Source organism: Fundulus heteroclitus, chromosome 15 (assembly GCF_011125445.2).
Source record: "Fundulus heteroclitus isolate FHET01 chromosome 15, MU-UCD_Fhet_4.1, whole genome shotgun sequence".
Lineage (NCBI taxonomy): Eukaryota > Metazoa > Chordata > Actinopteri > Cyprinodontiformes > Fundulidae > Fundulus > Fundulus heteroclitus.
In genome coordinates this window covers 3,508,677-3,652,855 of record NC_046375.1, presented here as the reverse complement: position 1 = coordinate 3,652,855, position 144,179 = coordinate 3,508,677, and the positions used below count along the sequence as shown (strand labels likewise).

The 144,179-nt window shown below is 39.0% G+C and overlaps 1 protein-coding gene across 1 annotated transcript; it reads left to right on the top strand.

Moving 5' to 3' along the window:
* Positions 1-34,530: 34,530 nt before the first annotated feature.
* On the top strand, positions 34,531-142,948 carry map3k5 (mitogen-activated protein kinase kinase kinase 5). The gene is made up of 30 exons (XM_012875805.3): positions 34,531-35,529; positions 62,948-63,087; positions 66,008-66,031; positions 72,378-72,571; positions 76,855-77,023; positions 79,439-79,545; positions 88,774-88,944; positions 90,255-90,367; positions 94,030-94,189; positions 97,181-97,334; positions 97,451-97,558; positions 99,532-99,584; positions 101,614-101,709; positions 107,524-107,605; positions 110,065-110,198; positions 114,082-114,209; positions 115,414-115,550; positions 118,459-118,564; positions 121,193-121,350; positions 127,306-127,483; positions 127,846-127,863; positions 128,185-128,362; positions 131,379-131,547; positions 131,654-131,839; positions 133,870-133,975; positions 136,642-136,885; positions 137,002-137,114; positions 138,809-138,930; positions 139,031-139,107; positions 141,785-142,948. Exons 1-30 carry the CDS (start codon positions 35,103-35,105, stop codon positions 141,843-141,845), a joined length of 4,113 nt encoding a protein of 1,370 aa, XP_012731259.2. The 5' UTR covers positions 34,531-35,102; the 3' UTR covers positions 141,846-142,948.
* Positions 142,949-144,179: the final 1,231 nt, after the last annotated feature.

Below are 144,179 nucleotides of genomic sequence, written 5' to 3'. Positions count from 1 at the left end.
AGGGATAAATATCCAGAGGGGATATTAGAATAAACAGCTGGAAGATAAGAGACAGTGAGGTTGTGTTATTCTGATGCTAACCTGGCATTATAAATTCATGTTGAAGCCTAGTGTGTTTTTATTGTTTTTAGTCTTAAAATAAGCAGATTAAAGACAAAACTAACTGCAGAGTTTTAAACGTGGTGCTCATGATGTTTTTCATTGGCTGCTTTCCTCTGGCCCACCTCAGTGTTAATGTGTTTTTAAAAAAAACAACAACACTGTTATCTTTAAATCTATGGCTATACACATTTCAACAAAAGCCGGAAATAAATAATCACAAGAGATGCGAATCCCCTTTCAGCCCTGTGATGTAACAACTGAAATTAACCACAATCCATTTGAGGCAAAAAGAAAATCCTGACCTTATGTAAAAATATTGCTCCAGATTCTTATCTGTATCAAAAGTTTTTAAAGCGATTATCCTCATCAAATCAGCAGAAGAGATGAGGATTATCGACGGTTTGAGAGAGAGAAAGGAAATCGGACGAGGGTTAGAGGTGAGGAGGTTCTGCTTTGTGCGCGCCCTGGGGACATTTAGCCAAATCACATTAACAATAGAGCATTTCTACCCTCTCACACTCGCACAGAGCCGCAGATAAAAGATATATGAAAGGGTGGGTGTGGGGCCTCGCAGAGTGCCCAGGGGCCTATTTGCTGTGGCCTGAGGGAGCCATATTTGTAGAGCAAGATGGAATATTGTGTTGATTAACACAGACAAACTCACTAAAGCCTAATAGGACATATGCATGCTACCAGTTTTAACCTAAAGATATCCAGGAGTAAAGCTGCTTTGACTACAGAGCTAAAGGGCAACGTGAAACTCTGCAGACGTGTCCGTAAAATAGTTAAAACATTTTATCTGAAAGGAGTTTAATTCAACTACCTAAGAGTTAACGAGACGCCTGCAGCGCCAGGTTTAAACCAGCTGTTGCACCTTGAAACATTCTGAATAGTTAATCATTATTTTGTTTGTACTTTCGGTTCCATGCAGCTTATTAATGTAGCACCAAATTCACAACGCATTTTACATCAAGGGAGTTTAGGGAAAAAAAACATATAGTCCAATTATACAGACTGATTTAAAAGTCAACTGCATTTGCAATTTGATCCAAGTTACTAAACAATGCAGTCGAATTCAATCTATTGATCACACTGATAAAATGTTTTCTATGGAAACCCAGCCAATTGAGTCCCTGGCTTTGCAGAAATCCCATCTCCTGCATGAATGTAGCCAATGTCAACCTTCATTTATAAAGCACTTTAAAAACAGCTTGTAACTGCACCAAAGGGCTGTACAGTTTTCATAAAACCATCGATGAATTAAGAACATTCAATAAAACACATAAGAATAACACACAATAGATAAGAACAAATAGGACAGGTCGTTTACAAAGTCAGACCGTATTTAAATGCCAAGAAATATAAATTAGTTTTCAGGAGTGATTTAAAATGTTCTAAACTTTGGGCAGATCTTATATTGAGGGGGTAAGCTGTTCCACACATTAGGTGCCGTGAGAGCAAATGTCTCCTCTGCTTTTGAATCTGGTTCTGGGAACTTGTATAGTTCATTGTTTGATCGTAATGTTCTGGAAATGCCATATAAAACTTTAAAAACCAATAAAAGGATTTTAAAATCAATCAGACAAGATAAAGGCAGCCAATACTGGGGTAATATGTTCACGCTTCTGGGTTCTAGTTAAGAGTTAAGCTGCAGCGTTTTGAATCATTTGGAGATGCTGTAGAAAGGATTGGTCCATGTTTTTATATAATGAGTTGCAGTAATCTAAGCGTGTGGTAATGAAAGCATCATTTTCTCAAAGTATTTAGTGCAGAAGCTAGATTTAATCTTTGCTAGAAGGTGCAGATGAAAGAAGCTTGATTTCACAGCAGCACTCACTTGCTTATCTAGCTTCAAACAACTATCAAAAATGAAAGATTCCTAACAGTAGGCTAAGAAAAAAAGGGGCTAGGGAACCAAGAAATTCATTAGTTTAGGTAATGAGGTTCTTTTGTCCAAATATTATAAATTGAGTTTTATTTTAATTGAAGTGAAGAAAATTTTGGTCCATCCATGATGTAACTAACAGTGGACAGTCAATTGCATGGCGCCGCTGACTCTGCAGCAATCCCTCATGGTGTGCGTGCATGTGGCGAAATTTGGTGCCCAAATATTTAGCATGAAAGAGAGAAAGATACAAATAACAGCAAGATATTAGAAAGCCAAATGGTCGCCATTGACACGATTACTAAATAAGTCCCGACCGAGCCGTCTGCGCTGTAATGCCTTGCGGAAAACCGACAGCTCGCTGTGGTCGAAGACCAACCCGACCGACTCCTATTTCAAATTGCAGTGAGTCCTCCCCTGAGCTTTCTTGGACTTGTTGACCAATTGTACGCATGCACAGTGACGTAACCTGGTCACATAATGCTGTAATGGTAAATATTCACAGAAAAGCTATATTTATTAACAAACTGAGCAAAAACAAAGCTTAAAAGACAGAAATAATAAATATTACACCTAGCAGGACATGGTAATCTTTCAGAAAAATGTATGCAACCAGAGTGAGTTACTGGTGTATACATTTAAAAAAAATGTCAAGTAACGTGAATATATACCTTTAAGCCTTTTATTCATGTTAAGAATAAAAATTTGAAACGTGGCCTGACAGCCATCACACCACCGTATGTGGGAGTCATTGATTTTGAAACCAGCCTCAGAGTTGTTCAAGGGGTTTCCTGTTTTTGGCACAGCCACATTGGTTTTAGTAGGGGGGAGGGGGAGATCCTGAATAACAACAGAGAACATCAAACATTTGGTCAAAATGTAAGAATAGAAATGCATCTTTAAAATATGTTTTTTTACTAGATATTTAATGTATGATCAGCAATCAAATCGTTTAACCTGCCTGATTAGGAAAAAAACATCCTTTCATAATAACAGCATGTCAGGAAAACTAAATTGCAAAAGCACAGAGTACGGATGCAGCAACCTAAGTGATGCTTCTTCAGAGGCTTCTGAAGCAGGGTTGGAAACGATCAACAACCCTAAGTTTCAAAGATTTTGCATTTCTACCCAGGGCTACAATTGAACTTGAGCCCCCCCTGCATCATCTCCCACCATCAGACGCTGTTGATGTTGAGTAGACATCAGGAGGTGATTAGGAACATGTCAGCAAAGAGACTCCGAACGAGAGTCGGTAAAAAGTCAGATGCAGCTCACCGTATTTAGGTGCGGAAGGGTATAGAGTAAAAGGCGGGAACGAGCACCTCCCGCTGCGTCGAGAGAAAGACAGCAGAAAAAGTCAGCAACATTCACACTCAAAGCAAACATCAAACATCATCAAACACACAGAATGAGACACTTTGATCTCCCTGACTCCACAGGAAGCCAGCATCTTTAGAAAATCCTCCAAATGTAAATTAATTTACAACAGAAAAAGATCCCGAGGCGCTGGTGCATCAGAGGGTTAAACCCAAACTCTGTAGCTCAGCCCACAGAGACTCCTCATGCCTGCTGAATGCCTTTTAACCATCAGCTATGCATCGGGTCCTCACCAGCAGCCAAACCAACACGCATGACTGATTTCACGTTACAACGCAGTCGATTGCCAAACACACGGGGAATCTGTTTGTGTTGGCATCACAGCTCATCGTTAGTGACATCAGTCAAAATCACGGCAGATCTCTTTCCAGCTGAGCCCTTTCAGACTACTAAACGTTGGGTAAGAATGCAGGACCTGGTAAACTAACAGCGGACTTTCCTGCAGGCACTTCACTCACACACAAAGATGAAGACTCTCCTCCTTCACACGATTCTGCATTTCATGCCAAATTGGAGTTCAGCTTAGAAAACATTTGACGGAGTGCAGTCAAAGACAAAGCACTGTGTTGAAGGCAGGATTAAAGGACTGTATTGCAGTTTTCTGTTTTACCACTTATAGTACATTTATACAATAAATTAGATGTATTCATTTATAGTTTATTTATACAAAAACATAAAATTTTCACTTAATAGTGTTGCATGAAAATATAAAAGTAAATTTATCCAAAAAAATGTAAAAGTTGTATCTAATGATTTAAATTATGTAGGACTATGAACATAATTTATCCCATATGATTCAGTATGTTATACACTGAAAAAATGCGTTGTAGTATTTACAGTAATGTTTATATTATTTGTAACCAGCCAGACTGAACTGTATTAAACTATCTTGTTTTAGATTTGCGATCAGATAGGATAATTTTTCATTTATTCTAATCTGTCTGTATGATTGCAATTTGATTTATTATGTATATATTTTTGGAAAACTGCAAAATAAACTGAGCTAGCCTTTTTTATTTGTAAAGAATTGGTGCCATTTAAATACACTTAATCTGAATTTAATTAATTTTGTCTCATAAAAGCAGTCAGAGAAGGAGGTTGGTGGGAGGGAAAAGATGGGCTCAGAAGAAAGACGGTGCTGGGTGTCAACTGCAGAGCGATGAAAACTGAAAGTGGATTTGCAGCAGATATTACAAAGAAGAGGGATGTATTTGATAAACAGGGTGGGAATGAAGTCGCAACTTCAATATGAATTTGAAATTATCTTGAAAATATATCAATGTGTGGCAAGAGAGATGCAATTTAAATAAACTAGATGTAGAGTTTGTCAGTGAAGCCAGTTAAAGATTATTTGTCCAGCAGGATGTGTGAAAGTTCACAGCAGAGCCATGACGGATGAGAATAGTTAATAGTCAGGAATCTCCTCCAGTGACGAGATTGTTGGACCTCTTCCTCAGGGCTCTTTCTGTATTTTGATGGGGACAGAACCCAGATCATAATTGCTAGTAGAAATAATTTTTAAAGTTTACAGTGGCGCAGTGGGTAGCACTGTTGCCATGCACCAAGAAGGTCCTGGGTTTGAGTCCTACCCTCACCCTGGGTCTTTCTGCATGGAGTTTGCATGTTCTCTCTGGGTACTCCGGTTTCCTCCCACAGTCAAAAAAACATGATTGTTAGGTTAATTGGCCTCTCTAAATTCTCCGTAGGTGTGAGTGTGTACATTAATGGTTATTTGTGCTGTCTATCTTTGTGTTGCCCTGTGGTAGACTGGAAATCTGTCCAGGGTGTACCCCACCTCTCGCCCATTGACAGCTGGGGATAGGCACCAGAACCCCTCACAACCCTACAAGGGATAAGCGTGTTAGAAAATGGATGGATGTTAGAAATTATTTTAAAATTAGTTATTCTGAACCTTAGATTGTTGGGATTTGTTTTCTCTAGATGCCAGAGACTCGAAGGTCAGACTGGACTTTGACTTGTGCCTTAAAGGCTTTTGACTTAACTTGGATTCCTGGTTGGAGACTCGAGTCTTTGCAACAGTTTTTATCTCATTGCTTCCTGTATTATGCCATTACTGTGTACGGCTCGTGCTGCGCATGTCCCCAAAGACGCACTCCCTGCTTGGAAGTAACAACTCTACTTTCATTTGCTAACAGGCTTGCAAAGTATAAATCTAAAAATACCAGGAAATTTCCTATTTTACTCCACAAAATGTGATGCTGTTAAAGAATTGACCTGCTGCGGTCACCCCAGGTTCTTTTTCTGAATAATGTGGTGTTTCTGTTGTAGACTCTTGAAACCGAAAATATATTTTAACATATTTAATCTAAAAGGCAAAAGGATGTTTACAGCTTCAGTACTGGGCTCTCATACACAACAACAGAACGGGCAGATTTCCGATCAGCAGAGAGAGCGCCGTTCATTCGTCACAAAAACGTTAAGTAGGACCCATTGTGTACACCCATTCAGGGGCTTGTAAAATATGATATTAGTGTTACATTTAGATTATTATGGTAACTGACTTTGCAGTCCAGTCTCTGTAATCTCATAATCCCTAACAATATGTATTTATTTGTAAACTTTTGGATATGCATTGAAAAAAAGTTTTCTATTGTAAGTTTGTTAAAACATTACTCTATTATAGTGAGCAGATCTTCTTATTATTTGACAAATATTTCTAAAAGTACTGAAGTATGATTTCTATATTTCAAAGATTCTGAAATATACCCATGCAGATGATTATTTTGGACTTTCCAGGTTCTAAATGAAACATCTTTTGTTATGAGAGAAGTAGACTAGTGGTTAGGGAGCTCCATTTGTGTCTTGGAGAGGCTGCAAAAGTCGCTGGTTCAAAACTGAGTCTGTCACTCTGAGTCCCTGAGCAAGACCCCTAGCCCCAGAATGCTCCCAGGGTGCCGCACAGTGGCAGCCCTTTGCTCCCCAAAAGAGGGTAAATGCATAGAACAAATTTCATTGGAATGTATGTTGCTATGACAAATAAATATTATTATTATAACCTGGTTGTGACAACGGGTTCCACTAAACTAGGTTGTTTAACCGTAATATGAGTGTACTAAATTGAATCAATCACCCAAATCTAGTAAAATAAAACTTAATGATGTTGAATAGATTGAACTTAACTGGCATAAGTAAATTCTAATAGCACCTGTTAAATTTAACTTCAGAGTATTACGTGTATCATCGAAGGAGCATTGAAGGATTAATTCATGCAGCAACACAGAAATTCATATTGCTCGGAAATGGAGTATCGGCCTTTTTGGGGTCAGATACGAATCTTATCAGAACTTAACAAGCAATAAGCGATATTTCACCACTAGGTGGAGCTTGAGCGCTGTCTGTAGACGAAAACCAGATGTGAGACAAGCCACGCCTCTCTTTACCTCTACTCCAGCTGTCACCCAGCTCCTCCTTTCCCTTCTCATGTGTCGCCCTCCATGCGCATATTTGCAAAGGATAAATTCCCAGCAAAACAGCATCCCCTTTTGGACACAGAGGAACATTTCAAGTGAAGAAGTAGGAAACTCATAATTTTATAATGCTGTTTGCAAGAGAGCATTGTGATCTGCTGGAGGTGCTCTCCACCATGTTGCTCCAACACTCTGACGGTGGTATTTTAGGGCAGGGAGGGGCTAAGCCCTGAGTGGCAGCTGTTCACATGCGTGTACACGCAGTGTGATGTCATATAGTCCATTTGAAATATTACCTTTAGTTCTTCACATACCTATTTTTTTTACTTCTTTCTATGAAATAATGAAATTTCTCTTATTGCTCCTTCAGACTATTTGCATGTTTTAAGCTTCTCATGACAGGAGATGTGTTGTTTAGTGCAATCAACTGATTTCTTTATTTCTTTTTAAAAAGGTGTGGAAAGTTATATGTTATCTGTGTGCATCGTGAGTCGTGTCTGTCTGAAAAGGATTTTATTATTGTTACACAAAGATTCGTAAGTTATACAAAGTTAAGTCTGCAATACTGGATGTAGTGTAATTGCTTTGTCTTTACTTTAATTATTGTGGTAAAAGTAAATCTGGGGTATCCTTTACATTTCGTCAACTAGGTTTAGTGGAAACAGTTGGCGTAACTTAGTTAATGAACTGAATGAAGAGCAAATAGAGGCTCATATGTGACATACATAGACTGGAGGAACGTTGTTCAATAACTATAATATAGTTTCAAAAGTATGGATGAAAAAAGCATTTTGTACAGTGCTATTTTGGACATGAAAGTCAATTTGCACACATGGAAGAATAGAAACTGGCAAGCAAACTTCACTTCATTTTAGAATCACAAGTTTAGCTTTGTTATACGAGTGGATAGACAACGATTCTCTCAATCTTCCACATTCAGCTGTTCTCACATTCTCACCTTTCAGAGACATTGCACAGGATGATTTATTATAACTTGTTTAGTCTAATGTGCATCAATGGCTGACCAGACCCCGTTTGCCTGCCCTGTAACGTTTTGCCCCGTGGATAAACTCTCCGGGAGGTGACATGATTCTGTTTCTCGGGCGGCCACACCAACAGGTTGTTTGCTTTTCTCAAGAGCCTCTACATCACAGCTCGTAAAAATCAGTGACATCACAGCTTAGAGCAGGTGAAAGGCGTCACAGACAACAACATCAGTCCACATCACGTCACCTCCAGCGGAGTTTCGTCACGGCAGGCTGTCTAAACATCCGTCCTCCGGGTTACGGTCAGACACGAGCTTATCCTCTGCTGACTGACATGCTTGTCTTTGCCGTGTCAGAGTAGAATAGCTGCTAAATGCGAGTGCAAGGGCTCTTTTTCTCTCTCCTTCACACCGAGAGACACACCGCTGCCCCTCTGCCCCTCCAACCTGCCTCGAGGTCCTATAATCTTTTTACAATGTGTTGAAACACAGCAATAAATCTGTTAGCTTACAATCTAATTTCCCTGGCCTTTTCCAGAAATCCTCATAAACTTTTGGCGCCCCCATTAACAGCCCTATTGAATCAGAGCGCTTAATCTGCTTCCAGGTGAGGGGTCAGAAAATGAATGCTTTGAGATCCATCACGCTGATGGGAGCAGAGAAAACTGGGCGAGGGAGAGCGCCGGAGAAAAGGGCAGCGTCTCCTCCTCATAGGTCAATAGCAGCCAAGAGAGTCAGTCATTCACTTTTTCTCTCAGCGTAGCTCTCATTTCCCATTTAATATAGACATCCAATTAATGTGAGCATGTCTGGGGCGGCCCAGATCCCCATGAATTATGGCCCATCATCCCCCAGTTATGGCTCAGCAAGAGAGTGGTGGGAAAGAAGAGAGGACACAAGGAGACAAAGACAGAAACAGAGGGAGGATTTAAGATGGAAAGAAAATGAACAACTCGGGGAAGAGGTAAGAAGCATCTATAAATAAAACGAGAGAAACAGAGAAAAGGGAAATAATTCTTGGAGAGGAGGAAATATAGGAGAAGACAGAGGACCAGAGGGACGAAAAAAATAAATTAAATGGGGGAAAAATGTGGGCGAAAAAATGACAGGATCAGGAAAAGGGACAGTAGATGCAAAAGGAAACAATCAGACAGGAGAAGAAACCCGTTCCAAGAATTAGAAAAAAAAACTGATTGGTTGTCGGAGCAGCTGTGGCTTCCACTGATTGGCTGCCAAGAGAAAGCGCAAGATTAGTTTCCAAAGTGGTGTTGCAGACACCTGAGCTGTGTTTACGAGCGCGCACACAAACAGCATTACATCCGCGCCGGTGATATTAAACCTGGACAGCAGCACCTTATTGTTGCAGCAACAGGGATTTGTCATTGTACCTGATTATCCAATTAACAACATGTGGTCCTGCAGCCCAGCGTCCACGCTCCTTCACGCATCGAAGACAAACTAACACACTTTGTGGTTTTATGTCCAGACTTCAGCAAAGTTCAAACAGGAAATGTTGTAAACTTTAAGGCAGTCGAGCTGCAAACACATTTAACTTCCTCTCAGAGCTATATTAGACTTTTAACATTGCTCTTTGGATAGAGGGGAAGGAAATACACATTGAAGTGTTCAGCATATACTTAATATACAGAATCTGTTCTTGGACAGTGGTTCACCTAAAGAAAAACGTTGAATGTGAAATACAACTACGTGCATCAGTTTACATGGCAAGTTTGAAGCTAAACGTACAAAAGCTCAACAATTCATACAAACTTTAAGATTGTATGAACATTGGAGCTGACATGGAAGAAACAGCTACACCCGCTAATGTTGATGGATGACAGGACGGATTATTTACAGATGCATGTAAACTAGCAGCATGTACACCAGGACTTACTAGTGGTGCTGGGAACTAGTTTCCTGCTGTTTAAAACCCCTTTAAGGAACAAACAAAAGTGCTGATTTCATTATAGGACTCCTTATACGTATGAAATAGTCTTTGGTCAGCACATTTGCCCCTTTTATCATCAAAATGTACCACTGTGCACGGCACTGTATCAATAATGCACAAAGTAATCCTTAAAGTTTTACATGATTCTTGACATGGGCTGTTTGAGTAGATGTATGTTTTTAAATGACCGGCATGTTTAGGGGTCCTTTAAATCTCATTAGTATATTTAAATAGCAGTAAAACCATAAATATTTCAGCCAAAAAATAATTTGGAACTATTATAGCCTTCTGTTGGGAGCCAGTTGGAAATGCCGTGTTTCACATTGTTTAAGAGGCGGAGTTTAAAAACGTAAATGCCGTGATGAGGCTTCTTTAGACGCTACCTGTCCTGGATGTGTGGCACAAGTTAGGGTTAAGACCAAAAGCTGATACTGAATTGGTCCGGTCCAGCATCTAGCTCTAGATGGAGGCTGGTGGGGAAACTTTATGGGGAGCTCCCCCTGCTGCTTGGGTCTCAACAGAACTGACATAGTTTACAAAGCTGGCGCTCCCCATTTGGTCTCCTAACATCTAAAAGGAAAATATCACAAAAACCTACAGGCAAAGAAAAAGCATGTTGTTTAGGTATATATTTTCAACATAGGCTATGTGAAAAGACAACAAATAAAATACCTGCTACTTATTATTTGTCAATATGTTTCTTTCATCGAAAATTCCTCTTTGTGCATCAACAATTCCAGGATCAGCCAAAGTCAGTCAAAATGTTATGCGGACTGTTCTCGCGTCTTCTTGGCACGCAGGGCTCAAAGTAGACAAATTGAAACCATAAGTGGGGTAAAGACAATGCTTGAAAACAGAACAAGCTAATAAAGAGTATAGTTTAATATCTTCCATTCCTCTGTTTTGCTAGATTTGGAAACACAGCAAACTCGGTGGAAAAAAATGTGCATCTGATTAAAGGTTAATATCTGAAAGGAGCTCCAGACTTCCTGCGCTATTGTGTCGCTGCTCACAAAGGGATCTTTTTCTGATTTTAGCGGAAAAAACAGGAGTTATTACTAGGATAGGGGAAGTATTCCGGCACAGATCCCACTAAATCCTGATGTCCAAAGTTTCATTATTAAAACTCGGCCCACTCTTTGCAGTTCTCAGAGCCTCAAAGCCTGAGAGGAAGAGATGGGACAGGCTGGAGTCGTTCTTAAACCCCATACAAGAGATTATAGTAACACCAATAAAAAAGAGCTGAACTATATACGGATTGAAAAGTTTATTCAGTGAAATAGGTTATGTTTTTAGCTTGTGTATGGAGCAAAGAGGTCAACTAGAACAAAAGGCAGCTCTGTGGCTCTTCAGACATTCCTACAAAACCAATGGGCTTCTCCCTTGGGACCCATCTGAGTTGACTGAACACAACTCATATTGGCAAAACCGGTCAGCCTCACAATGCCGGCCTACACGAGTTTCCTAATGGAGATGTAACAAACCCATTTCACATAAGCAACACAACTGGTGCCCTTATGGATCCCACTTTTTGCCCAAAGTGGTTCAGCATCAAATCTATTAAAGCAATTAACATGGGTCATTATACAACCCAAGAACAATGTTGTTTGAGGACCAGATTTCCCCCATTTCCTACTTACATAGGGCCGAATATAAACGTCTGTTCGTGAGAATAAAGAAGACAACTAAGGCAAGGGAGAGAAAGGGAAGAAAGAAAAAAGTGGCAGAGAACTGTAAGGATATAACAGTGTCATTACACCTTTATTTTACATCATCTGTCCAGCAGTGGTTTTTGATACAGGTAATATGGCTCCCCGGTTCACCTACATTAGCTTCGAGGACCTTTTAAGTTGAGTTTCACCACACGTTTTAAGATTACTAAAACTTTCCTGTCCATGTTCATTGAAACTTGTAGAAGTTTATGGTGTGGTAAAGTGCACTGAATGTTTCTTTGTTGTGGGTTAGTTATCATGACCCGCAGACACTGATGAACTATCCAGGAATGAGAAAGGAGCAAGGGAAGCCGAGCAATCTAACTTAACAGAAAATAGAAAACTGACAATCTTTATATTACAAGATATGAAGGAATTCCCAATGTAGAGGACTGATCTAATTTTCTTTGGAAGCGTGTTTGAATAAGAAATAAACATACAGAAAATGAAGAAATCAATGTGTTCACATAATATACATATTCAAGGAGAGATAAGGGGTATACGTTTATATTGTTTTACCCTTTTCTATACACATTATACAATGGTTTTCCAACCTGCTTCCTCTTTATTAACAATTTTGCACAATTCCAATAAATTTACACAATTCCATTATATGTCGTATTTCCACATTTTCATCATGTATACATGCCCATATATTCATTCATACTGAATAGAGATATATTAGTACTTATGTTGCATATTCATCTAAAACTATCCTCTTGTACCTTATTTTGAACTGTCTAATATTTGGATACAGCTGTAGCTCCACATTCAGAATGTTCCACAGTTTCTCACCACACACATATATACTTAAAATCTTCCTGGTGGGTATAATTTCACAGGTTTGAAACATACTATTTAATTCATAAGCCCCTTCCCATTTCTTGAACATCCTTTAAATCTGACGTGGCAGCTTGCTGTGATTTGGCTTTAAACAAAATAAGAGCTGTTTGTAGATTAACACTGTTAATAAATTAGATTTTTTGTATAAATATTGGGTTAGTCTGATCCCAATGTCTGACTTTAATTTATAAGTTAATTATTCTTAATGCTCTTTTTTTCTTATTATCGTGTTATTGTTTTGTAATTGTTACCCCCACACTTCAGCACAAGCAGGGTAAAACTAATGAACCGTACGGCTTGTTTAAAGCAAAAACAATCAGATGCATGTTGGCCTTGGAGAAGAGCAGGTTGGACTAAAGTTGATAAAATGTGTGTTTGTCAGTGTCTGTTTTACTTTCTACAGTAGCTGTGTTTTTTTGGAAGCCTAATGTTTCCTGACATCCAACAGTTAAAGTATCATAGAGGCAGAGTGATTGCCTCTGGCTAGCAGGAAAGAGACTGCCTGGGGCCTTTCGCTTTGGGCAATTCTGTATGTGTGTGTGTGTGTTGTGAGCCTGTGTGTGTGTGTGTGAGTGCAGTGAAACGGCCTTTCAACTCGCAATATTCTCTGTGTCATCAGCTTAAGCGGCTAAACAGAGTGTTCGGGAGAGGAAGGAGAAGCAGGAGAAGCGGGACAGGAAAAAGCGGAGGCTGGATGAAGAGGCAGAAAGGAGACAGATAGAGGAAGTAAAGCTCTAAAGCGGCATTACAGCCTGGCTCTGCGTCGAACTCCCTTTAATGAAGGAGGAAATGAAGATGGAGGACGAGGGATGAAGAAAAAGGGAGGAGGAAAATTCTTTTTTATCTCATCTTGCTTCCCTCTCTTTTGCCCTCTCGTATTCTGGGCATATGTGTGCCCACAAAGCACGCTACAATCTTCATTAGCAGCAACGCTGAGAGAAAGAGCCGCAATTTCAAAACTCGTTTGTTGCCACCGCTTTAAAAGAGTCGGGCAGATTTGTAATAGTCGCTTTTAAATTATTCAAGTGTTTGAGCCTCGGAATTTGGGGCAAACTGCAGCTATTTCTTTCTTTTTTTTCCTTCTTCTTCTTTTTCAAGAGCAGGATTAATGATGTGCACCTCCGGGCGTGAAACTTCTTCTCTCCAGGCCTGGACTTCAGGTTTTTATCTGTACTTGTTAGCACTGCTCATGTTTGTGCTTTTAAGGCTGAGATTTTAAGCCCCCTGTTCGAGAGATTCTCACAACGCAATTACTGATAAATAATTCACTTATGTAGGTAAAAGCTGCCAATGTGGCGGCCAGATACACAAAGCAATACCTTGGAGATATAACATTAGGACCAAACTACATTAGATTTTGACCTGTAGGTGCTGGCGCGTAGGAAAGAGTAAGGCAGGAAGGGAGGGTCACTGTACAGTAGCTTATAATGGCGTCTAGTGTGAGTTCACGCAACAGATGAAGTCATTTCACACTTGTCTGTGAATGAAATGAGAACCCGGTGATAGAATCTCCCTCCGCGCCGACTCTATGCCAGCCGGGCTTTTGATCTTCCCGAGCGGCGCTGAAATGATCTTCTGTCCGAGTTTTTTACAGCAAATCAGTGCCGGACAATTCTCTCCCTCTGCACCCATTTTCCTGTCTTGTACCGAAAAGCTGCCGAGCCGAGAGTTCAAAGCGGAGGGCCGTGATGAGATGAGAGCCACTTGGGAGGAATCCCATTAGCGCTCGGCTTTCCCATGTGCCGGCATGTAAAACATCAGAAAGAGGAGGAAATAATTTCATGACTTGACGACGGCCTTATATTGTTGAGGGGGACTAGCAACGCTGCTACCGCAGACTGGATATTCCTGTGGCACGGAGCTGCATCCAACTCTAACATGTGATTCTCTGCAGTGGAGTAGGAAAACAAATATTATAGGTACCAAGCATTTTTAGTAATTCTTGCATAGACAGTGACATATCAAAGCAGCTTGAGTGCCCTTACTGGTTAGGTTCATTGGGTGTAGAGCCCCATAAAATAACCCAAGACCATATTTTTCTAAGCCAATCATCTGGCTGCGGCTTTTTAATTACCTATGGACTAAAAAAAAGTATCAGACGTCTTATTTAATAAGAAAAAACCACGTGTCCCATTATGTCAATCTATTTTTATTATCTGCTTCGGTCTTTTCATCATCCACTTGTCCCATTGTCGTATCGTAATGTCTCCAGGTCATAATAATGAGGAAAAGGAGCCCAGCATATCCTATAAAACAACAAAAAGAAGTAGCTCGAGTGCGTGTCAACATGTTGAAGGGGGGGTGGGGAGGAAAAAAACTCATTCAAAGTCTTTTTTTGGTTTCTCTTTTTCACACTCAGACAAACATATCCAGCGTTCACGTGGAGCAAAAGCAACACGCAGGGAGGGAGAGGTGAGCCATGAATCATGACTATTATCATTAGGTTAAGCACCAACCAACCCCAAAGGCAGAAGAAGCCTCTGTGGAGAAACGACACTCTAAATGAGCCTGATTATTATTATTGTCCTCCAAATGAGAGTGATTAGTATTGATGTCTAAATGAGCACTGGGGTTATTATTGCCACGATTATTAGCATTATTATTATTGTGGCGGCGTTATAAGCGGCCTCGCTCATTTTTGCTTCATTCACTTTTAATTCCACAGGCTGCCTCTTTAGCTGACGACAGCACGGGATTGCAGCTGTGACATCCGCGCGCGCAATTATTCATTCGCGCTAATCTTGTCAAACGTTTACACAACAGTCGTGCGTGTAAATTCATCTAAAGAAACATGTGCAACGGGGTTGAAAGCCATCAGAAGACGTGTAACCATACTGACAGGCTCTAACATGCATGAATGCAAATGCCGCAAAAACGTACAGACTTGTGCGGGGGATCTATACCTGCAATCACCTGGAGGGGGGGGGGGGGGGGCTTCATGCATGGCGGCATTTTTGTCAGAAGGAGCAGATGGACGCAATTCCCTGGAACAAAATAAATAGATCTGGATAGATTGCGAATGCGAGGAGCCATCTTAAAGGAAGCATGCATATGTTAATGCAGCTTACAGATACGACACCCCTTTGTTTTTTAATGCTAATTTGTCGCAGCTGTACCGTGAACATATGTCCACTGCTGCAGCCTGACGTAAAGGTTTGGTACTCTTGAAATGCCGTATTTCCTCGCCGATATGCCGTTAAAGTGTGCATTAGAGCTCAGAGCTGGTTTAGGATTAAAATTCGATCTCCGCGTGTCCCCACAAATCTGAGAGTTTGCGTGGTCGTTGTGGGCCTGTGTGCATCAGGACAGCTGTCAGATCACTTCGCTGATTGGTCAATGTGACAGGCGTCAAAAAGTGCCGTGGGAGGTGAAAGGAGGAGGCGGGCTGCCTGCCTGTCAGTCACTGCCATAGTTCTAAGTATCACCTGAGCACACACACACACACACACACACACACACACACACAAACATTCTGATATAATCCATAAATCTCCATGCCTGCACCACACACTGATGCACATTTCCATTTGGCGTTTCTTTGCATGCGTATGCAGACTGACTCTGAAGCGTATCACTCATACACACAAACGCACGCTCAGTCGTCAGTCTTAAAACACACAGGCATTCACTTTGACAGAGTAATTATGACGTCCTGCACATAGGGGGCCCTGGGCTGAAAGGTGAGAGTTATCGATCGTACACAGGAGGAAATTTATCAATGTCCAGCCGCTCGGCTCTGACAGGAACCCAATCCAGTTAGAGCTCAATGTTCAAACTGTTCAGGTCCGCCCTGAAAACACATTTCAGTGGAGGAGCATCCAGCTGGGATGGAAACTTGCTGATAGGTCGTATAGGTCGAGCTGTAACAGAACAACAGATATTGTTTCTCTAAAACTGCTTCATCTTCCTTGAAGAAATCTTATGTTGTTACTTAACTGAGAATTAACTTTTGGCTGCCGCCTCAAACTAAAAACATGTGTTCTGGGTATAGTGCATTCCAACTATTATTGTCTTTGTTTGTTTTTTTTCTTGAAAAGGAAATTGTGTTGTTTAAACGTTTTTTTTTTGGTGTCTTATTACAGGAAAAAAAAATTGAAGGATGCAACTCAGTTGGTTGCCGTACAAATGGAAAACAGCACAAACTGAGATGACAGCAAACACACACACACACACACACACACACAGGTACATCAAACACTCTGCAGCTGTCAAAGAAACAGATGCAGAGTTGTACATTTAAATTTCTCAACAGTTAAACAAAAAGATTTAAAGTAACCACGCAATACTTAAACTAAAAACCTTATCCACCCAGTTCTTGACAATGTTGCTATATTATTGATTGTGGGAACAATGTCTGATGCGATAGCAGAAGTCGCAAGAAAGTTGTTTTAGTAGCTAATCATATGTAGCAAACCACATATTGAAGCCACTGCTTTGCAGTTTAGCTTAATTTCATTTTTTCTGTTTCAATGATACAAGCCTGTAGACAAACGTTGTACATGGCTGGACTTGACTACTGTGGCTGTTTTTCAGCTGCACCTTTAAAGCTTAACTTGCAGCTTGAACATGTGTGTTGAGCATGTACCGAGACTGAAGTGGGATTTTTCCTGTGATCTGTAATTAAATTTCCTTTTGTGATAAACAGATGAGAAATCTGGACAAATGTGGCAGAACAATATAAATTGGACCAACCACCAAACGTCCTGCATGTTTTCTCTTTTAGTCGTCAACAAAAGGCCTACAGATGAAAATGTATACCTGATGTTGTGGTTGAGCAACAACAGACCACTAGAGGGAAACTGTGTGTCTGTAAAAAAAGTGTTAACAGCACTCCTGAAACAGATGTGGATGTGACTTTAGGTTTCTAAAAATGTAACATTACATCCTATTATTAAGGTAATCACTAATCTATCACTGACCTCATTCTCAGCCTTTGACAGGAAATTGCCACCTCGACTGTGACTGAGAATGCAGATATTCTCATAGCCTCAGATAGATCTTGATCACAGAGATTTTTTGGAAAGACTTGCACATGCAGTAGGGATCAAGGAAACATCACTTGTGGAGTACCACATGGTTCATTGCTTGGGCTGATTCTGTTTACTGTATATGTGTGTGTGTATAGATAGATAGATAGATAGATAGATAGATAGATAGATAGATAGATAGATAGATAGATGGATGGATGGATGTTATATAATCATTGGTAATATTATCAGACAACATATGATAGATATTCATTGTTATGCCGATGATACTCAGTTATATTAGTCCATGACACCTGCTGAATACACTCAGTTCGGTAGACTGCAGGCATTTATTGAAGACGTAAATACCTGGATGACTTAAAAGTTTCTGCTTTGAAATTCAGACCTGACAGGGAGCAGGGTCTGTGAATAAGAAACTGTTTAGTGAATCTTTTAATCTGCATGGTAGTAATTTTTTACCAGGATATTTCAACATGGTTCTATGATTTACTTCTTTCACCCTTCAGAATACTGCCGAAATTAGCTGTTCAGGAATGACTCTGAATGCAGCTGCAAGGGTTCTTTAGTTTTAGCTTCCCTTCATTGGCCTCCTGTTAAATCAAGAATAGAATTTAAAATTCTTCTTCTAACGTATAAAGCCCTTAATAATCAAGCTCCATCATATATCAGAGCTCTGATTACCCCGTATGTTCCTAACAGAGCACTTCGCTCTCAGACTGCAGGTCTGCTGGTGGTTCCTAGAGTTTCTAAAAGTAGAATGGGAGGCAGATCCTTTAGCTATCAGGCTCCTCTCCTGTGGAACCAACTCCCAGTTTTGGTCCATGAGGCAGACACCCTGTCTACTTTTAAGACTAGGCTTAAAACTTTCCTTTTTGATAAAGTTATTAGTTAGAGTGGCTTAGGTTATCCTGAACTATCTGTGTAGTTATGGTGCCAGAGGCTTAGACCTCAGCTGGAGGTCATAATGACCATGAAGACATAATGGCTGAGCTTTTGATGTGATTAAAGGTCTACTGTCATTAACCTTTTACATTTCCTTCACATGGAAGGTATCAGTGCTTTTATGAGTCGGCTCTGTCTTCTCAAACTCCCACAGGTCTTGGCAGATGGCCATTCATACTGAGCCTGGTTCTGCAGGAGGTTTCTTCTTGTAAAATGGGAGTTTTTCTTACCACTTTTGCTACAGCGATGCATGCTCAGCATGAGGGATTGCTGCAAAGTCAACAACACAAGTGGTTTACCGTCCACTATGGCTACATGCCCATCCGGGAGAAGGCGATGATGCTAGTCAATGATTCAATGCAATCTGCTGCTAATTGGATAGAAACCTTTTTAACATATTTGAATAATAAACTTAATTTAACTGCATTGTTTGATAAATTGGATACAGTGGAGTGTATATACTAACAGAATTAACTTTTTTCATCTAAAGTGCCTTAAGATGTTATGTGTTGTGAATTGGCACTATATAAATTAACCTAATTGATTTGAACTGTAACATTACAAAAACTAGACATTTCTGCAAAACAGATGAAACGCATGGACAGTAGTATAGCACAACAGATTTCTGTATTCTTTCTGTATTCTTTCTGCATTAGGGTTGAAGATAGTAGAGATATTTGTACAAAATAAAAATAAAAAACCTCCAGTCCTGGTTGAAGCATTCTACGAGTGCCCTGAAAAAAAAAAATCCAAAGGTTTTCTCCTGCACACCTTAGAAAGATCATAAACAGCCCGTTTCTATGGCAGTCAGCTGTTCAAGCTCCAATGTTGGAACCGGGCAGGGATGTACTCAACTTGGATTCTGCCTGCATATGTGGTGAGTCTGTGTACCCCATGCGGCCAGCATGGGCGGCTTGTCTCCCCAATGTAGAACTCTATCCCTGAGGGTCCACAGGCAAAGAAGAAGGTGTAAGAAAGGCAGCTTAGCTTTGTTGCGGTGCTGGCACCCCCTGCTGTGATGGGCAGTCCCCTGGGGGTCTGTAAAAGTCTCACCTTTCAGCAGCTTTAAACTTAGTCTGATTTTTCCTCATGGCTTCATTGCACAACAACAATAGACTAAGAAATTGAACCCATAGGAATAAACCTAAATGGTATCATTATTCCAGCAATAATGAACACATAGAAAGAAACAGAGTACAAGACCTTTTAAACAATAAAAAAGATCTCAAAACTGATCTAAACACAAATAAAATCAAAGTGTAAAGCGCTTTGAGTGGTCGGTATGACTAGAAAAGCACTCAGTACATTTACTGGAAATGGGTAAATATTGAGAATTAGTCGTTATGAATTGTGAGCTGCAGCACTTTTAAGACTTGACCTCAAAATGAATTTCAACATAAATTAGCACCTTATTAACCTTTCCAAAAGCTAAAAAAAAAAAAACTTGTTCTTGTACATTCCTGGTTTCAGTAATAGCACGGAGAGAAACCTATCAACACTTCACATTCATCTATCCTCGCTACAGCGCTAGTCATAAAGTCAACATGGACATTTAAATATTTTATACAATGTCATGTACTCAGTAGGAATTTTATTTTCCAGGTTCATTTTTGTCTTGTCAGGCAATTTTAATATAACTTTTGAAACAGATCCAAACCAAAGCTAAAAATCATTGAAAGTTACAGTTTGACAACGCTGCCTTGCAGCAAGGTGGGCACCTCCCAAAAACATGTGCGTTAGCTTACCTGGATAATCTTAATTCACTCAGGTGTGTGAGCATGGTCATGTGACTCTGTGTGTCCCTATGACGGAAAGGCGGCCTGTCACGGATGGACCCCGCCTCCTGTTCACCAACTGTTTCGAATGGCAATACGCAACAAACGAAAAGTTATGTTGTATTCTTTTCAACCCACGCTTTGGTATCCCTCATGTTAGACACTGGACAGTTTTACCCTATTTTTTAGGGAAAAACTCTGTTTTTTGGGGGTTTTTTTTGTTAAATTAACCCAGTCCTGGATTGGTCCCAGCAGTTTATGGAAAGGACCGTTTATATCTTGATAGATGATCATTTCAAAAATGTATTTTAATTAATCAAACTAGAAGCTAGCAAAACCGGAAAAAAATAACAGGAATTTAGCACACAAGTCTTCTTCATTCCAGCACAGCAATAGAAAAGAGCCAAGATGAGCTGTGTAGTTCCTTGAAACCATTTTCTGGATCATTAAATCATTGCTCCCTTCATTTATTGTAGTTTAGTCAATATTTCTGTCAGAGTCTGATAGTCATGAGAATGGCCTGTTGACTGAATGTCAAAAATATTGGTGAAAAACACGTCCATTAGGGACATGCATGTGTGTGCCGGTCTAATGCACGCCGTGGGAAAACAAATGGTGCGCTTTGCGTTTGTCTGCGTGTGTTTGTGTGTGTGTTATTCGTCTTTCCTCTCATCGACTCCACCATCATGCCGGCCCGAGCACCTGTGGACATCCTCCTGCGGCCGGAGGTGATATCCAAGCCTTCATTTTTTACTCAGACAATGAGTGGAATCATTTCTCCATGTGCAGACCTCTCCATCATTATTGACACGGAGTTATTGATCAAAACCTCAGCCGGCAAATTACAACCTATTAGTCAAACTCTTTCCCTCGGATTTGGAAAGAGCAGCGGGATGATAGAGCGAGATTACGGATAAGTTTGACGGTCTGTGAAAGAGTTTACAGAGCGGACAGGTTTTTGTAAAGAATGTTGTGAAATTTTCCCTTTTTTTTTATGCCTGAGATTTATTATTGGGATGCAGATCAAGCAGCAGACAAAAACAAACCTGCCCGGTCCATTCCTCAAGGTGCCGCTGACACTGAATCAACATTAGTTCAAGGAAGCCGAGGTTCCAGGTGAAATCCACAACACTGAAGTTAGAGAGCACACCAGTCACACTTAATTTTTTTTCCCTCTCTCTCTCTCTCTCTCTCTCGTTTTTTTGATGTTTTGCCAGAGGCCTATTCTACTAAAGAGAAGTAATTTGGCTTATCTTATCCCAGAGACCTAGCAGCTGCTTTTTATTCTTTTTTTTTGTGAGGTCTTTTTTCTCATTTAGTCCAACAAAGATTGTCCTCATAGATTGACCTTCTCTGTGCCTGCAGGCCGTTGCCCTCATGCCAGTAACTAGATAACACACTCTATCAGAGATTTGAGAAAATCATTGGGAAAGCAGTGGGGCTGATAGTGGCATCAATCCTAACCTGACACCAGGCTGGGTCAACCATTTATCTCTCCACACCGCCTCTGGTCACAACAGCGGCCATCTTGCTCTGCTACATCCTTCTTTAATAACCTTGGCCATGTCTCTTTGCAGACTGAGAGGATAAGGCGGCACGGCGCACGGTCGCCGCCGTTTTGTTTGCATTTTGCCCGAGAAGAATCAAGTGTGAGCGCATTTACGGCGTGCGGCTCAAATTAAAACGAGCAAAAGCACTCGGAGGATCAAGCGCACAAACTCGTTAGCATGGGATTTAATGGTGACTTCACCGTCATTAATTCCCCACGGTGGTTGACTTAAATGCTTCTATATTGGTGAAGTGAGATCTTCCCAGAGGCCTCCTGGTGCTGAGATCATTGTTTTTCACTTACTAACAATGAACTTATGATCGGAGCACCGCGAGGCTCTTAAGAAAATGCCCCACAGGATCATTACAGACCCGGTGTGTTTCTGTGGGGCTGTGTGCGTTTGATGCCAATGAGGCCAGCAGAGCAGCAGTGTGTCCGAGGCTCATCTCGGTGCTCTGTGGCGCAGTCGGGATGAGTGGGGAGGTTAAATGGGGCGTCATCAATCTCAATGAAGTGCAATTATTTTCTCACTTATTAATCATTGCCGGCTAATAGCTGGTGGCAAAGCTGGGCCCCGCCATTTGTCAAACTTAGCAGATTTCTGTAATTTTGTTTCTCCATTTCCCCCTCTAATGTTTGTGTAGACTTTGGCAGATATCTATGGAGGGCTGCAATAAGTCTGTGCCTCCAAGTATCTATCGCCTACCTGCACTGCAGAACTAACTGAACTTCTCGCCATTTCCCTCTGTGAGTGATTCTCTCCATTTCAGACACGAGTGGCTATTTTATGGTCTGTGGCAGAGCAGAATGGGAAGCTTTATTTGGAGAGTGCACCATATAAAAGCCTTCAGATCCTTAACTTTGTTAGTCCATACATTACTTTTTACTCCAGGTTGTTGGTTTCTACTATTGTTGTAATATGTGCCATGTATTCAGTTCACTTTTACATACGCATAAAGAAGCTAACACTGGCATATTGCAAAATGCAGGAGGCATTAATACAAAGGTCATTCTGTGCATTTTTACAATAAGGTCATGACTAAAGAGTGAATAAACCTCAAGAAGTAAAGCTTTATTGTATTGCATTCAATTTGCATCACACTCACTGAGGACAAACTCTTCTAAGACACCTTGGAGTACATAGTGAGAAACCCAAAGCCCAAACTGACAAACGCTGGGAGTCTGCTGTTTGATTTATCCTGTGAAACATCAAATCAACTTTTTATAAAGTCAGATGCACAATATATCAACTCCCAGTCATGCAAAACCAGTCTGTGCAAGATCACCACTGTAAAGGAATGCTTGAACACAATTTCTAGCAGGATGCTATATTTCAGCTGTCATGCATTCTTGTTCTGCACATTAACAACATTTTGTCTATTTAGATGGATGCTGATCTCTCTAAAGCACACAATCTGCTATTTATTGGCTGCAACCCTGGTTGGTGGGGACATTGTGTGATTGTAAAGTAAGAAAACATTTCAGCAACAGAGTGACTATTAAATATTTCCTGGAAGTTGTGCACCCCTTGTATATCAACATTAGCCTCAGTAACTCGTCCAGATTAATGCCTCTGAGAAAAAAAAAAGTGATTTAATAACAGAATAGATGGCTTTGCCTTCTGTCTAGCCTCTGGTTGAAAAGTGAATACTTAAAAGTTCTGCATTAACATCTAACTGTGGTTGAAAAAATCTTAGAGCTAGTTAACTGGGCGTTTACATTTGAGAGCTTTTTGTCATATCTTTCCAGTCTTAATACAGACATTGACTGGGAATCCATGAAGGGATGTATTTGTGAGCTTATGGAAAATATTATGAACATTGGGTTTGTTACTGAAAAATGCTATATAAATAAACTTGCCTCGCCTTGCCAAGAGTTTTTGTTGAGTTACTTCGTAGGTACCATTATCTGAAATTGTCTTTTTTTGTGTAATAGAAGGATCTTGATTATAACAGACAAAGGCAAAAATGACAGAGATGCAGACTTATGTAAGGTGAATGTTTGCCCACACTATTTCTCAAATGTCTAATACTGCTTCTTCTGAGTGTTCCCTACATCTGTCTACCCACCCTCGGCCTAAATTGTTGCACTTCTTCCACCAGCAGGGCTACAATAAGAGACACTACCTTCCGTCCTCTTAGCAGTTCACCTGAATAAAACGATGATCTGCTGCTGGAAATTTAAAACTCTGATCCCATGGGGAGTAGATAAAAAAAAAAACATTCACCTCTTTAGCCGACCAGGAAAACAAGAGGCAGTGGGATAGGAAAAAATACTAAATGCTAAAAGATGCCACATGCTAGCTGTGCTAATGCTACAAGCTGAGGCTACAAGTGACACTGATGTTTAAAAGCAATTGAAAAAGGCCAGCAAAGCTCCTGTTCTGCAACAATGATGGAGTAAACCACCCAGACAGCATAGGCTAATGCTATCTATTTAAGTATTAGCGCACAGACAGCCCAATAAAGGTGCTGTGTCTGAGCTCCCCAGTCGAGAGGCGTTTACAATTGTAAAGTTAAGAATTACGCAATGCTCTATACAAACCAATAACCAGCCCTCCACTATTCTTCTGTTAATTAGTAAAACTACTTTGGAGGCTAACAATAAGAGATTATGGTGGAGCTAGACTGAAGTCGACAATTGTATGGGAACCCGTTGCAACCTGGCCTGCTGCTGTAGTTAATCACTAAAGAAAATATTCAGCAAAATTACTAGAAAGACAGAAATTTTACAGGGCTGCTGCTGCTGAATACATTTGCATTGACCAGATCCTTGTCTACACTGTATGAAATACGCTGTGCATACACCAGACCCATGCTTGTTTTGATGCACAATTTATTTTGGTATGGAATGATGTTTAATTTGTCCCTCAAACACACTAAAACATGCTAAAATTGACAGACAAATGGAAGATTAGAGTGCCACACTAAAGATAAACAATTATTAAAATTACTGCAGGACTGAATCAAAGGTACACACTTCCAGAAAAGAATATTAACTCTTAACTTGAGTGTTATCCTATCTACTATCTTGCAAAAACAGGAAATGACATAAGGCCTGAACTGTCCACTACTTGTTGATTTTGCCTTAATTAAGGAAGTTAAAACATTGTCGTATTGTAATTAATCATATTTCTGTTCATCACTAGAAAGAACGTTGCGTCTTAAAAAAATCCTGCTGGTATTGAAAATGGAATTGAGTATTTTTCTTAATATCTGTAATGAGTTTGAAGTTTTAGTATCGAAATGACCCTGCAAACACAGTCGTACAAAACTATACCCATGCAGTTTTTTGCATTTTGCCACATTACAACATTATTACAACTTCAGTGTTTAATTGGGATTTTATATGGCAGACCAACATTGTTCAAAAAACAAACTGAAAAGTGTGCCATGCATTAGGATTTAAATCTCTTAACAGAGTTCTCACTGGAACCAGATTTTATTGCAATTTCAGTATTTTTAGGTTAAGCTTCAGCTTCTGATCTCTATAGATCGTTATTAGAGTCCATTTACATGATTTACATGTCTCTCACCATATCATGCATGCCAAAAGCCTCATTCAGCGCACCTGGGCCATGTCGAATTGTTTCCGTCTCATCTGAGTGCAGCACTATATAAGCCGACGTACGGCAACTTCATTCATTAACCCCTTTAAAAACAGCACGCACTGACCAAAACGCTGAACAAAAAGGAATGAATGATTAAAACAAACATTACAATTCAGGAGATAACAATTCAAAGTATAAATTAAAGAATACAAGTAGATGTAGCAACATGAAATACAACACGGACAAGAAGAAAATACAAAAAAATTATCAGCACCTCATACTGGTTCAAAAGCGAGGTGGGTCTTAAGAGCAGAGTTAATAATATCTATTAAAGAGGCTTTTCTAATATGCAGCAGCAAATCGTCTCATAATTTGGGCGCTGCAGCGGTCAAACGACTGATGCTGAACCAACAACAGCTGGTCAGCTGATCTGAGCGACCCATAATACAAGTGCAGTAGCTCAGGGAGGGGAAGATCCATTTAAAGACTTAAAAACAAATAAAATATTTTTTAAATGAACTCTAAAATCAACAGTTAGACAGCACAAAGAGGATAAAATGGGACTACATAACCTCTCTCTGGTGTCCGCCTTTCTAAAAGGTTACCGACAGCCTTGTGCCAGAAGATGTCCAGCATTCTTTCCTGGCTGTCGCTTGTCTTCAAGCTGCTCACCAAGTTCACGTCCTTGAATTATTCTGACCTTGCTCAACCTACGGTGGCGTTCTACTGCTTTCTGGATATCTGGACATCAACCGGTGTTCTGATTCTCAAACCAAAGATTAATGCCTAATCTTCTTGTTAAGTATCCTTCCATCTGCCTTCTGGCGTTTGACCTTTGCCCGTTTTATTAACCGCGTATCTTCTGCCACCATCGCTGACAGCTGTCATTGTCAGCGTCTGTTACAGCATCCTGCGGACCAAAAAATGAAAGACTGAATGGAGAGTTTCAAGACTCGTCACAAATTCTCAGTTGGGCTAAGGTCTGGACTTTCAGCAGCAATGTTTAACAAAGAACAGGCTTTGATTTAAACTACTGCTGTATGTTTAGGGGTTATTGTCCTCCTGGAAGGAGAGCCTCCACCCAAGTCCTTTGAAACCTTTAACAGGGTTTCTTCTAGGATTGTCTTCTATGTAGCCCTATCCCTCTCCATCAACTCTGACTTGTTTCGCTGAAGAAAAGCATATTTATGCTGCCAGTCAACGCATTCTTCCAGCTAAGTTGAATATCCTTAAGTCCAGAGTTAAGATGGGCCTTTTGGCCATTTCTCTGATTAACGCACTCCTTGCCCGGGCTGCCAGTTTCCACATCCAGGTGAGATATTAAAAGCTTTGGATATTGTTTTATAACTCAAAGCTGTTTTAAACTCCTCCTAGGCTTTCTCCCTGACCTGTCTGCTGTGCTCCTTGGTCTTCATGGGGCTGTTAGCTCACCAATGTTCTCCAACTTTAACAAAGTTAAACTACACACAATTGGAGACTGCTTGCTGATCAGGTGACTTCTGGATTTGCTGCACTTAACTTTATTTAAGTGTACCAACTTAAAGGGGGAAAACTTATGCATGAATTTGATTTCATTATTTAAAAAAAATCTAAAACAATGCGTCATTTTCTTTGTACTTCATATTTATGTGCTGCTTTGTAGTGGTCAATCATGTAAATTCCCAAATAAACACATTGGAGTTTATTCTTGTAACCTGACAAAATCTAAACAGGTTTATATTTTTGGTAAATAACATGAGCTGGTCCATGTCCCAAACATCCCCACTTGCATTTAGATTGTCTCAGCACATCTTGGTAGAGAATGGCTTTGCAGTTTATATTCACAAAAATGTTGGGAAAGAAACTTTCTGGCAATTGTCTGTCCAGCTTTGTGACGTATGTGTGCTTTTAAGTAGAAATTAAAGCTAATAATGCAACGTATCATTTAATTAACTGGGTGCTTCTTTTTCCTGAGTTCTCTGAAAGTGATAAACACTCACTAAATATGTACAAAACTAAATATGACAGGTTTCTGACAAGTAGGATTTGAAGTAAAGGTATGTCCTTAAGAACGGCATAGCACCTTGAGAGTTGAGGTAGATCAAGACCTTTGTCTTAAATTTAGGAAATACTACTGTAGGCTATGTTAACTGAATAGGAAACAAGCTTTCCACACAACAAGGGTGAGGAAATGGCATATTGTTTGTTTCAAAGTAGGCTTCTTAAACAGCCTTTTTTTTGTTTAATGTTTAGTTCACATATAACCTAAAGTGATTTTTTTATCATACTCTTCATAAGAATGTGGCCTTCATTATGCTAACAAATCAAAATAACAATAGAATCTGCATCTTATACGTCTCTATTATTTCATAATTTAGAACAAACTTTTATATTTTCAATTCAATTCAATTTTATTTATATAGCGCCAATTCATGAAACATGTCATCTCAAGGCACTTTCCAAAGTCAAATTCAATCATATTATACAGATTGGTCAAAAGTTTCCTATATAAGGGAACCAGTTGATTGCTTCAAAGTCCCGACAAGCAGCATTCACTCCTGGAGAAGCGTAGAGCCACAGGGAGAGTCGTCTGCATTGCCCATGGCTTTGCAGCAATCCCTCATACTGAGCAAGCATGAAGCGACAGTGGAAAGAAAAACTCAATTTTCAAATTTTACATTTTTCTAATTGTAAGGTGGGGAAAGGACAGAATGAATATTCAAATCGCAAATGGTTGCAGATGCCAGAATCACCAATCTGTTGATGTTGGGATAGAACAGTCTGGTAACAATTGCAAAAGAGACATGGGGGAAAAAAAGCATTGAGGAAAAAGCCAAATGGATCCATATATGAAGCATGTAACTAATAAAAACATGAACAATAAAAAACTGTTTTAGTCAAGATTGCTATCAACCATTTCAGTGATGTAAACTGCCTTTTCAATGCAATTCATCTATTTAAAGGTATTGTTATGGGACTGGTTATTTAGGTGTAACTTTTTTTTAGAAGTGCCGTTTAAAAAACGACAAATGACCCAGAATATAGATATAGACAGTGCTGCTACTACAGTAACATTTAGCTTTTTTTACACTTTCAAACTAAGGACTAGTGTCTGAACATTGAGATGTTGTAACAGAGAGAATGCATTTGTTTGTGGTTTGTAAAATATTATGGACATTTTCAACCATGAAAGAGACGTGACAGAAAGAAAGTACACCCTCTGTCAATTCAAGGGGTTTAATGCGTAAATTATATGGTATTTAATGAGTTCTAGAATTATCCATGTGTAACTTGAAGAGCACAAAATCAAACACATCAAACATCCTACTATACTATAATAATATTTTCATGGTTAGCCTTCCTGGAATGAACCAGCCATTCGAAATGACTTCAAGAACGCATGAACAACTCATCCAGGAAAATTTAAATCCATCTAAAGTTTCAATGGCAAAAACCACCGCTGACCAATAAGAACACTAAAGCCGACACACATTTCCTTAAAACAAAGTATTTATTATTCCTAAGATTTTGGGGAAAATATTCTTTGGACAAAAGTGAGACTATTTTGTAAGGTTTGCATTCTGCTACATCTGGCATTAAACTTATGCATCATTTAGAAATCATACCTACAGTGAGCTGGTCTTGGGCTGCTTTCCTTCTACAGGACCTGGACAACTGGTCATACCTGAGGGGAAACACTAATTCTTCTCTCCAGCAGAATATCCTGAAGGATACCGCTGAACAATGGTCCAAAACAGCAGCAAGTCAAGTAAAATGGCTCAACAAAACCTGTTTGCAACCTCATTACAAAGTGTTCTGTCATTTTTTAATGTTCTAAATAAACTTTTGTTTCATTATTTAAAAATTGTGCCAAGTCAGCATGTTTAACGGCCTTATTAAATTATTTCTGTGACCAGAAAAGGCAAGTTAAAGCTCTTGCAGCTACCTTCAGAGTTTTATTGGCCGTAATATCTATCATGACAGAAGTGTTTAGAAGTTACCTGATATCAAAAGAAAGCTCATTGTCGTTGTTTTTTCAATTCTAAATCATCAAGTTGATGCTGTAATTAACGGGACCTTCCTTTAAGATTTTACAGTTGGATTAAGCATTTTTTTGTGAACAAAGAAATGAGCTGCGCCCAGTCTTGCAGCTCCAAGGGTAATGCCCATTATAAGGTGTTGTTTTCCTAAAATATCCAATGATATTAGCCTTTACAGAAGAATTACACGATGGAGACGCCCCCACAGTTTAATTAAGTGTTTCCAGTTTTGTATGGAAATAACTTCCACCTTTCATCCTGCTTTCAAAGTCAAGGGAAACTTAACAGGAACATCTGAGAGGTTCCACCATGAGGACTACCATCAGTTCAGTGGTGGAAGTTAAGTTAGACAAATTTTTTCCAAGAGTTTTAGATAAAAAAGTGGTTTATCGTCTTACTACATAAATAGGTCATTCCACAGCTTTCCCGTCGTCCGTCATGTAAAGCGTCACTTCAAGTTGTAAAACTTGGGACATTACAACTTTAGGACAACATCCCTGCCTTCGGCCTGTGAGCGATATCCAAGACAGGACATAACCAGCAGGCAAACATTTATGTGCACTCTCCTTCTGTTTTTCTGTTTTCTCAAGGTTAGTCTTTTGTTTTTTGTTGTTTTACTTTTGAATGAAATACTAAAATTCCTCTATAGACTAGATTTGCTGTAATTTTATCAATTAACTGTGTACATTAACATCTGTTTTGGCTTCAGTGTAGTTTAGTGCAGATTTCTACGAAATAATTAAACGTTCGCAGCTCGGTTGAATGCTCTTAACTTCAGCAGACACTCTGTGTCATGTAGTTGGTGCCGTTTAGAATCTGCATTCAAATAAATATTTAAACCAAAAAAAAAATATTTATTTGATTTATTTGAGGAAATAACGAACCCATGTGGTTGGGTGTATGTTAGTTGTGCTAAAGTCTGCAAGTGTAGTATTTAACAGTGGTCAATGTGGGACACCTAGTGGACAAACAGCAGAAGAACACCCAGTAGGAGGTTTTGGAGTTCTATTTTTAAGTTGTTCTTTAAAATGTTTATTGTAGAATTAAATTTTTAAGAATATCTACTGTTAAATGGCCGTGGCAGCTGTACTTCTGTTGAGGACAAGCTGTGGTGCTTTCTTGGCCAATTTGGTGCTGGAAACCAGCACAAGGATGTTTAAATCCATCCAGTGAGAACTTTTAATAGAAGATGTAATCATATGGTGCGGCGTAAGGCCTCTTCCTGAAGTCAATGATGAGGAATAAGTTATCGCTTTAATTCCAATTAAAACAATTTCCCCCACCCCCCCCCCAAAGGATGACCTGTCACTGGCACCAGGGTTGGCATCATTTTCCAACCGCTTCGCACAACCTTCTGTAATTTGCACAATTTTTAGCATTAAAGGGTGAAAAAGGTCTCGCTCATGGAGGTCTCCCACACACAAACCCAGGTTACTATTAGATGAATGTGGCTACGCTGATGCATTGATGCTGGATCAAATCTTGAGGTACTAAAGTCAGTCTCACAATTAGGAGTCCATATTGATTTTTTTCTCTTTTTTAGAGTTAATCTGCCTTAGCACTTGTTACTAACCAGTATCTCCCCATATGGTATCCCTGAAATGCCAAGCCAGATAGCCTGAAAGAAAAAGACATAATCAGAGGAAACACAAAAAGCTTTTTTTAATTTAACTGATTTTATTGGGGGGAAATGTTCTATCCGAAACCACCCTGGTCATGTGTAAAAACAGTAATTGCCCTCTAAACATAATGAAAAAGGTTGTGATTGAAGTTAAGATCACAAAGCGACGGTCAACATTCTCCATATAGGATTTTCTGTCGGGGAGCAGAATTCATAGTTCCTTCATTTGCTGCAAGTTGTCCACGTCTTCAAGAGGCAAAACAACCCCAGACCATCACACTCCCACCAATACCAGATTTTCTGCACTATAGGGCGCACTGGATTATAATGGGCACGGTCAATAAATGGTCTATTTTTGATTTTTTTTTTTTCATATATACAGCACACCAGATTAAAAGGCGCATTAAATGAAACAAAACAGTCAGATGAGTCAATCAAACTTTCGTTCACAATAATTCCCAACCTCGTTCAGTTGTAAAAAAAAAAAAAAAAAAAACACATCCCAACACCGTTAAATCAATCATCGGCGTATTCACAATAACTCTCAAAATTGTTCAGTTATAACACGTAAAATACAACACAAAACTATCACTCCTTCCCCTCATTCCTCATCCACAAATCCCTCAAATTATTAATCTTCAATGTCAGAGTTTAATGGTTAGGCTGCTACGGCATCCAGCATACACACATTATAATATTATGGTAAAAGCACGGTATGTATTACCCCGCGATGCGCCTGACTACGGTAGCCGTAATGCTGCAAGGGGTACGGGTTTATAGTTTACCAAAGTCATACTAAAACATTTTGACAGAGCGCCGTGTACCACAAAAAATCACTTTGGGGGGGGGAAGCACAACCAGAACTAATCCATGTATAAGGCGCACTGTCGTTTTCTGAGAAATATAAAGGCTTTTAAGTGTGCCTTATAGTCTGGAAAATACGGTATGTTTGACTGCCGTATGATGTTCTTTTTCTGAAATGCTGTGGGATTTTAAACCAGATGTAACGCAACATACACGGCCTCCAAATATCTCTAGTTTTGTCTCATTCGTCCACAAATTATTTCCCTGAGGACCTTTGAGTGTCCTTCTTTCAGACATTTTTCCACCCTGCTCTCCTTATCTTTTCTGAAACTGCTCCTATTACTCAGAATATGTTAGACTAGACCGAGGTCATTTTCTTTGGTAACCTTTGATTCAAATGGTCGCACTTCGCCCTTTTTTTATTCGCTCTGCGCTGCCTGCATGTTTCCTTTCCAATCACTTTCAAGACTTTAGTTTTGGTTTTTAAATCTTTAAATGACCTGGCCCCGTCTTGCCCGACTGAACCTTTTCCAAATGCACGGTCCTCGTAGAACGCTGCGATCTGAGACCCAGATGCTCCTAGTTGTTTTGATGATTAAAGTGGGGGCTTAAGGAGACCGAGCTTTTTGAGCCCACTGTCCACAACGTGCGCCAGAAGCTTGGGTGATTTTAAATCTCTTTTTAAGTTGCATCTGTTTTCTTTGGCTTTTAATCATGGGGAGCCGGAGCATTAAGGCCACTTAAGTTTTTATTTTTGTCTCTGCTTTTATTACATTATTTCATCCTGTAACATTGTGTTTTTATTTGCTCTTGTCTTTACTATTTTATCGCTTATTTTACTTGTGAAGTATTTCGGACACTTAGTTGTGTGTAATAGTGTGATACAAATGAATATGGATTGGCAGATAATAAAAAAAGTTTGATTAACTGAAGTGTGACAAAAAAACAAAAACAGTCGTCTGTCTTGGTTCACAAACTTTTTCATGGCACTGTATTTGTTTCCATAAATCCAAAGGTATACCTCACAAATACTTTAGCCACCTACAGTGTGGGCAGAAATGCTGGCTTTTACATCATACACAGATAAGATGCCTCAGATCGTGTAATGTCTTGTTTCCTAGGAGCGACATAAAGCATGGTTTCATTTCACCATGTTGGATTTGTTATTTTATCCGTCTGCAATAAATGTTTGCCCAGAAAACGTACAGGTTCAATGCCGATTTATGGGTTCTTCCTTCTGCTCACCTGCAGGTGACATTTGAGGAGTCGCCAGGTTTTGTTTTGCGCTGCATTGCTTCTCGGCACCAATGGCCCTGCATGTTTCAGAGGCATTTCTGTTCCAACTCAAAACTGATTACCGACTCATCAAGTCCCGCAGAGGCCCGTTGACGATCAGCTGACGTGTTTCAATGAGTTGCAGTGAAGACGAGAGACATGCTAAACATGCAGAACACGTTTCAAGTAAGAATTGTTTCCAAACTTCTCCCAAGCCTAAAAATTAACAAGCATTGGGCAACGGTTCCACATTCAGCGCGGTTGCACTCAGAGAAGGATGCAAGTATCCGGCTCGATCCCCAGTGCCGGCACACTGGGTCCCTGAGCAAGACCCTTAACCCCAGATTGCTCCCCGGGCGCCGCACATGGCAGCCCACTGCTCCCCAAGGTAATGGGTTAAATGCCGAAAGCAAATTTCATTGTAATGTATGTTTCAATGACAATAAAGGCGATATTACTATTACTATTACTAAGATGCAGAGACCCACAGCTGATAAAGGAAACATCTTGGCTTAACATATATTCAGATTCAGACATAATTTAATGATCCCAGGGGGAAGTTACTTATAAATTGGCTTTATAAGAAAGTGGCAGAAATAATGGCATTTGTAGGAGAAAGCCGTAAAAAGTAACATTTTCCACTTGCCAAAAGGTGTGTTTTGCACAAAGCAAACATTTGGCAGAAAGTGGGCCAAAACCAAAACCGAATCTTTTGTCATACTTACAAAACACTGTGTGTGGGGGGGGGGGATTAACCCTGCATAATCAACCCTGCATAATCAACCTGAAACTACTGTTTCTGAAGTGAAACTTTGTGATGACATCAAAAAAGTTGAGAAGGTCCTCTGGACGAGGTTCTACTCAACCTTTTGTTTTCTGCCTGGATTAATGAGACGCTTCAGGGCTGGTGATGACAGCGTCATCTGAGGGATAGTTTGAAGCTAATCAGAGTTGATGGGATTAAGGAGAGAGGTAAATACAGAGCGATACTGGAAAACAACGTCTCTGAAGCTGCAAGACTTGAGACTTTGGTCAAGGTAAGTTTTCAAAGGAGCTACCACCCTAAACATGAAAGCAGAGCAAATTTGATAATGGTTCACATGTCCAATGTATCCTTTCCTTCCACTTCACTGACAAAATGAGAAAAGGCTCAAGGGTTAGCAATATTTTTAACATTTCTAACAGTATATATTTTTGATGATCTGTTTGTTATATGTAATATAGACACTTATTTGTCCAAACCAAATGCTGTATGTGAACAGTAAATACTTTTTTTAACTTCCTGTAATGTTTCCTTTTGACCGCCAGAGGTCAGCCGTACACAGGAAAAGCTCAAATGTGATGGTTATAGACGATGCCTAGTATCTGTTAGAATCAATTACATCATTCATGAACAATAATCCCAAGAAAAGTGAGGCCTGGCATTTCATACATACCAGCTGAACCTTTTCTAAAATAATATTTTTTCATAACCATGGTTTTGGTTTCAACGTCCAAGCTGGTGTTCTCTCTTACTGAAAAAGAAAAGGAACGCGGAACATTTGCAGATGAACTTCGGGCAACTTTTTCCTGTTTCGATTAGTCGAGCCGATGAACAGTGGGGTCCCTGTGGAGGGACTTTTCTCTGCTGATCCTGTCCTGAAGAACACAATGTTTAGTCTCCACCCCGCTTCTCCACTCCAAACTCTCCCAAACGTCCCTCCGCCCAGTCAGTGGGGCTGCACTGACTGATAAGAAGGCTTGAGGGTGTGCCTGCCTCTCCTCGCCTGCACGAGAAGTCCGCCTCACGCCGTCTGCGCGGCTCACTTTCTCATTTGAAAGAGGACGAGCTGCGCCGCGCCGCGCCGCACACAGACGTGCTGCGTACTTCCACTCAGTGTGACATTTGTAATTCCTGTGGGCGTTTCTGTTGCCGCACTGGCACAGGGCATTGTTGCTCAACTTTGAGAAGTAGGCTGCACACAGTGGGTGGATTTAGTTTTTTTCTCGAGCTGAGACGGAATGTGCGGATTCCGTCTCAGCCGCTCCTCTCGTGTTTTCCCAGCGGAACGTCGTCGTGACTCCGGTCCGTCTACGGCGGCTTTCAGCGTCACCCGCGGCGAGCATGCAGCATGACGTGGAGTTGCACTTGTGCCTCTAACAGGCTGTTTACCTGCGTGGAAACGGGGCAAGGTTGCATGTCGTGTCCGTGCAGAAGCTTCGTGTGAGCGGCGGCCGTGCGTAACGCCGGCTCTCCATGGAGGACCGCTGGACCGGCCGCTCTTTGCAGTCAACGCTCTAAGTTACGCTTGAAAACACGATGAATCAAGACCAAGAAGGGATTTCCTTCCCGGTGCCTTGCTTCGGCGCTGGTCCCGACAGAGAGGCTGTCAGCGGGGAACATTCCAGCAGCGGCGGCAGCGGCGGCGGAGGTGGCTGCGGAATTCCAGCAGCCGGGACTTTCTGGCATGACCCGCTGGCTGGAAGCAGCGCACTCAGCCCGACCTCCGGGGACGGTCCGGTGGAAGCCGGGTGCTTGCTGTCAGCCGGCAAGTCGAGCAAAAGCAGGCCGGTGACGGTGGCTTATGTGGTGAACGGCGAGGCGAGCCAGCAGAACCACGCCGAGAGCATGGCCCTGCAGTGCCTGAAGGACGCCTGCGACAGGGTGGGCAGCAAGCTGGACGCGGTGAACTTCAGCAAACTGGACTTTGGGGAGACCACAGTTCTGGACCGCTTCTACAACGCAGGTGAGTCGAGATTCTGCAGCCTGTCCCTTTAAAACTCCCCAAACTTCCTTCAGCAAGTAAGAGAAAGCCAGGAACTACTGAAACAAACTATAATAATAATAATAATAATAATATACATTTGCGTGATCATTTATAATAATACAATTGTACTGATATTGGTGCATATATTTTGTAAGTGGTAATTATGCAGGTCTAACTAAAAGCAGCATATTGATTTATTGGAATCAAAGTGCTTGTATTAGTTGCTTTTTGTCCACTATAAAGCTTTGTCAGACCGAAACTGAAACAATAAGCCAGGTACTGAAAAAGATGCACAGCAAATGATGTTCTGTGTATGTTTAGGTGAACAAATTGTCAGCTGCAACATCACATTTGAGGTGATATTGCAGCCAGTTGGAGCAGGAATGGGACCTCCTGAAATTTACTGAAATTAGATTTAATTCCAACCTGTTGAGTTAATGATGATGTGGTCTGTCCTTATGGTTTAAATTAATCAATATTTTAATGCTTTTAGCGATAAAGCCATTAAACATAGCTGAAATAATAACATATTAAATGTTTTCTACCAAGGTGGATTATAAACTATCCCCCCCCCCAAATAACAGCTATGATGGGCTGTTATTTGCAACAACCATCTTGCATGTGAAGCTTGTTGGTATGCTTGTTTTTTTGTTTTGTTTTTTGTTGTTTTTTTTAGCATTAGTGCTGTTGCTAAACCACGTAAAGCTGGATGCAAACTCAAAATCTCTCTCCAACACAACATTGTCAACCAAAAGTCTTATAGCAGGTCTCAACTTTTTCTAAATGAATATATTCTGTTCTAATACAACCCATGTAAACAAACTTATGCTAAGTAAGACCTGCCACAAAGAAAATCTGTTGATGTCAGAACTGAACAGTTGTTGAAACCTACATTGGAAAAACAAACTTGTCTGATTCAGATTCAAATAATTTTAATTGCCAGCATTTATTCCCCTCGCAGAATTCCTTTTTTATAGTGTAAAAACTCATTCCAGGTTCACGTGTTTTTTGTCCGCTTGCTGATTTTTATCATATTTGTGTCAGTCCTTCATTACAATGATTAAACTCTAATATCTGTGGACCTGTAAAGAGCGTTAATCCGCCCCCTGAAGTGTGATTAAACCACGATGGTGACAGGAATTCCTGGTGTTGATCTCAAGTGCTTTAATGAGCCAGAAGTCACATTTACGTCACCCCTGTTCTTAGAAACTGTTTTCGCGTTAGGAAAGATTTCACTGCGCTCCTGAAACCCAAACGCGGAGCTCTCTGCATGTCGGGGCTTGATGCTGCAACATAGATCTCATAGTTGCTTCCACGCTGAACTGAGTTAAGCTCAGAAAACAGAGATGCATCGATAAGATATTCTATATTTCGCCCCATAAGGATAGGGGTTACATTTCTTTCCCCTCTGTAACCCGTGATGTTGCATTGTACTGCCGTTCCAACTATCTGTGCTGGTCTTTTTCAAACAATGTTGCACCACAAACCCCTTTTTAAAGAGCAGCTTTTGAAGGTATCTTGTTAGAACAGAAAGAATGAGCTGTGGCCCGCATCTACAGGCAAACGCAACAGCCTGTTTACATTTCTGTGATTTTTCTCTTTCATGACCTGTTCTGCAGACACAATAAAGATAAAAAAAAGAAAGGATTACTCATTGTGGCTGCTTTTTAAACCTGCTGTTGGACTAGCAAAAAAAAAAAAAGAAAGAAATGTAAACACTTTCTATGTGCCAGAATAACTTGAATGGTATTTATATGGCATTTCTGGAATCAATAACCTAATATTAAACATTATCATACCCGCATAAAATGATTTGTTTTACCTTTTCTTAGGAAAAGACATAGCGGTTGTGCGATAGTATACTGTAGAAGGCTGGGCCACGGAGAGATCAGTTAAGCCATTTCTAAGAAATGCTGGAAGACTAACTGGAAATGTTGCATTTCTGTATGTTTCAGCCGCCCCCTGAAGTATGACAAAGACTTTATTTCAAAGTTGAGGGAAGACTTGGGGGAAGAAAATAACCTGATAAGCACATCATCTGTTTATCAGCCTAATAATTACGTTACATGTGGTAAAAGAAATAAGTAGGTGTTTGAACTGTAAAGTTTAGCATAGATAAAGTAAAGGATGGACAGTTCTTAACAGATCACCAGTGTGGAAAACAGAAAATAAACAGCAGGAGTGATTGGACAAGGAACACTAATTCATTGACCTGCTGAGTCTAACAATCCTAGTGTCTAATTTAGCGTGCAGAGCACCTAAGTGTGCCTGAATGCTCATCCGTGATCTGATATCATTGCATAACAGTATGAAAATTAGAGACAGCATAAGAAATTACATTTGTTTGGACACATCCTTCCTGTTTTTTTTTTTTTTTTTTGCAAAGCTTGGTTTCCTTATGTGCTTTAAACGTGGTTTACATGCAGACTCTTTTTTTTTTTTTTTTAAGGGTTTGATTTATACCTATCCACAATGGACATTAGGACTGTTGTTACCCTGTGATGGACAGGCAACATGTCCCTCCACCCTGCAGGTGTGGAAAATGAAAGAATAATTGCTAGTGTTTGTAAAACTGTTTGCATGAAAATGGATAAAGCAGATTATTCTTTAATAGGGCTGCACAATATTAAGAAACATAGTGATAGTGTTGCACTAATCCCACTTTTTGGCTAATTTATTGCTTTATTTTCAGTGTGGCTCCACCTCTGTCATTGCAAGCAGGGTTTGAATGCATGACGCCTGAAAAGTTATAGCCTACTTCTTCGCAGATCTTTCCAATTGCTATGTTGCACTCGTTGAAATTGCATTGAAGATTGTGATGCAGTGTGTTGCAAAGCTTTATCGAACAAGGCTGTGGATGTACAGTGGTCGTCTAAACCTTAAAAGCCACACAGGGAATAGTTTGACACAGTAGTCTGAAGAAGTCTTTAACATTTTTTGTAAAGTTAGTCCAATTTGAAGCTAAGCTCTTTTACTTTTAGTCCAAAAGCAACCAACATTTATTGCACCGAATCCTTAAGGTGACCCTGGCTTGTATGTGGCTCATGCTGGCTCACTTGTGCAGCGGTGCTTTTGCTGAGGTCTTCTGCTTTCTGGTCGATAGCATGAAATATGCTACCCTTTTTTTTTTTTCAAAGGCTGAATTTCAATTCAAAATCTTTAGACTTAGAGTTGTGTGTAACACTTTTAGAAAGTTAGGTAAAGTAATGTACGCCTTCCCGGTAAGAGAATACAGTGAAATCAGAGGACGTGCTTCTGCTGCACACAACAGGCCTGTTGCTTCTTGTAGTATTAGTTGTACCAACACAATAGGTTCCCTCTTCTGGAAACTACAGTAGGACATTCTCACAATAGAAAACAATGAGGGCAGGGGCATTTTCCCAGAAGAGCACCGCTGTGCTCAAACATACTTCTTCATCCTCTTTCTGCTGGTACGAGCGTGTACAGGAGATTACAGCGAAACAAAAAGAAGGTTTAAATGGCGAGCTCAGAGGCAGAGCAGAAGGAGTGTTTCTGGGAATGCCCTCCTCACATGATGCCGCGGCACAAAGAGCGCATTTGGCAGAAAGATGCCAGAGTCTTGTTGCCGAACCTTCAGCCTGGGACTCACAAAGAAAAGCAGAGAAGCAGAAGTTAGGCAACAATAAGTAGACCAATTACCTATAGCACCCAACAGATGAGGGTTGACTCTCTCAGTGCAGTCAGCATTCAGGATATTTTTGTCAGCTATAGATGGCTCAGTGTGTTTTTTTTTACATATAGAAATTACAATAAATAATAAACTTCAATTCAAGAAATTCTGTCTAACACCTATTTGAGGACTCGCTGTAGTTAGCAGCTAGTACCGAAAATACAATTAGCGGATTCCTCTCTCCTGTATTCAGCCAGTTTGAGTTTATCTGTTGTTCAGATATAAGCTTGTTGTGTCTGGTTTGGTGCTGCTGTCTGGTTATGAAAACATATTTCTTGCATAATCTGATACCTCACGCAACTTGTGACTTCGTTCTTTTTGAACATTTGGAAACAGTTTGGACCTCTTAGCGGTTCTCTAAGTTAAGAGTGTGGACGTTATAATACAGCAACTACTGTATAAGCCACAGGTTTGGTAGAATAAACTGCTAAAACATCCTGTTAGCCAGCCTTTGAATATGGGATAGTGTTTTATTAGAATTCAGTCCTTTTTCTGGCAAATCTGATGTAAATGCTTAAGGTATATATGTTTAAAAAATAAGTTGTTGTTGTTTTGAACTGTAAAGTTTAGCGTAGATAAATTAAAGGGTTCTTTTACAGAACAGCTCATTTATTTATTAAAAAAAATATATATTTTTTGTAGTTTTTAATTTTGGAATTTGCAAAATATTAAATAAATGTTTGAGTCTGGTGCAGCTCTATCACCAAAACTGATGGGCAGGTTTTAGTCTGATGTAGTGGCATCTTTTGGCCTCCTGTGTTGTCATGGACGGGTTATTTCAGTTTGGGTCCAGTGTTCTGTCAGTCTTTGCTGGAGCTTTAAACCAGCAGTGGGAATGTTTCACATCGTTAGGTCGCTAATATCCCTGAAACCGGCGTAGTCCCGTTTGCCATTAGTAGTGCGTTTCCTTTTATTTGCAGTTGTGAGTTTGTAAGGTGTGGTTGTGTTGGGAGCACCCGCAGTACCTTTATTTGTGTTACCTGTGACCTTTGGAAGTGCAGGTATTGATTTGCATGCTTGCTTGTGTATTTGCAGTGGACGGGTTGTCAAACTGACGGCGGTAGCTTAGTATGTTGGAGTTCCTTTTTTTTTTTTTTTTTTTTTGGTCTCATTAGGTTCTTGCTGTGTTTTTAATTAATCCCCCTGATGAATGAACCTGTGAAAGTGAAAAGCTGCTGAGACAGCAGAGCTGCAGGATTTAGGAAGTAATTACCATCAGTTTCACTGCTACCTGAAACAAATTTCTATTACAACTTGAAAACAACTTAAGAAATTATAACCGAGGTCATGATTTCTTTAAGTGGACAACCTCCTGACCTACAGCTTAGAAAACAGAAATATGTTGCTTCACTTCACCTCCATTGCTCTCCTCGTGCGAAGCAGCTGATTTTACTTTTTCCCAGAGATAGGCTGTACACACCCATATTGGATCACCCATTTTATCAGGTTTGAGACATAACTTTGGAATGCTTTGTAGTTTTTCACTTCTATTGATCATTGGAGGATCGACACGTTACAGGAATTGAAGGAAGTTGGAGAGTTCGCTCACTGTTTTTACCGCAACATAAACACAAGACACTATTCTTGGAATATTGTGCAGGCTGAGAGAAATGTATCTCACTGACATTGTCTGAGTCAGTTGCCAAATTCACACCCTCATTGCATACCTTTGTGTTGTCTATTACCATTCCTGCCTCTGTTTGTACATTTCAATGACTTGACAGTTGTGTATTAGTTTATTTTTCTTGGTGAGGTATTCAAATGAGTTATGGAGATAAATATTAAGACAAATGCTAAAATCCTTTTATATATTGTCAAAGAGCTGCTAAATTAAGTAGAAATTTTACATAGATTTTACATGGATTTAGGTATGACGTAAATTAGCGGTGTTATGAATAATTGTTTATAATGGTTACTAAACAAATTTAGCTAAAGAGTGCATTGGACCTGAATTACTTCATAGGTGTCAGTACAATCAATGCTGGTCCATCATCACAGTATTTCAAATACAGCTTTAAAATCACAACTATATCTTGTTAAAATTCTGATCACTAGTTGGCGATGGCGTGCATTCAACGGCATCTCTGGTGTGTATCGAATATGCATCAATAGGCACCTTGGTTACATTAAAGGAGCTATAAGTAATATTGACACCTTGTGGCTCAAATTAGTACAACAGCTTGCCAATCACAACAATCTAATTTACAATTTTTAAACAGTGTGTTGTTGCTGTTGTGAATTTTTACTTGCACAGGACTGGTATATGATGTTGTTTTCTATTTCTGGTCCGATTCTCTTACTGGCTTCCATGTTTGCAGGCTGCTGCTTTCACAAAATAAAATAGTAAATGCTGCGCTCTGTGTTGAGAACCCTGGGAACTCTCTCATATGATTGGCTCAGGTACCAGGAAGTAAACACGGTCTACACTGTGAACCGAAGTAGTTCTGCACCGTACCTCAAGGTTTGAAAGGAAAAAAACGTGACTAAGACATTGTTGATATAGAGGACCCATTGTTAGGGAATCTTAATTAAATCCCAGGGGACAAATGAGAATTATTTAGATTGATTTTTACAGTAAATATCTTACTTATAGCTCCTTTTAAGACCAGACAATGTTTGAAATTGTGTAGAGCTTTCTAACACATTTTAAATCACTCACTTTTACAGTTAATTGATTTGACAGCTCCTGTGTGGAGCTGTCAAATCTTATTTAATATGACAGATTATGATCCTCCTCCTGCTTTTGGACATCGATTGTTGGAGCTACATAACCACATTTCCCTTCTGTATGTTATAGCAGTTTATAGAAAACTTCTTGATTGTCAAAGCACACATGAAAAGTCCAAAAGGCAGGTATAAATTACTGTGCGGTTGATATTAAATGTCCCATGACAGCAAACTGTTTTTTTTTATATCCAAAAGGTATGGAAGATTCAAACTGCAAAAGTACAGTATATTAAAAGTACCCCATTTTCTCTGTACGACTCTGTGATGGTAAATTGGATCTGTATTGGTTTGAAAATAATCTCCCATTACAATAGAAATGGATTTGAAAAGGGTTCCTTCATGGAATAAATAAAGTCATGGATCATTTTAACACAGAGGCTCTGACAAAATCCAGAGTTATTACCAAAATTGTTCCCATTACCCATGTTATCATTGTTTTAAATTGGTAAATAACAAGTGGCATAAGTTAAAAAATGTAGGTAACCCAATAAAAAGGACATTTTGCAATAAACTGTCAAAATGCAATTGAGGGTGGGCTATATGGTATTGTTTAATGTCTACAAAGGGATGAAATGCCACGATAAGAATGAGCTATCCTGTGATAAAAGTAACATCTAATTAAGTCTGTCTGCACACCCCAGAAACAGGCGATATGATTGGTATTAAGTTTGTTACTGATTTTTGTTCTGCATTTGATTTGATGCAATTATTGTGTACTGTTCAGCAGTAAAGTGGCATTACTTCATGTAACTGGTGTGGTGAAGTTCACTATTTAATAGTAGGTTACTTTTATTCAGTGTTCATGCGACTTTGGCTAGATGCATTTTAGTTGTCCAATGTTTTAACCAAACATGTTAAAAGTCAAAAGACTCATCAGTTGGTAAAGTTGTGATTTGAGAAATATTACATGACTGTGGATTTGAATGAATATGCCCCATTTATTTGGCTTTAGATCAGAATGGGGCCGTTGCAATCGCAATCACTTGAATATTTGAAAGATCAGAATTTTACTTCTTATTCATCAAATGCATTAAAACTAAGGGCTATTTTCCTTACAGCACCATGTACTATTTCTATGCTATTTTCTGTTGGCTTCAAAAAAAGTAAAGTACTTCTTCAATCCAAGCACCTGCAGCGCACTTTCTTTCTCTTTTACATGTCATAGTCTTTTTAGAATAAACACATTTAATCGAGCGGTTAGGCCTTGAAAAAAAAATAAAAAATAAACACAAATCATACTGGCTGCAAAAACCTTATAGGTGCATCTTAAGCACTGTTCCCACAGCTGTCTGATAAAGTTGTAGCACAGAGGTCAGATCTAAATCTCCAGCATCGGTGAGCTCTCCTGTCAGCATTACTCCATGTCAGGAGACGGCTCTTGTTGCAGGAGTCTCTGCACTGAGCTTCCAGCCTGCAACTGTGCTGCTCTGAAATCCCCTCAGCTAGCCCTCTGCTGAGTTGTTTACCCTCCCTTCTGTTTGTTCGGTGGGCTTGGCTGCATTTCAGGAGTCGAGGAGCAAAGGGTCAGAGAGAATTGGCCCTGGAGACGCTCACCGGCATCTGGGGCAAACTGCATCCCCCTCAGCGGGACGGGCCGACTTTAGGCAGGAATGCACGTGCGTTTTACTCATGCTGATTCTCAGCAGGAAGGAAAAACCTTATAGGCGCGGAGGCCAAATCATAAACTGTCAACTGGTTCTGTGATGCAACTGCTTCTACAATATGTCTGTGATTAAATTCCTTCTGCCGTGTCATTAAGGTGCGCCTATAGACCAGCTGGAATAATTGTATGTGTTGGGGAAGCATTCCTCATATGTCTTCCGTTTTAAAGTCTCCTGAGGACAAGAAATTGACTCAAGTTGGTGGAGCGGTACATCAAAGCTCTCTCAGGACTTATCAGGCATCCTGCTTAGTGAGCGGCAGCAGAGGTGGGCTGTCGGTTTCTTTTTTTTTCTTTTTTTACAAACAGGTGGAGCGTGAACAAAAACAGACTCGTATCAAATGTAATACCTGGATAAGCTCCCCCAATTCTGAATACCCCCCAAGATCTGTAGGATTACTCTTTAAGAACGATGTAATTGTGATTTGACTTGGATATCACTGCTAGTGTGCATCTCTGAAGTGTGTTTTTGCTTTTTCTGCACAACTGTCATTGCTTTTGTGTTTTTTTTTTTCTAACCTGAAAGATGCTTAGCTGCACGCAGCAGGTTCACAGAGCAACACAAAGGTGTCCCATTGTAACAGTGTTCAGGTTCCAGCAGAGGTGTGTTGGCTCATTTGTCACACACACACACACACACACACACACACACACACACACACACACACACACACACACACAGTTTGTGTATCTTTTTTCTCACTATAGTTCCTGTGTTGAGATTCTGCTTAAACACCGCAAAGGTCACAGAGCGAGGTTGTGATAAAAAGGAAAAGGGTAAAAACTTCAGCGTATGTGTTAAACTGGTTGCAATAAAATATTTGTTATTTAATTCAATAACATTTTTGTAAGAAAGCTTTAAAAAGTACTATTTAAATGTATTTTTGTTTTAAATTGTCATAGAATCTGGAATATATAACAAAACTACTTCAACAATATGCTGTTTTGTATCTTAACAGCACAATTAAACGATATTTAGTATTGTCTATGTTTACTTTGGACGACTTGCCGATTTGCCACCAGGAATGCACCACATATCATTTCTAAATGGGAATGAGTTGTTGACTGGGGCCCACAATAGTCCTTTGTGTTAAATGCAAATGTGTGCTTTGTGCAGTGGGCCTAAAGCCTGATTTATGCTTCTGCTCTGATTAGTCTGTGTAATTTACACATTTGCAGTTTAGTCTTTTTTTTTTTTCTTTTCTTCACCCTCGGTTATTGTTTTTATTTGATCTGAAGAATCCCCACATGATGGAAATGGCCCAGAAGATCCTCAGTGGCAGCCATGATAATAGTCTGAATTCTTTGAATTCTTGGGAAGATAGAGAAGAGGCTTCAGCTCTTTCTCTCCCCTCCAGCGGTGAAAAAAACCTGCAGGGTCAGTCATTAAAAAAGCCAATTTACCTTTTCGTTCCAGTGTTACACAGTTTTACAACCATTTTATAATTTTATATGCTAAAAGATGAGAGCATATAATAGGGATGTCCAGATCTGAGCCCAAATGTCGGTTCTTGGTACCAATCAAGGTATGTTTTAATGATTGGGATTGAAGTTCCTGACTGAACTAACCTTCTGATCCCTGTTGTTGGTGTACTGCCTGTGATATTATATAAGCTGCACTCATAGTGAGCATAGTGCATTTTGGGAAAATCGGGGGAAAATCAGCTGCACTGTCAGCGTGTTGTCAGCACAAATTGTTTGCGAGAGAGGGACGAAATGTCAAGCGACCAACAGCAGGTGATCAACGCGGAAAAAAAATTGCCTTGTTGTTCGTGTTGGGTGAACGTACTTTTACAATGTCGTTCGATGAGGAAAAGACCGTATTGGCTGCTGCATCTTCTAGTCTGTTCCATGTGACCTGCTCTGCCCTCTGACTGCGGTCCGTATTGCAGGAAAAGCTGCACTTGAACTCTTAATTAGTCATTTTTAAGAGGTTCAAAGCAAAGTGTTACATCTATGAAGCAGGAGAACAACGTTGTCTCTAAGTTTTCTCCACACACAAATAACTCAAAACCCAGTGAAACATGCATCAAGCTGAATCATCAACTTATTAGCCTAGCACTTTATCAAAACCACTCAGCACGAAAACATAGTCAGCAGGAGCAAGACGTGGGTTTATTGAAAACTACCTGTATGTGTCCAGTCAGATATGCTTGTAGAAACAAAAGGTAAAGCTGTACACATTCTAGGTGACGCGTTTCAAGAACAACGTAGTCGCTTCCCTGGATTAACCTCCTGCTGGAGCAACATATTAAAGCTGTCCCGCAAAGTATCTGTAATGGTTGCATAATATATTGCGAACATGTTTGCATTGCAAAATTAATATCAGAAAGGACTGTAAAGGAGGATGTCATAATTGTTGGCTAATGTATTCTGAGTGTCACAAGTTCACAGTTGCCGTGATTATGTAAACTTCAGCCTGTTGGATGGATGACTGCACGCAGAGTCAGACACAAATTACATAGTCCAATGTGCTGAAGGTCACAGATAGCATTCAAAATGCATGAGAATCACAGGAGCGGGAGAAATGTATTTATTTATTTATTTAAGTGGAAGCAGATTTATTGCAGCTAATATCTCCATTTTAATAATAACAATGATTTATTATGCTTACAATGCACTTTAGGTTTTGTCATCTCAATGGATAAACGGCACTAAAAGCAACAGGGTTAAATAGTATGTTAAATACTGTAGATGTAGATTTTTTTTCTTTTTTTTAAATGATCGTTCCCAGTTAGTGTTCAAAGGTTTGTGGCGTCCTCAGATAGCTGGCAGAAGGTTCTGCAGACGAGGTGCTGCAGAGCTGAAGGTTCTGGCACCCTTAGTGGGCAGCTTAGTCTGGGGGAGATGGAGATGGTATGAGTTTGTAGAGCGGAGGGACCGTGTTGATGGCTGAGAAGTGAGGAGCTCTTTGAGATAGGATGGAGCATTGGCATGTATGCTTTGATGAATGAGCAGAGACAGCTTGTATTCAATCCGGAGTGATGCGGGGAGCCAATAGGCTGACTGAAGGATTGGGGTGACACGTTCATGTTTCCTTTGTCTCTTTAGGATCAGGGCTGCTCTTTTCTGTAAGTAACGACGTTTCTGAATGCATTTGATTTGTGTTCAGTAGAGAAGTGCGTCGCCGTAATCTATTCTTGAGGAGATGAGACCATGGACTAGTTATTATGCATCGGGCAAAGAGAGCAATGGTTGGAGTTTGTAGATGTTGTTGAGATGGTAAAATTAGGTTTTGCAGAAGTGTTTTAATGTGTTTCAAATGTAAGTTGAGGGTCGCATCTAACCGTGAGGTTCGTAACTGTAGAAGAAGTGAGGGTGTGGGTGCTCTGGCCAGAGAAAGTTATGGCGGAAATGGAGGATGACGGAATCTGATGAGAAGTACCGACTAGCATAGCTCCTGTTTTGGAGGCGTTTAGTTGGAGGAAAATTGACCTCATCCTTGCTTTTACCTCGTCAAGACAAGTTGTAAGAGGAGAATGAAGATAACAAATTGATTTGAATTTAATTTATTCAATTTAAAAAGCTGTTGTTTACATTTGCAGTTCAGTGAGAATATAATATTGTGACCTGCCTGCTTATAGTATCATTCTCACAAAGTCGCAGAATACCTTATTTCATAAAAACACATGAAAGTTGTGCATAAAAAACTTTTGATATGTGGTAGACTACCTTTTACGGCAGCAAATGTTAAAATTAAGCACTTAACTGGTGTTTTGCTGAGTTTTCTAGCAAAGGTAATATAGTAACATATTTAATGTTACTTAAATAAAAAGTAAATAAAAAAAAAAGCTAGGTGCAATAAGAATATACACTGCTTTTTTTTCAGAATGTAATGCAGAATTGTCACGTGACTTCTCTCCTAACAAGACATTAGGAGGTTATTCTTCCAGAAATAAGCAGACTGTAAAGCTCTAACATGAAATACTGGTTCCAATCCATTTGTGAATTATTTGCCTGGGATCTTTCTGCAAAACCTGGCCAGCCAGATTGATAATGTGTAGCACTCTCCGTTCTGCACATCATGAATCTGGGAAAAGGAGGGACATTCAGCTCAACTTCCTGATCTGATTTGGTGAAGCTAAACCTTTGGCCCGACTACCAAAGGTATGTTTTAGCCAATCACAGTGTCAAATGAAAATGTAAGCAGGTGCCATGAGAAACCACAAGTTTACACTGGTCAAGGTTTTTCTTGCTGTCCTCTTGTGCGTTTGTGAAATACAACTTGCAGGCAAGGTTACTTTCTGCATGGAGTCTTCACGTTCTCCCTGCGCATGCTTGGTTTCTCTCCAGTTACTCCGGCTTCCTCCCACAGTCCAAACACGTGACTGTTAGGGTAACTGGTCTAAATTGTCCTTCAGTTTGGCTGTGTGGGTGGTCCTTATTGTAAATCCCATGTTTTTCTGGCCAAGGTGTCCCCCACCTCTCACCCAATGACCAGATGACCAGATTGGCACCAGTAGAGTTATTTCCCTGCTGTTTATTGAGCGGAAAACTTTTATCTCCACTGCTTTTTAAAAAAAAAAAAAAATTTTTTTATTAAAGTGTGTTTTTACTCTGTTGCTTTATGCAACCATTCCCAGTCAAGGTTGCAAAAGCTTCTTGGCCGAAATAATTGAGATGTAATGAAACAGTGTTTATGAGACACTGTGTCCAATGTGAATTCTGTTTCCCTGAAAACCATGCAGGAAGTACATCCAGTAAGGATGTCAGAGTGACTTGAACAGCAGTGCAGGTTTTTTCCCTCCATGTTTGTTAGGCATGGATGAATTCACCTTCTGTTCTCAGCTATTTTCCCCCTGGGGGCCATGGCATGGCTCTACTGTTTGTTGCTGCTTCACTCATGGACGTTTTACAAAGTGGAGCAGAGGTAAAAAAGGGAACCAGTCTGCCAGGAGAGGATCCCAGCTGATGGGCTGGTCTAATTTCCTGCAACTTGTTTTATTTTGTTTTCTGGGTCAGTTCTTTCCAACACACTTATATCTAAAAATAAAGATTGCGTGAAGTTCTCTGCAGGGCAGGACATACTACTGAATAACGATCGTCTTGAATTCCCCCACATAGTCCTCAGGGAAAACAGATGAATTTGCACAGAGGAATGCTTCACTGGAAATTCTCCAAGAGATTTGTTCCTCCTTCTCTGCGTTTGTTTTATTTCAAGAACCAGTTTTTCTTTCTTGTCTTGTCTTTGCATAATATTTTTGATTTCCAAAATGGTCCGTGTATTGTTAAAGAATAGGGTCAGCTAAAAAGAACAATGACATTTCTTATCCACGTGAGTTATGTGGAGGCCTTCCGGGGAAAACACCCATCCAGTTGTTTTTACCTGAAACACTCTTTGTTTCCTAAATTAAAAATTACCAGAGCAAGCAAAAAGTTAACAGAATTAAGCTAAAGCCAAAATCAACACATATTTTAAGTTTGCCTCCTAAGGCAAGGAGCTCAAGGTAGCTTGCAACAGTGTCTCCTGCCAAATAAGAAACCTTTGAGAGCATAATGTTTCAAATCTGCACCATATTTCCTTGAACTGCAGCCGCAGGAATAATTGCTGCATATTTCAGCACGGTAAAGGTATGCCGTCATCGCTGGACGTGTTAAAAGGGCACCTGCTGGATCTGTATTGTAAATAAATGCTTTGTAATCAATGTTTTGCATAAAAATAAACTAGGCAGTGCTTATTTTCATTCCCAAGTTGCAAAAGAAACTAAAAGCGTCACATTATACAGCGTCTTGCAAAAGTATTTGAACCCTTTGAACTTTTTTTCATTTTCTCACAACCAAAAACTTTTTTTTTTTTTTATGGGATTTTATATGTAATAGTCCAACACAAAGTCTTGTATAATAGTAAAGTGGAATGTCTTAGAGGTTTAATTATATTAGTGAATAAATGTTATAATTAAGACCAAGCAACACAGCAGGTCAGGGGTTTCATTGCAGAGAAGACCAAAACAGAGAACGGCTATAAAAATAAATATGAGTATTAAATATCACGTGGAGGACTGCTTGATCCATCTGGGAATGAAAAGTTCGGCAGAACCCACCATGCTGGGAAAGGAGAACATGAAACCATGGAAGCAGCCAGGAGGCCCAGGTAGCCCTGAAGAGCCGCGATAATGCACAGCTTGGATGGGACAGGATAACTAAACCTCCTGCAGTCCACAAATCTGACCTGAAAGCCTTTGCTGAGGAAAATCCTTAGGAAGTACCGTCTGCGGTTTGTGGAGACACAGCCAGGACGCTCTGATCAGACGAAACCAAACGTGAGGTTTTTGCCCTAAACACTATATATGATGCAAACAACAACACCAGACAAGTACAGCATCCCCACAAGGAGTCATGATGGTGGCAACATTATTCTTTCTAATGCTTTTCTGCAGCACAGACAGGGAAGCTGGTCAACAATGAATATAGACGAATGCATGAAAACCTGTTAGACTCTAATAGACAATACTGGGAGGGTGGCTTACTTTTCCATGGTACAAAGCCCCTAAACACACAGGAAGAGCAACAAAGGAATGGTTTATATTGTAGCGCGTTCATGTATTAGAAGTGATCTAGCCAATCTGACTGAGCTGGAGCAATTCTGCAAAGAAGCAGCAGCAGAAATGTGGTTTATTACACGTGTTAAGCTGGTGGAGACGTCCAGAAGAATAGCGGCTGTAATTGCAGCATATGGTGGTTTGCACATAGTACAGACACGGGGGAGATTTAGGTTATTTGTAATATCTATCTACCCTTCTACTGCACTACAACATTCCACTTTTTGTTCCAGGGTGTGAATACTTTTGCAAGACTCTGTATAATGTTCACTACCGTTTCTATGAAAAGTCGGCAGAAAAGTTTTGCACAATGATGCAAGTTTTAAAGGAACAAAGCAAACTCTTATCTCTTTTGTCTTTTGTACAAAGCAGGAGGTTTCTGTGTCGTATTTACTCATAGAGTAAAAACAAGCACAGTTTTTATGCAAAACATTGAATATGAAGAATATATTTACAGTACAAATCCAGCATGTGCTTTTTTTAAAAAAAAAAAAAGCTTCCAGATGTGGTGTCATACCTTTTTAACGTTCTGAAACGTGCAGAAATACTCTCGCCATGAACGCCGCTGTTTCTGGAAGTTTGGCGAACACTTGGAACGTTTAAAGTGCTCTGGCAGGTTCCTTTTTTGGGAAAGAGACATTCACTGCTGTGGGAAATGATTTCAAGGGGAGCCCGGGGACAGTAATTCCTCCCTTACTTCTCGTCTCTGTGCGGGCTGAGCTCCTGGGAAAAGCCAGCGCTGCACTCGGCTCCGCTAACACAAGCCTCGTTCACTCCCTCTCCATTAGCGATAAGGGAAAAATCACACACTGATGGCTTCGCTCACATCGTTTACAGCAGTTTCCGCACTGGGTCTCCATGGTTACAACATCTTGTTATGTAATTGATTGTAACGAGGGCTTTATTTCCCTTCTGTACCTCTCGTACTTGAGTCAAACCGAGGACCTCCCTGTCAAAAAAAAAAAAAAAAAAGCAGGCCCACACATCTGGCCCTTGAGAGAACAATGTAAACACTGCAGAGGCTAATCTATTTGAACGGGTTTTTAGCAGCATGTATTGACATTTTCATGAACATAAAGGGTTATTAGGGTGCGATAAGGGCACATAGCAACACATGAAATGGTTTTATACCCCACTTTCCTACCAAATGAAGCAGGTTTTATTATTGCAGCTAATAGTGTGCATTTAGAAAGGCCGGCCGTTTGGAGCGATGCTTTCCTGGGAGCTCAACAGCACTACAACCACAGTAATGATCTAGTGCAGAGCTGTGCATGGTGAGGTCCCCTGCTCGGTTGTTCAGATCAGGACATCTTACCTTTGCTTACCTCATTTATCATCTGATTTATTATCTGATTTAAAAAAAGAAATGAAATCAGCAGAAACTTGCTCTGTGCTCGGAGAAGTAGATGCTGAAGGGTTTCAGCATCAATTGTCATCTTGTTTGTTTTTGACTGAGTTTCTGATGTTCTGTTACGGATTATTTTTATTATTATTATTGTTCGAGGGGGTTTATTGGTTATATGAGGCAACTGTCCATTGTGGGAATCTGACTTCTCTTAACATGCATCGTCTCCGCTTGTCTTCATGATTTACTTGAGCCAATTTAGCTACAATGATGAACTTTTGCTAAGAGGCAACAAAACTATAATTTCAAATGTGTTTGTGACACAGTTCACATAGTTCCAATGAGAAAGATTTCTCCCATTATATAGAGCCTTGATTTAGTATTTATAACAATCCCTAAGTTCCTATTTAATGTGGGCCCCATGCCTGGTACATGCTGATTTTCTCTGTGCATCCTTACCCATATTACCCAATAATAATCAATGCATTGTTATTCTAGCTGTTTTAGGAATGATTACTTCATTTGTGTATTCTGTTTTGTGTAAACTAACGAAACCAGGTACCACGCTATTTTTGCTGATGTTATCATACTATGAGAATGTAATACCGGTCTGTTCCTATTTGCCACAAACTGATCCGGGAACAGGGTAGTAAGAAACTGTGCTGGTTAATGCCTAAGGCTATGTGTGCACAATAACCCATAAGTAACACCCATAAGTAACTCTTTTAGCCTTAATCCTCTTGAAAAACTGATTTACTTATCCGATTTAAAAAGACACGACACAAAAAAAGCAGAGAGGAAGTGGTTGCGGTTTTACTTTTTCACTTTATTTTAGACTGAGACACAACTCGGCAAACTAAGGGAAGATAAGTGTATTTTATCTTCTCTTTAAATAGATTTAAAAAGCTGCAGGTCTGTAAGTTTACAGCAAAGATCCATGTTAAGAAGAAAACATTAGGTTTCAGGCATGTGGTAAAACAAGCGAAACAGGTTTACCGCTGTAGGAGAGGGACTGGCAACCTGTGCTTTACTAACAGATGAACCTTTGGAAACTTCAAGCAGCACATGCTGTCATCTGATGGCAGAAAACCAGACTGATCTCTAAATACTTGCTCTCTGCTTAAAAGCACCAGGAGAAGGAAGGGTTGTCCAATATTTCTGGAATAGCCATCTGCACAAACTTAAAACATGGGGTGGCGAGATGCTGTATTACTACCAATTAAATGAGATAATAAAGTCTGTTGCCTTCTTAATGAGGGCTGTGTAACATTATTGGTTCTTATTATGATGATATTGATTGCCATTAACCAACATTTCCCCCATTCTTCTTTTTTTTTCTACCATCCTGATGTATGGACTCTTTTCTGTGAACTGCAGCATCTTTGAACCAAGATCAACATCAGGTGTGGCTATGAAGTGTTGGCCCAGTATATTATTAGCATGCAGTGTGTGAAAGCCTGGCCCCTTAAATGCATTTGTAATACATCATGCATCGATATTAGAATAATTTTTCAGACTTTATTGCTCAAAAAAAGTTGGGACATCTTCATAAACGCCAGTGTGGAAGATGTCAGAAGGCTCTGCGCTTGTGTCATTTACGTATCTGGGTAACGTCGAATTGCAGAAGGTGACCAAACACAAATTTGATCGGTTTTCATTTTGATGTTGTGTGACCAGAATTTAAATCATCACGTCTGAATCTGATGTCAAAGCCGTCTCTCTGTTGCAGAAAAGGAGGTTATCCTCCTTTCCAGGGAAAAGAATGACTCAATTGTGGGAGGAAAGATTAAGTAACCCATTCTCTTCCTCACTGCTGACAGGGAACTTTAAACTTTTAAAGCGTAATACTTTAACACACACATGCATATCCTATATGCATTTGAGAAGGGAACAATTGCACACTACATTCAAGGAGCTTACATATTTGGTGATATAATACAAGCTGCTGCTGTGGGAGCAGTAGATCCTATTTATTCTTTACTCTTGTTATTATTAATGGTCCTGCTAACAGGAGTAGTTGTAGTATTAATATTACTGTTAGTACTATTGCTTTAGTATTTCCTCAGCTGATAAGTATTTAAAATATTCTAAATTACCAATTGGATCAACGTTCCAAACATCCCCCAATGACATCCGCCATGACCATAATTATAAACCAAAGTAGACAAAATATAGATATATTTTAATCTTTTTAATGAACAGATTTTCTAATTGCAATATTTTCAAAGAGTTTGATGCCTTTGTATTTTTGCCACGAGTACAAGTGATTCAGCCTCTTGATGTAGATGCACCTTCCTTTTTAAGGGCTTAACAAGAGCTGGGAGATGTTTTCAAAAACATGAAGGAGATTTTGGCTTTCCAGCTTGTCTTTATGTTCCTTTGAAAGCATCGATGAGGCTCAAAACGAAACCTCTTATATTAAGGTGCATCAGATGGGGTTTAGCAACTGCACAAATCCACAAGCAGGCATTTTGCTTTTCCTACAGCCTTTTTCTAAATTGTTCATGTTCTCTATGTAACAGATATGGATCTTTAATTCAGTCATATGATAAATTGATCAAGCATTTAAAATCATTAATTGACACACAGCTCGTTAATGGAATATATATATATATATAAGTATCTATTTGGGAGGTCTCTGGTATCAAGTAGATTCTGTTTTGGTTGGATTGAGCCTTTAAAGAGCTAGTGGACTTTTCAGAGAATCTCAGACTAATGGTTGATGGAGCTAAAAGTCCCCGGAGTGGTCTAAAATAAATCCATCTGTCTCTCCTCCCTTTCTCAGCTGCTCGCTGCACTTTGCCTTTTCTACATTTTCTCCCTTCGGATGCATCCCAAGGGAAATGTCTTGCAGTGAGCCATCCTGGTGTTGTGAAATTACTGAAATATTTACCCCTGCTTTTCTGTTTTGGACGCACTGATCTTACTGGTTTTTAAGGCGACAGCTATGACTGCAGCGTCAGCTGAGAGGAGCACATGTGGTCTGTTCAAAGGCGGTGTCGAGTTACTCCGCTGATGGCTTTATGCAGCCCCCTTTCAGCATTATGTTGGTGGCTCGGATGTTTTACTGGTATGCATTCAGCTCTGCTGTTGCACTGGTAGGCAATCACGGCATCCGACTGCTCCCCATGAATAATTAGAGGCTGTGCAACCAAATCACAGCCCTGTATGTGAGATTTTCAGTTTCTGCTCGGTTCCTCTCCTTGTGGATGGTGAAAGGCTGAATATAATGGGAATCTGATGATGGAGGGGGGGGGGGGTGAAAACTTGTGCAATTGTCCTCAGGGGTTCAACATGTCTAAGGTGGTTTTAGTCAAACCTCTCAGGATCTTTCTATAAAAAAACATTTAGAAAGGCTAGATCCATGCAATGTTTTGCATTGCGTCTGATTTAGTTTGTTCTTCGATTTTATGATTTAAATGTAAAGGTTTTTTTTTTTTTTTTTTTGATAGATCACAGTCCATGTAACTGCATATGAAGATACAAGAAAATAATGTTGATTGCTCCTGTTGAATTAATTGATTGATTATTGATTAAGCATTAGCATATCAACTTTTAAACTTTTCACATGCCTGGCATATTATGCACCCCTTTAGTTTTAGTATATATTTTTAGTAATGTTACATTTGCCTTGTTTTAGGAACCCATGAAAAAGGTGATTCATTGCCCATAACATCCCGTTTGCCCCCATCCCACTATTGTGTACTTGCTATGGTTGTTGTAATATTAGCATTTTTAAAGCCAAGGAAAATACGCAACACTTGATATATTTTCCCTAACAGAGGTCAGGGAAAAATATATCATTAAGTTTGCCAATATTTTTGTTCGATGTCTTGCCGTAGCATTTAAAGTGCCGCCCTCTTTTTCGAAGTGTTAATGTTGATAGATGCATTTCTTCTTGATTCACCTCATTGTTTTTTGTTTTTTTGTTTTTTAAAAAGGTTACCTAACAATGTAAACAAGGATCTGGTCCCTTGCAAATGTATTTAACAACATCCCATCTCAAATTCTGCGTTTTGGCTAGCTCTGAATCATGGTGCCTCTGGAGATCAACTAGAGATGCCAGGTTGGGTTGTTGGTTTCCAGGAGTTCTGACTCACTGATTCGACTTTCTGGTCAACTTTTATGAGTCAATGAGTTCAATTTTCCTTCATTTTGCATTCTAGCCCATCATGTATGTTAATATTACAGTCATTACATCCTTCCAACCAATCACAACGCAGACCCAGGAACACTCTGCCCCCAAGCTCCGCCCCCTTCAAAGAGTTCAGAGAGCACGCTTTCTTTTTCATATTTTAAAATCTTGTAGTTTTGGTAAAAACTTGGTTGAATAAAGTTGATTCAGTGTTTGTGTGTCTGTATCTAAAAATAGGTCATTAAACAACAGCATAAAATGGCCAGGGCTGCACTTAAAATATATATTATGAATCTGTTGATAATTATCGATATCGATCAGTATGATTTCTATTTCATCGATATGCTCCAAGCATATATGCAGATAACATGAGGTTATGCCATCTGGCCTGTCGTTTGTAGTTGACCTTTACTGACCTTTTTAATTTCCTCATAAACATCAGAGTGTCTATCTTTAAATGCTTCATCATGTTTGGTGCAGTACCGCTGCATATGAGACCTTCTCAATATCCTTTAGCTTTTCCTGCATCATAGGCAAAATTCCTCCAAACAAGGCTTTCTCTTTTGTGTTTTCCTTATTGTCTAAAAAGGCTTGCAAATGAAAGCTTCTCTCTCCCTTAAGTGTAAACAGTGGCACTTGCTCATTTTTATTCTTTTTATTTGTCCTCCTGAAAATATGTTCCGTTGCACAGGACCGTTCCAAATTAAATTATCTCATAGTCATTGCAGCATTTCCTTTTTTTTTTTTTGTTTGTGTGTGTCAAAATACAGCCAAATTCTATCATAGTGTTGCTGTTTCAATTGGTTGTTTGCAACCCCCCTTCAGATGTAATATTGATGGGGTTAGCTGCCAGCATAGAAGCCAGACAAGCTCATATTTTATTCAGCAGGCTACCTGTGCTGCTTGTCGGCATTCAGACGCACCTTGTCTGCATAAGACAGTTTGGGAGACAAGATGTTCAGGATTATTGAGCTTTTAGGCAAGAGGGGAACGTGAAACGCAGCATTTTTGATGCAATCCTGTCTCCAGCTCTGATTGTGACTTTGTCATCGCTTTGCAACACACGTCTAGGATTAAAAAGAGGTTGTTAATCATTGATTGTTCCCAGAGAGGATTATGGGTCTGCCTTTAATCAGAGAGTGGGCATCCTGATACGGAGATATGGGTTATCATTCAAAGAAAACACAACCCTCTTGATATTCCACATCACTGCACTGAACCACTGATCTTAAAAGTCTTTTTTTATGCGGTCCTCTGCCCACTTAGCAGCTAATGAAAATAGAAAGTGGGGGCTGAGTGTTTTTTGCTTTCTTAAGCTTGGGAGAAACACAATGTTGATGATGAGGAACTGATCGTCTGAGGCCTACAGCAAGGACCAGCTTCCTGCTTGAATTTGCATGTCCTGATTAAGTTCATGAAGCTGCATGGGCCCTCGTCACTTTTCAAAGCTTTCTGGTGGTTTCAACCTCTGTATGTTTGTCAGCTGGAGCAAATTAGATCATCATCATAAAAAGCATTGGTTAGAGTAAATTGATCGACCTTTTTACCTCGCCAATCATGTATTTGCACACTTGGAAGAAGCGCATTAGGTTTCATTTTGAATTCTTGTTTTAAACCACCTGTCCAATTAGACCTAAAATGGCTCTCCTGTTAGCTTGTTTGGTCTCTAGTGATGAAGAAGAAGAAACTCATCAGGGAGAGAGGTTCAAAGCAGGGTTAGGTTAGCTACCAAGGCACGATGTCAGGTGGAAAACTAATATTACACTGAGAGTGACACAAGTATACCGAGCTTTAGGGTCTACCGTACGTTATTCCTGTCCACTGCAGCAGAAAACCAGCATGAAGTGCTGCTAAACGTGTGCTACAGGCATCCGGGACCAGGATACCGATAAAGCAACTAGAGCGTAAACTGTGGTATAAGCTGTGAAAGTTGAGAAGTGCCTCTATCTATCTATCTATATATATAACAGAGGTTTACCAATGGGGTTTTCATAAATTAAGAAGTTACCAGTGAATTTGCCTACAACAAGAATGGAGAAAAGGTAAACTTGACAAGGAGTAGCGATGACAGTGGTGAATGTTTTAATGGATAACGAGTAACAAGACAGACAGCAGCATAGTAAATACCGTCCAGTTAATGGAGTAGGGTTTTTGAAGCTGACCTGTGGATCATGTCGTCATATTAACTCGTGTCGTTTTGACCACAAGGTGTTTCACAGAATGTGCGAAGGAGGACTTTGGTACGTTAAAGAAAACCAGTTTAGGTATTCCACCTTTTCGTCACTAGAGTCCGTGAAGCTGGTCAGAGTCTTTGTGAAGGTAAAAGCAGTTAGATACAGGGCAATTCTGGAAAGGAAAAAAATGGTTTAGATTTAGCATATTCACGTGTTAGGACGGCCCATTTACAGTCCAAACCTAAATCCATTTGACAATCTGTGGCCAGACTTGTTTATTGATGTTAAGCTGCGTTGCAAAGAGGAATGAGCGAAACTTTCGGCCCCTAGACGTGCAAAGCCGGCGGAGAAATAGCCGAGAAGACCTGCTGGGTGCAAATTCATGCCAGACTTCTCAGATGTCTATTTGCAGAAACGTTTGAAAGCTCTCATTTCTACATCACGGTAAAGTGTGGGAAGGTTTTGAGTTTCTGTGACATCAACTCACGAGTGATGGATGAAACACAGTTTAGCGAAAACTACTACGAAACAGCAACTTTTATCAGCAAGCGTACAAACGCTAGATCATTTCCTGCTATGTTTATGCTGGGTTTTTCCGTCTTTATTGATGCACGGCTGTGAATCCAGTCACATCCAAACATGCAATAAGATGCAGTTTTCTGGCAAAGCTTGTTCCTCCGAGTGTCTGTCGTCTGGATGCGTTTCCCTGCAGCCTGAGCTGGGGGACACCGCCGCACAACTTTCACAGTCTTCACAGATTTGCAGAAAGACTTGGAGTTCACGCCAACAGACTGGTTTCAGCAGATTTGTTTTTCGACGGCTGAAGGACCCGGGATCACGCAGTTAACACCTGAACCCGCCGAGGGATCACAGGGAAGCAGGATTTGTCAAACCCACTGATCGCGTCAAGCTCTGGTGGAAAAGCCTCCCTGAGGGCGACAGTTTAAAGGGTGAACAAACATACCAGAGAGTGGCACTGAGAGAAGATATTCTCACAGTTCGGATGGGTTTATATTCTTTCCACTCCCCTTGAAAGGAAAGAGATGCGATACAAAACATCCTACTACTGAATTTTCTAAATCATTTTTTTTTTCGGATTGTTTGATGTAGATTAAACACATTTTTTTACTATCCTTTGAGGTGTTTAGTGTGTTTTTTTTTATATATATATTTAATGTTGGCTTTATTCTAATATATATATATATATATATATATATATATATATATAGTGGATTGCACAAAAACAAAAATTTATTTATAATAAACATCTGAATTCCATTTGGACAATATTTTATCCATACTTTTTAATTATTTAAAGCTAAATCCTTTAGAAAAAACTGGCTCGATTACCTGTTTTTATTATTATTTTATCAAAATAATATAACTGAATGTTTATATTTATTTATGTATGTGTATGTTTACAGGTGTAAGTGTAGAATGTGTTTTATATTTGTCATATTTCATGCACGCATGAGGGTACATATGTACATTAATATGTGTATATGTTGTATATGTATTTGTATATGTGTTTGGGTATTTTCTTTTTCTTTCAATTATTTATTGTATTCTCTGTATATATTTTTTCAGGACCCCAGGAAGAATAGCTGCAGCATAACTGTAGCTAATGGGGATCCTTTTAATAAAACTAAAAAACTATTACATAAATCACTATAACTGTTGAGTTTGATGCTATTTTGACCTTCACATTTGAAAATGTTTAATGTTTTGTTTTTATATTATGAATACCCTCATTATTTATTTTAGACATACACATGAGTGCCTTCCCTTGTTTTCCTTATGTGCTCAAAATGAGACTGCAACGTCATTAATTATAGTTGATATCTTGTGTTATTCCCACTGCTCTGTGTTTATAATCCTGATGTTGTGTATATATTTACAAATCAACGCTTGATTGACTGAGATTGAAGCTGCGTCGGGTCCGTTCCCCTCGCAGCCTCTCGTATTAAGAGATTTCCCCCGACTGGTGCAGACTGATGCAGTCGTTTACTGACGGCGAAATGGGTGTAAAATGGTGAAAAACACTGTGTGATGTGTTCCCGTTGTTTTTACTTTACAAGCAGAGCTGTAGAAGTCCAGAGCTGGCCGAAGCTTTCCGCTGCTCCTTAAAAAAACACGGGTGGCGTATTGATAGCAGAAAAAACATGGAGGAACTCCTGTTGTGTCCCCAAGCTGAAAGCTTTATGCTATTTTCCTACATTTCTATTGTGGTCCAACTTAAAGTGACCCATGGGATGCAGGAGAGAAGACCTGCAGGGCCTGATAACCTCGGCTCTTCAGCTCGGTGGGAGGACTTTGTTGACAGAATGAGGTGGAGAGTCGGAAACTGGCTCCTCCGACTTTCCAGGAGCACAACCATTGTGTGCGTTTTGCTTTCCTTGATGTCAGTTTTTCAAAATGTTCCCGGTGACGTCATCCACCGCCCTACTTTATGGACGCAACTAAAGACCACCAGGCTTGTCTTACAAAATAAGTGTTTAAAACATCATGTTTTCACAGTTTTGATAACAAGAAAATAACTAAGGACTTTTTCCTGCTTTGTTTACATTTCATTTGTTTTACTTTTAAATCAGCACCTTATACTGTATTTCAAATCTACGGTAAATTACAAGCTGTATTCTTGCACTAATGCCCTTGCACAATCAATTCCTGCACACATAAATGGTTTTAAAAATACTCACCTGTACACTGTGACTTCTCTTGCATTGTCTACATTTAAATTGCTCACTTTTAAATCACAGCTGCACCTCATACTGTAAATTCAATTCTTCTGCAATTTTACAAGCTGTATGCAACGAAATTTCGTTCTGTACGCACTCTGTCATACAAAATGACAAATAAAGTTGTCTAAGTTTAAGTCTAAAAGAGTTGTGTGTGCTCTGATTTTAAAAGTTAATAAACGCACTCGTATTCATCCAGTGTTTTTTTTTTTTTTTTGTGTTTTTTTTCTAGAAGAAACCACTTTACTTGCAATGAATATGATTTTTTTTTTTTTTTTTTTTTTTTTTTCCCCAAGAGCGGGAACTGTCCGTCCTTTTACCAGAATCCTGCTGGTATGACTGACATGTGGTAATAATTACTCCTGGTGACCTATTGATCCTGTTCCTGTGGTCCAGCTGGTAGTGAGTGCTCCTAGATTCGCTGAGAGTGTCAAAACAACAAGTCTAGCCAGATCACGATCCGATAACAAACTGTTCGTTGCTGACTTGCAGTTTTAACCAGACAGCTCAGTTGAAGACAATTCACGATAATTGACAATTCATGGTATTCAAACTGGAAGAGCAGGAAGAAAATCAGAAATTTGGAATATGGAAAATAAGCCAGTATTGTTTGACAGACTTGGATCTGATTTTTAATTCTTCATCTTGGCCTCACCGGTTCACCTAATAGGTTTTTAATCTGACAGGAAGGGTCAGGGGCACCTTTTAGTTTGGGAGATCCATCTGTAGCTTTCCCTTAGCCAGCTGAGTGGTCTGAATTCCTCACATTTAAGGCGGTAGCAACACGTCTTGGTAATCTGTGGAAGAAAAAAAAAAAAAAGAAAAAAAAAAGGGATCCTTACCGAGCCAAAATGGAGGGTACCAGTGGGCGCACGCTTTTGGTTAATTTAGGAACGTCATTGACCAGCATTACTTCAGCTCTGTGGTGGGACTTGTTCCTTTATGGTGAAGATATTGCACCATGGGATGTTTTTATTATTATTATTATTATTATTATTATTATTATTATTATTATTTACTTTACTAGACATGCTGCAGTTGGGTTTCCTCTTATCATTGTTTCCTAAATGTAAAGACATTTAGTCTCAAAACAAACAGTTGATGATTTATTGTTAGACAAGAAAATCCACATATTTTGGAAACATTAATTGTCACATTCTTTTCATCTCACCTTTGGGTAAAACCAGTCGAGTTCTTGTTTCAAACACTATGAGCTTAGCTTGTTAAAGCCTTTTACAACAAAGTGAAAGGCCTGTTTCCGCTTTTAGAGTAAGAGATGTCCGGACCGGCTCTGGAGCTGCACGTAGCTCTTTTGCTCCACCTCTTCATTAGCTTTTAATAACTTTGGCCAAAAAATGCTAAAGAATTTAGCAACATTTTAAAATGAGTAATTTTTTTTAAAAATGCTAGCTTTAGCTGCTTTCCTAGCTGTTTTCTTGCAATATATGCAAAGCATTTCTGCAAAGATTTTCTGCATTATTTTTATCAAGTCATTTTTTTTGTCTTTTGATTGCAAACTAGGTGCTTTTTATATATAATTCTCTATTAAAAATGAACGTTCTATTGTGTTTATTCCTGTTGTGTAAATTTACTTCATTTTAACCCCTAAATACAAAAGAAAATTTGTTTTAATTTGAAAAATATAGACAAATCTCCTATAGTAGACATTGTACAAATGAGCTGATTTGTTTCATGTTGCTTTTGTGGCTCTAAACAAATTGTGTTTGACTGAACTGGGACCATTAAAAAAGTGGCTCTTAGAGTCGTAAAGGTTGTTGACCCGTGTCCTAGCGGCATTTTGTTAAAGAGGCTGATTACCCAGCAGGTCAATATGACTGCGAGCGTAACCACGAGCAGAAGAATGAAAACAATAAGACGCTTGTTTCTAAGAGAAGCTGTGCAAAGACGCTTTATTAAAAGAAAATGTTGCTCTCAGGTCAACCGGAAGAAAAAAACTGATTTGTATTCCCAGTGAGAAATCTATTTAATTAAAATAGGTTTTATATCCAGTGGGTTGCCAATAAACTTAACACTATTGAGCAGGGAACCCCAAAATAGTACGAGTGTATGCGGGGTGAAGGTTGTTACGACTTATTTTAGACAATCCCAGACTCAGTAAACACATTAAAGCCTTAAATCCTAACAACCAAAACCTTGTAGAAAGCAAAAGATGGTCTGTAGGGTAGCACTCCCATTGTGACAGCAATGTTTCACTGCACCATATATCTGGTAAATCCAAACCTGCTGATCATTTAATACAATTTATGTTGTGTAGATTCTCTACATGAAGATAAACTTGTCCCCAAGCTGATCAATATTGGTACTACAGTGCATTAGAAAACGACGTTGACTCCTAACGTGCCACCCGGACCTGTTTTTCGTCATCAGACATAGCTGTGGTGGAGATGACGGATGCTTTCCGCCAGCCCTCGCTCTTCTACCACCTGGGAGTCAGAGAGAGCTTCAGCATGGCCAACAACATCATCCTGTACTGCGACACTAACTCGGAGTCTCTCCAGTCTCTGCAGGTGAGCCGTCACGGGACCCGCGGCGGGCCTGCATCGTTCCGCTGGCGATTTTTAAAAACTATGTTTGGGTTGAGGCGGGAGGTTGACAGAAATGTCGCCAATGGCACCAAATCACACATATATGGTGGTATGATGTTTACGTGACGCAGGAAGCTTCACAGATAAACGGTGATTTAATTTTTTTTTTATCTGTATTGCTTCCTTTTATTAGTTACAAATTGCTAAATCAATTAATTAATCAAGAGTTTATTAAAATGGGATGATATCAAGTCATCCCATGCTGTGTTTTAACACTTTTTTTTTTTGTTTTTCAAAGCTATTTACTTAGATTTAGGCTTAGGTCTGAGATTTAACTGCTACTTTACTATTTTTAAACCTTATTTGAAAAGTAGAGAAAAAATTAAATGGTCAGATCCCTTTGGGACTGCATGAGGCTCGGAATTTTAATCTTGGTTGTCGTTCCTGTTGCAATCAAGTATTTGTAGCTACAAATGGCAAAACATTGGTTAACCTGCAGCTATCTTTATTCAATTATTCAACCATCCATGAAAAAAACGCTAACTAATGTTAAATCACTGCTTAAAACATGTAATGATAAACTGTGGCTTGTATAAAAACAAAGAATAGAGTTGTAAACCAGAAAGCACCACTAATTATATCAGTGAACACCTTATCATTAAACACATGTTGTAACACTACAAAGGGTTTTATACCAGTAAAAAAATCTTCTAGACAGTAAACTGCTTCTGGATGAAGGTTTTCCTTTCCTGTGGTCTCCTCTCATCTTCATGGGTGGTGGTGCGTCACGCCGTAAAAACCGTCCTTCTTTTTGGTAGCTCCCTAAGATCTCTGTCGGCTTATTAAATTACTTCTTTAAACATTGACGCTCATTTAAACATTAACTTCATCAAAAAGGTCTTTAAGTCAGTGTGAATATGGCCACGTCTAGTTGTAGTGAAAACTACTGAAGTAACATTTTCTCATTAGTTTTGCTCAAGTTGATTTCCTAAAAATCCTCCAGCTTGAGTAAAACCCTTTTTTATTACTTTGGGACATCAGTTATGCTGTTGAATAATACACATAATATTTAGTTACATTGTATTTCCTAATACAGATGCTTCTAATTACACTATTATTTAGCAAATCACCAACTTTTGACTTAACTTTAGGGATTTTACCACATCTGCTATAAATTTTTGCCTAGAAGCTGAACAGGTTATAGTCAGAGATTAAAAAAAAAATAATATTATTATAATTAAAAGTTTAATGCATATAATAATATGCATTAAACTTTTCCTCACATTTGTCATATTATACCCACAAACATCAAGTTTCTTGTCGGGATTCTTTGTTGTAGACCAACTAAAAGTAGTGCATAATTGTGAAAATGGAGGAAAATTGCTTCCTTTTCTTTTTGCATTTGTGTTCATATTAAACTCTTTTTCTTTGTGGCAACAACTGCGCCACTGTCCACTTACGCACAATTTACTCCTAGTATAAATCCAGCTGTTCTGTAAAGGCCTCAAAGGTTTGTTACTGAACATTAGTGAACAAACGGCATCATGGAGACCAAGGAGAACACAGCAGAAAGGACAGGGAAGAAGTTAAAAGCTGGGCTAGGTTTAAAAAAACAATATCCTAAGCTTTGAACATCTTAGACTGCTGTGCTATCAACCAAAAATGGGAAGAATATGACAATGCTGCAAACCTACCAAGACATGGCCGTCCACTTAATTAACAAACCAGACAAGGATAGCAAAGGGAAGCAACCAAGAGGCCGCTGGTTAGTCTGGTGGAGGGATACAAACAAACAGCCATAGCTATAATGAAACTGGTTTAAAGCCTGTTCACGTGGCCTAGTCAAAGTCCAGACTTTAGTTCAGTTGAGAATCTGTGGCTCCTCACAGATTCTGTCCCTCCAGGCAGTCTATACTCAGGCAGTTTTGCAAAGAATGGGCAAATATTAAATCCACTGGAATTACAAAAATAAAATGGCTCCCCACAGATGTTTTCCATTCAATCCGAAAACATGTGCAGATTTGTGGTTTTAATATAGTGAAACGTGGAAAAAGACAAACCACAGTAATATCTTTTAAATCTGTTCCTCTGTGTAAATCAATTCGATTAGCGGCATTGGAGCAGCACGAACGCCGTGTTCTAGAAACGATTTCCATGGGTGAGGCTAAAACTTAATTTTGTTGCATTCATTAACGCACGACATGATGATGCTTTGTGTGCTAAAAATGATTTTTTACTTGAAGCGAGCACAAAGCCACTGTGTGATTGTTGAAAATGAATTTAATCCTTATATCAACAAAATCTTAAAAGAAAATATCTGGGAAAAAAATGTTTAATGTTTCCTACCAGAGAAATAGTCAGTTTAGCATTTTTAATTTAGTTCAAAGTGTATATATTGTAAATATAAACTACTTTGGTTACCACTTTACAATATAGCTCCCCTTTATAGATGGCTAATAAATAGTTTACAGAAGTGAAATTGATTATTATACATTCATTAAGGGCAAAAGATCGTTTTCTTGGCAAACAGTGAGCCTAATCTATTTAACTATAAATTAAATCTAGAGTTGGTTGTATTAAACATTTTCGACTAATTTACTATCTTGTAAGCACAAACCGATCAGTTTCGTCCCTTGCTCGCCCTTAATGCATAATAAACGCATATGAATGAGTTATAAAGGGTTAACAGATTAGTTAATAACATATCTATGAACTATTTCTCAGCCATCTTATAAAGGGCCCCTTATTGTAAAGTGGTCTCTAAATGGATGTGTTAAATTAAACTGAAAGGCTTCATTTTGTTTACCTTGGCATCAAAGTGTTATTGCAGTAAATTATCCCCTGAAGACAATGTTCCTGTCCAACCTCTAAAACATATTTTTTCCTTTTGCTCTCATTTCAGGAGATAATTTGCCAGAAGAACACTGTAAGTACACAAAGCTTGTTTGCCTCTCCTTTGCTTTTCGCACATTACTCACCCGTTGCTTACACATCACACATATTATGTTGTGCAAAGAATATGGCGCTTCAGCGACGCAGGGAGCAGAGCCTCTAATGCCTTATGCTTCTGTTCTCGGTGTTACAAAGGTTTGCACTTGTGCAGCAAACAGTGGTTGACGAGCAGCGATAATAGGTTAAATATAAAAGATGTCTTTTCTTTCGCTTTCAAGATGCACTCCCCCCCCCCCCCCCCCCCCTAGATGACAGCTGCTTCGTGTGATTCACCACACATGCTGCAGGAAAGCGCACAAGCACTTTGAGAATTTGACTTGCAAAAACTGCAGCATTCAAAAAAGGTGGTTCCTTAAAACCGAGGAAATCCTGTCTTTAACTGGCAGATATTTTGTTGCAGATAATACTAATTCTTTTTGTTTGCTTTTTTTGCAAAAACCAATACAAAACGCCACATATTTTCTTAATTTGCGACAGTAAAAGTCTGAAGAGAACACGTTTTGCTTGATGGGTGAATTAAAATTCCTCATCACCTGTCCAACCTGGCAGAGTAAGTGATGTGAAATCAGGAGCTGGATCGGCCTGATGTTGTCCAGGAGTGAGATGAAAGGCTTATCTGCCCTAAGTGGCTTTTCACAGTGGACAGAGTTGGCCTCCGCGCTGCATGAAACGCTCTGTTCTCTGACTCCTGCGGAGTGAAGAGTACTGATTATCACTCACAGAATCGGAGTGTGAACTCATACATGCCACCCGTATACGCTCGCTGTCATTTGTTCGCACTCCTTCCTGTAAGACTCTGGCCTCTGCAATCACGCAACCCCTCTCAACTAATCCTGCCGGCCCAGGAAAATGCACTTAAAATGTGACGACGCAGTTGCAGTCATCATGTTCTTAAAATTTCATTTTAATAGAATCCTGATTAATTTATCCATTCCTTAATCAAATCAACATCTTCTGCAGCCAGCAGATAACGTTGGCAGTGTTTAAAGACTGTCATTTTCATAAGTTTTTCAATGGCTTTCAGTTGGGTCTTTTTATGTATTTTTCACAAATGCATAAAAAAAATAACATCTTTACATAGTTGTGCCTTCCTGTTACCCTTCAGTTAACTCTTGGATGCTGGATTTCAGTGTTATGTCTTCTTAATCTTTGGAGGTGATCACGGTTTGCTGGCCTTGTTTTGTTAACCTCTTTTTTTTTTTTTTTTTTTTGCTCTCAGGTTAAGATCTGTGCCACAGCCCCCAAAGTTTTAATCTGCTTATCTTTAACGCCCTTTATTGCTTTGTTAGGGTTCTTTTATAGTGGGAAATCTTCATCAGATCGCGCCTTTGTTGGAAAAAAGTAGCTCTCTTAGAGGACATCTTGGTCCCACTCTTTACTAATCGCAGTGGAAGAGACACAACCCTGTTGCGGGGCTTTGATACTGTTAACGTTTTCTTTTACCCGACTAGTAGAGAGAGAATTAGTCAGACAAAGTTACTTTGAGGGTTTTCTTCACTGGTCCTCTTCTCATAGGCCCTAAATCTGCTGTTCTGCACCTCACTTTCTGTGCAGATGCTCTAAAAGCTGGCTGTTGCAAATGTTGAGCAAGCTCTGCACCGGTGGCAACGCGATTCGGTAGTACACCCCAAAGAAGGAGCCGGTTGTGGGGCTTGAATCCAGAACCCCTCTTCTTCACGACTCAGCCTCTTATCTTGGTTTCCCGGTGATCTTTAGAATTGCTGTTTCAGGTGGAGCGTAAAATTACTTGTCACACTGCAAAAAGAGAACTAAAAATAAGTAGAATTTTCTTGAAATGAATGTATTTGCCCTTGATTTGAGCAGGCAAATAAGATTATCTGCCAATGGAATGAGTATTTTTACCCCTAAAATAAGATAATTAGATATACACCACTTGAAATAGGATGATGGAGATGAATTGTCCCTATTTTAAGTGCAAAAATCTTATTCCATTGGCAAATAATCTTATTTACATGCTCAAATCAAGGAAAAATACTCTCATTTTTAGTTCTATTTTTGCAGTGCAGTGAGAGCATTTTGTCTCCACAGCTTTTTGGAAAGTAACATCACCAACAGAAGAAGAAATATCTTCAGGTGCATTAGTCCCTTTCGGTTTTAGGGATCAATCTAGTTGATCCGAGTGATTACAGCAGTGAGTTCAGCTTAACTCTTATTATGTGCCTTCCTAAATAACCATACAGCCTACTAACAATCTGAATCATTGCCGCAATATCTGAAATCACAAAAATATATAGTTTTTGCCAGTATTTTCTGTCCGAGTGCACAAAAAGTGCTCTGCAAATGGCCCTGCCCTAGATTTCTCTTTTACTTTTTGGAAAGCCTCTGTAGCAAACATTGTGAAGTTTTATTTAACCACCTGCCATCATAATTAAAACCCAGGTAATTAGCCTCTAATTCTGTGGCTCCAACTGCACTGATTTCCAACACCTTTGTTTCCAAGTACACCCACTGGGTTTTCTCTGCAGTTTGCAGACTACAAAAGATTAACGCTTGCGTGGAAGAAACAAGGTGTTTAGTAATTGTTGGGTGGGTTGACGAAATAAACCATTATTATCATTATTATTATTATTAAGCTGCAACAGCAAGTTCCAATCTGGCTCTTTGGGATTAGTGCTGCTGCTGTAAAGGCGGATGAATAGACGGATCACGGGTCAGCTAACAAATAGGACAATTCCTCCTCAGCCACAGTTCCTAAAATCCCCCTGAGCTAAAGTCATGACCTCTGTGAGATTTTTTACCTGGAAACGACTTGTGCACGTTGATGTCAGGTGACAGGCAGCTGCTCCGCAGCGTTCAGGCGCTCTCGGAAACAAACCTGCCACTTGATTCCTGTGATGCCACGAGCCACACGCAGACAGTGGAGCTAAATATAGCATCGGGGGTTTTGCAACCCGCTTTAGCTAAGACAGACAGTGGTCAGGGTATTATTTTTGTTTGTATCAGAGAGTTGGTCTGCCGCTGCAGCAGCCAGTGATGTCATTCACCACCGTTGCACAGGAGGAAGTTGTTATCAGTCAATAGTTTTCGTCGCGTCAACGCCACACCTTCTTTCACTTCCTTTTCAGTTGGCTGAGAAGGCATCAGCTGTGGTCTGGGTGCTGCTGAAAAAAAGGCTCCAGTAACGCTGAAAACATGATAGATTATTAGAGGAAGGTTGCAGCTGGTCTCCAGCTCAGACCCCCTCTGATCGTGTGTCTCCCTGTGGCCCCATCTGACATTTTTGGAAGGGCTGTCTTTTGAAAACAATGCACAGTTTCTTTTTGTGTTTCAGCTTTCTTTGATTTCCCCTTTCTTTAATGAGAGCTGGATAATCGTAGCTGAACCACGAATGTCTATAGTGAAATGTAAATAAAGCTCACTTTCTTCTGCAGCAAGAGCCGTCAGGTATCTGATGTAAAGCTAAATAAATGTCACAGCTGGAGGAAAATTGCAGCGAATGTAAAAGTATGCACTAGGTGAGCAGATCATTTACTTTCCCTCATAATTTTCTTGTTCAGCGGACTGGATAAAAAAAAAAGCTAAATACATCTAAACGCAGACCTGTAAGTGTTTCGTAGAAGCGGCTCTTAATGGGTGTGCTTTTTTTTTTTTTTACTACTATGCTGCTCTTGCAGCTGTTGTGTGTTTATGTGCACTTATTGAGAATAACTCTTTTGTGAAGTAGCTAAAAAATGTTCGAAACAGAGGAAGCAGCTTCGACTTCCTCTGGGCGGTCTGCTTCCCGTCTATTTACAGTAAAGAAAGCTTTGCGGCGTCTTCCCTATAAAGTCAGTTCATTAAGCGTAACACAATTTTTGGCAAGGGGATGACATAATAAAATGACTTATTTGGTTAATTATTGAGCACATTTTCCGGATGTCTAAAACAAATCATTGCAGGTTAAATTTGTGACCTTTATATATAACTTATAAAGATGCCTACTTACTAACTAATCCTACAGAGCCAATATATTTTATTTAAAGGCCAAAAACACATTTTAAACCAGATAAGTAATTTTAAGATGTACAAAACAGCCTTTTGGATGCACTTCTGTATATCCTTATTATAGAAATGCATTATTTCTTATGTTATTATGTATGTATACATGTTTGTACGAAAGAGGAAGACATGGTTGGATTGGTCTAAATATGCATGTTATCGGTCTGGGTGCTCTGGCGGTTAAGCTTTAATCAGATTGTCATGCTGGGGGAAGAAATGGTTTCTGTGGTGGCCGGTTTTAGCAACTAGCGCTCTATAGTGCCGATCTGAAAGCAAACGCCTAAACAGTTTGTGTCCAGGATTTGTTGGGGCCTGCAAGCTGCCCTGTTTCTCACTCTTGACCTGAAGACCTAGAAGTGGAGGATGACAATCCTCTCTGCAGACCTAATTATTCCTCCCAGTTTGGACTGCCACTGTTTTGTGCTGGTCCAAACTCCTGCTTGTATGCATCCTCGTCACCGTCCTCCATCAGATCAATTAAACTTCTGTCGTCTGATAACTCTAGGCGTTTCACAGACGGGTCCCCTGAGATGCAGACGTTTGTGTAAAGAGACAAGCAGAGTGGGGACAGAACACACCCCTGGAGGGTGTCTGGCCTGATGGTTCTTATGTGGGAGAAGATGCTCCCCAGCTTCACCTACAAGAAGCTGGTGGTCCACTGAGAGATGGAGGCCGGAATAATTTGGATGAATGTGTTGCTGTCTATAAAAGGATGGAGGAAGCCCTTTTATATTTCCCACAGATCCTCTTCTCTGAAAGAGATGGTTTCTCAGCAAGGAAATCTTATCTTTTACTGCACTTCTTAGTTTTTATGTGCCCTGCTGACTTGTGGAGATTGCTTTATTTAAAATAAAAAATCAATAACTGCTCTCTCTAAACATTGCTAATCCAAGTTTACCTACGGTTATTAGCTGTGTTTCTCAATTAATAGATTATTTTTCAGTATTTTGATTTCCTGTCCAAGCAGCCCTTGTGTGTAGCATTCAAATGAAGTTGGTTTTTAGTGAACTTTTTTATTAGAAAACTACCTCTAGAAAGTAGGACTGGACGATAATTCAGTAACAATATATATCGATCGATAGACGTATATCAATGATGGAACAAAACGGGTAAATAAAAAGTTCAATAAAGCAACAGTTTTCCTTCATTTTACATTTTTGCCATGTGAGTTAATATTACTGTCATTACACCCCCCCAACCAATCACAACACAGACTCAGAAATGCTCCTGCACCCTTCAGAGAGTTTGTAGAACATGCATTTGTTTTTACACTGCAAAAAGAGAACTAAAAATAAGTAACATGTTCTTGAAATTAATGTATTTGCCCTTGATTTGAGCAGGTAAATAAGATTATTTGCCAATAGAATGAGTGTCTTTACCCCTAAAATAAGATAATTAGATATATGGCACTTGAAATAAGATGATGGAGATGAGTTGTTCCTATTTTAAGTGCAAAAATCTTATTCCATTGGCAAATAGTCCTATTTATCTGCTCAAATCAAGGAAAAATACCTTAATTTCAAGAAAAAAAAATCTTATTTTTGGGTCTATTTTTGCAGTGTATGTTTTTTTAAAACTTCCAGTTTTGATTAAACGTTGGTTGAATAAAGGGTTGAGTTTGAATTCAGTGTTTGTGTGTTTCTGTATCTAAAAAAGGTTGTTAAGCAACAGCATAAAATGGCCAGGGCTGCACTTAAAATATATGTTTTAGATTTGTTGATAATTATCCTTATCTATCAATATCATTTCTATTTTATCGATATGCTGTCCAGCCCGACTAGACAGATTTAAAAAGTTTTCTGGACGAAAGGAAATGAGAGTTTCAGGATCACGTTGTGTACGCTGTGGAGAGGTTCAGGAGAAATGAACAGAAAATAATTGTGGCCAAGTAGATTGTTTCCTCAAAAAAAAAAAAAAAAAAAATTTGATATCAACTTTACTGTAGTGCTTTTAAATCATGTAAATAATACACAGACTTGATTTAGTGTGGAAAAAATGAGATTTTTGAGTTGCTTCCATTCACTGCTCCAGTGGTTTATGCAACATCTGCATGATTCATTTCTGTTAAGTGTTCTGGTTAGAAATGAGACAAATTACAGTCAGACTGGGCTTCCCAAAGAGCGCTGTCACATGATTGGTTAGGGTACCGGTTTGTAAGGACCTCTAGCTTATTGCTCTCACTGGATAAATCCATCCATCCATCCATCGCCTCTGAAACTCAACACGTTGGCCCTAAGCTGAAGTGAGAAGTATAAATAGATGCTCCCTCTGCTTTTTTTTTTACTGATCCGACATGTAATGTTTGTGTCCTTCATCCACAGACATGCTCAGCCAACTACGCCTTCATCCCGTACATGGTTACGCCTCACAACAAGGTGTACTGCTGCGAGAGCAGCCTCATGAAGGGTCTGACCGAGCTGATGCAGCCTAGCTTCGAGATGTTGCTGGGACCCATCTGCATGCCCCTGCTGGACCGCTTCATTCAGCTGCTCAAAGTCTCGCAGGCCAACTCTCAGTAAGTTTGCTTCTTGCATATTCTGCTCGCTGTGCGTGTCTGTTCCGTCAAATAACAGTCTTTATGCTGGGAATCTTTCGTTTTTTGGTCACAATGCAAAGATTTTGCAGCTATTAGAAACCCTAGCAAAGTGTTCAGTGTTAATGTAGCACATAAGAAGGGGCGCTGAATGAACAAACATCCTGCTTTTGGCTGTTCTGCAGAGGAAGAACAAATAAGTGTCGACTGCTCATTTTTGTTGGCACGGCAAAGATTCTAGACCGAAATAGCAAAGCTGTAAAATGCACCAATTGCACATCAGATAAATGTGAATTCTTCAACATTTAGATGGAAATCTATTCCTATTCCAGGGAAATAAGATTATAGATCCAGATCTTTTAAAGTTTGGGTCAGGGTTTATCCCAAATGCTGTCAACGTCTCCACAGCACTTAGTCTATGAAAACATGACACGTTGATTCTGTCATCTACCAGCATCTTGAATATTCTGTGTACCGCAGCGATGGTCAGACGTGTTTCTAACCTGCTAAGCCTGGTACATGTTGTCAACCACAAACATGATTGCATGCTACTGTGATGTAATAAACCAACAAAACAACTCACGTAATTGGGTGGTGGAAGGAAGACAATATATGATTTAACAAATAAATCTGAGAACTGCGTCATGCTTTTTATTCAGCCAGTACCTTGTAGAAACACCTATTGCTGCAGTAAAAGCTGCAAGAGCACTGCAGTATGTCTCCATCAGCTTTAGATATCTAGAAACTAAACCCCATTCCTCCATTCTTCTTAAAATAGCTCAAGTTGTATCAAAAGAATCTGTGAAGATCAATGTTCAAGTCTTGCCACAAATCCCCAAATGGACTGGACTTTAACTCGACTATTTTAATGCCTCCATGTCCTTTGGTGAAAACCAGTGGTGTCTGACTCCAGTCTTCGAGGGCCGGTGTCCTGCTCCAGCAAAGCTAATTCAAATGGCTGAATTACCTCCTCAGTATGTCATCAAACTCTAGTTTAATCGACCAATACAGGGTTTTTTTTTAAAGGTCGATACCGATACCGATTATTCTGACATCCGTCTAACCGATACCGATATATGCTGCCGTTTTTTTTTTTTTTTTTTTCTTGGACCCTAATCATGAGGCCGATATTGTTTTTTTCCTCCTCCGTTTACATCATAGAAATGACAACGATAACAAATTGTTACACAAGTATCAAGACTTGATATTAAATCTGCTTATATTAACAGTCCACTTCAGACCGCAGTTTGAAAGGTACACAGAGAAAACATGCATCACGATTCTGATGGCAACGCTTTATTCGCACTTAATAAACGTTTCACTGCAAGAAAAGAGCTTTGTTAGTTCAACGGGGAGTTAGATGCCGTATGTGTAGTGATTGGTTATTATTTTTATGGGGATACACAATTGTTCATGGGAACAAACATGCGCAGTGGCAGCTCGCCAGCTGGAGATCAGACGTGGGTTTTTAGATACAGAAACGGACACAGCGTTTCCTCTTGCTCACAGTGAGAAGGCGGCTGACTTTCAAAGGCCAGATGCAGCTAAATTAGATGGTTAAGACTGCATTAAAAGTGGAAAACATACTCTTGTTGTTGCTGTTGTTGTTGGCGGTCTTACAACATTACCAGCCGCTCTCTGCCAGGGATATAAGCTAATATGCTAACACATCGATATTGGCCGATACAAGCACACGTATCGGTGGATACGATACAGTGGAGAAAAAATCGCAAATATCGGCCAAAGTTATCGGCCGGCCGATATATGAGTCGAAATCTACATCAAACTCAGCAGCGACCTGCTTATTAAGCCCTCATTTAGTTCAGTTCAGTTAACCCGTATTGTCCCCCGAGTTTGCTGTACAGTCAGCAGTCACACACAGAGGGAAAAACATACAACAACCTTATTAACAACTAGTGTTGCCAACTCCTTGAAAAATAAATAAGGGACACTTCTTGGTCCGGCATTGTCTTCTACCCTACTGACATAATTAGTCTTTTTGTTGCCTTTTCTTCTGTGTGTGTGAAATAATTTTGTAAACATTTGACTCTAACTGAACCTGAACCCTTTTTTTTTTCAAGGGAGACTTGTTCTACCCTATAGACGACAGTCTTAACACGCTAGTCCAGTTGCGTTTAATGTTTAGTGACTCCTAAACCATGCAGGACACCAGTCCATGAAGACTGGCATTGGACACCACTGATCTACAGCTCTGCACTGAAGCTCGGACTGCATGTTTAGAGCGTTGTCCTTAAAGCCTCTAATGTGTTTTTACCATATCGCCCCGTATGTTGCTCTCTCCATCTATATTTCCGTCTATTCAGAACAGCTTCCATGACTCTACAGAGGTGGGGAAAGCATCCCCAAAGCATTAGCTGCCACCGCCATCTTCCAACGTGGGGATGTTGTGTTGAGATTGTTGTGCGGTGTTAGTTTTCTGGCACACAGAGGTATTTGGAAGTAGCCCTGGCTCAAAAAGGGAAAGAAATAGGAATATTTTTCAGATGTCAGTTAAATTTATCGCGTCCTCCAGCTGCCCTCTTTAATATATTTACCCTCAGGTGTTGATGGGAATTACCTTTTTATTTGCTTTCTGTCCGGTTTGAGGAAACACTTGCAGTTGTTTCAGTAAGAGGAAGGAACAAAGTTCTCTACTAACGCGGACTTCCACTGAAAGTTATCTAACCTTGTAATGACTAAGGAAAGGGGAATGCAGCCCTTTTGCAATTGAAGATGTTTCCTCTTGGCCTTTTCGTAAATTGTATTGTATATTGAAAAGCGATTTTCAAGCAGATGGTTTGGCTGTTTTATGCAAAGTAGTGCTAGGAATGAATTGATCATGTGACTTATTGATGGGGGGGGGGGGTTGTTTGCAGCTGGACAGACTGAACCACTACCCAGATTCTTTTTCTCTTATAGAACCTTTATTAACCCACTGTTCATATTATATTTTACATATTTTAAGTATCCTTTGCCTTTGACATTTCTAGACATGTAAGTTTGTTTTGTTTTGTTTTTTATTTTTTTGTGTCCAAATATGCATGTTATCCGTCTGGGTGCTCTGGCGGTTAAGCTTTAATCAGATTGTCAGCCTGGGGGAAGAAATGGTTTCTGTGGTGGCCGGTTTTAGCTGGTAGCTGGTAAAAAACTAAACAAAAAAAACGTACATGTCTAGAAATGTCGAAAGGCAAAGGATACGTAAAATATGTGTCTCCTTATCTGCTGAAGGGTAACACACAATGCACCAGCTCAGCTCTGCAAGTGGTGGCATAAATGAAATTGTTTTGTATTTAATCATATTATCTTCTGATATGAAAATGGGTCTGAAGATCAGAAACATGGACGTATGACAAAAGAAAAAAGCCAAAAGAAAGTACCACATTTTTTGGACCATAAAGCGTACTGGATTATAAGGCCTTTTCCCACAGTTTCTCCCACTGGGACAAAGCGGTGGAACGGATGGTAAAATGTGTGATTAGCTGAGCTCCTAGAGCCGTTTCTTTTCCAGCAGGCTCCCACCTGTCAGTGAGAACAGAGAGGGACTGTGATGCTGCGTCCTGGAGACCGCCTGCTTGGAGCAGCTCAGTGTATCGAGCTCAGTGTCACATATAAAACAGCTTCTTATCTCCAAAAGGTTTACAGTGTGAAACCGCGTACGAGGTCGAAAACATTGTTTTGCATGCACTGGTATGCGCAGAGTCGGCACATAGTCCACCTCGAGTACACACAGACCTCCATGGAATGAACTACACCCGTGTATGTGGGGGCCTTTACATGAATGGTTTCGACCATTCTGGTTTAGACATTACTGTCAGGCAGTCTTGTAGACAGCTCAGGGGGCCTATCAGGTATGACACAGTGTACCGTAATGCTCCAAATATCCATTGAGTGGAGCGGCTTCGTTGCTAACCAAAGTCGTACTTACACATTTTAACACATTTGTGAGCGCACTGTTCCACATAAAATCAGTCAGCAAGCACAACAGTAATCATATTTAATGCACACCCAATTATAAGGCGCACTTCAAATCCTTACATTTTCTCAAAGATTTATGGTGCGCCTTATAATCCGGTGTGCATATATATATATATATATATATATATATATATATATATATATATATATATATATATATATATATATATATATATATATATATATATTAGTCCAAAAAATACGGTAAGGGACTGATTGGTATTTCACAGCTCTGTATATACAGTGAACTAAATGCATTGTTTTGTTTTGTTGTTGTTTTTTTCCTACAGCCAGTACTTCAGAGAAACGATTCTGAATGAGATCCGTAAAGCCCGTGAACTTTACACCGGCATGGAGCTTTCAGCCGAACTGAGCCGAATTCAGCAGCGGCTGGACAACGTGGAGTGTCTTTCAGTCGATGTGGTCATCAACCTGCTGCTGACATACAGGGACATCCAGGTACGTCTGCTGAACCCTAATCCATGCAAAACGCACAGGAGCCCGTTTTTATGAGCAGTAAGCAACAAAAAGACTGACTTTAGACTCGATATTGTCTCTTAGTGTGGAGTCTGTCCTGTGCTAAGTCAGGGACTGTATAATGCTCCCTGTCAGACTTGTCTCCAGCATGCCATGTTTACCCATATCGCTGTCAGTCCACCTGTGCTTGTGTAAAATATTCAGTAGGTGGTTGGCACTTGTCTAAAATGATATATTTCTTTGTTTAAAGAGCTCTAGCTCTCAACTAAAAAAAATAGTGTAATTTATTATACCTGGATACAATAGTCTAAAAGAAAGTAAAGGTTTATTTGCACCTAATAATAAATATTAGTGTTTGATAATTTGACTGTATTGTTGCTTATTCAAAGATCAAATCTGTAGTATGTAACGTGTCGTTTTCTAAATTTGTAGTATTTAACATGTTATAAAATGACAGTAAAGACGGGAAAAAAGGGGAAAAAAACGGGGCTATAGCAAATATAGAAATAGAGAATTTTCAAAGACTAGTTAATTTTTTATTTGGTTTCTTTAGAATATTGCTGGGATGTAATCGGGTACATTTTAAAAATGTGACACTTTTTGTAACAGTGTTGCAAGTTCCCGCATGGAAATCTATAAAAAGATCAGTGGTGTGAAGAAGAGAAGCAACATAGACCTTTTATTGTCAGAGACTAATTAACAACACCGCTTAAAATAACTGTTTCTCCCAGTTAATTAACCAATTATTTAAACATAACATTTTCTGTTGTGAAAGCAATCCAACTCTTGAGTATAATCTCTTTGCTCATTATGCTTTTTAATATTTTCAATCCAATTATTAAGTTCCGCTTTGCTGTAAAAATTAACCGTGTGTTAAAAGGTTGGGAAGAAATGCCAAAAAATATCTAAGATTGGCTCAATTCAAGAGAGAGGTGAATTTAGAGCCAAGGAAGAGGTCACCTCACCCATCACCATCATCACCATCATCATCATCCCATCAGAGGATCGTTTCGACCGATACCTGAACGGTCCTGGACCACCTGCAGAGAGCTCATAGCGAACCTTTCAGGACAGCTCATTTAAAAACTTCCATCCTTTCCAATATTTCATATCTATTTTGTGACGTTTTTATTGTCTACGTCCTGCTGCTCGCCAAAAGCTCTGCGCAGCCTCATGAATCTTGCATTAGGACAACAAGCGTAGAGGATGTCTTGAATTATTCAGCAGGCCGTGGCTATACTCGATACGTAGGCAAGTATAAGGAACAGAAATATGATGAAGAGAACGCTCAATTAGTACCGTGCTTCAGCTGTTGGGGAAGGTTGAGTCTCTGAACGAATAGAGTGACATGAGAAGATTAATGTCTTGCTAAAATCAATGTTCTGGAGGAGCTTGTTTTATTTCTATAGTCTTCATGTCAACAGTGACGGTGATAAGGTTGCAGTAGGAGCACATCCTCATCTTTCTTCTTCTTTTTCCTTCTTTTTATTATTATTATTAAATCAACATCAAACACAGCATAGGATACATTTACACAGTTAATGTACCAACCCCAAAACTTACCTCTCACACTCTCTCCCCTCACCCCCACTCACACTCATTCACATCCATTCACCCACATTAAATGAATTCATTAATCCACAAAATTACATTTTCAGAATAAACATTTGAGAACTTCCCATCTATTTTTATGTTTTCTGGCTTCATTATCGATTTTGACCATATAACTTTCTAAAGTTAAAAAAAAAATGCTGAATACATGTTTTAAAGAAAGAAATACTAAGTGAGAATCTATTTTTGGCTTTAAAAATAAACCTTTATATTAACTAAATCGTGACTGTCGATGAACTCCCCTAGTAAAACAGAAACCACATCAAGCTTCATAGACAAACCAATCCTTAAACACATTTATTTCAACTTCCACCCAAAACAGAGACACAATATGACAATACCAAAACAAATGCAGGGTGGATTCAGACTCCTGACAACAGAAACGGCAATAATCTGACTGTCATATTTCATAGTTTTAAAATTTTTCCAGTGGGTAAAATATTATATATGATTTTAATTCGAAAATAAAGATTTTTCACATCAACAACAGTAGTTTTAGAGATTAGTTTAAATATTTTATCCCACGGCAGCAGGCAGTCAAAGTAGTCCTCCCATTTTATTAATTTTATATGGGGCAACCTTTGCAGATTTCTTTATTAAATAAAAATTATATATTTTTCTATTTATTTTAATTTCCTTTTGCCAATTAGAGTTTCTTATTGGAGGTTTACAAACATATAGTTTAGTAGTTCCATTGTTAATTATTTTTTTCTATAACAGTGACAGTGATAAGGTTGCAGCAGGAGCACATCCTTATTTTTATTCTTTTTTTTTTTAACCTTCTAGGATTATGAGTCCGTTGTGAAGCTGGTTGAAACGCTCGAGAAGCTGCCGACGTTTGACCCCATGTCTCATCCACACGTGAAGTTCCACTATGCCTTTGCACTGAACCGGTAAGACGGAAAACAAGCATATAACATTCATGCTTTACCAGTCTGCCCGACCATGTAGCTTTTCTCCTACAGACATGAAAATAATGGACACATTAAAAGCTTTTTGTTTGGTTCATAAAAGGTATAGGCGTGTAGACCTGTTTTATGTAGTAAAGGTAACCACTGATCACTTCTGTTTTGATCTACGTTATGTAGAAAATAAATTTCAGTGTCTTATGGGGGTTGTTGATTTGGAAGGGCGTACCCCCGGTATAACAGGGGAAATACTGATTTAACTCGTTGAGCCAAAATCACAGTAGTTTGTCTTTTTGTGTGTTGTCAAATGTTAACCTTCATTCCCAGTGGCCAAACCAGAAATGTACTTTCCAAATAACAAACTATAAACCAACTATGGGAAGGATGAGGACTTAATCTAGCCTGTCAGTTCCATGGCCACAGGTGGATAAAATCCTGCACCGCGGCATGCTTGCTATGGAGCACCAGGAGAGTCGCTGAAAAAGAAATCAAGCTATTTCAAACATAACATTTAAATCATATAATTAGAAATCCAACATGAAAAGTGTTTTGTAATTGCACGTTTTAAATTATTAAAGAGGAATTTGTACATTTTATTTATTAGTCCATTATTAAATACTACAATCCTATTGCTAAATGGATTTTAAGAAAACACGATTCATAAATTCCCTTAAAAATATCTTTTCTTATCAGACATTTAAAAAGATAATTATGTTTTTCCATTTCCATTTTCTTTTTCACCTTGCATTTTCAAATCCTTTCCACTATTGCATTTTCTTTTTACTTTAGCCGGTCCATTTAGCGTTACCGTGACCCTTCTGGTCCCTGAACACACTGAAGACCAGGGTAAACCAATCACAGCTGCTCTGCGGATGTAAGCCGTTCCCTCATTGATTAGACAGCCACACTTGGGCTCAGTCCGAATACCCTTATAGAGCAAGGACTCTTCAGCCAAATCAGAAGTGCATCAGCGGTCACCATGACCAGCAGGTCAGGAGAAGGAGCTAGAAGCTATTATTAAGGGTATTCGGATGAAGCCCTCGATTACAACACAGCGGCTACCGTAGGAGGTACTGTGCACGCTCCAAAATCGTTCCTAGCACCAGAAGGATTCAAGAAAAAGCTAAATGGAAAATGGAAACTGTTAAGAGAACACATAGGGACCAGAAGGGTTACAGTAACGCTAAATGGACGGAAAAGTAAAGAGAAAATGCAAGGTGAAAAAGAATATGGAATGAAAAAAGAAATTAGCTTTTTAAATGCCTAATAAGAAAAGATATTTATAATCAGGTTTATGAATTGTGAATCTCCATTAAGAAATTGCAGTATTTAATCATGGATTAATAAATACAATTTACGGTTCCTGTTTTATAATTAATTTTCAAATGTGCAATTACAAAACACTTTTCAAATTAGATTTCTTATCCTATAATTTAAATGTTACATTTGAAATGGCTGAATTTATTTTTCAGCGACTCTCTTGGTGCTCTACAGCCCACTGCTTCTAGAAAGACTTGTTAAAAAACGGGTCACTCTCAGCAGCTCAGGGGAGTCCAGCGTGTTTCTGTGATAGGATGCCACCTGTGCAAAGGTCCATTCGTTAACCTTCCTCGTTACTACATGCTACACAATAAGTTGTTAGCGGTCTTTCAACAAAATTGAAGTGATTAGGAAACGCAGCTCTTCGGCCATGAAGTGGTAGGCCGCTTATAATGACAAAGCAGGTTGAGCGGGCGCTGTGGCGCAGACTGTGCAGAGGTTACCATATTTCTGCAGAGTCAAAAGCCACAGGCCTCCAAACTTCCTGTAGCCTGCAGATTAGCTCCAGTACAGTTCATAGAGCGCTTCATGAAATGAGTTTCTACAGCCAAACGGTGAAGTTTGGTGCCCAGGGTATCAGGATATGGACTGTTGTTGTTGTGTTTTTCTTAAATTGGGCTCATTTTTAGATCCGGTGAAAGCAGCTTTTAGTATTTAAACACATTAAGGCTCTTTGGACCCTTTAATGCGCCCAGCTTTGGGTGAACAGTTCAAGGCTGTCCCCTTTCTGACCCGACAGGACTATGGACCAGTACTCAAGGCGTAGTCTTGGAATAGGGATGTCATATTTTCTAATAATGTAGCTCAAAGTTGGCATGTATAAAGAAAAACTGCTCTGAGCCGCGTCAAGAACGACAACAAACACCAAAACCCACTCCGGTAATGGATGAGGATGCATTATTAAGGTTTACAAATCAAAATTGATCTGGATGATGTGCTACCGAGTTTTAAACGCATCCAAACATGTAGTTTAATGTTTAATGTAGTTCCATTTGTTTTGTTTTGTTTTGCAGAGCTGTTTGCTTTACAGTATCAAGTGTATGCTTTAAGTGCAAGCCTGAAGGGATGCAGACGAAACTACCAGTTCCTTCTTTTCAAGTGGGCATCATCAATATGCCTCTAATATAGCTACACAGCTGAGCACAGATGTACCACACAGCAGGGTTTTGGCTCCTTCTTTCACACCAGCTGCTTTTCTTGTTAAACCTTCCTGCAGTTTTTTACGGGGCAACTGGCTCAGTCTGCGAATAAAGAATGATGCTCATGAATCTGGCAGCCAAATGTGAGGCTTTTGAGTCGCAAACTGTACAGTCACCTAGAATAAATGTTAGATAGAAAGTCTATCCTTCGGTTTAATAAGCAGAATGTTATGTAGATGTTTTGTTCCAGTTCAGCTCACAAAAGCAGAGATGAGTCACTGTATCTAGTGTTAAAGTAAAGGAGATGTGTGGTCTGATTTATTTTTACTGAGAAACACAACTGCTGCAGAGAGAAACTGTTTCCACTGCATGTAGTAAACAAGTCGAATGTCTTAGATTGTTACAAAAATATATGTAAAACAGACATATAAATGTTGCATTTTAAAGGCTTAAAACCTAGGTACTGGCATGCATCTTGCAAAATTTAAAGAGCTGTGCAGAAATGCATGTGTAATAATGCTGTTATAGGTTTCAACGTTCCTTGTTGCAGACATTTGATCATAGCTTTATACATCAGACTAGTTAAACCTGCAAATAGAATCTGTATGTGTTATAAAATATCATTTTTTTTTGTTTGTTTAATTGCAGTACAAGGTGTTCAGAAAAGTAACCTTCAGCAACTCCATTTAAATTCAATCAATCGTACTTTCGCCAAGTTTGTAAACACAGGTGCGACGCAGCGGGTTATACCCAACGGAGTTTTAGCGGCACGAATTTTGACTTTATTCTCATTATAGCTTTATTCTGTAACAGGAAATTAAAATATTGTTCCTTCAAGTAATCCAAAATACTCGACTAATTCAACCTATACAGTTACAAACAGATGAACAGATGTAAAAAAACACATTAGAAACTGTCAAACTAAGTAAAAAATAGATAAATGAATGAGTTATAAAGGATCAGGAACTGAGGTGACTTGGAAATGCACTTGAATGAAACACCTCAAAATAAATATTTAAAATTCTCACAACACTTATATACTAAAACCCTAAACCGTATATATAATGCTTCCATATATATGTGTATAGAAATTAAAAGCTTATAATATTTATAATCAGTAGTGTTATAAAATAAAATTTATTAAAAATATTTAAAAAAAGTTATTGTTAAAAAAATTAAGACTTAAAAATAATTATGAAACTTCAACTGAAGGTCCAATCTAAAAAATAAGCTGTTATGCAGTTGTTTGTGCATCTTACAAATCAACTCTTGAATATTCTCTTTAATATTTCCTAGTGTAATGTGAATTTCTATATTTTTGTCCTGTTCCATGTTTTATTCTGGTCTTAAAATCCAGTAATTCAATAACAAAAAAGCAGAAACGGAAACGTTTGTTCGTATTGATTAAAATAATACCTAAAGTACTCAGAAACATCACTCAACCACATAAGTCTGTTACCCAGATAGGAGCAAAGATACTGAGCTATATTAAAATTCAGAGAGCAATAATTTGCTTCAGTTACTCGACTCCCCTGATTTTTAAAATGTTTAGGACACAGACAGAGAACGCCTGTTGATGCTTCTAAACGTCATCCCGATTCGATTAATGCTGGATTTTCCTTTATCCGTTTCCTGGTCTGTGACATTTCTGTGTGTCGGGTTAGCAGTGGTGTCCTGTATCCTGCATGTTTTGCATGTTATCCTGCGTCAGCAGCCCTGATTTGCATCATTAACAGGTCTCTGCAAAGCTTGTTGACATGTTTGGGAGATAACTCCACCGTTTGAAACTGATTTGTTGACGAGGGGAACATCTAAAACACGCAGCAACCGCAAAACAAAGTTTTTTTTGTTTTTTTTTTTATTCTTTGGGGGGGGGGTGTTGCACTTTTCTTATCATCTCTGACATAAAGAGGTAAGATGGACTACAGTCTGGCTGTTCAGGCAGCGGCTGACAGAATGAAGATGCTACAAATCGGGACAATTTGTAGACACCCACCCAGAGACAGCACTTTTAGCCTTGTTTAGGTTTTCAGAAAGCCCGAGATGTCTCTTCCCTTGGCCCGTGTGGGGTTTGATGGAGATTCAACTGTAGGAAGCTTAAGCATAATTTTTAACGGCATTAACCGGCCAGTTTCTTTTACATACAGCTGAGACCAGATTTTTACATACAAAATCAAAAAAATACACCAAACTTGTTTTTCTTTTTCACTGTTTTGACTTAAATCAGACTAAACTGTTCCTGCCTGTGGTCAGATTAGCAGAATAGTTTCTATTTGCAAAGTGCCAGAACAATGAGAGAGAGAGAGGTATTTTTAATACTCCCTTCAAATTCAGTTCAGCTGCAGTGAGATTATTATTTAAGCCACTTTAGGAAAAGCCCAAATGATCATGGCTTTGTAACACATTGCTTGGTGGACCTCCACAGGTCCGGTTCCACCCTGTGTTAAATTTGAAGACGCAATGTTCTTCTCTTCAAGTAGTTATATTACTGTATAAACATCATGGTGATGTCCAGCTATCAAACTGATAAAAATAAATTGTTCTGGGGGGTTTTCTCTGAGATTAACGTGTTTTGATACTAAATGTGTGCATAAATCCTGCAAAAAGAAAAACCCACCACATGAGTAATAGACCATGAATCTGGTAAGAAAGTGTCTTTATCTACAGTGATACAATTCCTGTATCAACATCGGCTGAAAAGCCACTCAGAGAAGAAGAAGCCATTACTTCAGAAGCAAAATAAAAGCTAGATAACAGTTTGCAAATGCAAACAGGGACAACTACCTTAACTTGGAGAATTTCCCTGTGGTCTGATGAAAGTAGAAATGCATCTGGAGGAAAACGGGGAAGGCTTGCAAGCCTGAGAACGCCATCTGAACTGTGAGGTATGCAGGTGGCAGGATCAGGTTATAGGGGGTGCTCTGCTGCAGGAGGGACTGGTGCACTTCACAGAATAGATGGCATCAAAAGGAACAAGGATTATGTGGAAATACTGAAACAACATTTCAAGACATAAGCCAGGAAGTGTAAGTTTTAGCACAAACAGGTTTTCCAAATGATAAAAAAAAATGATAAGCAAACTATCAAAATAGTAGCATAAGGACAACAACAACAACGGTTCGGAGAGGCCATCACAAAGCCTTGATCCGTGTATTTGTGTGAGCAAAGTGGGCTACGAACCTGACCTGTCAGCAGAAACAAAACATTTGGCTTAAGTTCTATAGTTTTAAAGGGAGTTTTGCCAAAATCCATTGGAACAAAGAAGATAATAGAATCTGTATACAATTATCTGTCATTATTCTGGCATTTATCAAATAGAAATGATTTTATTGCATTCCAAACTGGCCTAAAGATGGAAAAGTTTTATATGATCTTATATCAGACAGTGAGAGAAATATACTTTCTTTTTATAAAGTGCGTGTATTATACTTCTGGTTTAGGCTGTTTTTCAGTTAAAAACATCTTTTTTTAACAGCTACCAGATATTATATAATATAGTTAAGTAAAATTGTTCTATTTAAAGAGACACTAACTAGATGCTGTCCTTGAAGTGGCGTTGGATAATTATCTTTACCGTGGATATTTGACTGTGTTCTGACTCAGCACCCTGCAGCCCACTCAAAGCGCTTAAATTAACAATATCTGGCCTAAATAAAAGCCGAGTGATTGATGTGAAGCTGCTGCAACGCTTCAATGATGAAGTTTGTAGTGGCTTCCGTCTCAGCTACGTGGGTGCTGAACAATGAGCCTGTTGCTCGGGCCGGTTCCTGACGGGAGCGGGGGGAGCGTGTCCTCTAAGCAAATGCACATCAGCAGTGTGGAGAGGAGAAAGGCAGGAAACAGAACGGTGTGAGGACAGAGCAGGTCTATCAGCCCTGTGTGGACAGTCTCCATGGTGATGGCTGTCAGCCCATGTGTTGAATTTAACCTTCACACCCTGGAGAACAGCCGCGTCAAGTTTATCAGGATTTTCCTTTTCTTTTCTTTTTGTTGTTAATTTTCAAAGCCTATCCGCAGTAAGTCTTCCTAATCTCAGCAAAAACATAGGCTGCTGCAAAAATGGCAATAGCTGCAAGATGCAAACCATTTGACCAACACAATGTAATACATTGATGTAAAGTAAAAGGATAAATGGTTTTAGTCATCTTTTACGTATAAAATCAGAAACGTGTGGCCTGCATTTAAATAAACATAAATTATAATACAATAATCATCGTCTTTATTCGTCATTGCACATTTTATTCCACTGCAATTTGTTCTCTGCATTAAAAGCATTCCACAGGGATCAGTGGGCTGCCGCCGTACAGCAGAGAGTTCTGGGACTAAAGGTCTTGCTCAAGGACCCAGAGTGGTAGTCTGTGGGATTCAAACCGGGGAACTTGCACCCTTCTCAGGATTGTATTTAGCCTACCTGAGTTGATTTACCTGTATTTTGGTCTGAACTTTGATTAGGCCATTGTAACACATGTATATGGTTGAATCTGAACCGTTCCATTGCAGCTATGATCTGACCAGGACGCTTTCCTTCATTTTTCCAATTCAGCCTCCGTCTTGTCAATCGTCCATTAAGACAAGCTTTTGTAGTGTGGACGAACGGTTTCGATGCAGATGCTCCCACCTGAGCTGTGGATCTCCCTAGTTCCTCCAGAGCTGCAGTTAAAGGGGCCTCCCTGCCGCTTCTCTCATCAATGCTAGGCAAGGCAAATTTATTTGTATAGCACATTTCAGTACAGAGACAATGCAAAGTGCTTTACGTGATTAAAATATAGGAAAATAAAGCAAGGTGTAATAAAATGTAGAAACAAAATAGAACATGGCAGAATAGAAACTAAAAGCAAATATTAAAAACAGTTGGACTACAAAGTTGAATTGATTATGTTTCAGTAAAAACAGTTTAACTAGAACAGTCGAAGGCAATCCTAACCAAATGTGTTTTTAATCTTGATTTAAATGAACTCAGGCTTTCCGCACTTTTACAGTTTTCTGGAAGTTTGTTCCAGATCAGTGGAGCATAGGAACTAAATGCTGCTTCTCCGTGTTTGGTTCTGGTTCTAGGTATGCAGAGAAGGCTGGAGCTAGAAGACCTTAGTGGTCTGGATGGTTGATACACTGATAACAAGTCTGTGATGTATTTAGGTGCTGAGCCATTCAGGGATTTATAGACTAACAGAAGGATTTTAAAGCCTATTCTCTGAGATACAGGGAGCCATGGAAGGACTTTAGAACTAGGGTGATGTTCTCTACTTTCTTAGTCTTGGTGAGGACACGGGCAGCAGCGTTCTGGATCAGCTGCAGCTGTCTGATCCACTTTTTAGGCAGACCTGTGAAAACACTGTTGCAGTGATCAATTCGACTAAAAATAAATGCATGGATTAGTTTTTCCAGATCCTGCTGAGACATCAGTCCTTTAATCCTGGAAATGTTCTTCAGATGATAGAAAGCCGACCTTGTAATTGTCTTTAGATGCTTTTGGAGGTTCTCCAAAATGCTCTCCTTGCCCTGTCTGTCAGCTTTAGATGGACAGCCTTGCCTTGGTCGTCTTGCTTTGTTTGCAGCTGTGACACACGCCTTGTGTTCATGGACGATGACAGCGCACTTTGAGACGTTTAACAACTTTCTCCCTGATCTGTCCGCTGTGCTCCTTGGTCTCCGTGATGCTGTTTGTTCACAGAGCTGCTGTATTTATAATCAATTAATTTACGCACAAGTGGACTTCTGAAGGCTGTTGATTGCACTGGATTCTATTTAAAGCTGCAGAAGTAATTGGGGCCGAATCCAAACACGCTTTACACGTTTCAAACTGACGTTTTTTTAAAAGAAATGTTGATTTTCGCACCACTTTGCAGCACTTTTTGTTGGCCTTTCACATGAAATCCTGATAAAATAATGTAGTCTGGGGCTGTAACTTGACAAAGTACACTCCCTTCTCACCATTTATTAGCCCTGCTAACCTCCAGCAGATGGTACGGGTCTCTAAAGACGAGCGCCGGCAGACTCTGGAGCAGTTTTTACCCAACATCCATCACATGTCTGATGTATGTGGCCATAGCCTGCTACCTGTTTTTACCTCCCTTTACATGTCTTTCATACTTCTTTGCTTGTTCTTATCTATTTATTTTGAGATGACTCACTGGGATTTCATTGTCCGTGTTGTGTTCTTGTGTGCAAGGACTCTGAAGCGTCTTTGAATGCTTGAGTTTAAGATATTTGAGTTTTTTCGCAAGAGAATGTGTCATTGTCAGTTTGTAGAGCAAAATTCAAAAGTCTCTCCGCGTTGGTTTCCAAGCAGCAACGCTTTCTTGTAAACCGGTCTCGTTCCTTACTTCTTTTTTTTTTTTTTTTGGGTCATCTGGTTGATTGTTTTTCAGTTAATTTGTTCCAAAATGAATACTTAGAAGCTGAATTTGATCTCCCTTCAAGTTGGCTGGTTAAAGATGTCTTACTGATTGAAGTGCAAACAAAAAAAGCTGCAAACACTGCCTACTTTTCAAGAAAATTGTCAGGCTGTAATTACCCACTTCACACAATGCAGCTCATTATTACATGAATATGCTCACTTTAACATTAAGGCAATCTAATAATGAGAGACATTCCTAATTTTCAACTAACAAGTCTGGATATGTGCTCAAAGCCAATTATTTAGCTCCTTTTATTATTGCCAAATGTCGCACACAGGTCCAAAAAGTGTGATAAATTATATTTCTGTCTGAATTTGATGTTTACTGTGTGGTTTTACGCTTGTGTGCGCCTGCAGGAGGAACCTGCCTGGTGACCGACAGAAAGCCCTGGACATCATGCTGCCCTTGGTGGAAGGGGAGGAGCAGGTAGCGTCGGACATCTACTGCATGGTGGGACGGATCTATAAGGACATGTTCCTGGAGTCTCACTTCAGGGACACGCAGAGCAGGGACAGAGGCACCCTCTGGTGAGACGATCACGTCTGTGGATCTTCGTATCTGTTTCATTTCTGCTCGCACGGCTCTTCCAGACACTGAGTCACCAATAAATATTGTCAGAAGACGCTTTTGCGAGGGACAAGACGCGTAATAACTGTGGTGACTCACTGGGGTTCACCGTGGTGAGTTACTTTTAATCCAAAATCTCCAAATCGCTGTTATCGGCGAGGAAAAGCAGTTTGTTGGTGATGAGATTTACAGTTTTTATTTACAGGAACCGGTTGCAGGAAGCATTCCAGATTGTTTCTCGTCACAGCAAAACATCATTTAAAACGATGCAGTTTGTTTCGTTCGGGGCTGTATGGAGATGTTACATTACATTTCAGGGAAAACTCTATATTTAAAGCTACTGCATTACATGCCTAGAAGAAAAGCCAAGTCAACAAGCCAGCTTTGAGATTTTAGTGCCATTAAGTTGTTAAAGCTATTGTGTTAAAGTTGCAGACAGCCTAATGTAGGTTGAAATTGCAAATTTGCTATATAAAAATGAGAAATGTCAAGTTTATATCAGGAATAATGAAGGACTATTACCCATAATTCTTTTTCCCTTTTTTTAGATCCATTATACGTTGTTACAGCGTGGGTTTTATATTTAATAAAAGCCTTCGACTCTCTTTTTTCCGACACCGATGGAGTGGAGTTTAATTTATATTGCCGCAGGTGGATCCTTCTTATAAACCCAACTGTCAACAAGTTGTTTTAATGTAATCCTCTTGCATAAAATCCTCGTTGGCTTAACGGCGTGAAGTCAGATGTGATTGTAAACAGTTTGTCTTCCCTTCCGAGAACGGTTGAGCGCTCGGGACCGATCAGAGCAAACTGAAGTTTGCCCAATAACACGAGCCGTCTGATTAACTTCATCAGGAAATGGCAATTAAGACCTCGTATATTTGTTCACTGAACGTGGTGCAGAGATAATCAACCTCCCATCTGGCTGGCACTTTCAGTTTCCATCTGGGGGGGAAAAAAACAAAACAAAAAAAACTGGTACGGGGATGTAATAACATTCGCACCTCATTCTGCAGCTGAACAGATTGGTCATTAAATAAATGAAATTTCTCATTATTTGGGTGCACTCACGATTGCCGGTTGGCATTTTGGGGCCCCAGCTCAATAAGTCTAATTGTTTCTTCCACTATCTCAGAAAACTCTGTAATTTTTTTTTTTTTTCCTCCTGATACTTCAGAGATGCCTGGTTTTTTTTTCGGGATGACGCATTTCTTTGAAGAACGTTGTTTATAGGTCTTTTTTTTTTTTTTTTTTTTTGTTCTCCTCTCAGGTTTAAAAAGGGGTTCGAGTCGGAGCCAACGCTGCACTCTGGCATCAACTATGCCGTTCTACTGCTGGCAGCTGGACACCAGTTTGACACGTCGTTCGAGCTCCGCAAAGTCGGTGAGTAGACAAAATACCTGCAGATTAAATGGTGACTAATTAAAATTGCATCTTTCTTTGTGCAGAAAAGGTCTTCGTGATATACTTTTTTTGTGTTGTAGAGAAAAAAACTTTTATCTAAATTATTATATCTTCATAGCAATCCTTGATTGATTTTTCAAGAGAAAAAAGTTTTATTTATGAGGTTTATTCTTAAAGTATGTGTCATAAATGGTACTTTAGTATTAATTGCTTCCTTAATGACAATAACAATGTTGATGACTCGCACTCTCTCCTGGGCTTGTCCTCATTATGCGTCTAATAAAGTCTAATCAGCCCAGTAAGGCTTGTTTGTCAGAGTGTTCTGGGTTTTCCTGGTGAACTGGAAAGCAGATGGCACTCCTTCAGTCATCTCACACAAATATGCCTGGTATGTTGCCGTATTTATCCCTTGGTTCGTATAAGTTCACTTATTGGATATATTTCCCTCTGCGTGTTAATTGGAAACCTTTTTAAGCTTCAAGGAGCCTTGTATGAAGCTCCACACCTCATTTACTGGCTCTCCCGGTAAAGACGTGCTTAAATTTTAAAACAAAATTAACTTTAATTGCAGCAGCATAATGGGTCACAGGCTCTGGAGTTTGTCTTGGCCTCGTTGCATGGGGGGATCACGATGGAAAGCTCGCTGCTGGAGAAATGCACCAAAGTGGCATCATCAAGGCTCCTTAACAACACTACAGTATATTGCAATCAGTTGTGTGGGTGGCATGCCAAGTAAAACCCTTTTTGCACTCAAAATGTGAAGAGAGACCCAACAAGGACCTTAACATGAATCATTTGTTCAGATGAGGGTAAGAGACGAAGCTTTTTAGCAGCAAACACTACAAGTGTATCCGATGTCAAACAGAAGATGCATATGTGGAAGAGCCCAGTGTTAAAGTACGGTGAAGGGTCTGTGATGCTGTGGGTCTGTTTCTCTTCCACAGGCCCTGGTAGTTTGTGATAGCACACAGGCTCTTGACATTTTTAAACTAGAAGGAGACATTGAATTAAAAACCGGGGGGGGGGCTCTACCAGAGAGCTGAAAATGGTTTGTTACTGGGTCATTTAACAGGATCCAAAACACCAAACAGAAACGGCTCAGCAGAAAAAAAACAGCCTCCTTCCATGGCGACGTCCATCCACAAACTTAAATCCGACAGGAAATCCTTGAGATGAGCCGAAGAGACGAGAGCATAGGCGAGAAGTTGGCACTCTGCAACCTTTACCATCCCTCGGTCCTGCTAAATGAAACTCGTTTTGACCTTTTTTTAAAAATACAGTTATAAAGAACAATTTTATTTCCATTTTTAGGTTTGATAATAAAGAAAAACACAACTTTTGCAGAAACAATCTGGATAAATTTTCTCCTATGGGATGTTAATATTTGTGGAAAATGTATATCATTTTTTTAAAGTAGATAGTTTCCAACCCAATGACAAGGATACTTAATCTAAAAAAATCATTACTAGTGCTTTTAGTGTCATTCTGTTAAAGGTAATCATTCTATAGGGGGGGGACTGCTAAATACAGCATTTGTTACTATATCTACATTTAAAAAACATTAGTTGCCTCTTTAATAATTTTTATCCAACGTTATTAAGTTACTGTGAAAGGTCCCAAGAGCCACATGGAGCAGAGGAGTGGCCCCCGGTGTGGTCTCCTGCTGCTGTAGCCCATCCGCCTCAAGGTTCGACGTGTTTTACGTTCAGAGATGCTCTTCTGCGTACCTTGGTTGTAACGAGTTATTTGAGTCTGGCACCAACAACTATGCCACGTTTGAAGTCACTTAAATCACTTTTCTTCCCCATTCTGAGCTGCAGCAGAACATCTTGACCATGTCTGCATGCCTCCATGCATCGAGTTGCTGCCATGTGATTGGATGATTAGAAATTTGCATTAACGAGCAGTTGGACAGGTGTACCTAATAAAGTGGCCGGTGTGTGTAGACCACAACTGAATGATTTATCTGTGAAAAGGAAGGATTTAAAAGCAGGATATGCAATTTTAAATGGGAGAGCAACAAAATAAAATGCTCATTTTATTTATTTCTTTTCCTCCATGTGATCCTAATCCCCCTAATGACTGTGGCCAACTCATTAGGGGTCAAGATAATTTATCATTTATTTTCTTTTATAATTTATGTAAAAAAAGGTTTTTAATAAATAAACTGATCAACCTCGACTTGCAGAAAATGTAGACCAAGATTTAACTAGAAAAAGCTGTTCCTGCATAACAGCGAGTGAGAATGCTAATCTGCAGAATGATTGAGCAGAAGATGCATAAAACATTGAAATCAGATTTGAAGAATTTGAAAAAAAAAATAAGAATTTGAAGGGATTTGAAGAATTTTAAAATTTTGAAGAATTGGAAGAATTTGAAAAAATTTGAAGGAATTTGAAGAATTTAAAAAATTTGAAGAAATTTGAAGAATTTGAAAAATTTGAAGAAATTTGAAGAATTTAACAAATTTGAAGAATTTGAAAAGATTTAAAGGAATTTGAAAAATTTGAAGAAGTTGAAGAAATTTGAAAAATTTTATGGAATTTGAAAAATTTGCAGAATTTGAAAAATTTGAAGAAATTTGGAGAATTTGAAAAAATTTGAAGGAATTTTAAAAATTTAAAAAATTTGGAGAAATTTAAAAAATTTGAAAATTTTCAAAAAATTTGAAGGAATTTGAAGATTAAGAACAATTAGAAGAATTGTCATAGCAGGCATGCCGGGAACGAGCCGAACGTTTTGATACCAAAATTGTTGAAATTGGTTGAAGTATGCGGGAGTAGATAGACGCCGACGGAATAATAATTATAAAGAAAAACAGGTAAACAATAAGTGAGAATGCTTTATAGCATTCTCACTGACGAAATAACTGGAAATTACATTTTTGTCTATTTATATTTTAATAAAACGAATAATAATTCAAAAACAGATTTGACTGATTCTTCATCTCAAATACGAGCTTTCCCTAAGCATAGCCTTGGCTGCTGTTGAGATGATTCTGACGTCGCCTTGCTTAACCCAGCAGGAGTACAAAATGAGGACAAAGAGTGCAGCTCTCGTGAATTTTCTGTTAACAGTAAAGGAAACAGATGTTTTCAGGTTCTGGAGAATCTTATGCAGCTCAGAAGTGAATGAGAAAGAAAATTTGTTTGGTATGCAAATTGGAAACCGGTCTCTATCAAGTTCATCGTGTGAGCTTTTACAGAAATATGCTTATATTATATTTTTGATGAGTCAATGGTTTATATTTATATTGCTTTTAACTCCTAAACCTTCCTTTTAGTTCTGTTTTGACCTTCTACATGTCGGGAGGGAGATGTCTGGCTTAATCTGATCGCGGCTCTCCACCCGCAGTTCAGACACTTGATCTGAGCAGATTGGTCAGCGGAGCTTTAGAGACTCAAAACATCAGCCTGTCTGCAGCTGAATGCTGTGTGAACAGTGAAAGGAGCAACTTCCCCCAAACAGTTCCCTGAAACCCAACTAGCAAATTTGAAACCTAAACTATGTTACGTCCAGGTAGAGCATTAAAATAGCTCAGCCTTTCCTCCAGAAGTCTTCATTTAACCGTGGTCCGACTTGCCCAGAGTCTGTGTTTTCTCTTTTGAATAATAGACTCGTGTTTCGGTTTTGCTTTCCAGGAGTTAAACTGAGCAGCCTGCTGGGCAAAAAGGGCAGCCTGGACAAGCTGCAGAGTTACTGGGATGTGGGCTTCTTCCTGGGTGCCAGCATACTGGCCTGCGACAACACCAGGGTCATCCAGGCCTCCGAGAAACTCTTCAAGCTCAAAGCTCCCATCTGGTGAGAACTCAGACCGGCATGTTGAAAAACTCTTTTCTTTTTTTTTTTTTTTGTGTCATTCTGATCCGGCGTGTGCTCGACTTTCCCTTGAAAGCGCTGCAGCCATCTGTGGTCATTGTGGTAGCATTTGGTGCGTTCGGCATTAAGAGGAGAAAAGATCACAGGAGAACGTGTTTGCTCTTTTAGGCTCCGCTGCGCTTCACTGGGATGTGAAAGAAAAGTATCTGAAAACAGAAAAGGCAAAAAAAAAAATAAATGAAGTGGTTGAATTTACATCTGTGTGTCGTTCAAATGTTTCTTTTTATTAGTTTAAGAGTCATTGGGCTGTTTCTTCTTCAAGCTGCTTCTTTGACCTCAAAGTCTAAATGCAGAAGGGAAAAAGAAAAGACTGGAACTGTCCTCTTGACATTTCCATGTAAAAAAAAAAAGTTCCCCATTTCCCCACTCCTTTGGCCACGGAAATCTCAAGATGGACAGAAACATCTGGGTACTGAGCCTCTTGCATGACAGCCTCGCTCTATTTTTACAAGAAAAGTAAAGCTCGGATTTTAAATTGAAGTTGATTCAACTTCCAAGGCTGTATGGGGCAATTAAAGATGGAAATACTTTAAAAAAAAGGTGCTTAGTGAGTTTTAGGAACTTGGATGTTGTGGCAGACAAATTAAACAATAATACGAGGTCCCTTCTGTCTCCTTACTTTCAACACCGTAATGAAAAACACTAAAGTAATGTGCAACCTCTAAAGGGTTTCTATATAGCTTTACAAATCAATAACCAGCACCTACATCATATACGTGTTTGTCTTGTTTGATTTCTTAAGCACCTGGACCAAAGAAAACTATTTGATTTTAAGCTTTTACTGCACTGAATTGCTTACTCATTCAAACCAAAGCATCAATTATATGAATGCATAGTGGCGGAAATACTGAATTTTGTGATGATTAGGGATTTAAGCTGCACAACATGTCGCGAATGTATCATCATCGCTATAGCAGACCGTTTTAATTGTGCAATAATTGTTGATTCATGTATTCCAGGTGTTATAAACCTGCATTTTACATGCCATTGTTATATGTGGTCAGTTGGACAGCCTGATGGCAGTAGATGCTTACACCGAACAAAATAATATCATCAATAACGGTGATGAAGCACTGATGAGAAAGAGAGGAAAGAAGGAAACAGGTATTGATCACATCACAAGATGTTCTAATGTCGGGCTTCCCTGCTACGAATGCACGATATATCGGCATTAACGTCGGTATCGGACAGTGTTGGAGCTTCATATGTGAAACTGGGCCGATGTTTATTGCTATCTTGTTGCCGTTCATGTTTCTGGAGCAGGAGGGGAGGGTGTTGGTCGTGTGGCGTCTGTCTGTTTATGTGATCGTGTTGCAGCGCAGGATTGTGGGGCGTTTAATTACAGTGAAGAAACAACGTCAGCGGTGTGGTGTTTTCAAACATATACAATACAGTACTGTCGAACATGCGTGGGTCCTTTCCGGGTACTCCGGCTACCTCCAACAGTCCAAAAAACATGACTGTTAAGTTAATTGGCCTCTGCAAATTGCCCCTAGGTGTGAGTTTGTGCACGGTTACTTGTGCTGTGTGTCTCTGTGTTGCCCTCTGATAGATCCCCTGGCAATCTGTCCAGGGTGTCCCTCGCCTCTCATCCAACCACAGATAGGTACCAGCAAATCTCCAGGAAAAGACAATTGATGAATAGCTAATATTGGTAAACATCGGTTATCAGACTTAACAGTAATATTAATGTTGATATCAGGCCAAATTTCCCTGCTGCTGAATCCCTAGTTATGACTATTACGATTTGGTACATTGTGCAGTTTTAACCAACTCCTCAACTTTCATGTGTTGGAACGCTCATTTGTAATGTTCAGAGTGGTCCTTTGTCCTCTGTCCCCTCCTTGTACCTCAGTTTGCGAGTTAGATACAAGATAAGAGGAGTGGACAAGTGTAGAACAAAAGAAGAAATGTCAGGTCTGAAAACAATCTGTCTGCGTGCAAAAAAAAACACGAGTTGGAAAGTTGTTTTGATCAGAATTGTGGTGGAGAGAAAGAAGAATATGAACCGATACAGAATATGAGTGATCCATCGTCCTTGGGATGAACTGATTCACTTGTTCAGCCAAGAACTTTTTGAGAATAACCTTGTTGGAGCTTAAAAATAGTTTTTTATATATATGTTATCTTTTGGTATTTTTCTTGGATGCATTTAAGCTCTCTTGACAAATTGTGTCTTTGTAGGTCAACAAAGTCTCTAAAGGTCCAATTTAAAACTGGCTCTCTGCTAAGTTATTGCAGTTTTGTCCAGATCTTTCTACTTACAATTCGAAACCTTAAACAAACTCATGCCTATGGCTGTATCTAGCCATCAGTATTTAAGTATTCCTGATTGTGGGAAATGATCGTTATTTTAAAAAGCCTTAATCTGAAATGTAAATTATTTTAGATATACGTTGTTCTGGACATTTTAGACTTCACCATGTTTCCATCAATTCTGATTTTGATCCCTCTTTGGACCCGTTGACCCTTATGAAATATGAGAGATAAAACCCCTGGTTAAGTCAAAAAGACGTGTTTTATTGGAGTCACAAAACTACAGTTCATACAGTAGATTATTGTAAAAATTAATTTCAACCACATTGAGGTAGCTGGCTAGTTTTCGTGTGAAAAGCAACTAAAACTGCTAAATTAGAAGTAGAAATAACCGGCATTTTTCAGACAGCACTGGTTCACTAGCAGCTTTTTCTTTGTCTTATTCTGCGTTTTAATTTGTGATTCAAACATCGAAACAAACAGAGAGAAACCATTAAAGTGTGGAAAACCATTGACTTAAAGCCGTTTGAAATACTTCACTAAGGTCTGGCTTTGGAAAATATGGTCTGTCTCTCCAACTGCATGTAAAATTTGGTAGAATTTTTTTTTCCTGCTGTAATTTATGGTTTTTCACTGGCTCTGTATGCTTGCCTGCAGGTATCTGCGTTCTCTAGTAGAGACAATCTTGATCTACCAGCAATTTAAGAAGCCCGGCAGCGAGCCGCCAGCACCCAAACAAGAGCTGGTGGACTTTTGGATGGACTTCCTGGTGGAGTCGACTAAAAAAGATGTCTCTTCTGTTCGGTTTCCTGTGAGTAAAGAGCTCACTCAACAACCCCCCCCCCCCCCTCCCCAACACACACAAAAGCTGCAGCTGACATTGAAATCATTCAAGAAACATGGAATGATTCATTTTTTTTTCTTAAGGTGCTGATATTGGAGCCTACAAAAGTCTACCAGCCTTCATATTTGTCCATAAACAATGACGTGGAAGACAACACCGTGTCCATCTGGCATGTTGCTCCAGATGACAAGGTGCGTATCCGTCTACTCTATATGTAATCTAACCATTTTTATTTATTTTTTTCAAAACAGCAAGGCAAGGTAAATTTATTTGTATAGCACATTTCAGTACAAAGACAATGCAAAGTGCTTTACATGATTAAAATGTAGGAAAATAAAACACAATAAAAGCAAGTTGGAATAAAATGTAGAAACAAAATAAAACATGGGAAAATAAAAACTAAAAGCAAATATTAAAAACAATTGAACTACAAAGCTGAACTAATGATGTTTCAGTAAAACAGTTTAACTAGAACAGTCAAAGGCAATCCTAAACAAATTTGTTTTTAATCTTGATTTAAAAGAAATCAGGCTTTCAGCACTTTTACAGTTTTCTGGAAGTTTATTGATGGGGAATAATATAATAATATAATAACCGTATCATAAACTTGTTTTGCTATGCAGGTGAATAAACCAGGAGAAAACTGCGGAATTACTCAGACATAGTTTCTACTTGGTTCTTGTTAGTGTAATATCAGCAGATACAAACAAACAAAAGATTATATCAAATTTAAAAGGTGTAGAATAATATTTAATCAAAATAATATAATAATATTATTATATATATTGTAATATGATATAAATCATTTAAAAAAAGCAACAGGTGGTTTTGCCAGTGCTGAACAATTAACAAAAAAAAGAGGTAATAACAATTAGAATCCTAAAAGCCCAAACAATCAATGTTAACCTCACGCGGAACTATAAGCCCCAAAATAAAAATGCATTAAAAGTATATAGCCACGTAATATGCTTATAAAAAAAGACCAAAAACCGTTTGATGATAATAAAATAAGGTTATATACACCAAGCCTCCATCTTGATAGTGTTTTGATTGTCCCTTTTGAGCCAAAAGATGATTCACTCTCGGGCGCGATTAACAGATATAAACAGAGGTGGTGCCATCTAGCGACAGCATCGCAGAACTATCACAATTCCAGTTTGCTTAATTTATAAATCAATTGTAAATAATGCCGGACCAAGCCTGATCCTCTTAAATGCCTCACAATAAAGTGGCAGCTCGGCGTGATCGAAGACCAACGGTTCTTAATTAAATAAACAGCAACTTTAAGAGCCTCATATCAGAACATTTACTCACATCAATCAATTCTGCGGTCACATCTGAGCCTCGGCAGGTTTAGCGTCTGCTTCAGTGAACACCAACTTTCAGACTGTGTTCCCAGTGACATTCCAGTCTTTTCCCTCTGGGAATCATATATTTTTTACGTTTGTTTTTTTTTTCCTTAGAATTTTAACCATTCTGCATTGTTTCACTGGGAGATGCTAATAGCCGTTAGCCACTTCCTTGTTTTAACCCCTGGTGTGCTTGTGCAGTACATACTTCTGTTTTTATTATAAATAAGCATGAAAGGCTTTGTTTACTAACGAGTTGACCAAAAACAAAGCATAAAACACCAAAGTAACAACTAATACGCCAGCAGGACATGATAATCCTTCATAAAAACTTTGTATACAACCAGAGTGAGCTACTGACATATAAATAAAAAAAGGTTTAATAACGTGGCTATATGCACCTTTAATGCAAATAGTTTCAGGTTTGTAAAGAGTACCCTAAAGCCCTAACGAGCAGCATGTATGTTGACAACATAAAAGTATCGTCAACATAAACAAAAATGGGTACAGTTACAACTGAAGTGGTTGCAATAAACTATTCACAAAGTGCATTTAAAACCCAATTTAAAAAATAAAAGTGTATGAAAATATAGCAAGATAATGATAACAATAGTGCAGCTTTAACAGTGTTTCAGATGTTCCTTAAGCTGGAGCCGTCTTATTTTTAGATTCTATTACTTTTAAATTATGTCCCCAGACTAATATTCCTGTAATGACTCAATCTCCCACCAGCAGGAAAAACATTCATTCACCATAGCACCAGAACAGTAATTATGTTATTTGTTCACGTTATTTTTTTATGTTGTTTCTTACAGACCAAAGGGATACATGAGTGGAACTTCGTTGCTACATCTGTCCGAGGTGTCAGGTAAGTGTCTGCTGCCTTAATCCTACATTTCTATTTTAGATTCTGCCGTGTCAGACCAAGGCCATGTCATTTGACACGTTTTTGGTTTGTTTGTTGCACTGCAGTCTTTTTTAAATGATAAGAAGGCTCTGCAGTAAGTTTCCAACAGAGACCTTGTGGCGTCAGCATCAATGCTCCTGACTGATGTCTTGCACGTGTGTGTTAGCATGAGGATGAGGGCTCAGAAAGTTAAAGTGGTAGCTTGTGTCAGTCTGTCACAAGGTAAATTTAAATATTTAAGTTTCATTAGAAGACTAATTGATTACTTTTACCATAATGGTGCAAAATTTACAGAGCATAATAATAAAATCAGTCTTAAAATGTATCATCCAGTATGCTCGATTATTGTTAGAAATAGACTATAAAAACACATTCTTAGACTTTTTATTTCATTGGTGATGTTTAATTTATCGTCAGAGTGCTCAAATCCAAGCATTAACCAAACGCAAAGACATACAGGAAATAAACATTAGAAAATCAGAGTCAAATGTCCCCAATTCAAGATGTTTGAAGGTATGTGTTTGGAAAAGTCTAGAATTCAGAAAAGGTAAAAGACTCAAATGAATTTCCTTAATATTTTCTAAATATAGAACCAAGGTGAAAGAACGGTCTAGTCGCTGTTTGTCTGTGGAGTTAAGTGTGGAATTTCAGAAACAAATACCAATTTTATACAACTTTTGTCCAGAGTCAGGCGGGACATATGGAAAATCCACTAAATGTTTGTTCAAACTGTGAAATCTCAAGCTTGAAATTGTTCTCTGCTGCATGTCATATTGTTCTAACTTTAGTTATGGAGGAAAAGAACAGCATGCTCTGAATTAACAGTGTTCACAATTAGGAAATCTGGATGGAAATTCATGTTTTCCTGGGTTCGTCTATCGATCAGCACACTGTTGGCAGTCTCTGCACCTCTTTAAGCTCTAGGCGAGGAAGCTCCTTTCCTAAAATGTGGAGCAGCTTCTGCGAGATGTGCAAAAAATGAATCTTAATTTCCTGGCTTGTGTGAATATTTTCTATACAGATTTTGGTATATACTTGGTTATATCAGCCCCAGCATGTGTTTCTCGTTTAAACTTCTGAATGCAATTCCTTCTTCAAGAAAAACACATTATTTTATGCATGGACACACATGGCTAAGTTTATTTAAACTGAATTGTACAAGCAATGGTTTTAATGTAAATGTATTGATCTTTTTTATGTATAGAAGTGTCTTTCTAGAAATGTGTATAACACTCAACAAGCATGTTAGCCAAATGCCTTGATTTTCTGCTAACGGTATGCAAAGCACCCAGATAGAGGCTGCAGATTCTACATATGAGGACATCGGCAGCACAAACTGTCAAAAAAAAAAACATTTTAGCTTACAGGTTTTCATCGTGCATTAAAAACATTACGATCGTCCCTGCATAGGGCTGCGGACCCCATCACAGTGCTTCAATCTAGCGCAGACTGTTTTTATAATGGCTTGCTTTACCCCTATTTTTCCACGGCCCTCAAAGGAGTTCAGTGTCAGATCGGAGAGGAGTGGAGGGCCGTTCTCACATGTTGCTAGGGAACGACTCGTGCTCCGTGCCCACTCTGCCTGCAGACAGCAACAGGACGCAAAAGCGGCTCTGCAAGCTGCAACACAGCAGCACATACAGACGCTCGCTTGTCTGGCTCAGCAGATTTGGCCTCGGCACGTTAAGAGATGGAAAAGCACTCATCTCATGGGATAAAACTTTAGTTTTATTGTTCTGTGTGCATGGCTGATTTTTAAACAACAATTCAAAAAAACAAGCATTGTTTGGCAGCACATAACTGAGCAGTGCATTGCGTGAGAGCACGCGGCGTATGGTTTTAATAGATCTGCACATTTTGCATCCCAATAGTAATTTTTGGGTCAATATCCAAGAGGGCCGACTGTGTGGTGGCTAATGTTCATCAAGTCTGAGTCATATCTGCACTCGTCTGATTAGGTTTCGACTAACTGTGGTTTGTTCCTCCTCAGCATCTCCAAGTTTGATGAACGCAGTGCCTTTCTCTACGTCTTGCACAATGCAGAGGACTTCCAGATCTATTTCTGCACAGAGATGCATTGTAAAAGGTTGGTCTGCCTCTTCAGCTCCTCGGCTGCATTAGTCAGGCCTGCAGTCATTACTTGGCTTAATGCAACTGTCATATTTTTATTAGTCAGCAAACTCAACAAACCTTCCCTAAACATTATTACAGTTGCTTTGTAGCGTTGTACTAATTTTGAAATTAGCGTTTTTACATCCGTTATTCATCTTTCTAATGTTGTTTTTGAAGTACAGAACTGTCGGAAGGTTTATTAAATGCAGCTCTCTATTTTAAGAGAGTGTGTCTTTGCCAGATTACTTAACATTCAACGTGACAAAAAGAATCCAAAGCTTAGACTATAGAGGTTATGGTGAAGTTCAGCAATTTAAAAATTGAAGGCCTCACTTTGTGTGCGTTGGTGTTTTTGTTTAACTGTGAAGCTGAGACATTCTTTCAGTGAAACGTTCCTGTACTTAATGAAATACTCATATTGCGAAAGAATAACTGACAGATTGCTATTTGTTAATTAAAAATGCACCTGAATACATATGAACTAGCTGTTTCCTTATCAGCCTATGTAAGGCTTTATATTGTGAAATGTCCCTATGGTTACTAGTTAGGAACCCCAACTAACTGATATTTCCTTGTGATCTAGTGCTTTTACTCGCTTTTTTGCGACTGATGTTTAGACTCTCAATTAGCCAAAATACTTGAGATTGTTATCAGGGACTTGTTGAGTAAGTACCAACCAGCTGTAGCTTGTAGTAACTCTGTCAGATGTACAGTCTGTGTGTGTTTTTTAGTAATTTTTAGAGGGTAATTTCCTGTTAAAACACTCCCCAAAAACACATCTGTTGTGATGTATGAGCACTTTTAGACATCGCTAATTTGTGGAGCTTGTTCCTGGTTTAATGTAGTAATTATGTCCTGATCAGGATTTTTTATTTTTTTACCCCGGATGGTCCTTTAAGAACTTTCATTAGCCGGGACCAATTTCCTAACCTGGCCTGCCAGGTTGGTGTGTAACACTGTAGTTCTGCACATTATCCGTCTCCATTTGAATCCGTTTGGAGAAAGGAGGGAATTTCAGCAGAACCCTCTGAGCTGATTGAGCAAAGCGATGCCTAGTGCCCGCCTACAAAAGGTTGGTTTTATCTATTCATCAAATTAAAACGTAAGAATCAGGCGTCATGAGAAACCACAAGAAGGTAAGCTAGTCGAGGCTCTTCTTGTTGTTCTTCTTTCAAAGCTGAAATTGTGGATTCTTATAAAACAGACGATTGCAGCAGCTACGCATGCTACCATGTTTGTGTTGGTTTGGCTGTAGGCTTAGCCGCTCTTGCTTTCAACGCACCAGTACGTCCCGCCTTAAACCTCAATACTGCAGCGTGATTGGCCCAAACCATTTTTTGGTTTGGGACACAAACAGTTGAAGCCGGAGCGGTACAAGATGGATTCTGTTCTGTTGGTTTTAGGCACTAGTGGCTCGTTTTTTGTACAGTGGGCTGACAGGAAGGGGGTTTAAGAGAGGGGTAGAGATATGCGGCAAAGCCTGCAGAATTAATTTAGCAGATAAGGTTACCAATTCCTGGGGGATGATGACGGTGCACCTAACTCATAATAATGTTCCAGACACTGAAGGAGCAGTTTTCTTGACAGCAATTGCTATTTTGTCAACAGATAAAGCTCCAGTCTTCACGTCTTGCCATTTCTGACATATTTTCATGCATACGACTCATTCCTGCTGATGATCTTTTCATGCATAGTATTTGCCTAATTGCTAGGCTAACACTAGCATGTATCACTATAACTCATTGGTAATGTGGCTGCTATAGCATCGTCAGTGAGGTCCCGGTTAATCGTGTTCAGACAAAACTTTTGGTTCTCCTGCTTGATAAGCTAGCAGTTTGGTTTGAACGTGATAAACTTTAATGTCTAGTGTTTCAGCTGCTCTCTGCTCCGCTCTCCCCGGGACCAACAGAGCATCACATGACTGGAATACAGCGAGGAATTGTGGTTGCACTGTATTTGGCGTCGAGTTTAGATCATTGCTAACATTCAGCTCCTGCTTTATACTTTGTTCCTATTGAATCAAGATAAATTTAAGGAAACCGTTCATGCACACAGACGCTCCAAACTGCCCGCTCATCTCAAAACACGCTGTGAGCAGATCTGATCACAAATAATGCCTTTGCTTGCCTGCATGTTGTTCTCCAAGGTTTGCTTTAGCTTTTCTATCTGGATGTGCTGCGAGACAATCAGTGAGGCTTTCACAGCCAGGGGACTTTTGGGCATCATGTTGTTCTTGGCATTCCTGCTTTCAGAGCCGGGCTCATAATTTCAACATTTTTAGTGCACATGAACAGGGATCTTGATTTTTTTTTTTTTTTTTTTTTTTTCTCTGGACATCATCTGCAGTTTAAGTAGGAATTCATGTCTTTTTATTGTCTTTTTAACTCCTGTCAGCCCTGTAGTCTGGTGGGAAATATGTCTCTCTCCCATCAACGCGAGCTCACCTTCTTTAATTTCCACACCGTCATGTTCCCCGCCAGCTGCTCTTTGAAGCGGTGCGTTCCGACTTGTGATTCTCACATCTGAGGCTTCCTGTGCCATTATCTGGAGTGTGAGAGTAAGTGAGTCATGCCTGCTGCTGCTATTATGCCGCTCCTGGTTTCTCAGGAGTGACGGCGAGACAAGAGAGGTAAAAAAGAGGGGGAAATGGAAGCTAGGAGGAAGCCAACGACATAGCGTTAGGCGCAAAGTGCGTGTTTGTGCACGTGTACAGTATTTGCTGGCATGTGTGCACGTAAAAATGAAAACATCATGCCACCGAACACCTGCTGGCAAGCCGTGCATGACAGCATGATGATGCGATGTGTTAACTCACAGCTTGTGTGCAGTGCGACCAGCAAAGGTCAGTGTATGCATGCTGTGGGAAGTGCGCAAGTAAACAAACTGCAACCCCTACAGGATTAATTCAGCCGCAGTATAACACCCTTTAATAATAATAATATGATTTTCAGCATTTGCAAAAATCTGTTCCTCACATTTTTTTTTCTAAGTCATTAAAAAATCCGCTCTTGCCTTTATCCACAGACCCTTTGGTGTTCTTGTCGTTAAGACTTATTGGGACGTACACGTTTAAACGTCGAGGCATTTTTAAGTCACAGTGAACATACGTTAAACATAACGATGATGAGAGACGGACAGACGGATCGGGGCTTCTTCTGAAGCAATGCAGGCGCTGTTCCAGTCTGGTGTGGTCAAGAAAGAGCTGAGCCAAAAAGCAGAACTCCTTATTTACTCGTCCGTCTGCGTTCTGACCCTCACCTGTGGTCATGAGGTCTGGATCATGACCGAAAGAACGCAATACCAGATACAAGTGGCCAAAGTGAACTTCCTATAGAGCAGGGGTGTCAAACATACGCCGAACAATTTAGTCCGGCCCTGTGGCTAAATGCATTATCATTATAAAAAAATGTCCAGTCTGGCAATGTGGCAATAAGATGCCACAAAGAGCTCATCAGATTTGACTTTCACAAGTGGACAAGATAAAAGGAAGAGAATGATAAAACAATTATTGAAAAAAACATGTACTTCGTTTAATTGAAAATATGCAGTTCCTATATTGTCCACGAGGGGCGCTGTGTTTTAATTAGCAGATTAAGCTTCACGTGTGGAAAAATTCAAATAATTTCTTAATTTTTATCTGTTTGATGTATTTTGTCATGCAGGACAGTGTTTTTAAGTTCCAAAAAATGTGAATAAATGTTTTTCAACATTGTATAATCACTGTGATCAGTTCTTATGCATAATGCACAAGTAAATGTTTAACTGAGTAAAAGTATTGTTGAAATTGCACATACTTTTCTTAAAAACGCTGAGGTTATTCATAATATATTGTGTAAAAGTGAAATTAACTTAATATAAAAATCAACAACAAGTCCACTTTTATTAGTTCTATTTAATCTTGTAATGAGTTTACTCGTGTGGCCCTCTTGAGATCAGATTAAGCTGAATGCGGCCCCTGCTATAGAGGGTGCTGAACTCGGCCTTAGAGATGGGGGGAGGAGCTCAAAGTGGGAGCTGCTGCTTCTCCGCATTGAAAGGAGTTAGTTGGGGAAACCCAGTGAAAGAGCCAGAACGTGCTGTAGGTGCTATATGTCCCATCTGGTCTGGGAACGCCTTGGCATCCCCCAGAAAGAGCTGGACGCTGTTGCTGAGGAGAGGGACGTCTGGGTCTCTTTCCTGGACCTGTTGCTTCCACGACCTGACCTGGGATAGGCGTAAGACAACGATTGGACGGATTATGACCGTCTGCGAGAATAGTTTGATGGTCCCGCTTCTGCTGCCATCACTAGATTGAGATCTGGGTAATTTGAAGGCGCAGTTACTGTTGTGCTACTTAAACTACTGCTTAATCGTTTTTGCCTTGTGGCAACACACGTTATCCTAATAAAAGGACCGGCCTTGGCTTCCCGTGTGTATTAATGCGCCATGATCTTGTCACTGCTCCTTACTTAAACAGATTTTGATAGATAAGATAGTCCCCAGCAGACAGGGAGCACCCCACAAGAGCTGCTGTTCTGACTCAGTAATCTAGCCATCACAATTTGTCCCATTGTGAAACTCGCTCCAATCTTAATGCTAATGATTTACCTAAAAGCGACGTTAATGATAAAATGTTTGCTTTCTGCCTGATATATACCAGCCAATAACATGCACCAGTACTAAAGAGATAATCAGTGTTCTTAACTTCATCTTGCAGTGGTCATAATGTTCTGTCTGATCAATGCAGTGAATTCTGATTTATTGTCAGGGTACAGAACAAAGATAATTAATTTCTGCACTAATTTCTCTACAGTCTGTCTTAAAAAAAGCCAAATTTGTAAATAAAATAAAAAAATAATCCAGAGGTTTATAGCAATGATTCTCCAGCTTGTCAGAAGAAAACGTGATATTTATTTATTTATTGCCATTAGTTCAGTCAGTTATGCCTTTGAACTGTGAAAGATTGACACATAAACTCAAATCTAAACTCAAGGCACGAATCACTTCTGCGTCAATACAGCAGAAAACTTAATAAATGGAATGCAGTGGTATAAATAAGGGATCCAGTTTCAGAATGATAAAGCAGATAATTCGGATCAGTAGATGGGTGATGGAGCATGCAGGTTTTTGCTGTATTATTTTTAGATTTCCTTCAGAAATAACTTAAATAAATAAAAACCTATGCTTTCATGTTCCCTATGCCTTTAAAACTATATATATATATGTGTGTGTGTGTGTGTGTGTGTATATATATATATATATATATATATATATATATATATATATATATATATATATATATATATATATATATATATATATATATATATATATATATATATATATATACAGAGCCCCAGATCCACAAATAAGAATGGAAAGTTTAGTGGAGGGAAAAAGTTTATTAGAAAATAGGCACAGACAGCGGGTGTAGAGAGTCTGCTAAGATCCACCATTCACAGACCTATCTATATTTTCACAGAAATAAAATTTAGTTTTTTCATTAGCTTTAAACCATAATCATCAAAGTTTAACTGAAACAATCACTTGAACTATAAATGTACCGGAAATAAGAGAAACCTCTCTATGTTTTTAATTGATAAATAGAACCGTGTACTGTTGTGATTTTGCAATGCAGAAACTAGATGATACCAAAAATGTCCCAAAAAACTCTGACTTTATTTCTTTTCATGCAATTCTTCTAAATCAAAGCTGAAACAGGTAAACTGTACATGTTTCAGACCATACTCTCTTAAGGAATGAGTGTTTATAGCCTGTACTTCTGGGTGACCGGACCTCTCTTCGGCAGGTTCTGCGATCTGGTCAACAGCATCGCAGAGGAAGCCTGGAAGTCTCCTGAAGAAGGAGACTGTGACACTGATGCCTTAGAGGTGAGCCTTTAAACATTGTTTTCCGCTTTTAAGTTTCAAACTTTTTTTATTATTGTTGTATCACTTTACCGTTACAGATTGTTTACCTTTTCAAAAAAAAAATCTTTATTCTTTGTGAATTTCTTTATTTTATACCACAAACCCTTTTAGTTTCCAGACCGTTTGGAATGGTAGAAATGTGGTAAAAAAAAAAAACGTTTTGCTACATCCTGTTTTGTTTCAGAGGTACACTTTTTCTGCTCTTAAAATGTCACAGGAAGTGCGAGAGTTTTATCCAAAACGGCTGAAAAAGTCACTGTGTTTCACGAGGAAAGCGCTTAATCTTCTGCACAGACAACGAACACGTCTTGGTTATGAGGCTTAAAGCATTATTTCTCCCGGGAAAGTTTGTTGATCAGCCGTTCAGAAACGTTCAAATTGAAATGTCGTCCATTTACATCGTAACGACTGAATTGAAGCGCAGCTGCGAACAGTTAGAAACGAGCAGAGACCTGCTGCGATGAGGCCTGGATTGTTGCTCCTGCTGTTGGCGGGTTTTTAACACCTGCTGCTAACTCTCACCTGTCTTCCCAGACGAGGCGATGGAGGAGAAAAGCTCATTACGCGGAAAAATAAAATAAAAATAAAAAACACTGGCGTGCCCTCTTTCGCTCAGCATGGCACAGATTACATTTCTAACAGGCTTCTGTCAAACGGGTTTCTGTATGCATGTTTTGGTGCAGCTGGGACTACCTGAAGAAGAAAAATAGATCAATATTCAGCAAGAAATTTTATTTTGGTTGCATTGGGTTTAAGGCTTACAGGTTCAATATTGAAAGAAAATACTTGTTCTGGATTGCACTTTAGTTAAACTTTTACAAAGAATTGTAAAATGTATGTGACCAAACAAATAAAAGATATATGGTGTTTCCAGATTCAATCCAAACCAGATATTTTTTTTTTTTTTTTTTGAAGATGCAATAATAAAACAATTGTAACTCCAAGTTTAGATAGAAAAAAATTTTTTAGCCGGGCAAAAGAAAGAAAGCTGGTCTTTGGAACCACATTGAGATTGATCTGGCCTGTAGTGGATGCATACAAATCCAGTTGACCTGTAATCAGAATGGCAATCCTCTGGAAACTCCTTCAAGCATAGATGTGACTCAGAAACCACCGAAACATGCACAACAAACTTTAAGAGTAGGAGGCTTTCACCAAAGTGAAACAAGCCTGCAACGAGAAATTATGAAAAAGTGTTGATTATTGTCTCAAAAGCATATTTAGCATTTATAATATTTCAATGTGTCTTAAGTTACTCCATGAGGTTTCTTGGTTTAGTAAATAAAGTGTAAATTACCTAGTGCTCATAGAATTATCAAAGGCAAAGGATTAGGTTAATAAAAATCTCAAATGGCTTTGCTTTACATGACAATTAGAGCTAAATCAGTCCTGACCAAGCTTGGTGTTTATCAGGGTCATTGCCTACTGTGGCATTCAGTCATTGAACAAATAAGCAGTATTATCACATTAGTAGACTAAGTATATAATTTTTATTTGAGGTTCAGTTGCAACAGGAAGGGCATCTGGTGTAAAAACTCTGCCAAGTCTGTCTGAAAGTTGTAATGACTCGCTGTGACTTTCTCTCATCATAAAGGAAAAATACATTAGATATAAGCAATTATAACACATATTGAACAATTTAAAAAAAATTTGGTTTACCTGAATTCCTTTACATGAAATGTTTGGTTTTACAGAAAAAAAAGTTACATTCTTGGGTGCTGATGGATCTGAACAGAACTGTAGTTCTGGCTTTTAACATCTATATTACACATTAATACCCACTGCATAAAATGACCTAAAACCAATTTTTCTTTCCTAGTCTGACATTAAATTGGAGTAAAGAAACATTTCCTTTCTTTAGGTTAGTTAGGAATACAAAAATTATTACCATTAGAAATTTTGTATTACCTTTTTCAAAGTCAGGAGTTTAAATATATTTCCTTATTATTTGCCTTTTAAACTGTATGACATGGGTAAAAAGTGAAGGGCATCCATCCATGAGCTTCTCGTAGTATTTTTCCTGAAATCTGGCCTTCTACTACTGACAGAACTGGAGTAACCGGGTCAAAACCTGGAGCCAGGTACCAAAATTCCAAGTAACTTGCATGTTGTGAATTACCCGGAATAAAGCCATGAAACCCAAGAGTCCATTCACTAATTATTTAAAGGCATAGTAAGTTTGGAAATTGAAGAAATTAATTTACAAATTGCTAGAAAAAAATTTCCAACTCATTATTCTGGCATTTAGCAAATAAAAAAATCATTTATGAAACAACAGAACTAAAACAGAAAAGCTTCCAGTCTAATTTAATGTCAGTCTGTAACGAAACGCGGTTATGTTTGTTTGTTTTATATAAAAATTGGGTTTCAGTGCCCAGCATTTTTAAACCTCCCCGGGCCTTTTCTGTTTCATTCTGCAGTATGACTACGAGTACGACGAACACGGAGAGAGGGTGATCCTGGGAAAGGGCACGTTTGGAGTCGTCTATGCGGGCCGAGACCTCAGCAACCAGGTCCGAATAGCCATCAAGGAAATACCGGAGAGAGACAGCAGGTCAGCTACGTTCTTTCTGTAGCTTTTGTTCATTTTGCTGTTGGAGATCTGATCTCTTTGCCAACAGTAGCTACGTTTACCTGGATAAAAGTAATCGGAATAAACTGCCAATCAGAATAAAAAAGCGTCATGTAAACAAGCCAATCGGAACATTGTGATCAGATTAAGATCAATCAGGATTAAATTGTAATCCGAATGATTGGGGTGGTTTATGCCGATTGATAATCCGATCAACCTGCATATAAACGCTTGTCAGGATCAAGTTATTCTGAATGTGACAAATTAACCCAAGTCTGCATGTGCGCCCGGCGTAAACGTGACGTATTTCCGCGTTGGTGAGTGACGGAAATACGTTGGGAAGCAAAACTGTCGGGGCTCCTGTTACAACCTTTCTGTTTGAAGAAATAAAAGAGCTCAAAATAGTTGCTTACTCTGTAACGTTTCAACCGTAATTAGAAGGCAAGGCAAGTTTATTTGTATAGCACATTTCAGTACAAAGACAATGCAAAGTGCTTTACATGATTAAAATATAGGAAAATAAAACAGAATAAAAGCAAGTAGGAATAAAATGTAGAAACAAAATAAAACATGGAAAAATAGAAACTAAAAGCAAATATTAAAAAGAGTTGGACTACAAAGTTGAACTAATGATGTTTCAGTAAAACTAGAAGTTTAACTAGAACAGTCGAAGGCAATCCTAAACAAACGTGTGTTTAATCTCAATTTAAAAGAACTCAGGCTTTCAGCGATGTTCAAGTTTTCTGGAAGTTTGTTCCAGATCAGTGGAGCATAGGAACTAAATGCTGCTTCTCCTTGTTTAGTTCTGGTTCTGGTTCTGCAGAGCAGGCTGGAGCCAGAAGACCTGAGTGGTCTGGAGGGTTTATACACTGATAACAAGTCTGTGATGTATTTAGGTGCTAAGCCATTCAGGGATTTATAGACTAACAGAAGTATTTAAAGTCTATTCTCTGAGATACAGGAAGCCAGTGGAAGGACTTTAGAACAGGGGTGATGTTCTCTACTTTCTTAGTCTTAGTGAGGATGCGGGCAGCAGCGTTCTGGATCAGCTGCAGCTGTCTGATCCACTTTTTAGGCAAACCTGTGAAAACACCGTTGCAGTAATCAATTCTACTAAATATAAATGTACGGATTAGTTTTTAGAACATCGTGGAAGTCCAGCCTGGACGCTCAGAAGAGAAACAAACTCGTATAATACTGCTTTGTTTACAATTTTTGTTGTTCAGCAAAGACAGAAGTTCTTCTTCTTCTGTGTGTGTGTGTGTGTTTTTTTTAGGGGAATTTGATAACTGCGCATGTCAGAGTGGTTCTATTCTAATTGAAGCCAGATGCATATAAACACATATCATGATTGGATTAATTAATTTTGTGCAATCCGATTATTTAATCCGAATACATTTTAATCCGATCGTGAAATTTTGTGCTTGTAAACATAGCTATTGTTGTTTTTGTTTACGCTTTGCTGTGTCATACGGTATCCAGAACATAATTTCTGTTGTTTTTATCACCTCAGCTGTGGTGTGGAAATTAAAATGAGTTGTCCTGTTTTCCTGCAAATCTAACTGGAGAATTTAAGGGAAGTGGTGCATGTTCACGTGGGGGTGGGTGTGTCTTTATTTGAAGTCCCCCTTAGGACATCTTACCCATATTTGTTACTCTTTACAGGAACTGGGTGTTAACAAGTGCCTCAGCTGGCAATGCTGAAAAATCAGCATTTCTGTTGAGCGCCTTTAGGAGACTGAGAGCGCAGAACACACATTAGCCGTGTCACTGGCGGTTTCTGGCTCTCAGCAAACTTGTTTCTGGCTGAGTGAAAAGCCGGGAAAGCAAATTTCCACCACCCCTCCGCCTTTTTTTTTTTTTTATATTCCCGTCACTGTCTCCACTTTTCTCCACGCGGTTCCACCTACTCGTCTCAGACCGCGAGACTCGTCTCCCAGACGAGACGATTCCGGTGCCACACTTTGTCCCACTAATCACATCAGAAAGTCAGCAGGCCGCCCGGCTGCAGAGAACGAGGAGAAGTCTGTGTGAATAATTTATAGGAGGACCGAAATCTCAAGACGGATAGAGGGAGTGATTCATGCAGGGAGCCGAGTGTGAGGAGAAATAGCTGGCAGGCATTTCTTCAACCTACAGGGATCTTTTGTTCTGCTCAGATATCGGGAGTCGTTCTCAGCTCAGACTTGGTTTTAGTGGGTTTTGGGTGTCTGGATCGACGCTTTCTACTTCTGTCGCCTCAGAGAAAATGTGCTCTGAGATGACATGGCTGCAAAATGTACTCACACTGTGAAGAACAGAGGCCAGCTAGAGCAAATATTCAGATCTGGTTCAAAGCCAAAATACCTTGTTGACTAAACAACTTCAGGGAAAACCTTTCTAAATATCATTTATGTATTTAGTTGCTAACATTTTATTTTTTTCATTTTATTTATCTAATTAAACTAATTTATTTAATTACTTTTTTCTTTTGCAGATTTAAATTAGTTCTTATTTTCTTTTTCTGTAACTAAAAGCGAACATGTGAAATTGTAAACGGATCAAGAGACAAAACAAGTCAATAGGACATGTTGCTAGAAATATTCACTGTTTTTACTTTGTTAGATTACATAGATTATAATAGGGTTAATTTAACATTGTCTGATTCATTTAAATATATTTAGTTTAGGCAAGGCGAGGCAAATTGCATTAACCTGACAACAGCCAGCTGTATGTCTCGCTCCGCCTAGCTCCACTCACATATGTGAGTGGAGCTAGGCGGAGCGATACATGCAGCTGGCTGTTGTCAGGTTAAAATTGCATTGTCTCTGTACTGAAATGTGCTATACAAATAAAAGTTCTTAAATGATTAAAAAATCGGAAAATAAAACAGAATAAAAGTAAGTTGGAATAAAATGTAGAAAAAAATAAAACATGGGAAAATAGAAACTTAAAACAGTTGGACTACAAAGCTCAACTAATGCTTCAGTCATGTTATGCTTTTAGGCCCATACTTTTCAACTCTCCACCCTTAGATATTTAGTTTTGTTAATTTTCCATGTATCAAATTATTTTTAATTCAGTGATATTTAGTTTTATTACATTTACTTAAAACGTGTATTCATTGAGTTTTATTTATAAATATTAAGTTATGTATTTGAATGTATTTGTTTGTTTTTTTTATCCCAGTTTTGTTTATTTATTTAATAAAAAGTTTAAGACCGGAGTCCAATTCTCCAAATCAGTCAAAGCTAAAAACCCAATGATATATTTGAATGCTTAGAACAGGGTTGGGCAATAGATAGCTTACAAATGGAAACATATGTAGTTAGAAAAAAATCTCTTTTTCCGCACTTTCTAATGAGTGTTTTGCATAATTTGGCATGCTTTGCCAAGAAAAATTTAATATTCCCATTTTAGTTATTAACAGCAAAAAATTGAGAAACATAGTAAAGTTCTGAATAACATGCAAAATTATGAAACAAACTGTTTATTATTCCCATTCCCATGCTTGAAGACTAAAACGTACTCTGCAAGAACAGAGAAATGTTCCCCTTTACCTGAAACTGTAAGAACAAAGTTCTTTCCAGCCAGGGCGTTTCGTATTTCATAAGAGCTCCTGGGAAGTCTACATGTTTGTCTCCCGCTGCAGCACGCCATCTTCATGTTTTTCTGACGCCACACGAGAAAACTTCTGTCCGGAATATGCATCAAGAACAAGCTGCAAGAACAGAATGGCGTCATTTTGTTCTTGCAGCCCTGGGAGAGTGAAAACGTTTCTCTCTTGCTGCAGAGTTTGTCGTAGCCTTTATATTCTAAGCGGGGCCCATTCTGCAATGGCTTATAACGTTTAGTTTTTAAATATTTTGATTTTCGTTTGATACAGGTACTCTCAGCCGCTCCACGAGGAAATCGCCCTCCACAAGCACTTGAAGCACAAGAACATTGTCCAGTACCTGGGCTCCATCAGCGAGAACGGCTTCATCAAGATCTTCATGGAGCAGGTCCCTGGAGGTGAGAGTCCTGGGGAACAAAGCTCGTTAATAATGGGTTCAAGTGGCTGTTCTAATACTTTAGTCTTTTTTTTATTTAGAACTACAAATTAAAATAGTTTAAATAGTCCAAATTAGAGAACATGTATAAAATAAAATCATCTGCCAGTTCAGTCCGTGGACACTGAATGTGCAGACGTATCAATCCTCTGCTCCTGGATCAAACTAAAGTTTAATTTTTATCATTATTTTGAGGCTGGGAAGCAAACTGTATTTATAGTAATACCCACCTGTATACTATATTCGGTATATATCCAGCTGTAAATTTAGTTCACAATACTAGTTATCTATATATTATACTCATAGGACAAATCTACCAGTAAAATTCTGTTTATAATAGTATCCATCTCTATATTCAGTAAAAACCCATGTCCTGTACTTATGGAACCATTGCTTATCCTGCACTTGCTGCTATTGCACTTCTGGTTAGACTTAAACTGCATTTTGTTGCCTTGTACCTGTACCTTGTACCTGTCCTAAAAAGTGGGTCAGACAACTGCAGCTGATCCAGAACGCTGCTGCCCGCGTCCTCACTAAGACTAAGAAAGTAGAGCACATAACCCCAGTTCTAAAGTCCTTACATGGCTCCCTGTATCTCAGAGAATAGACTTTAAAATACTTCTGTTAGTCTATAAATCCTTAAATGGCTTAGCACCTAAATACATCACAGACTTGTTATCAGTGTATCAACCCTCCAGACCACTCAGGTCTTCTGGCTCCAGCCTACTCCACATACCTAGAACCAGAACTAAACATGGAGAAGCAGCATTTAGTTCCTATGCTCCGTTTATCTGGAACAAACTTCCAGAAAACTGTAAAAGTGCGGAAAGCCTGAGTTCTTTTAAATCAAGATTAAAAACACATCTGTTTAAAATTGCCTTTGACTGTTCTAGTTAAACAGTTTTACTGTTTTTAATGTTCTTTTTTGTTACTACATTCTATCCCTACTTGCTTTTATTCTATTTTCTATCTACATTTTATTATTTTGGTATATCTTAATCATGTAAAGCACTTTGTATTGTCTTGTACTGAATTGTGCTATATAAATAAATTTGCCTTGCCTTGCCTTGCCTTACCTGTGTAATGACAATAAAGTAGATTTTTTTCTAATCTAATCTAAACTGGCCATTGATCCTTGCTGTACTTTTTTTTCCTGTTGTGTCCAGGAAGCCTGTCGGCACTGCTGAGGTCTAAATGGGGCCCTCTGAAAAACAACGAGCCCACCATCGGCTTCTACACGCGGCAGATCCTGGAGGGGCTCAAATATCTGCACGACAACCAGATAGCTCACAGAGACATCAAGGTGGCTGTTACTCTAATGGACACTTAACATTTTTCACTCGTTCACCTTTGACTATATTAAAATGCACGACAAATGGTGGGAAGGTGGAATGTGTTTGACATTAGGATGTTTGTTGGGTTTATGAGGTTTAGTGTAACTAAAAATCCTTATTTTAGAATACATTCATGACATTAACCATATAATTTACATAAAACTATATTTTTAAGAATTTAAAATGTGGTGGTAAAGAAATATTACGTGTACCGGTAAATAAAGAAGAGTATTTACCTTACATCACACTAAAAATTATTATCTTGTTATATATTAGATTAGATTAGATTAGATTCAACTTTATTGTCATTACACAGGTACAGGTACAAGGCAACAAAATGCAGTTTAGGTCTAACCAGAAGTGCAATAGCAGCAAGTGCAGGATAAACAATGGTTCCATAAGTACAGGACATGGGTTTTTACTAAATAAATATAGAGATGTATACTATTATAAACAGAATTTTACTGATAGATTTGTCCCATGAATAAAATATATAGATAACTAGTATTGTAAACTAAATTTACAGCTGGATATGTACCGAATATAATATGCAGGTGTATATTACTATAAATAGAGTTTTACAGATATGTATATCTATATAATATACAGATGATTGTTATTATAACAGAGTTTACATGTACTATGAATATATGTACAGATGGCTATTACTATAGGCAGAATTGTGAGCATGATATACAGGTAGCTATCACTATAAAACTAATAAATAAAGTTTGGACAGAAGCTATTTAAATTAAAGTGCAGTGGAAGGTAATTGCATATTACAGTTAAAGTACGGTTGCTAAATGTAAATCCAAATTTAGTTACATAGACATGGAAGCAACTTTTTTTTTCTATTAGCTTTCAGAAGTAGCTTTTTTTCTTTGAGGTTTTTCTGGAATCAAAATCATCTTTATTTTGCCATGACTGTGTGCAAAATCAAGGAGTTTTTCCTGACCGTTGACCTATGCAAGTCCTGGATGGAGGAGAGGTCAGAACCAGTGATCCTCTTTGCAGACCTGAATGTTTGTTGCAGTCTAGACTTCTTTTATGGATAAGCCTGAACCTCACAGGACAGACTGGATAATGGCAGATGTAGAAGATGACCAGCAGCACCAGTGGAAGGGAAACTTCTGCAGCTGCTGCAGGAAGTCCAGTCTCTGCTGGGCCTTCTTCAGAACGATGTCTGTGTGTGAGGACCATCTCAGGTCCAGAGAAAGGCTGGTTCCTGGGAACTGGATAGGGAGACACAGCAGACGTTGTTGCTGAGGATGGTGAGGGTAGCCAGGGTTCTCCAGAAGTCCACCCTCACCCCAGTAGTCTTGAGTCAGTGAAGCTCCAGGTGGTTCTGAGCACATCAGTGGATGTGGGCGGTCATTGTGGACAGAGAGAAGAGAACACGCCTCTGGGGGGGAGGGGGAAGATGCTTCCCAGCCTCAAAATAATGATAAAATTTAAACTTTAAATTACCAAAAAAAAGTCTGAAAATAAATGTTTGTCTATATTTAGCTTTTATTTTAATACAGTAATATAATCTGTAATGTTTTTATCCAATTTTTAACTTGTGCATTTGGCATTAGATTAGATTTTTACAAAACAAACGTGTAACAGTTCCTCTAAAAGAGTGGTACCACAGATTTCTTTTTAATTTATTTATACTTTTTAAGTCTTTTAGCTGCGAGTCTGGTATAAAACTATCGTGTGACACAGAGGCCTTCTTCTCTTGGCCACATTTCAAAATGGGAAAGACAAGAGTGCATGCCATTCGAGGAAAGCAAATGTGCGTTGATCTTTATACATAGATGGCTCCAGCTAAATGGCTTCATACCAAACTTGGCATGTCTTTGGTCAGATTAATAATTAAAACATTTAAATCAAGCAGAGCTGTGATTAATAAGGCTGAACAAAAAAAACCAAGGTTGTCTCACACTGCAAAAAGGGAACTAAAAGTAAGTAAAATTTTCTTGAAATTAGTGTATTTATGTATGATTTGAGTAAGTAAATAAGATTATCTGTCAATGGAATGAGATTTTTACACCTTAAATAGGAACAACACGCCTACATCATATTATTTCAAGTGAAGTATATCTAATTTTCTTATGTAGGGGGTCAAAATACTCATTCCATTGGCAGATAATCCTATTTACCTGCTCAAATCAAGGACAAATACACTCATTTCAAGAAAACTTTACTTGTTTTAATTCCATTTTTACCATGTGCCACCAAGCATAAAAAGATAAAAATGTATTTTATGGCGTTCAATACAGGTGCCATAATGGCATAGAGCGCTCTGTGATCAGGTCAAACAGACACTATGTACATATAAAGTCTGTTTGGTGCTGAATTTGTTGTTCGGGAAAGAATTTTTGTGCTGTGGTAAAAAATATCTGTTTAACTATTTTTCTTTAAATTTTTCCACTCAAGAATGAAGAATCTTATATTGTTTAATCATGTTTAATCATGCTGAAATTCCCTTTGAGGCAGACACCGGCTCAGGATACAGCACAACAGACTTAGTATTACAGTTATGATGTTTAAAAATATGAAACGAAGAATAAATGCCAAAATACCCAATGCCAACTTTATTGTGAATCACAGAAACGAAATGGATGCAAAACTTTCTGGCTTTTCATAGTAATGAACAATATTTTAATCCTTCTTGGGGTTATAAATGTCATTCTGATCAAAAGAGGGTCTTCTTGCTGGAACTCAGACAAACTAACACAGAAAACTTTTATTGACGGCCATTACATCCAGAACTCCAAAACTTTGTTTTGGCAGGGACCCCCTCTATCTCTCAATAACAGTCATTTTCAAAAATTTGCAATCAACAGCAGACTACGTTTGTATTATTTACTGATGTTTTTCTTTCATTCCCAGGGCGATAATGTCCTCATCAACACCTACAGCGGCGTCCTGAAGATATCAGATTTTGGCACATCCAAAAGATTGGCTGGAATCAACCCCTCCACTGAAACCTTCACAGGTACCGACCCACTTCCTTTCTCCCTCCTTATATAAACATGAGGTCTCTCAGATTCCAGCCTGCCTCCCCAAACAGAATAAAACTGGACCCATCCGTTGCAATAAATAAAACCAGGTGGTAAGTTTCCATATACTGTAATGACAGCTCCTCTGTTTGTCCCCCTTTTCAAGGGGTTAATCCTGCGTTCGTTAATTGAACAGCAAGGGACGTCCTTAAAATAGCTGCCTGTTGCTATTTGGAGACGCTGGGTTTGAGCCTGTGCAGATCAAGTAGGATTGTGTCAACACAACAGCAGCCAAGTGTGTCTGGGTTTGACCTCGTGAATTAGAGCATCTGACTGCTGGCTGGAGCAGACAGGGACTCGCCCTGAAAGGTGGGGCTCTTTTTAGGAAACTGGGCTTCTCCTTGATGTAGCAGCCCACGCCTTCCGTAAATGCGTCAGTGTGCTGTTTTTAGCTGAACGCACAGGCTTCTAAATGCAGCAAATAAGCACCTAGCAGGTTATAAATAGAACAAAGGACTCCTTTCAGTCAGGATGAGAAAATCTTTCTTTGGACGGAGGATTAAAGCGCAACACTGAGAGTTTTAGCCGTTACTTCACACAAGCCACTGACCCTCTTTCTAGCCTGAATGGTGACTCTCAGGAATTGTGTCGTCCCTTTAGAGCTGATTTAATTTGTGATAATCTCTAATGAGACCTATTTTTTTTAATTTACGTCAGTTTTTTTTTTTGTTTGTTTTCTTTTACATAGATGACGTTTCTTTTATCTGATGCAGAGTGTGAGACGCTTTGTGCTCTGGCTTTTGAACATTTGAGAACATGCACGCTGTTAAAGGTTATTGTTTGTGGCTTTTGCAGACCAGGAAATAACCTACTGTGCCTTGCAAAAGCACTCATTTCTCTTACACTTTTTCATGTTGCCAAAAAAACAACTTAAAGAGACTCAAGTTTGTTTTTTTGTTATCAACCACCACAAAGTAGCAAAAGATTTTTGAAGTGTAAGGAAAATGAATACCGGCTTCTCAACATTTTTACAAAGAAAAAGATCTAAAATGTGTGGTGTGCATTTGTATTTAACTGTCTCTACCAGCTTTCCACATTTAGACAATTGGAGTTTTGCTCGTTCGTCTTTGCAAAATAGCTCAAGCTCTTCAGGATTGAATTGTGATAATCTACAAACGTTAATTTTCAAGTCTCAGATTTGTAATTATTTTTAGGTCTGGATTATGACCGGGTTTATTCTAATAGCCAAGCCAAGTATATTTTTAAAGCACTTTAAAGTGTTGGACAAAAAGAATGATTATTTGTATAAGATACATGGACATTATATCTGAACCCATCTATTGTAGCACTGGCTGAATATTTATGGTCATTGTCCTTCTTTTATTCTAGAATTTGCCAGTTTTTAGCTTCATCCATCTTTATACACCTCTACCTTCAGCATTATGCTGCTACCACCATGTATTACAGTGTGAATGGTGTGTTTAGGTCAACGTGAGCTTCAGTTTTCTGTTGCAAATATGGTTCAACAGTTCAAAAGTTCAGTTCAACCTTTTTTCCACCTGTTTTTTTTTTTTTTTTTTTTTTGTCATCCACATACATTGTCAAATATTTAAATAGGGCTTCTTCTGCATTTCTTCCGTCCTGCCACTCTTTCTTAAAGGTAAGAGTGATACACTGCAAAAAGGGAACAAAAAGTAAGTGAAATTTTCTTGAAATAAGTGTATTTTTCCTTGATTAGAGCAGGTAAATAGGACTATTTGCCAATGGAATACACTGCAAAAACGCAACTAAAAATAAGCAAAATTTTCTTAAAATTAGTGTATCTGTCCTTGATTAGAGCAGGTAAATAAGACTATCTGCCAATGGAATAAGATTTTTGCACTTAAAATAGGAACAAATCATCTCCATCATCTTATTTCAAGTGCAGGATGTCTAATTATCTTATTTTAGGGGTCAACATACTTGTTCCATTGGCAGATAATATCATTTACCTGCTCAAATCAAGGAGAAAAACCCAAATTTTAAGAACATTTTACTTATTTTTAGGTCGGTTTTTGCAGTGTAAGATTTTAGCACATAAGAACAATTCATCTCCATCATCTTATTTCAAGTGCAGTATATCTAATTATCTTATTTTAGGGGTAATAATACTCATTCCATTGGCAGATAGTCTTATTTAGCTCCTCAAATCAAGGAAAATACACTAATTTCAAGACATTTTTACTTACTTTTACTACCCTTTTTGCAGTGTAGACTGCACATTTAATAGTTGTGTCAACAGATTTAACCACATGAGTTGTGGAGCTCATCCAGAGCTACCACGGACCTCTGATTAATGCTCTCAACCTGCAGTTTATGAAGTTTAAACCTATATTCAATAATTTTTTATTATGTGATTTCTGCACTGTTCAGATTTTCACTTATGTTTTTTAAACCATCTCTTCTCCTTCCACTTCACTATTATGTGCAATTTTTTGTTGAATCGTCCCATAAAATCCCATAAAATATTTTAAAAAGTTTAAGGAATTTGAATATTTCTGTTGTTGATCATTTATTCAGTTTATTCAGTTATTGAGTCAGAACAATAAAATGGAGCAATTGTCTGTGTGTTGTTTGTTCTTCAGGCACATTACAGTACATGGCCCCTGAAATTATAGACAAAGGTCCCAGAGGATACGGCAAACCAGCAGACATCTGGTCGTTGGGCTGCACCATCATAGAGATGGCAACTGGTAAACCACCTTTCTATGAACTGGGAGAACCACAAGCCGCCATGTTCAAGGTGAGATGCAATGTTTTCTGTAACTGTAGCAAGTTATAGATCATCAGTTTTAATAAAAAGGTGAAGCCCAGTGTGGTAATGTTAATAAAGATAACAGGGACCACGTAGGTTCTGTAGGCAGCCTTTATGCATGTAAATCACCTGAAGCAGATTTTTACAAAAATAATCCCAAAAGTGGTTAAGGGGTAAAAAGTTAAAGCTTCTGTATTGCAGATCTGTGAGTGCTTTAAGTGTTTAAAACTTTCAATATTTAGTCTTACTCTCAGCAGCTCATCTTTTTCCAACAAATATTGTCTGCAGGTCGATTTCCAAAATCAACTTACAGGGACTGTAGCATCCTTCTCAGTTAAAAGCTTCATCTGTTGGTTGTTGTTGGGATTTCTCACTTAACCTGAAGCATTTGCTTTATTGTTCCTTAACCATTCTATGGTTGAATCTTCCCACAACTGGCCATTTCTTTAGGTTTAGTCCCCAACTTTGACCACATTAATTATGGAAATCCACTTGACCCAAACTATAAAAGTATAAACATCTTTTTTATATTACTGTACAAAGTTCTCCTTTTTCCAAACATATTTCCAACCATCCATCAGACTGCAATCTTGGGGTCATTTATCAGTGGGACATAGCCTAATACCCACCATGAACTGCCCCTATATGCCCAAAAAGCCTTGGCGGGAAGATGGCAATAGAAACACATCATCTGCATAGAGCAAGATACTGATGTCACCCAGCCTGTCGTTTTTGCATCACTTTTACTTATTTGCATCATCTTACATAAACTACAGGCAGGTGGCAATGTTTATTTTTGGTCTTTAATAGTTGTTGATCCTGTAGATACCAGGAAGCTAAAACAACTTTGCCAATTTTCTTCATTTTTGTGCAATTTGTCTGCTGTTAATGTTTTATATCACAGACTTTAGGTTTTTATAGCTATCTCTTCCAGTCAGATGATCATCAAACACTAGTTTAGTACAATGTATTGTCTCATTTGATTACTCATAATCTGCTTGTAGGACTTAGAATGGTTTACGCTCTTTTATTGCATCCTTTTCCTATTCTACTTTGTTGTTTTTGGTTAAGACCACATCACCACCTTCATCTTTGTATCATATTAGATTTTATCCAACGGCTCCAGAGGCCAGTTTATCCTCACTGACTTCATCTGCAAATTATCTGCACTAAAAGTGAAATACAAGCTCTTGGTCTGTCGACGCAGACTAAAACCTCCTATTGTTACACGTCCAAGGAAAATAATACTCATTAACCGAGAAGGTGCAAACTAAACTGACATAAAGTCAGATGATAATAACCGGCTCTCAGTTGGACTTTTAAATGATGAAAAGGGGACATTTATCAAGAAATCTGCTAATTCATGCAAAGAAGTATGTTAATCTAGGTATGAAAGTTAACAGAAAAAGCTAAATTTAAATGAATATACAGTTGATACCAGATATTGACTTACACTTTATTTAAAAAAATAAATTTATTAGTATCTGACAAAATAAAACTCAAGTTTCATACGTCAGAGACGATTACCAAAATCATTTCTATTTGCTACACTGCAAAAACGGATCTAAAAATAAGTAAAATTTTCTTAAAGTTAGTGTATTTGTCTTTGATTTGAGCAGGTAAATAAGATTATTTGCCAATGGAATGAGTGTTTGTGACCCCTAAAATAAGATAATTAGACATCCTGCACTTCAAATAAGATGATAGAGATGAGTTGTTCCTATTTTAAGTGCAAAAATCTTGTTCCATTGGCAGATAATCTTATTTACCTGCTCAAATCAGGGAAAAATACACCAATTTTAAGAACATTTTACTTATTTTAAGTTCCGTTTTTGCAGTGTAAATGCCAGAATAGATTAGTATTTTACTTTCTTCACATGCTAGAAATCCCTGGTTAGGGTGTCATGGCTTGTGCTGGCTTGTGCTGGTGTCCTCCACCACCACCACCTGTGAGCTGCTGTTAGGTTAAAACACAACATTTGAGTTAAACTGAAGCACACATATGGAAACAGAATAGAATTGAATAGAAATATCCTTTATTATCCCTCAGTGGGGAAATTCAGATGTGCCAGCAATTCAAAGCATTCCCACAAAGGTAAAAATCAGCAAAAACTAAAAGTAGTTTAATAGGAGACTGTACCGTGAGGGCAATTTTGCAACATAAGCAGAAAAATACTGTGGAGTTAATAAATAATGGCCTATTCAGGTTCGGCTGCAAACTACAGACCAATCTCACAATTATATTTTTTGTCAAAAACCTTTGAAAAAGTAGTCGCTAAGCAGCTTACTATCTCTCAACATTCTGTTTGAGCTTTTAGATCAAACTACTGTATAGAAACAGCTCTTGTTAGAATAGTAAATGATCTGTTGGTAAATGCAGACAATAATTGTTCTTTGGCTCTACTATTGCTAGACCTAAGTGCTGCATTTGATACTGTGGGCCACTGCATTTTACTGAACAGACTCGAAAACGTTATTGGAGTCAGTGGAAATGCAATCACATGGATGAGATCCTATCCGTCTGGCAGATACCAGAATGTTAGCTTTAAAAATGATCTCTCTCAGACCAGTGCCCTGAGGCACAGGGTCCCTCAAGGATCTGTGCTTGGCCCATTGCTATTTTCCCTTTATCTGCTGCCGCTTGGCCTTCTTTTATGTTCTTTTAATGTAACCTTTCATTGTTATGCTGACGTCTTGCAGCTTTATGTGCCTTAAGCCACAGGTGAAAGAGCTGAGTTGTCAAAAATTGAGACCTACTTGTCTGCAATTGGGAGCGGCTTATCCAATAATTTCCTGCTTCTTCACACCTACAAGACAGATTTAATGGTCATCGGACCTCATAGATTTCACCACTTGTCCCAAAATTTCACCTTGAAAATTGATGACTGTCATAAAATGTAGGGACAAGGTAAAGAACTTGGGAGTGTAGTTTGACCCGGTGCTCTCCTTTGAATCACACATTAAAGAGCTCACAAGGACTGCGTTTTACCATCTTAGGAACATTTCTAAAATCAGACAGGGTTTATTTTTAAAAAGTGCAGAGGTTTCTATCCATGCATTTCCGGACTATAAGTCGCAGTTTGTTTCATAGTTTGGCCGGGGGTGCGACTTATACTCTGGAGCGACTTATGTGTGAAATGATTACACATTTTTACCGGTATATCATTATACCTGTTATTTCCACACCAAACCACAAGAGGGCGCTCTAGGCCTGCGTTGAATCAGACGTAAGCGACGTAGAAGCAGAAGTGCCGCATCTTCTACCTCCGGAGTTAACGGAGTTATTTGAAAGTGACACCGAGGATGAAGATTTCACTGGATTTTAGTTATTTGGAGTGACACGGGCGCTTTGGTTAACTTCTTTGCATGTTATGTATGCTATAGTTATCTGAATACCTTTTAATATGTTATGTTAACATACCAGGCACGTTCTCAGTTGTGTCATGTAGCGTAAGCTAACTGTACAATTATTCAGCCTGTTGTTACCTCCGTTCTATTTTTATTTAAAATTGCCTTTCAAGATGACATGTCTGTTCTTGATGTTGTATATTATCAAATAAATTTCCCCCAAAAATGCGACTTATACTCCAGTGCGACTTATATATGTGTTTTCCTTCTTTATTATGCATTTTATGGCGGGTGCGACTTGTACTCCGGAGCGACTTATAGTCCGTAAAATACGGTACTGCAATGCTCTCCTGTCTGGGTTACCAAGGAAAAGCTTTAGAGGCCTGCAGATGGTTCAAAATGCGGCTGCTCGCATCTTGACCAAAACTGGGAAATAAGAGCATATTACCCCTGTACTGAAATGCCTTCACTGGTTGCCATGTCAGGTCTGAGCTGATTTTAAGATCTTGCTGCTCACCTACAAAGCTCAAAATGGTCTGCCACCTTCTTTTCTGTCCAACCTTTTGCACCTGTACGTTCCACCCTGTGCTCTTCAATCTCAGGGTCTTTTAAAAGTCCCTAAGGCTAAGATAAAAACTGTAGGGGAGCGTGCTTTTTCCTTTCATGCCCCATCTCTGTGGAACAATCTCTCTCTAGACATTCAGCAGGCATGTTCTGTTTTTAAAGCCAAGCTAAAGACCCACTTGTTCACTTTATCGTATGCAGCCTAATTCGATGCCTAAACTATATTGTTTTAACATTGGTGTTTCCTTTTAGCTTTTATGTTTTTACCTGTTTTTAAATTGTATTATTTTATTTCCCGTTTTACCATTTTTATCACCTACTGTTCAGCACTTTGAATGACAGTGGTTTATAAATAAAGCTGTTATTATTATTATTATTATTATAAATTTGCAACTGATCAAGGTAATAAAATCAGCCTTTATGCATGAAAATGTGCGTTCATAATTTTTGCATGTAGCCAATGTATCTAATTTAAGGCAAAAAAAAAAAAAATATGACACCACTAAGAAGAAGATATGAAAACATTCAACAGCAAACCATGAAAAGAGCAGGTGGCTGCTGGAAAGCAGAAATAAGTTGTCTATTTAGATTTATGTCCTACTATCATCTCATACGCTAGTTTTTAAAAGAAAAATTATAACATATGAATCGGTAAAGCTTTACAAAAAAATAGAGCTGTCAAGTTGGCTCCATAGCTGTAATCAGTGCATCTCTATTCATAAAGAGGCTGCTAGACATCACTTTATTTATCCTACTTATATGTCCTTGGATAGAAAACTTGTAACTAATTTGTCTGGAGGATTTGAATGAAATGACTTTGTAAAGTGCCGTGAGATGACGTCTGTTGTGAATGGGCGCTATAGAAATAAAATGGAGTTGAATTAAATTAAAACGTCAAGAGAATCGTGGACCTCCACATGTTTGGAGTAAAATATCCAGATGCCTGAACGCCTGGTCCCACGTTTATCTATTCAATAAGTCATAAGCGACTACAAATACCATGGGAATGTTCAGCCATGTTAATTGTTTACGAAGGAGACGGGTTCTGTGCACCAAACGTGTGGTTTGGTGTAAAATGTGTGTTTTTCACCCCAGAACAAACACACAAAAGGCTTTGTGAAGCTGGTAACAAAGGGTATTAAATAATAATTGTAGACTCGTACATCTCACAAACCCCCTTTTTTTTTTTTTTATGAAAACCTAACCTGTGAATCAGCTGTTTTGCACCTGCAATGTTTTACCACCTGTGGGCTGCAACGTGACCGAGCGCAGCAGGAACTCCAAAAACACCCATCCATGCACGAGCGTCTGTTTGAACACAAACAGACATGTGTGGCCTCGTGGGAGGAACGCTCGCTGACAAGCTCGCATGCACTTTTCCTTTGTGTGATTTATTTATTCTCTGAGTTTACATGTCATATCTGCTGTGGATGGAAAGTTAAAGCTCTCCAACCCAGTAAATGTTTTTTTTTTCTTTTTTTTCTAACCACATGTAGCCCATTAAGGACTGTAGAGGAGGGTTGCTGGATGTCTGGAAAACATTAGGGTGCTCATGTAAAAGCTCCCAACCGTGGAATTTTCCATATGATGGGATTTAATTGAAGGGCGGTGAATCTATAATGAAGGCATACTGTATACCTACTGTACCTTAAAAGGAGGAAAATAAAGGAGTGTTACTCATTTTATGGACACATTTTAAAGACTGCTGTCACACCTGCAATATCTCACGCTATATTTCTCTTTAGAAAATATTTACTTAAACAACAGAAGTGCGCCGGTCTACACTTAGATCACCTATGTGGAATGTGTCAAGAGAGAGTCATACCTAGAGCTTACTGAAAGAAACTCTTTTTTTACAGCACTAACATTTTCTTCTACTGAAATTTGCTCCAAGTTGATACTTGGCTTGAAGTATTTCTACATTTTAATTTTTTAATCACATAAATAATTTAGCCCAAGACGAGTGGATAGCACGCCCAATTTCTCAAGCGTGCGCAGTCCAGGATTAGATTTTATGATCTTCTTTTGCAGGTCGGTATGTTTAAGATCCATCCAGAGATCCCGGACACAATGTCAGCAGAGGCCAAGGCGTTCATCCTGCGCTGTTTTGAGCCCGACCCGGACCGGCGCTCCACCGCCATTGACCTGCTCACCGACGAGTTCCTCACCGTCACCAGCCGCAGGAAGAAGAGCAGGACCAGCCTTACAGGTAGGGTGCGATCCTCCAGGGTTCTGGCTGGCTAGCTCAGACAATGCCCTGCTAATAAGGGCTTTCTGGGTCATTTTTATTGTGTGCTTATTCAGAGAGAGGTTTAGATGCGAAGATTAAAGGATTGCATGTCGCTGTATCCAGGAGACGGCTTTTAAGAAACACCGTGTAGCTTAAAATGTGTCTGAAAACCGGAGTTATACTAATCAGGATTCTGTACCTTGTCACCAGTGCAGAAGATCAGGAAACTGCTTTAGAGCGGCACTGCGAGGTGTTTTTCCCCTTGTTGTACGTTTATAATCCTGTTTTGTTCTCATGAAACTGAAGACTCTCAAATTTCTGTTTGTTTCCCCTCTCTGCAGCTCCGTCTTCAGGATCAGGTGAGACACGTTTACCCACTAATTGGTCTACGTCTACATGGAACATCTGCCTGCTTTGCAAGAAAGCATCTTAACCACAGTTTACATTTCTTTTCCTGCCACTCTCTTCAACTCCCCCACTTTCCAAGAACTCGAAATAGACTTTAAACAACTTTTTCCACTCGCCAGTGTCTTTTTTTTTTTTTAATGCTGGATAATAGATACTGCTTCAGTCCTGAACAGGATTTCTGCCTCATTACAATCAGGGAGATATTTAGTGTGTAGGTTGCTGGAGACGCAAGTGAGGCGTCGTAATTAACCTGGATTTGCCGTGTCCTTCAGAGTACCTGCGCAGCATCTCCCTGCCGGTGCCGGTGGTGGTGGAGGACACCAGCAGCAGCAGCGAGTACGGCTCCGTCTCTCCGGACAACGACCTCAATACGAACCCGTTCAGCTTCAAGCCCAGCATTAAGTGCTACAGCGAGAAAGACATCAAGGGGCAGAGGCCTCTTTTCCTCAGGTAGAATAACTGGGAACTGTCCATGGGGTCATAGCAGCTTTTTAAGGCTACGTTCACACTGCAGGTCTTGATTAACCTGACTTCGCCAGATGGATTTGCTCCGCATATCCATCTGGAAACCTTCCGTTGAAGTAATTTTGGGAAGGGGCAAAAATACTGGTTAGCTGATTGGCCTATGTTGATGATAGACAAGACAAATAAACCAATCAGATCAACGAAGCATATGACGTACAAACAGCGACGACAAAAACACAACCACAAGCTCTTGCCGAAACCTGTCGGGAGAAGAGCAAAAACATCTTTTCCTCTGAGAAAAGCCTCCAGAGCAGTGTTTTGCTCTTCTTTCAGTGAAGAAATACTCTGTAATTCCGATAAAACTTACTCGATAGCCACGCTAACGCTAGTTTCATCGGCTGAAGCCGCCATGTTCTTTAGACTGAACTGTCGCGCTTCTCGTTGCGTCACACCTCAACCCGCCTCAAAGCCAACGCTGATTGGACGTTCGTTTGGTGAACGGCTCCAAATTTTCTTTAACAGAAAGTAGCCAGACCGATCTGCGAGTGAAACCTTGAAAGCTCGCGAGATCAGGATGGTCTCACGAGGCTAGGTCTTGATGCCCAATTCCGATGTTTTTGTCATTTAGTTTTCTGAAATTGGATTTTTTTTGGGGGGTCAGACTTCTGTTTGAACGGTTCAAGACCGCAAAGTGACCCGTATGCGCAGATAACAGAACGAGACGTCGCATAACGGCGCACCATTGGTGGAAGCAAAAGTGAACGTGTTTCTAGGATTGTTCAATAAAGTTATGTTGAAAAAAAATCAACATTCTCACTTATTGTTGCTGTATAGCAGTCTCACTGATTAAAAACACAGATATAGGACGGCAGCTTTCCTTGTTATTATTAGAAAGCTGTGGAGCAATGAGAGCCGATAATATTAAGACCACATCATAGCAAGACGAAGCAAAGTAAGAAGAAAGCAGCACAGCTATTAACGGTCTTTTATGGAGCGCTAGCTGCTGCTACTGTGTGGATGTGTAGTGAGAGTGACGCAAAAGACGGATAAAATGCACAATGACCGTTCAGACTGAGGACGCTTTGAAAAACATCAGATACGTATCAGAATTAGTACCACGTATGGAAGTGACCCAAATCAGCTTTTCTTTTGGTGGGAGGGTGAAAACATCGGAATTGAGCCGTTCACACTGCCGTCAAAAAGACAGATATGGGTCACATAAGGGCAAAAAGATGAGATTTTTGTTGCGTTTCCCTGCAGTTTGAACATAGCCTTTACATAAATGAATTTTGCTACATATTAGAATGATAGTAGTACTAATTCACACTAACCAAGACTTCAATATGAGTTCGAAAGCTAATTTAAAACTGTAAATGGTTTACACTGTCTCAAATTTTAAATAGTCATAGAATATTGACAATGCAGAAAGTCTACACTGCAAAAACGGAATTAAAAATAAGTGAGATTGTCTTGAACTTAGTGTATTTGTCCTTGATTTGAGCAGGTGAATAAGATGATCTGCCAATGGAGTGAGTAATTTGACCCCAAAAATAAAATAGTTAGATATACTGCACTTGGAATAAGATGATGGAGATGAATTGTTCCTATTTTAAGCGCAGAAATTTTATTCCATTAGTAAATCATCTTATTTACCTGCTCAAATCAAGGAATAAATACACTAATTTTAAGAAAATTCAACTAATTTTTAGTTCCGTTTTTGCAGTTTTGCTCTACTTTAATGGATAAATAGATGGATGGATTGAGTAATTAGTAATTCTACATTATACAGACAATAATTGTCTTGAACTTAGTGCTGCATAAGATTTCAAGTTAACGTGCAAGCAAACGTGGGTGCCTGTAATTATCTTGTGTGGTTTTTTAGCTAAGTAAGTAAGTAGCTAAGTACAACGTATCTAATTAAACATTCTGAAACTAAAACAAAAGATCTAAATAGAACGTTTCTGACTGCATGAAGTAGGCTGAAAGGTCTTGGGAAAAAAAAGAAAGACCTCATGCTCTGATCTAAAGATATCCAAGAACAAATGAGAAACAAGGTTACAAACATCTATCGGTTTGAAAAGGTTACAGAGGCCTTCGTTGCCCCAGTTAAAGTCGATTGCATGAGCCAACGGTAATTTAGATGCAGGCCAAAAATGGCATCTATGGGAGAAGAACACAGACGTCCATCTCATGTTTGAACCCAAACAGATCTTAATCATCCTCAGGGTTTTGAAGGAAATATTTCTTTGGACTGACGAGACAAAAGTGGAAATGTTTGGAAGTCATGCATGCTGTGACGCGTGACCTCAAACTAGCACAGGCGCGGTGGTTTTGTTGTGACGGTCTGGGGCTGCTTTGTTGCTTCAGAACCTGGATGACTTGAATTAGCAGATTGGAACTACAGGCTTTTTTCTCTTTTAAAGTTTGTGACTTTAATCTCAAGCACATGTGTTACAAGGCTAGACAATGATCCAAAGCACACTGTTTGAAATAGATACAGGCCTTGCACTGCAAAAAGGGAGTCAAAATTAAGTCAATTATTCTTGAAATGAATGCATTTTTTCTTGATTTGAGCAGGTAAATTAGATGATTTGCCAACAGAATAAGATTTATTCTTGCACTTAAAGTAGGAATAATTCATCTCCATCATCTTATTTCAAGTGCAGCATATCTAATTATCTTATTTTAGGGGTGAAACTACTAATCCCATTGGCAAATAGTCTTATTTAACTGTTCAAATCATTGAAAAATAGACAAAATTTTACTTACTTTTAGTTCCCTTTTTGCAGTGGTCTAGTCAAAGTCTGGACTTGCATCCAGTTGAGCGACTGTGGCACGTGTTGTTAGATTCAGGGAGCTATTAGAGAAACAGATTTTGTCACTTAATAAATTAAATCATCTCTTTTAAAACTGCATTTTCAATTAGAAAAAGAAGTGTGTGTGTGTGTGGGGGGGGGGGGTTCACACCACCGTCATTTCAAAAACGTATTTTTGTTCTCAGCATTCCCGTGGAAAACTTTGAGGACCACAGCGCACCGCCATCTCCAGATGAGAAGGACACTGGCTTCTTTATGCTTAGGAAGGACAGCGAGAGGCGAGCCACCCTGAACCGTATCCTCACTGAGGACCAGGACAAGGTTGTAGGCAACCTAATGGAGGCTCTCACACAGGTGGGTGGTGGACAGAAACCTCAGGAGTGGTGGGCTGCGGTCAAGCGTCTCAACCCGTTGGGATCCACGGCTGTGTTTAACGGCCCACATATACGTGTATCTGCAGGGGCCGGAGGAAATGAAGCTGAAACCTCAGCACATCTCCACCCTCGTCGTGAGCTTGGCCGACTTTGTCCGCGTGGCCGACAGGAAGGTCATCGCCAACACCCTGTCGCAGCTCAAGCTGGAGCTGGACTTTGACAACTCCGCCATCAACCAGCTGCAGGTGGTGCTGTTCAGCTTCCAGGATGCCGTAAGTCTCCGCAGAAATACGGACACGCCATGAACGTCACATGCGAGCCAAAAAAAATTTACTTTTCTGTTCTTCTCAGGGTTTCCACCCTTAACTAAAACATATCAAAGACATAACTGCAATTCTAAAAGGAGAATAAATTCTATATAATATCTGCATTTGCAGTCTTTTTCAAAAAATATTCATACCCCGTGAACATTTCCATGCAAAAAGAGAACTAAAGGTAAGCAAAAATTTCTTGACATTTGTGTTTTCTCCTCGATTTGAGCAGGTAAATAAGACGATCTGCCAATGGAATAAGAGTTTTGCACTTAAAATAGGAACAACTCATCTCCATCGTCTTATTTTAATTGCAGTATACAGTATATACACTGCAAAAACGGAACTAAAAATAAGAAACATTTTCTTTAAATGAGTGTATTTGTCCTTGATTTGAGCAGGTAAATAAGATGATTTGCCAATAGAATAAGATTTTCCCACTTAAAATAGGAACAATTCATCTACATCATCTTATTTCAAGTGCAGGATGTCTAATTATCTTATTTTAGGGGCATAAATACTCATTCCATTGGCAGATAATCTTATTTACTGGCTCAAATCAAGGACGAATACACTAACTTTAAGAAGATTTTACTTGTTTTTAGATCCGTTTTTGCAGTGTAACTAACTTAATTTAGTGGTAAAAACCATTGGCAGATGATCTTACTTTCCTGCTCAAATCAAGGATAAATACAATAGTTTCAAGAAAATTTTGCTTACTTTTAGTTCCCTTTTTTGCAGTGCTCCGCGTGTCGCGTTACAAACCGAAACCTTCATCATGTCTGTCTTGGATTTTATATAACAGGCACACAACTGAGCAGCTAGGTTAATCACTTTTGAAGTCTTGGATGTAGGTGCTGGGATCTAAACCCCTCCGATGCAGCTTTAACTGTGTGCTTACGGTTGTTTGTCCAGCTGCAGAATTTGGCTGTAGCCATTTAGCTCCATCCATCTTCCCATCAACTCTGACAAGCTTGCCTGTCCCTGCTGAACAAAATATTCCCCACATCCTGATGCTGCCATTACCGTGCAATACACATAGCATTTTGCATGTATGTAAAAAAAAATTTACTTTTGGTCTCATCTGACCAGCTTGCCGTCTCCCCTATGTTTGCTGTCACCCCTATATGTCTCATAGAAAGCTCCAAACAAGACTTTCTTTCAACATTTTATCTTGTGACTTGTGTTCGACCTGTTGACAGCTATTTCTGAGATGCGTCTTTACAGCTTCTGCAGAGTTGTTATGTTCCTTTTTGGCCTCTTGTCTGACTTAAGGTTGCTTTTGTTACCCTGCATGTCAAATAGTTTTGTAGTTAGACTTATGAAGGTGGTTGGTTTTGCTGGATTGTAATTATTGGTATCAAAATCAACCAGATTTGACAAAAGAGATCAAGTCAGACTTTTAAGGCCTTTATATGGAACAAAGTGAAATCTAAACCTCACGTTTTCCACTTTTCTGAAGCCCAGTCATGTGATTTCCTGCCTATTATCCACCCCCCACCACCCCCCTCCTCCCCTCTTTGGAGGCAGAGGTGCCTCTCGCCTGTCTGTCAACCTCTGAACATTTCGGTGTGAATGTTGCATGCATTCTACATCTGCTACATGCAGCAGCGAGCCGTCTCTTTTCTCCTCCTCCTGCACATCAGATCAGACAGAAATCTGAAAAAAACTAATTTGGTTAAAAAGAATGATCTGCCAGCGGTAATTGCACCTTCTGCGAATAGGCTCATCTGCTTTTCCCCCTTTAGAAATGCAGATGAAACCACACATGAGCAAATTGTTTGTTTTTAATGGTGTGGGGTATTGCGTAATCCAAGACGGAAGGTGGAGCTCTGACGCCTCCTGCTGGTCATCGTGAAAATCTTCAGCCGTAGAAAGTGTGGACGCAATAAAGACCTATTTTAGAAGATAAATGAACAGAATGAAAAAATTTTTTGATATAAATCGACTGTATCATGTGGTGGTGTTCTGACAAATCTTGACATTTCCAGGTGAACAAAGTGCTGCGGAACCACAACATCAAGCCCCACTGGATGTTTGCTCTGGACAACATCATCCGGAAAGCCGTCCAGACCGCCATCACCATCCTGGTGCCAGGTAGCGTCCTCGGTGTCTCGAGCAGAGCCCCTCTAATTAAATTAGAGCCAGCCTGCTTCTGGGCACAACTTGGTGATGAATATATGAGCTCTGGGAACATGGTGCTGAGCTTTGGGCAGGATTGAAAAAGAGGAAAGCCAAATTGTTTCGTATTTAGGCAATATATTGAAAGAAAGAGCTGATTTGATGCAAGTGTATAATTTAACATTTAGCCCAGGCCCCCTTATTGATACCAGACACTATACTTTGTAAGGTTTTGTAAGGTTGCTGAAAAAAGACTCATCCATGTCTGTGCTCTGTAACTGTAATCTGTAATCTGGAAAAAGCCATCCAGTGAAGTTCCCATTATATGGTACTAAACCAAACAAAGAATGAAAATGGCGATTCAACCACTGAGCTATATTATACACTGGAGTGCTGATTTTGCCGAAAAACTGAAGTCACTGGCCGCCATCTTGTTACTCCCTACTCTCACAGAATCCCATAGGATTTGGTTGCAACAACAAGCAGTTTTCTGGCTGTGTGAAAACGTTTCACAGGTAATTCTACAGTCAGTGAATGTACTAACACTATCAACTACTAGGAAATTAGGTGCTGAAATATTTTACATGTTATTCATATTAAATATATATATATATATATATGTATATATGTATATATATGTACACACATATGTAAATATATGTTTTTGTATATTGTTATTTATATATTTATAAATGTTAAACATATATATTTAAATGAATAAAATGCAAAATATTTCAGCACATGACTTTCTCAGTACTTGGTATTTTTAGAACATAACATAAAACTATATGGCATTTGACATTTTAAAAGTCTTAAGCCCCCCTGAACATGAGAAAATCCTTGTTATTCGATGCTGTATTCAACCTTTTTATCAAGGTACAGGCTTAACGTTATGCAGTATGTCAACTCCAGATATTCTTTTCAAACATTAGAAATACACTTTCTAATGTTTGATTCTAGGGCTTTCCAGGGTTATATTCTTATGCAATTCACTAATTGTTAAATCAACTTAATGTAAACAGCAGAATGAAGATGGAGATATGTGGGAAATGTAATTTATAGACATTAAAAAAGAGAACAGTAATAAAAAGGGGATGAAAATGGATGAATATTTAAACATTTGTTCCAGAGTGTACGTTTGTACATTCTTCAGGTCAAAGGACGAGTTTACCACTGTGTTGCATCATCTTTTGCCGTCATAGCACTCAGTGAGTTCTGGTCAGATTGTAAACAATCGACTATTGCTTGTCCGTTTATTCTTCTTCATATTTAGCCATTTTCGTGAATTAGGTACACAAAAAGTCAGAAAATGCTCAAGTCTCTTGTTTAAATTAATTACTTTAGCACTCATCCCCATTATTTGGGTTCTTATTACAGTTTATGCTAGTTGACTCTTAGTGACTTCCTGCTGGTAGATATCGTTTATTAGGCTCGCATAACGACATGTCATCACAGGAAACTGTGAGCAAATTATAGAAAATGACTTTAAGTTCTCTGAAATGACGACCGAGGGGAGAAAAAAAAAACAGCACCTGCTGTAAATAAGCTGTAGTTTAAAGAGAGCAGCTGCGTTTCTAGTTAACTACATTTGCATTTTTCTGAGTGGTTTTCAGTTGTGTTTCTGAGCCAGTACACTAATCTTCACTATAACACAGGTTCTGATTTTTCAAGCAGTGTCTCTTTAGGGCCTGAAAATTAAAGTAATGCAATGTAGCTTTCTATCTTGTCCATTTTGTGCACAAGTTTCCCTTGATGATCAGGATCTTTTCATATAACAATCTCCATTGCTGATATTAAGACATTTATGACATCTTTACCTTATCTTTACTCCTTACAGTCTGAGCTTCTTTGAAATACCCGATAAATTCTTAGTCATGTTTCCAAGCTGCACTAATTTAATGCATCTGTTGTTTTCTTACCTGGTAAAAGAAGTAGAATATCTTAATACTGTAAAATAGTAAAACAAGGATAATAAAGCATATTGCAAGCTGAAATATTATCTAAAGCGAAAACATTCAACAATAAAATAAATAAATATTCTGGAACTGAGAGTTGTTGTTTTTTAAGCATCAATGTTTTAGTTTATGAACTTGAGCTGGTTGGTAAAACATAAGATTTATGAAGATAAATTGGTCAATTATTCTGTAATCCAAACTTTTTAAAAGCTAGAACTCCTGACAGCGTAACAAAAAACAGGAAAATTGTCTCATTTAAAGCACCTTGCAGAACATTGAACATTTTTACATTGCAGCCCCGAACCTTAATGTATTTTATCAGGAATTTATGCGATAGAATAACACAAAGTAGCATGTAATTGTTAAATGAAGGTTTCCAGTTTTTTACTAATAAAATGAGTTTAATTTTTATTCAGCCCCCTTTATTCTGTTACCTCTAAGTAAAATCCAGTGTATACTTTTGTATTTAACTCTGTAATTTATATGTTCACTTGTCTATTTCAGTTTAATGAAAACAGTGCAGCCAGGCGAACAGCAGCATTTCGTTTTGTCTGGGTTATATATATATATATATATATATATATATATATATATATATATATATATATATATATATATATATATATATATATATATATATATATATATATATATATATATAAGCAAGAGATTTTGTCTCGTTTTTAGAGCTGAGGCCACACTTCAGTCTGAACTCCGAAAGCGACCCGGCGGATCAGGACGACTTCGACGACGACGCGGAGCCCGGCAGAAACTCGACCCACCAGAGCCGCGCGCCGGCCGTCGTCGCCCACGACGACACGGTGGCCACGTCGGGAGTCAGCACGCTCAGCTCCACCGTCTCCCACGAGTCTCACAACGCGCAGCGCTCCGTGAGCATGGAGCTGGGCAGGATGAAGCTGGAGACCAACAGGTAGACACAGACGCCTCCTGCTGCAGGGTTCTGGCCATGAGCCACGGATCTGTTCACGTTCGTCCTCCCACATAATAAAGCCGCTGTGTGTTTTCCGTCTCGCTGGTTGATCGCAGGTTGCTCGAAGAGCTGCTGCAGAAGGAGAGGGAGTATCAGGCCATTCTGCAACAAGTGCTGGAGGAGAGGGAGCAGGAGATCAGACTGCTGAGGATGCGATCGGAGTCTGCAGGTCTGCACTTTGATCAAATTTACATTTTTACCCGCCTCGACGTCTGGCTGTGGTTCACCAATTAAGTTAAAATGCACCGCATGAACAGAGATGTGTGAAAGACGTGGAGAAAGGAGAAATAAAAGGTGTGAAGTGTTTACTGTTTGCATCATCCCACTGAACACTTTATAAACATCAGTACATGATGTATATTAAGGCTTCCTTATCACCTTCTGGAGGTGCAAACTGGGGGATCTCAGACTATAACTCAAAAAAGGAAATATTTCCTGGCTTTCTACTCATGCCAATCATTTGGCTCCCTTCAAATAAAACTACTTGCAGATTTGATTATATGAATTGATTTGCATTAGGAGCCAATCCTCCGCTTTAGGAGTTACAGTTTTACTCTTATTTGGCCTTATATCCAAAACTTTTTATTGAATAAATAAATGCAGTCATCCTCATCCATCTTCATGTGTATTTCCTGTAGATCAGGGCTGTCAAACCCATTTCTATATTGGGCCACTTTGGCGTCATGAAGTCATTAAAAGGGCCGGTTGCATGTGTATAAATTATACTTTTGATATAATCATTTTAATTCAGTTCACATTGAAACAAAAAATGCCCAGTAACATAAAAGTAGCACCCTTAGGCCCAATTTATCTGCAAAAAAGTTTATATTGGGGGTGAGTTACACTTTAAACTCATCATTCTGCATCACTTTTTCTATTTTTTTGGCAATTTCTGGGTTGTTTTAATGTGTTGTGGGAAAACTGACATCTAGTGGCAGGATGCTGTTACTACACAGTTAAATTAAATCAACATTCACTACAGGAAGAACAGTTTTAGCCACTTTATACACTTTTTAAAATTATAGATTCCTCTCCTTTATGACATAATATGCCTATTTTGGTTCTTGAGGGCCAGATAAATTGCCTTGACGGGCCAGATTCTGCTTGCGCACTGCAAAAAGAGAACTAAAAATAAATAGAATAGAATTTTCTTGAAATGAATGTATTTGTCCTTGATTTGAGCAGGTAAATAAGATTATCTGCCAATGGAATGAGCATTTTTACCCCTAAAATAAGATCATTAGATATACAGCTCTTGAAATAAGATGATGGAGATGAATTGTCCCTATTTTAAGTGCAAAAATCTTATTCCATTGGCAAATAATCTTATTTACATGCTCAAATCAAGGAAAAATACTCTCATTTCAAGAAGATTTTTCTTATTTTTAGTTCTATTTTTGCAGTGCGGGCCTTGAGTTTCACACATGTGCTGTAGATAAATGAACCCATCCATCCATCCATTTTCCGAACCGCTTTATCCCTCATGGGGTCACGGGGGTTGCTGGTGCCTATCTCCAGCGTTCACTGGGCGAGAGGCGGGGTACACCCTGGACAGGTCGCCAGTCTGTCGCAGGGCAACACAGAGAGACAAACAGGACAAACAACCATTCACACACACACTCACACCTAAGGACAATTTGGAGAAGCCAATTAACCTAACAGTCATGTTTTTGGTCTGTGGGAGGAAGAGAACCGGAGAGAACCCACGCATGCACAGGGAGAACATGCAAACTCCATGCAGAAAGACCCAGGGGTGTACTCGAACCCAGGACCTTCTTGCTGCAAGGCAACAGTGCTACCCACTGCGCCACTGTGCAGAGGATAAATGAACCCAAAAAGTTTAATTAACATCTTCTGTTTTAGAGCCCCCCACAGCTTCAGAGGGCCTTCAGGGGCAGAGAAGTGAAGCTGCGGACAGACGTGAAGACCCCGAGTTGTCCAACTGGCTCCGGCTTTCCGGTGCCGACCAAGACGCTATAGACAGGGTGGGTTGTGCGCTCACTGTTTCCATATTTACATTTTTTTAATTACATTGTTACAGTGACAGGATGATGTTAAATTATTATTTATTTGTGTTTTCTCCAGATACTGAACGAGGAGTACACTTTAAATGACATCCTTCATTATGTGACAAGAGATGACCTGAAGAGTTTAAGACTGAGGTTGTAAAACGTTTATTCTTCAACATTATGTACCTATATCTAATGCACAGTTTCACTTCTGTGTTCGGTTTTAAGCCACAAAAAGGCCGGCTAACGCTCACATCTGCTCCACTCTGGACAGAAATACAGAAGTGAAGCTGTGACAGCTGGCCGTTGCGTAATCCCACACTGAGTATTGTGGCGTTTTGCTCGTGCAGGAAAACTTCTTGTTGGCACCCAAACTATCATAAATGAGAGTATTTACTGTGAATTATAATGATCAGCGCTAATTGGGTCAGGAAGTACTATTATATAGTCATTGAGGCTAAATTGTCCTGCTGCAAAAGTGACTCTAAATCTGACGAGAATCAAAAACCCTTTGTGCAATGAAAATATTCACACAACTCAAACTTTACCTGATTTTGTCTCGTTGTCACCACAAACATAAGCGTTTAAAATCAAAGCAGCACATAAGAAGTGGAAGGGAAAGAATGCATGGGGATCTTGACGACAGATTCTCCCAGCTAAGCTGAAGAAAGATGACCCCACAGCAAGATGCTGCCATCACCGTGTTGTGTTCGGGGTTATGAGCAGAAGTTTTGCATGAAGGCCAAACTGTTGGATTTCGTCTCATCTGACCATTTTCCGTGTTTGCTGTGGTTCCAAACCGTAAACCAGTCTTCTTGTTTCTTCCATAAAGGCCACATTTAAAAAGAATAATACAGTAGTTGCCCTGTCAACAGATTCTCCACATGAGCTGCTGATCTCTAACCTGACTCTAGCCAGATTGATGTCACTCCGTCTAGCTTCACTCACATCCATCTGGGACATCTCCCATAGAAAGTGATTTCTCCAACCAATTTTATTATCCAGCCAATCAGGACGCAGGGCTGGAGTTTCATAGATGTGACGAAGTGGAGAAGTGACCATGAGACTGTTTTGATTCAGACAACAATGGCGGCTCGCAACGAGGAAGCAAGCGTTAACATTGATGCTGCTATTTCTTCCGTGTTGTCCAATCTACCTAATATTGTTTAATTAAAAGAACATCAGAGAACGGCTCTGAAGGCTTTTGTTGGTGGAAACGATGTTTTCGCCCTTCTCCCGACCGGATTTGGCAAGTTTTGTTTTCCGGGGCGCGTCCGTGGCGGAGCAGTTAGCGCGAACCATGTTAGGAGGCCTTTAGTCCTCAAAGCGGTCGGCCCGGGATCGACTCCGACCCGTGGCGCTTTGCCGCCTGTCTTCCCCCCTCTTCCTGTCAGCTCACTGTCAATAAAACACGTGGCACTAGAGCTGCAAACACATAAAAAAAATATTTTTTTTTTAAGTTTTGTATTTTCCTGCATCGCTCTCATCAGCGTCACGGGTTAGCTTCGGTGTGAGTGGTTGAAATAGCACGTCGATAAAGATGACAGACAAGTGGCTTATCCAATCATATGCAAGGATTTTTGATAAGGGCCAGCCTTCAAAAAAGGCAATTCCTATGGAGATGTCCCAGATGGATGTGAGTGAAGCTGGGCGGAGCAAAATCCATATGGCTAGAGTCAGGTTATCTGATCTCTGCAGCTCCTCCAGAGTTACCATGGACCAATTAAATGCTAATGTTCTCCTTGCCTGGTCTGCCAGTTATACTCACATCTTCTTTCCATCTTCAGTTGTTGGATTGACTGGTTCTCTATGAGATATCCAAAGCTAATTAGGAATAAATTACATACTAGTGGACTTTAGTCATGTAGGTGACTTCTGAAGATAATTGGTTCCACGTTATTTTATCTAAGCATGGTGGCTTAATGAAAATGTAAACAACACGTTTCATATTTTCATTTTTAAAACTTCTTTGCATAAATGGATCCTACGTTGTGTTGGTCTGTTACATAAATCCCCAAATAAATAAATTACAGTTTGTGGTTGCAACATGACAAAACAGAGGAACGTTCAAAGGGGTGTGAGTAATTTGGCAAGGCACTGTTCACCTTTAAATTTTGTATGAGCATTTAAATGTATATTTGGGTATTTGGTGCCCCTTAGTGGCCTTGTTAAAGAATAAACAGTGGAAGAGCCAAACAGTTTCCTTTTAGGGAATCGAGCCTTCCAAGCTGTTAATGGTTTTTCTAAATGCTGTTTTAATATTTGTGTCTCTGGCATTTGCTTCAAAATATTAAGGGATTTGGTCACAAGAAGCAGTTAAGCGCACAAAAGTAAAAAACTGCCTTGTTTCTGTTGGTTGTTTAGTCGTTTTTTTTTTTTTTTTTTACTTTTACTGATTCTCTCCATGTCATCTATTAATGTTGTTGTCTATGATGCACGAGTGTTACATTTCTTCCTGATTCTTTTTCAGGCTTTTGCACTGATTGAATGTGTTATTGTTAATTTCATACTGTGTAGTCTTACTAAACAGCAGTAAAGTATTTTATCACCGTGCCGCGTTACGTGCCCCATTAACAGTCCACTTAAGTGTCTCTTGTTCCATTAATTTCTCATTCACTCAGAACTTTAAATTGGACTGTGAGCTGCACACGTTTTATGCTAAATCTTAAAGACCTCTGGGAAGTACTTCCTGAATCTCTAATGAATAACGATCCATTAAAGTAGTTAAAGAACATCGGAGGCACTTTCACAGTGGTTTCTTACTAAATGCAGCGTACTAGTTGCTGCACGGTCTGAGCTAACCGCCTTTTCTCTTCTCTCGTTCCATCAGAGGTGGAGTTTTGTGTAAACTATGGAAGGCCATCGCAGACTTCAGGCAGAAGCCAGCCTGATGCCAACAGCTTGGCATCCTCCATCTTTTACCTCTATTTATAGGAACAACCAGACATTCAAGAGGGGGAAAATAAACCTGCCTTCACCAGGAACGCAGGGCAACTTTCCAACCACGCAAGTTTCTTCTGGGGATTTTTTTTTTTTTTTCTAATTTTAAAAAAACAACGATTTTGGACTTCAGCAGATTTTTAAAACTATTAGAAAAGTGCCATTGGATTTGATAGGACTGTCGGATAAGAGACACTGTTTTCTTTTTTTACACGTCTGAAATGGAAAAAGATTTAACTATTACCGTTAAATTTTGCTATTACTGTTTAACTATTATGTTGAGCTTGTTTGAAACAAAACAGTTTCTCCAGTCTTTACATTACGTTTACAGAAATGGAGACTGACTGTTTAAAAAAAAAAAAAAAGCCTGAGATACAAATTACTACATCTGACATCCTCTCTACTAATATTTTTATTGAAAAATCGTATCACTACTTTATTTAAACTGATTTTATTTAATTGTACTATGGAACATGTCAGAGCATGCTCCCTCTTTTTGGTTCTTTTTTTTTATTTAAATACTTTCTTTTACATTTCTTTTTAAGCTGCAAATATGCAGTTTAATTGCTAAAGATATTTTTCATGTAAATAATGTGTTATACATTCTCTGTGAATGACTTTTATGTACTTTATAGAAGATATTGCTAAATATAGCTAATCCTTCATGTGAATTGGACCAAGTCTCTATATTGAAGACGTGGGAAATATGAACTGTATATTTTATTTTCTAGTCTCGGCTGTCATAGGAAGTAGCATACAGTTGGTAATTAATTAATATCACCTGATCTGATGATTGGCTTTTGTTGTTGTACACTGGCACAGTTGTGTTTATATCTTGCTCGTGATCTTTGACTCAAATGTACCTTGTGGTGAAGATTCTGAAATGCAAACAAGTTTCTCATTCATGGGTCTTTTTTAACAATTTTCTCTGAAATGGCGGGGGGCAAAAAATAATCTTGAGCAGTTTGTCAGTTTCATTTTATATTGAAAATGATTCAAGACTTTTGTCTCATAGTTAAAATAAAAATGTTCATGTTGAAGCTGTGAAAAAAAAGTGTGAAACGTTATTTTACAGATTTGTGCATTCATATAGTCGACCTTATACTGACACGATATTCAAAGGTTCACAACTAAAAGTTCTTAATGCAACATTTAAATTGTATTTTGTAATCCATCATTTAGCCAGCACATTTAAGTACCTGTGCTCTGAGGGGAATAGCAAGAGGGAAGAAAATTCAAAATTGTTTTATAATCACATTTTGTGTCTGTCAGACTTTGTAGTATTTGATTCTTTTTTTTTTTTTTACAGCTAGAAATAATTACAATAAATAATGCATTTGAGACAAATTGCTTGCAATTAGACACCTACTAATACAGTCATCCATTTAAACTGACAGGTCAAGGACAGCATTAATCAGAGAAGCAGCAAAGAGGCCCATGGTAACTCTGGAGGAGCTACAATGAGCCACAGCTCAGGTGGGGCACTCCAAAGAGGAACCTTTAGTCATGCAGAGTGGCTTCTTCTTTAAGCTTTTGGCACAGCAACCATGTAAAACAACGTAACAATGTGCTTTGATGAGAGATCAAAATTGATTCTTATTTTATTGTTTGTTTTTCTGTCAACATTTACATTGCTATTTGTGGCTTAAAGCTTTCTTGCTGAACTAACTTGTACCCACCAGGAAACATGATGGTGGCAACATCATTCTATGGGGATGTTTCAGACACAAAGAAGCTGATCAGAGTTGACGCTAACAATGATGGAGCTAATTTCTGTGAAATTCTGGAAGAAAATCTATTAGAGACAGCAAAAGACTTGAGACTGGGGAGGAGGTTTTCGTTTTTTTAGGATAACGACCCTAAAGTACAGCCAGAGCTTTGTAGAATGGTTCAGATCAAAGCAAATTTAGAATGGCTTAGTCAAAGTTCAGACATAAATCCAGCTAAGAATCTGCAGAAACACTTAAAAATCTATGTTGACAGCATAAGCTATTCTTTTAGGAGGATTGGACCCCTGTGCTCAGAGGGCTGAATACAAATTTTAGTGGAAAAAAAAAGTGCCCAAAGCTAATTTAAAATTAGGCTTGCGCTAAACTATTATTTGTATAGACAACTTTGGTTCTACCACTGGGTGGAGATACTTTTTGTTTGTTTTTTGCTTTATTGCTGATACAAAACAGTCCAAGAAAAAAAATGGGGAAAAAAACTAAAGGACCATCAGAAATCTTAAACATCATTTGATGAAAATGACTAAAACTATAACAAAGCAGTTTTGGCTTTGATAT

Excerpts from the sequence above, each read along its gene's own strand:
- map3k5 (XM_012875805.3), top strand. The coding sequence starts at position 35,103 with ATGAATCAAGACCAAGAAGGGATTTCCTTCCCGGTGCCTTGCTTCGGC. Across the intron at positions 63,088-66,007 it reads AGTCTCTCCAGTCTCTGCAG|GAGATAATTTGCCAGAAGAA; the intron begins GTGAGCCGTCAC and ends CTCTCATTTCAG. Across the intron at positions 97,335-97,450 it reads TCTCTTCTGTTCGGTTTCCT|GTGCTGATATTGGAGCCTAC; the intron begins GTGAGTAAAGAG and ends TTTTTTCTTAAG.